General features: G+C 48.6%; 2 protein-coding genes across 5 annotated transcripts in view; both read left to right on the top strand.

Annotated features, from left to right (window-relative positions):
* UBASH3A (ubiquitin associated and SH3 domain containing A) overlaps window positions 1-138 on the top strand; it is a 698,439-nt gene extending 698,301 nt beyond the window's left edge. For all 3 annotated transcript variants that reach the window (XM_040422705.1, XM_040422706.1, XM_040422707.1), the window contains one exon: window positions 1-138. This exon is cut by the window's left edge. The gene's annotated coding sequence lies outside the window, so the exon portion shown is untranslated.
* Window positions 139-23,423: 23,285 nt separating this feature from the next.
* On the top strand, window positions 23,424-100,975 carry SLC37A1 (solute carrier family 37 member 1). Of its 2 annotated transcripts, none has more exons than XM_040422725.1 (20): window positions 23,424-23,537; window positions 54,085-54,175; window positions 54,547-54,628; window positions 57,089-57,206; window positions 57,292-57,370; window positions 73,690-73,825; window positions 77,307-77,383; window positions 77,537-77,703; window positions 78,002-78,036; window positions 82,059-82,136; window positions 87,442-87,576; window positions 87,778-87,868; window positions 91,717-91,779; window positions 91,967-92,052; window positions 92,169-92,217; window positions 92,306-92,379; window positions 92,511-92,589; window positions 93,114-93,211; window positions 94,756-94,820; window positions 97,591-100,975. In XM_040422725.1, the coding sequence occupies exons 2-20, from the start codon at window positions 54,120-54,122 to the stop codon at window positions 97,604-97,606; spliced, it is 1,584 nt and encodes a 527-aa protein (XP_040278659.1). In that variant the 5' UTR covers window positions 23,424-23,537; window positions 54,085-54,119; the 3' UTR covers window positions 97,607-100,975. The 2 variants fall into 2 exon arrangements, with proteins under 2 accessions (XP_040278659.1, XP_040278660.1); XM_040422726.1 differs by having other exon boundaries at window positions 87,511-87,576.
* Window positions 100,976-102,479: the final 1,504 nt, after the last annotated feature.

Genomic DNA, 102,479 nt, shown 5'->3' on the forward strand with positions numbered 1-102,479 from the left:
ATTGTGACTCCTCCCCATCACTCTATGTACACTCAAGGCTGATTGGAAACTTAAAGTTGTCTTGGAAAAATATCTAAAACTTCCTTATATTGTAGGTGGGGGCAGCGATATTGTGGTGGGTGGGGCCAATGCAATCCATACAAGCCGTCAATCAATTCTGCAAACTTTGACACCTCATTCAGTTTGCGGAAGTCCTTACAGAACCGCAATGTCCCGTCCAGCTTGGGTATTAATACTATCGGACTGGCCCACTCACTTTTGGACTCCTCGATGACACCCAGCTGTAGCATTAGCTGCACCTCCTCCGATATGGCTTGTCGCCGAGCCTCGGGTACCCGGTATGGTTTTAACCGGACTTTTGCCTGAGGCTCAGTGACAATGTCATGCCGGATTATGGACGTGCGTCCAGGGAGGTCTGAGAACACATCCGTGTTCTGACTAACAAACTCCCTGGCCTCCTGAGTCTGTTTAGAGGAGAGGCTGTCAGCAATTTTCACTGTGGCAGCCGCTTCCCTTGCTGCAGACAGAGGGGCCGAAACCGTCTCCCCTAAGAACCCGGCCGCAGGCTGTCTTCTGTACAGGTTACCATATCTTTCCAGGGTTTGAGCAGATTCACATGGTACACCTGCTCCGGCTTTCGCCTCCCTGGCTGGTGTACCTTGTAATCTACCTCTCCAGTTTTTTCAAGTACCTCGTAGGGCCCCTGCCACCTATCTAGGAACTTACTGTTTACAGTCGGTACCAGCACCCGGGTTAAAGTTCCGGACCTGAGCCTGCCTATTATAGACCCTACTCTGGGCTCGCTGAGCTGCCTCCATATGCTCCCTAACCAGAGGTAACACTGTTTCCATCCGTCCTTGCATCTGGGTGACATACTCAACAATACTTCTGTGCGGTGTGGGCTGTTGTTCCCACCCCTCTTTGGCGACGTCCAACAGACCGCGAGGGTGTCTGCCGTATAGCAGTTCGAAGGGCGAGAACCTGGTAGAGGCCTGGGGCACCTCTCGCACTGCGAACATGAGATACGGCAGAAGAAGGTCGCAGTCCCTCCCATCCTTAGACACCGCTCTTTTTAACATATTTTTTAATGTTTGACTATACCTCTCTACCAGGCCACCCGTTTTCAGATGATACACGGATGTCCGTAACTGTTTTATGTGGAGCAACTTACAGAGTTCCCTCATGACCTTGAATATAAACGGGGTCCCTTGGTCAGTCAGAACCTCCTTTGGCAGACCCATTAGGGAAAACATCTCCATGAACTATTTAGCTATGAGTTTGACTGATGTATGACGCAGCGGCACCGCCTCCGGGTACCAAGTGGCGTAGTCGAGGACAACCAAGATATGTTGGTGCCCTCTAGCGGACTTCGGTACCGGGTCTACGAGATCCATAACGATCCGCTCAAATGGAACCTCAATAACCGGGAGAGGGACCAGAGGACTACAGAAATGTGGCTGGGGGCTGGTTATCTGCCAGTTTGGGCAAGACTTGCAATACTCTTCTACCTCTCTGAACACACTGGGCCAGTAGAACCTCTGTAGAATCCGGTCCTGCGTTTTTTATTCTGGCCCAGGTGTCCCCCAAGAACATGTTGGTGGGCTAACTCCAACACGAGCTTGCGATACGCCTTGGGCACCACCAGCTGTTCAATATGCTCACCCCGTAGTTGATTTACCCGATACAGCATCTCCTGTTGAACCACAAAATGGGGGAACATAGACTCGGCCCCCGGTTGTTGCGGCTCACCCTCAGCTACTACCACATTCTCCCAGGCTCGAGATAGAGTCGGGTCCTGGTGCTGTGCTGTACCAAAATTATCTCCGGAGATGTTAAGATCTGCCAACTCCGGACCCAGCGGCAAGTCCTCCACATATCCCACCATCACACTTAGCGGGGTTGTCTCCCCCTCATCCACCAAAGTGGCGGTCACCCCTACCGCTGTCCCTTTGGACTCAGGTTCCCAGGGTTCTGGTCTCCCCCCTGAGCCGGGCCACTCTGTCTCCCGGGTATCGGTAACTTTTGTATCAGGCCATAGTGTCGAGAAACCGGGGAAGTGTCTTCCAATTATGAGTTCATACTGTAGTTTTGTGGCGACGGCCACCTCATGAGTCCACTGTTGATAGAGAGACCAGGGCGGTAGGATAGTCCTTTAAGTCTCCATGAATACACACTACGCCGACCTTTCGACCAGTATACTCGGCGGGCTGCACCAGGGCAGCTCTTACCAGGGACACCAGGCTCCCTGAATCCAGCAGAGCCACCGCCAGAGTGTCCCCCACTTCCACCTGGCACAGGTGGCTATTGTCTATAATCTCAGAGGTTCCTGTGGCACACAGCTTCCTGGCATACAATGAGTGGCGGTAGCCATAGTTGATGTCTATGGCTTCACCCCGATGGGGACAGTCGGCCCTTATGTGTCCAGGCTCCTGACATCGTCAGAAGACCACCGGGGCTGGGTCTACAGGGGGTACGTCCCGGGCGGGTTTGGCTGGCATCGGCCACCGGGTCTGGGGTGGAGATTTCTGGGGTTTGACTGGCCCACTCCCAAAAGAACCCCCTTGTAGTGGCCTTGTAGCCCTCCACCAGGTCAACCATCTCCAAGGCATTACCCGGAGACACCTGGCCGATCCAGTGCTGGAGGGGGTACGGCAAAGCCCTCCAGAACATATCTGCCAAGACACGGTCCAGCATAGCAGTGAAGGTCAGTACGTCAGGCTGCAGCCATTTTTGCAAACGTGTAGCAGGTCATAATACTGCGGTCTGGCGGGTTCAACCGGGTTAAATTCCTACTGATGCACTCGCTGGGCTGGGACCAACATATTCACCCCCAGTCTCGTCAGGATCTCACCTTTTACGGTCAGGTAGTCGGCCGCTAGATCATTGGGGAGATCGAAAAACACTTGCTGGGGTCCAGACGCCAGGAACGGAGCGACGACCTCAGCCCACTGGTCTCGGGGTAACTTTTCCCTCACGGCCACCTTTTCGAACACCGCCAGATAGGTCTCGACATCATCCAAGGGGGACATCTTAGGGATCGCCGCACGGACAGCTTTCCGGGCATTGTGGACGTTCTGGGATGCTCCTGCCTCTTGCAATGTCATCACATGCTGTAATAGCAGCAGGTTAGTTTTCTGCTGCTGGCCTTCACGACCGCCTCCATTTTGTCAGGGGACACGGGTCGAAACCTTGCCGGCTTAATGTAGGACATGCACTTGTGCCGAGGAAAACAAAAACTTTTCGGCCTTCAGGCCTGCCTCACTGCGTTTACCTGCATCCGACACCAATTGTGGGGGTTTGTTCTGGTAGACAGGCTTGCAGACGCAGTATAGAGGCAACGACAATGTCTTTAACTTAAACAGTTCAGTCTTTATTCACACATAAGGATAAGCAAAACAAAAAGTCAGTTTCAAGGAAAACAGTCACCTTGAGTCTGGTGTGTACATAAAGGTTCGGACCACGCGTATCATAAATATACGGTATAAAACAGATTCTTTTTTCTTCCTCCCTTCAAAAAGTTACCAAGGTCTGCAGATCTCCTACTGATGGATATCCTGCAACTTACAAATAAAAACAATAGGGTAGATCCGTAGGTTTAAACTGCCCCGTTGTTGTACAGATTGTACTTACACGGCACTCCACCAATATCAAGCGTATCGCAGATATCCTCCGCAGGGAAGATGCACGCTCACACGCTGTTACACAGGGCTCAACCACGGATTAGATGACAGCATACACCTGGTGAGTCTACTGGGATTCCCAACTTCTTTGGTTCAAAATTTTCTGTGGATACAAGTTGCTCCCACCATAGTGAAGCTCCGATAACTCATTTAAAAAGTTTATTAGTACATACTTACAAACATGCACTTTAAAATCGCATTAAAATCCCAGCGTCTTTTTCCTTGCCCGACCCAGGTTTCGCTCCTTGAGCTTCGTCAGGGGCACACGTTGGCTCCTCTGGGCTGTGGAGCCCAAGAGAGAGCAGAGAGGAGATGGGACCTCTCCTTCCCCCAAGCTCCTCACTCCATCTCCTTCTGCAACTCCCACACTCTGAACCTCCTAACTAGGCCTGAACTGTGCTATATATACTGTGGTGCTACCCCCATCTAGTGGTGAATGTATGTAGTGCACCTGACAGCCTGGTAACAGGGATTTCACATAAGGATGAAATACAGCATAATATAACATATGACACAATAAGCTTTTGCAGTTCCCACGTACACTAGTGGGACACTGCATACCCCCTTTGTTTAACCCCTTCAGGACCGGGCTCATTTTCACCTTGAGGACCAGGCCATTTTTTGCAAATCTGACCAGTGTCACTTTATGTGTGCATAACTTTAAAACGCTTTGACTTATCCAGGCCATTCTGAGATCGTTTTTTCGTCACATATTGTACTTCATGACACTGGTAAAATGGCGTCAAAAAAATTCATTTTTATTTTTTTCTAAAAATACCAAATTTACCAAAAATTTTGAAAAATGTGCAAATTTCCAAGTTTAAATTTCTCTACTTCTATAATGCATAGTAATACCTCCAAAAATAGTTATTAATTTACATTCCCCGTATGTCTACTTTATGTTTGAATCATTTTGTGAATGCCATTTTATTTTTTGGGGACGTTACAAAGCTTAGAAGTTTAGAAGCAAATCTTGAAATTTTTCAGAAATTTTCAAAAACCCACTTTTTAAGGACCAGTTCAGGTCTGAAGTCACTTTGTGAGGCTTACATAATAGAAACCACCCAAAAATGACCCCATTTTGGAAACTATACCCTCAAGGTATTCAAAACTGATTTTACAAACTTTGTTAACTCTTTAGGTGTTCCACAAGAGTTATTGGCAAATGAAGATGAGATTTCAGAATTTAAATTTTTTGGCAAATTTTCCATTTTAATCCATTTTTTCCAGTAAAAAAGCAAGGGTTAACAGCCAAACAAAACTCAATATTTATGGCTCTGATTCTGTAGTTTACAGAAACACCCCATATGTGGTCGTGAACTGCTGTACGGGCACACGGCAGGGCGCAGAAGGAAAGGAACGCAATAGGGTTTTTGGAAGGCAGATTTTGCTGGACTGGTTTTTAGACACCATGTCCCATTTGAAGCCCCCCTGATGCACCCCTAGAGTAGAAACTCCAAAAAAGTGACCCCATTTTGGAAACTACGGGATAAGGTGGCAGTTTTGTTGGTACTATTTTAGGGTACATATGATTTTTGGTTGCTCTATATTACACTTTTTGTGAGGCAAGGTAACAAGAAATTGCTGTTTTGGCACCGTTTTTATTTTTTGTTATTTACAACATTCATCTGACAGGTTAGATCATGTGATATTTTTATAGAGCAGGTTCTTACGGACGCGGAGATACCTAATATGTATACTTATTTTTATTTATTTAGATTTTACACAATAATATAGTTATAGTTTTCATAGTTTTTGGGCGATTGTCTTAGGTAGGGTATCATTTTTGTGGGATGAGATGACGGTTAGATTGCCACTATTTTGGGGGGCATACGACTTTTTGATCGCTTGCTATTACAAAAAATTGCTTTTTTGACACCATTTTTATTTATTTATTTTTTACGGTGTTCACCTCAGGGTTTAGGTCATGTGGTATTTTTATAGAGCAAGTTCTTACGGACGCGGTGATACCTAATATTTCATAAAAAAGCATTTTTGAAACAAATAAATCAAGCTTTAGTCTGAGAGCCATAGTTTTTATATTTTTGGGGCCATTGTCTCATGTAGGGGCTCATTTTTTGTGGAATGAGGTGAAGGTTTGATTGGTACTATTTTGGCGTACATACGACTTTTTTGATCACTTTTATTATCTTTTTTGGGGAGTAAGGTGGGCAAAATTTCAATTTTATCATAGTTTTTATTTTTATTTTTTATGGCGTTCACCGTGCGGGGAAAGTAACATGACCGCTTTTTATATCAGGTTGTTACGGACGCGGTGATATCAAACATGTGTAGGGAATTTTATTTTTGTAATTTTTAATCAGTGATAAATGTTTTTTTTTTATTTTAACTTTTTTTTCCACTTTTTTTTTTTTTTTTGAACCAGACCCACATGGTTCTTGAAGATCCAGTGGGTCTGATCTCTGTATAATACAGTACAGTACACTATATAGTGTACTGTACTGTATTTTCACTTTACAAAGTTTGATCAGACCTCTACCTTTAGCAGAAGTCTGATCAGCACCATGGACAGCCGGAAGCCTGTGAGGGCGTCCGGTTGCCATGGTAACCATCACTCGCTGCCACAACAGAGCAGAGGGTGATGGGGAGGGAGGGGGGGCCACTACCTCTATGATCCCGTCAAGAATCGGAGGCTGAAAAGGCACAGCAGCCCCCAATGGGAGAGGGAGGGAGCTCCCTCCCTGTTAACCTCTTCCATACAGACTGCGGCATGGAAGGGGTTAAACGGCTGACATCTGTGTGATGTCAGCCGTTTCAAGCAGAGTGTCAGCAATGTGCTGACACTCTGCTTGCTAACCCCTCGGCCATCCTGAAAATGAGAGGGAGGGCGGGCAGATGATCGCGCGCCTGCCCCCCCCCCTCACCGCCTGCCCACACTGCCGCACCGCCCGCACCCCCCTCCCCACTGTGCCCGCTGGCACATAACAAAGAGGGCTGCAGGAGGGGGTTAAACATAAAATAAAGGCATTTTAATGTTTCTGATCCCCGCGGTTTGCAGCAATCGCCGATACGGGGGGGGGGGGGGGGGGGTCACAGGACCCCACTCGGCATTGACCCATGGTGCCTGCTGATTAATTTCAGCAGGCACCCATTTCCGGAACCTGTACGTCCTGTGTCCCCAACAGCTTAATATGTGTCGGCCTCGACACATTCTTGATGAAGGCTCCTGAAAGATATAAAGGGGAAAGCATGCAGACGAGCATACAGATATAAATAACAGTACGAAAATACACCTTATAGAAATGCTCATTATAAAAAACATCATAAATTATGTGAATCTTCTGAACTTGCCGGTGACACAAATGGGTGTTGATCTCACAAACATAATATAAAGTCCAAGGCAAAGTACAACCAAGTCTTTAGAATATAAAACTTTTTAGTGCAGCAGAATAAAGAAAGTGCAAAGAGACTTGTAAACATAGGAATTGCATATAAACAAGCACAGAAGAATGTCTTTCCGGGTACATAAATTTTGCGCAAACCAGGCATAACTGGGACCGAAGGAAAAACACAGGCCAGAAGGGATTCTAGAAAGTCCCTTAAAGGCTGAGCAGTGACTTGGAAACTGACAACAGTCAATACTGGGTAACAAGGAAGGACTCCCAAGTGGCCCAGTCATTGTAGAATGGCCGACAGGCCGACTCACAGATAGGCATCTTCCTCCTCTGGATCCTCCACCGGTAGGGGCCAAAGGACTCTACCGTCAGGAGACAAGATCTGTACCCGGACTCCCGTAGATTCAATGGCATCAGCTAAGATTTCCTCCTGGGTACGGATTCTCGACCGGGCACTGGCACAATTTTTCTGTAACATGTGCAAGCTTCGGTGTGACAACCGGTTTCTCAGGCTCCGATATCTTTTGGGGTGCAGTCATCTGGTGTTGGCTCTAAAGGTAGGCTTGAAGCTGCTCTTGCACCTCCATCTCGGCCATAACTTGGGCTTGATGACAGTGGCGTACCGCCAATATAGGCAGACCACGCAGCTGCTATGGGGCCCGTGGCAGGGGGGGCCCGGAGTGCATGGAAGGCCCCAGTTTATATATCATGATGGGGATTCCTATCCGGCATTGCCATAGGCCCACAGCAGGATTGTCTTGTGTTCTGTTGACTCCCGGGCCCTGCTTCCCCTCTGCTCAGGGCCCCCTCCCTCATTGTGTACACAGCCAGTGACATCCAGCATAGACCTCTCTCTTCTGTCTGCTGGGCACTGCACTGGCCAATCATCATTTAGCAATACAAAGCTCCTGCTGCTGATTGGTTAGTGCAGAACTGTGCAGGCGGGCACGGGCGGCAGTTGTATACCGCGCCTCAGGCAGCCACCCATTGGACCGGAGAAGAGAACGGACTCCAACAGCGCTGCCCCCAGGGCCGGTGCCAGGGCTCACTCTGCATTGTCCAGGTGGGCATTCTGCTGTATAGATGTATGACCTCACGGTTGTGTAGGCTCATTATTATATAGAGGGCTCAGGACAGTGTGCTCCAGTGTGTCCATCCCAACTCAGTCACCAGGAAGTGGAGGGGGGGGGGGGGCTGGAGCACACTAAGGGTGCATTCACACAACTGTGCCGTGTTTTACAGTCTGCAAATTGCGATCCGCAAAACATGGATACCGGCCATGTGCGTTCCGCATTTTGTAGAACGCACAGGGCCGCAGAACAATGGATGCAGACAGCACAGGGCCCCATCTTTTGCAGCCCCATTGAAATAAATGGGTCCGCACTCGTTCTGCAAAATTGCAGAATGGATATCGACCCATTCATATGGTCGGTGAATGAGCCCTAAGCATCAGCAGCAAGGAGATTCAATGTGGAATAGCCCAAGGGTGGGCGGAGTTAGGGGCCCAATCAGATTCTTGCTATGGGGCCCAATGACTTCTATGCTTGATGACTGCGGTCTAACGCTGGATAAGGGTCGGCTGCCAGAAGATGTTGGGGCCTATGGAAGAGGATTTCTGCTGGTACATGAACCGGACAGGTCCTGACGGGAACTCTGACATGCTCTCCGATTCCACAGCGCCATGTACGCACTCCCAGTCTTCTGGACACTGCTGTCGCGTGTGGACCTCGCAGGCCCTCAGCGGGGGTGAACTCATCAGGTTATGTAGGTGACCCAGCAGGTAATTCCGTTTCACGGACCGGTGGTTCACGTAAAAGTCCCTACCTGTCTCATGATCTTGTATGAAGCCATGGCCTTTCTCTTCATCGAAGCCTAGTGCGGTCCCCATTCTCCGTTCCAGTCTGGGTTGATTATCTTCTGCATCTTGAAATAAATCTTAGTACGATTGGTTTTCCTTATCGCAGCTTCGCGAATCTCAGCCATAAGGGATTAGGGGAGGCGAACCCTCCTTGCGGTCTTTCACCTTGGCGGTATGCTGGCGGTGCACCCATCGCGTGCTCAGGCTGTGACATAACGGTAAGCTCAGCGTCTCTCTGCGTGTCGGTAAGCAGCAGAATCGCCCACTGATCATGCAGGCTCCGCCTTTCCTCTTGCACGCCCCCGAGGTTCTGCAGCATAGGGGAGGCGGCGCTCATGTTAATGAAGTGATGGCGCAGTAAAAAAAAAAAATCTGCACTTTTTAAGGGGCGGCACTCTATTTTTCCTGCCGAACAGGGCGTTTTGCAGAGTGATGGTGCCACAGATTAGACAAGAAGGCCTCCGGTGGCCATTTTAGGTTCAAGGTCAAAGTCAATTCAGTCACAGCAAGCAGTTCTAGTGACACAAAAATCTGCCAATTCCTCAGTTTTACCAGTGCGATTTCAGAGCAGACAATCGGCACAGTATAGTCATGCAGTTTTTAAGCAGTTTAAACAGTTCTTTAGCCCAATAAAACAGTCAAACAAATGGGGCTCATTCACATAAGGCACAGAGGATATAGATCCTGTTCGTGACGCCAATTTTAAATGCAGCGTACCAGTCCGCAGGGGTAGAACACGTGAGGTTCACGGTGGGCCGGAATGTACATACCGTTCATCGGTTACTCACGGTTTAGCAGACGCGTCCCTGGGCCGGCAGTGCAGTGAAGGGGAGAACAGCTCTGGATTCTCCGGGGCACACTCTATTACAGGGGACACCGGCCACGTGGTGATCGAGGTGCCCTTGATGGTGAATGATTGCTGAGTGCTTGTGCGGCTGAGCCCCTGAATTAAGTAGCGTTGTGACGCCAGCACCTTGATGGTGCAAAATGTTGAGAGTGGTAGTAGTATGGAGTTAGAAGAATGAGGCAGGTTTGAATCCAACTGAAAGCTTTACTATAACCAGGTTCTTGATAACAGTTTATGCAGTGACCAGGAACGGGTACGCTGACGCCACTTATGCAGTGGGTCAGGATATGGGTGGTTAATAGTCTATCGTTTGTTTGTGACGCCATTTGCAGCGTGCGCAGGGTACTATCACAGGGCCCTCCCAAGGTGTTATAACGCACGTCCCAGGTTAGGAATGCCAGAGTGGTGTAATGGCCTATAATGTCTCTGTATGGTGGTGATAATGGTGTCAACGGTGTCTCCTACCTGGGTACGGCTGGACTCCTGGCTCCTGGCTCATTTGCAATAAATTGAGTGTAGTGATAGTAGGAGTAATAGAGGGATTTTGCAGCAGAAATGAGGTCCAGACCTTTAGATGAAGTTCAAACTTTTCTTTACTGAAGATAACTTATATCCCAGCAGGTTTTAGCAATGGTTGGCAGGAATAAATCTTCTGCACTATAAATCTGGAGCTTGCAGGATAAGACGTCTGCTTAGTAGCTCTGTAACTGTGGCAGGAATTGATCTTTTGTGCTTTTCAATACATCTGCTTTGTGGGGACAGACTATCTGAGGAGGATATGGCTTCTCCTAGGTCTCTGGACTTTACTCACAGATAGGCTCTCAGAGAATGCTATAGTCCTGGAACTCTGGAGGTTGTCTGCTTTCTTGTCATCCAGCTGAGGCTGCAGGGCTCACACTGGGAATATGATCAACGTCTCAGCCGAGACAAAATCCTGTCTTTCTTCCCTATACAGGGGGACTCCTGAAGGTTATCACACAGCCTTCTCCAACAGGGGTGGCAGGCACACTGACTCTAACCCAAGGGCAGGATGTGGGAACAGTCCACACCTCCACAGAGCTGGAGTGAACCATTCCAACCTATATGTACTAAACTGTAACTAGCTCCTTACCAACGCATTGCTGCCACCTGCTGGTGAACATGGAAAATTACAAGGAAATTTACATTTAACATAGTTTTAGATGCACATTTGTGAAGACATGAGCAAAATCATATCTGATGACAAGGTAAAGGCTCTTAAGAGACAGTAGCGGGTAGAGGCGTGTCGTAATACAATTCTGGGGTGTTACATTCCCCCTTACTTTGAATTAAGCCACCCTCGGCTTATGCTTAGTAGGGGAGAAACCAGCTCTGGGGTACCCAAATTATTACAAAGTGCTGCATGTATTACACATAAGACATACAAAGACAAACATATAACAGCTACCCTAAGGTTCCCGCATGAGTAGGGTGTCCTAATTAACAGTTTCCCTCTCGGTAAACCCAGTGAACCAAAGGTCTGCACTAAGCACTCACTACTGACTGACTTTGAAGTATTGTCCACCGATACCAAAGAAAGCATGGGGGTGTCTTTACTCTTTAATCCCACCATTATGTAAAGAAATGCCCGCAAATGGAAGGAAGGGTGGCTTTATCCTGTATTCTTTTCCCTGCACCAAAGTCAAAATATAAGGCTTATAGCACTATGGTGACTATGGGTAGCTAAAAGTGGCTCTAGGGTTTGAGGCGCCATACCTTAGGCAAAGGCACAGAAGGGGAGGAATCAGCTTCTCCATGCACTTCTGGCAGTCACAGGAGGAGGGTATAGTAATCCCATGGAACTCATGGAAGACACCTCAGGATGGGAGCAATCCTGAACCTATGGGTATATAACACCGGGTGTAGGCCATTAGTATTAAGTGTCCATATAGGCAGTCCGTATAAAGGGGAAAGAGAACAAGATCTGTAAAGCAAGGCACAAAAGTAAGGTGCTACTGATCTGGCTAAGTGCAAAGATTAAGTGCAATTGCAATGAGCAGGACACTGGGTCATTGGGGCTGCTATGCAGTGGGTCAGATTTAGGTGTAACTAAGTTTGTGACGCCAGTTGCAGCTTGCGCAGGTACTGTAGAAGGGCCCTTTAAGATGGTATGGCTCATGTACTAGGTTAGGAATGCCAGAGGGGCATATTGTCTCTGTATGGTGTCAACGGTGTCTCCTACCTGTAGTACGGCTGGACTCCTGTATCCTGGCTCACATGTAACAAAATTGAGTGCTGTAAATAGGAGTAATGGAGGAATGATGGAATTTCACACAGAAAAGAGGGTCCAACTTGTCTTTACTTGGTGGTATGTTATATGCAGCTTTAGATCCATACAATGTTACAGCAATAGTCTTTAGGTCCCAGCAGGTGTTGGCAATATGTGGCAGGAATTATATATATATATCTATTCTGCATCTAGTACATAAACCTATAGATCTGGCAGGTATCTGTCTTCTGCTCTGTCTTGGGTTCTGCTTGGTTTGGGCCTGACTAGCTATGGAGGTACTTATCTTCTCCTTGTATTTGGAATCTGTACTTACAGGACTGCTCGCAGGGAATGGTGGTTTCATCCTCGAGATCTAGAAGTTCTGAAGTTGCTGCTTTCTTTGTCATCCAGCTGAGGTAAGGAACTCAGGCTGGGAATGTTGCTTTGGGCCTCAGCAAAGGCCTGAATCCTTGGTTGGGATCCCTGTTTCTGGGAGCTCCTATTCACACAGCCTACCCCAACAGGGGGTGGCTGGTACACTGCCTAGAACATTCTGTCCTCCCTCTGAAGTGGGATGTGGGAACATTCCACTCCTCCTCAGATAGGGGGGAACTAGCCTGGAATGGTATATTCCAGTCTAGGTATACTAAACTGTCCTACAGACTATCTGCATATTGCTGCCACCTGCTGGTATACATTTGGAATTACAGCAAATATATTCAATACAGATAAATACAATCTCAGATTACATAGGATATTAACACATTCACATCTTAACATCAGGAAGCTGGGTGACAGAGTTTAGTGACATACTCTGGGATGTTACATAATTTCACAATAAGTGCATGAAGGTCACATTGCGGCACCTAGAAAAGAATACACACTATTGGCATATGATACTTGAACGTTGCTTAACCTGTTAACATTAGTGCAAAAACATATAATGATAGAGATCACAAAGAGCTCAGGTACACGTTTCAGTCGTTTCTTTGGGTGCAAGTGCGGTATGCCAGACCTTGCAGGGGAATTACATGTGAGGTCACGGTGTGAGCGGTAGGTGGGCCGAGGTAAGTACAGTTCTGGTTACTCACGGTTACGTCGTCCCTGGGCGGCTCGCATAAGTGAGGAGGAGAACGGCACAGGAATTCTCGGGGGCACACTCTGGTGTAAGGGGCACAGGCCAGATGGTGGTTCGAGGTGCCCTTGGTGGTCTGTATTAATGTGCCTATGGCAAGGTCCCTTGTAGTCGTGACGCCAGTACCTTTTGTGGTGGTACAACCATTTACTGTAGTGTTAACTGAGGAATTGGAGACTGAGACAAGGATGGCACAATCCAACTTATAACTTTTACTGAACGTTGCTGCTGGTGACATCCAAGTATAGAACAGTCTCTGTAAGATGGACAGAGGTAAAGCTGCAGCAGGTCCACTGCTGAGAGGTGTGATGTCTGTCTCTCATTAATCATATAGATTCTATGCTTACTGGTGGAGGATTTCTAAGCTGGTCCTTGTTATCCCAGTTCAAGTTAGTGAGGCGGCCGGAGGCTGGTAAATCCTTCACTTTTGACTCCAAAGGTCCTAAGGCGCGTTTAGCGATGGCCGTAACCCTTTGGGTCTCTGCTTCTTTAGTGCTTTCTGAATGAATATACTGCTGAGTATGTGGCCCCTTCAGCTCTGGGCTGAAGACTGGCTGAGAGCTAAAGACTGCACTCACTGCAGACTCCGACTGAACTGGACTCAACTGGCTAGACCTGAGCTGAGCTATGGGAGGTGTTATCTCCCCCTAGTGGTAGGCTCAGTGTAATGCAATCTGACACACCTGTAGGCAGGGATTATGCATAAAGATGCACTGCAGCATAAAACAAGTTATATACAGCATAGAAAGCAATACACAACAACTTTGCAGTATCCACGAGGGTAGTGGGACACTGCACAAGCTTGTAACGATGCATGTAAACATGGAAAACGGTGCAAACCTTTAGGCATTTATTAGTGCAATAATACGCTCAAATATGACTCGAGTCCTTTTACTTGAAGTGCTTGATGTAGAATCCTCTGGAATCAAAGAAAAGTCACTTGTAATCCACGGGAAACAATAGAGTAAATTGTAGGCCACACAAGGTAGTGGGTAATTGCCACAGTGGGTAGTTTTCCTCACAGGAAAGTCTGGAAATCTTCCTCCTGGATCCCATATTTGAGGCTGCAAAAGTTTTTCTTTGAATTGTATGCTCTCAGCACCTTTAACTCCAGCAGAAACTTCATCTGTGATCTCCTGGTGGCATTCTGTGGCAGAACTTGGAACTGCAGCCTCACCCTCTCCTGGAGGATCCTCTGTAGGCCTTGGCCTTTTCCTTGTAGGTGACAGGTTCTCTGGACAGCAATAAAGGACGGACCACTGGTCTTTTATAGCAAGAAGCTCCGGATTCGGTGGTGGCTCTGGAATGCATGAAGCAGTATCAGTGGACTCCTCACTGGTGGATAGGTCACTTTCAGTGGCTGCCGGATCTGATAGAGTCATATCAGGTGTGCTGTCTTCAGCAGGCGGCTGAGAAGAAGACTTGGTGGTTTCACACAGTTCCCTTTCTCTGTGCTCTTTTTGTTTCACAATTTCTTTATATGTTTTTATGCGTTTTCTTCTTTCTGACAAGTCATCTTCTCCACTAAACATCCTCTCTATCTTTTTCCGTTCTTCCGCTCTCTTTAGGAAGTCCTGTAATTGACTCCACCTGCAGGTTGCGGCTTGATCCGTTGCTGTTGCACTGGTCCCTGGGCCAGGCAGTGAAGGCTCAAGTATAGTTGTCCCCTCCGTGGCCTTCTCAGTCGGAGTCGTTGCCTCCGTGGAAGTGGGATTGAGTATGGCGGCCATATTGGTTTTCGGAGTGGCGGCCATCTTTCTTGCTTCCTCTGTCATGATGAGTGCAGGAGGTAAGGGTGGAGCCTGAGGGGAGGAGTCTTCTAGGGGGGCGTAATCAGCATTTTCGCTCTCCTAAGAGGGCGTTCCTGTGTTTTACCGCTTCTTAATGGCATGAAGAAGCAGCGCCATTACAGAAATATGGCGAATTAACCCTTGGAGTGCTGGTGTGCACGGTTTAGCGCTTTCTGGAACCACAATAAAGTCAATTTTTAGGGTTTTAACACAGTTCTTAGGCCTGGCAGTAGTGTTAGACACACAATCCGATCCTGTTGTAGCAGGGATAGGCACACAATCCGATCCTGTTAGGCACACAGTTCGATCCTGTTATGGCAAGGATAGGCACACAATTCGGATCCTGTTGGGCAGTCGGATCCTGTTTCAGTGACGCCAAAAATGCAGTGACCAGGAATGGGTACGCTGACGCCACTTATGCAGTGGGTCAGGATATGGGTGGTTAATAGTCTATAGTTTGTTCGTGACGCCATTTGCAGCGTGCGCAGGGTACTGTCACAGGGCCCTCCCAAGGTGTTATAACGCACGTCCCAGGTTAGGAATGCCAGAGTGGGGTAATGGCCTATAATGTCTCTGTATGGTGGTGATAATGGTGTTAACGGTGTCTCCTACCTGGGTACGGCTGGACTCCTGGCTCACTCGCAATAAATTGAGTGTAGTGATAGTAGGAGTAATAGAGGGATTTTGCAGCAGAAATGAGGTCCAGACCTTTAGATGAAGTTCAAAGTCTTCTTTACAAATGATAACTTATATCCAAGCAGTGTACACCTTTGGTCTTTTGTCCCAGCAGATTTTAGCAATGGTTGGCAGGAATAAATCTTCTGCACTATAAATCTGGAGCTTGCAGGATAAGACGTCTGCTTAGTAGCTCTGTAACTGTGGCAGGAATTTAGCTTCTATGCTTTTCTATGCTTCTGCTTTGTGGGGACAGACTAGCTGAGAAGGATATGGCTTCTCCTAGGTCTCTGGACTTTACTCACAGATAAGCTCTTATGGAATGCTATCGTCCTGGAACTCTGGAGGTTGTCTGCTTTCTTGTCATCCAGCTGAGGCTGCAGGGATCACACTGGGAATATGATCAACGTCTCAGCCGAGACAAGATCCTGGCTTTCTTCCCTATACAGGGGGACTCCTGAAGGTTATCACACAGCCTTCCCCAACAGGAGTGGCAGGCACACTGACTCTAACCCAAGGGCAGGATGTGGGAACAGTCCACACCTCCGCAGAGGGGGAGCTGAGCTGGAATGAACTATTCCAACCTATATGTACTAAACTGTAACTAGGTCCTTACCAACGTATTGCTGCCACCTGCTGGTGAACATGGAAAATGACAAGGAAATTTACATTTAACATAGTTTTAGATGCACATTTGTGAAGACATGAGCAAAATCATATCTGATGTAGTGGGGTAGAGGCGTGTCGTAACACAACTCTGGGGTGTTACATTTACATCCAGTAATAAAGCAGTCTCTGATACACATGCAGGTTGGATGTGGTGAATCCCAGTAACAGGCTGTACATGTAGTTATGTCTCAGGCTATAGTAGTTAGTTATGTACTCACTGATATTCAGCTCTTTGTTGAGGTAGCTCAAGTCTTTATCCTCTACACACAAGTGATGAAACCGAAATCTTATCTGTCCTTAGAATAACGGTGAGGCTGCCGGAAGCTAATAAGTCCTTCACCTAGATCCAAAGGCGTCTAGAGCTCAGAATAATGGCTTTGTCCTTCCTTTGTCTTTATCTATAATAAACTTGATAAAATCCACTTGCTACTCCGGAAGAGTGAATAATAGAATACAGACTTCACCTCTAGAGATATGAAGTTCGGATCTTTTTCATGAATCGGATCTTCGGTTCACTTCCTGAGCCGGCAGAAGCAAGTGAACTGAAGATCAATGCGCATGCTCAGCTCATCGGATCTTCGGTTCACTTGCTGAGTCGGCTCTCAAGTGAACCGAAGGTCAGGAGGGACTATCTCCTGGCAAACACAGCTCTGCTGCAGTGAATGCAGTGGAGCAGACTGGGATGTAGTGGCTATAGTTATTGCAGGGATTCAGATAATTGTCTGAGAGTTTATTAGTTAAAAGAATTATGTCACCGAGTCCCTACTAGACTTCCTGCTCTGCTACAGCATGTAACAGAGCTGTGTGTGTACAGGGTGCATGTAGCAGTGTAGCATGATGCTACACTGCTGCATGCACCCTGTACACACACAGCTCCGCTACATGCTAGACTAATGCCCCCCCCCCCGATGGACTTGTGGAGACAGTGAGCCGCAGAGCAGGAAGCCTGGCAGGGACTCGGTGACACGGTCTCTGACTCATTCTATTCTTTTAACTAATAGACTCAGACGATTCTCTAAGTCCCTGCGACTCCCCCTGTGCTGTGAGTCAGTGCTGGTGGCCTCTGATTGGTTGGAGGGCGGGGCTAGCGTCCACTGTCGGCTCCTATTACACTGCCTGCTGCTGCCTCAATGCTAATCTGACTGAGCGGCTTCACACGGATCGGCTCAGTCAGAGGAACCGACTCCTCCGGATCAGTGAACTGAATCGGTTCAAAAGAACGATTCGTTCATGATCCGGGCATCACTATTCACCTCGGCCTATCTTCCCGGTTTGAAACTGAGATCCACGATGGCTTCTCTGGGCAGTGGAGCCCAAGAGAGAGCTGAGAGGAGAGGGGTCCTCTCCTTCCCCCAAGCTCCTCACTCCATCTCCTTCTGCAACTCCCACACTCTGAACACTCCCTAAACTAGGCCTGAACTGTGCTATATATACTGTGGTGCTACCCCCATCTGGTGGAATGTGTGTAGTGCACCTGACAGCCTGGTAACAGGGATTTCACATAAGGATAAAACATATGACACAATAAGCTTTTGCAGTGCCCACGTACACTAGTGGGACGCTGCACACATTTCTACAGGAGATGCATAAAAGACTTTTCTAAAATCATCTTACCATTCACTATACTCACAAAGAAAAAACAAGTATTTTAATGGTCTCCAGAGGCACAAGTTGCCTTTGACCAATTAAAGACTCTCTTTACTTCTGCGCCCATACTGGTCCATCCAAATCCTGAATTGCCTTTTGTGGTTGAAGTAGACGCCTCAGACTCTGCTGTGGGAGCGGTCCTATCTCAAGGAGTTGGAGACAAGATGCAACTTCCACCATGTGCTTTTCTTTCTCATACCATGTCATCGGCAGAAAGAAATTACAACATAGGAAACAAAGAACTGTTGGCCATTAAAGTTGCTTTCTCTGAATGGAGACATCTTTTGGAAGGAGCTAATCATCCAATGATTGTACTTACTGACCACAAAAATTTAGAGTTCATCTGTAAAGCTAAGAGACTGCCTGGAAGACAAGCAAAATGGGCTTTGTTTTTCTCTAGATTTAATTTCATTATTTCTTATCGGCCAAGTTCAAGAAATGGCAAGGCTGATGCCTTGTCCAGGAATCTCGCTGAACCACAGGAGGGGTCTGAAACAGAGTCTACTATTTTATCTTCCAAAAATTTTGTAGGAATACTGGACTCCAAAGAACTTTTAAGCATGCTGAGAGAGGGATACCAGAATGACTCTCTTCTCAACCATCCTTCTAAAGATGTGGACCTTTCCTTTAAAGAGGGGGTTTGGAAGCAGAAACACAGAATATATGCCCCTGAATCTGCTCGACTTGAAGTTCTCAAACTAGTCCACATTTCAAAACTTGCAGGGCATCTTGGAGTCATGAAAACTTATGACCTACTGCTTCATTCATTTTGGTGGCCTAATTGTAAGAACGATGTTAGAAAATATGTTTTCTCCTGTTTAACATGTACCCGAAACAAGACACCGCAATCTCCTCCTCTAGGTCTTCTCCAACCACTTCCAGTTCCATCTAGGCCTTAGGGATCAATTTCCTTGGATTTTATTGTGGACCTTCCTCCTGCTAAAGAAATGACTACCATCCTTGTTGTTGTGCACTAACTCACAAAGATGGCCCATTGCATTCCAATTAGAGGAATTCCTACTACAGAACGAACTGCAGAATTAATGGTTAAGGAGATATTTAGGTTGCATGGAATTCCTGACAATGTAATTTCAGATAGAGGTGTTCAATTCACATCATGATTGTGGAAGAACTTCTGTACAGCTTTAGGAGTTACAGTTAATTGTCTTCTGCTTTTCATCCTCAGTCCAATGGCCAGACGGAAAGGACAAACCAAACTCTGGAACAATACCTCCGCTGTTTTATTTCCTATCTTCAAGATGATTGGGTGGACTATTTACTGACCGCAGAATTTGCCTACAACAACTTTAAACATAGTGTATCATCTCAAAGTCCATTTTTTGCTAACTTTGGCTTACATCCAGTATTTATTCCTAACCTCCCTCTTAGTACACCTATTTCTGCTGTTACTCACAGACTAAAGAAATTGCAAGAAACCCAGAGGAAACTAATAGAGATGCTACAAGAAGCCCAAGAAGACTATAGGAAAGCAGCTGATAAACATCTAAAAGTTCCTCGCACCTTTAAAGTTGGTGATAAGGTTTGGCTATCTACTAGAAATATGAAAACATATGTTCCATCCTTAAAATTGGGCCAAAAATTCATAGGACCTTTCCAGATTTCTACACAAGTTAACCAAGATGCCTTCCGTGTTAAACTTACTAACAGATTAAAAATACACCCTGTGTTCCACGTGTCATTGCTCAAGCCATTCAATGAAAACCCCTTTCCAGGGAGAAATCAGCCATCTCCTGCACCAGTAAAAGTCCAAGGGGAGGAAGAATACATTCTTGAGAAAATTTCAGAGAGTTCAAGTGCAATATCTGGTGCAATGGAAGGGTTATGGACCAGAAGAGAATTCATGGGAACCAGAAAACAATGTTCATGCCCCTAGGCTTACAAGGCTTTTCATCACAGACATTCAGAGAAACCAGCTCCTAAGTTGTCCAGAGGCCATCCTGGAAGGAGGGGACTACTGCCAGGACTCCTGCGTCCGGGGCCACAGCTCTTCTAACTGAGCTATTCAGCCTTCTGGGCAGCGCCTGTGCTGAACTGAACCCAGTTCCCTGCTCCTCTAGTTTCAGTTCCCGCCTCCCTGGATTGCTCCACCCTGTTCCCTGATTTAATATCCTATTTAAAGGGGTTGTCCGGGTTCAGAGCTGAACCTGGACATACCTCCATTTTCACCCAGGCAGCCCCCCGGACAGGAGCATCGGAGCAGTTCATGCTCTCCTTTGCCCTGTGCTTTTGCACAATACCCCTCTGACTGTTCAGTGCTGCGGAATATGGTGGCGCTATTATTATTATTATTATGATATAGAATCATTTTGGATAAGTTATCATGTTTAGCAGAAGACTTCAATTATGTTAATTTAATAAAGGGGGACGGTTTCTATATTGCGTCCGATTTGTGTCCCTAAATGATTGATGTGTGGAAACTGGTGTCAGATTTTCGCCTCTGACGTAGGGTGTCCACTGGCTTCACCCAAGAAAGCCGGACCTCACCGGCCACGCTCCCAATGGATAAACCACGCCCACATCAATGAAGTCACGCCCCAGCCTCCGTGAAGCCACAGTGCAATGCTGCTGTCTGAGCGTGAGCTACTGAAAGGGTGGACATCCCTGTGTCCGTCCAGCGCAGGGAGCCAGAAAACTGGACTGTCCGGCCTAAAACCGGATCTCTGGTCACCATACTCTGACGCCAGAACTGTTTAGCTTTGGGATTTATTAAATTTAATTATTCACCTGTTCTGTTATTTTTTATTGTTTTTGTGGTTGTGACATAAATAATATTATGTCATCTGTGAACATCGCTCGCTTTACTTCTGTTCTAGCGCCTCTACGTTTTATATTGTGGCAACACTGACAATCTACTCCAGTTGTGTCCTAAACTACTGCTGCCGGGAAGGTGTCTAGGCCTAGGTGGCTGCCGGGAAGGTGTCTGGGCCTAGGTGGCTGCCGGGAAGGTGTCTGGGCCTAGGTGGCTGCCGGGAAGGTGTCTGGGCCTAGGTGGCTTCAGGGAAGGTGTTTGGGCCTAAGTGGCTCCCGGGAAGGTGTCTAGGCCTAGGTGGCTGCCGGGAAGGTGTCTGGGCCTAGGTGGCTGCCGGGAAGGTGTCTGGGCCTAGGTGGCTGCCGGGAAGGTGTCTGGGCCTAGGTGGCTTCAGGGAAGGTGTCTGGGCCTAGGTGGCTTCAGGGAAGGTGTCTGGGCCTAGGTGGCTGCCGGGAAGGTGTCTGGGCCTAGGTGGCTTCAGGGAAGGTGTTTGGGCCTAAGTGGCTTCAGGGAAGGTGTCTGGGCCCAGGTGCCTTCAGGTAAGGTGTCTGGGCCTAGGTGGATTCAGGGAAGGTGTCTGGGCCTAGGTGGCTTCAGGAAAGGTGTCTGGGCCTAGGTGGCTTCAGGGAAGGTGTCTGGGTCTAGGTGGCTGCCGGGAAGGTGTCTGGGCCTAGGTGGCTTCAGGTAAGGTGTCTGGGCCTAAGTGGCTGCCGGGAAGGTGTCTGGGCCTAGGTGGCTCCGGGAAAGGTCTCCTAGGTGAGCAGGTATTTCCCAGAACCTCTAAGAACATTCCACCAAAAATCCTGCGCCCAATCTGCTGCTGGTTTTGTAGATCCTGGTCTCCCTCTGGCCCTGTGCAGGTCGTGGCTGCTGACACTACACCTCTGCTGATTGAAGCCGTTCACGTTGAGATCTGTTCTCTGTATAATTGAGAACCCGCCGCTAATGTCACCCTGGGTCTGCCACGGCTCCAGCTACATAATCCAGGTATTAACTGGACCTCTAGTGAGAAATGGGGGCCCAAATATTCCTGGCTGTGTTCATTGCTAGTCTCGCTGAGGAGCTGGAACATGTCCGGGACTTGATGTCTAGTGATGGTTCTGATTCTTCCTCTGCACGGACCATACAATTGAGCCATTGACTTATTGCCTGCGGTTAAGTCTCCTAAAGGGAGGATCTCTCTGGACCTGAACGCCAGGCCATGAGGGATTCAGGAAAGTTTACAGAAGGGGCATGTTCAGCTCTCTAGGTCTCCAATGGGGCTGGATTTGTCTTGGTCAGTAAAAAAGAAGGTGGACTCCGGCCTTGAATTGATTATAGGGAGCTGAATTACGGTGAAGAATCAGTGTCATTGATTGTAGACTTCTTTAACCAGGTTCTGCGGGCTCGGTGGGTTATAAGCTTGACCTCCGGGGGGGGGGGCTTATAATCTTATCTGTATTAAGGAAGGGGATGAGTGGAGACAGCGTTTAATACCCCTGAGGGTCATTTTGAATACCCAGTCATGCCTTTTGGGTTAAGCAATGCTTCTTCATCTTCCAGAATCCGGTGAACAGTATTTTCAGGGAATGTATCGGGAGGTTCGTTGTCTTTTATCTGGATGATATATTGATCTATTCTACAGACTGGGCATCACATATACAACATGTCAGGATGGTCTTACAGATACTCTCTCATAACCATTTGGATCTGTCAGGGGTTCAAGAGGTGCTCTTCTCAGGTCTATTCTTACTCCAAGGGCATTTAAGATGAACTCTGCTAAGGTCCAAGCTGTAATGGACTGGGTCCATCCCTCTTCTCTTAAAGTATTACAGTATTGCTTTCTTGGATTATTGAACTATTACCACAGGTTCATAAAAAGTCTTCGGTAATGGTCAAGCCTCTCATGGACGTGACCTAAAAGGGGGCGATCTACTTCATTGGCAACCAGGCGCGGTTGCAGCCTTTGACTTTTGTGGTGGAGGTTGATGCCTCTGAGGTTGGAGTGGCAGGCATGTTGTCCCAGGAAACATCGTCACTCACCTCAGACCATGTGGTTATTTTTTCGGAAGTTCTGAGATTGGTAACAGCTTCACTATCTGGAGGGACCTCAGCATCAAGTAATGGTCCTTAGGTTTTTAGAATTGTCTGAACCCTAGGCAGGCTTGGTTTGAACCATCTTTCACTCTATTACATGTAGGCCTGGTCCTAAGAATATTATGGCCGATGCCTTGTCTAGGAGTTTCTGTGCCAGTCGTACCCCGAAGCCCAATCCTGAACCTATGTTCCCTGAGGTCATTGCCATTCCTGCCATCTCCTCTGATTTGGCATCTGAGATTAGAGCCAACCAGGATTTGGCCGGAGAGCCTTCCCGAAGGTAAATCATCTTTCGTCTCCTCCTCCTGGACAAGCCTAATATGAAAGGCAATAAATGACACAATATTAATAACCAATCAGAGTCAGAACATTTCTGCTCCGACTCCTCAGCCCTGGCGCCCGGACTTCTCGCTGACATTATCTTCTATTCCATTGTCTTATATTCTGCTCTGTTACATTGTATTACATGACGTATTATGTTTCTCTTACATTCTATGACAATATATTCATTACACGGTGTGGATCTCAGCAGGTGCACAGATAAGGTCTGTGGTTATGGGTGATGGCAGGTTTACATTCGGCACATTCCTTGTGAAGTGACGCAGGCTCGGGGTGTGGCCCTCACTGTACACCTGAGCGACTGCTCCAACCTGTTCAGGCACAAGGAGGGGGGGGGGGGGGGGGGGGGAAGGCGACAGCAGGTGATAAAAGGGCAGCGGCGGGAGATGAGCCCTGTATGAGGAAGTCACAGCTTCTCCCCAACAAGCAGGAAATACAGAGAGAGAAAAAGAGAGAGAGAGACAGCAGGTAAGTCCTCGACCCCTACATGTGCTTCAACTCAGCCTGCCCCATATCTAGGCCTGCCACTCAGCCTGCCCCATCCATCAGCCTCCCTGTACCTCAGCCTCCCCGTACCTCAGCCTCCCCATCTATCTGCCTGACACTCAGCCTGCCCCATATCTAGGCCTGCCACTCAGCCTGCCCCATCCATCAGCCTCCCTGTACCTCAGCCTCCCCACCTATCTGCCTGACACTCAGCCTGCCCCATATCTAGGCCTGCCACTCAGCCTGCCCCATCCATCAGCCTCCCTGTACCTCAGCCTCCCCATCTATCTGCCTGACACTCAGCCTGCCCCATATCTAGGCCTGCCACTCAGCCTGCCCCATCCATCAGCCTCCCTGTACCTCAGCCTCCCCGTACCTCAGCCTCCCCATCTATCTGCCTGACACTCAGCCTGCCCCATACACAACCTTTTGAAGACATCCCTAGCCCATCTTATGTCTCCTAACATTTCATCCTGTGTGTGACATAGTATGACGTCTGTAAGATTGTATCCTCTGTGTGTGACATAGTATGACGTCTGTAAGATTGTATCCTGTGTGTGTGACATAGTATGACGTCTGTAAGATTGTATCCTCTGTGTGTGACATAGTATGACGTCTGTAAGATTGTATCCTGTGTGTGTGACATAGTATGATGTCTGTAAGATTGTATCCTCTGTGTGTGACATAGTATGACGTCTGTAAGATTGTATCCTGTGTGTGTGACATAGTATGATGTCTGTAAGATTGTATCCTGTGTGTGTGACATAGTATGACGTCTGTAAGATTGTATCCTGTGTGTGTGACATAGTATGATGTCTGTAAGATTGTATCCTGTGTGTGTGACATAGTATGACGTCTGTAAGATTGTATCCTGTGTGTGTGACATAGTATGACGTCTGTAAGATTGTATCCTGTGTGTGTGACATAGTATGACGTCTGTAAGATTGTATCCTGTGTGTGTGACATAGTATGATGTCTGTAAGATTGTATCCTGTGTGTGTGACATAGTATGACGTCTGTAAGATTGTATCCTGTGTGTGTGACATAGTATGACGTCTGTAAGATTGTATCCTGTGTGTGTGACATAGTATGATGTCTGTAAGATTGTATCCTGTGTGTGTGACATAGTATGACGTCTGTAAGATTGTATCCTGTGTGTGTGACATAGTATGATGTCTGTAAGATTGTATCCTGTGTGTGTGACATAGTATGACGTCTGTAAGATTGTATCCTCTGTGTGTGACATAGTATGATGTCTGTAAGATTGTATCCTGTGTGTGTGACATAGTATGATGTCTGTAAGATTGTATCCTCTGTGTGTGACCTAGTATGACGTCTGTAAGATTGTATCCTGTGTGTGACATAGTATGACGTCTGTAAGATTGTATCCTGTGTGTGTGACATAGTATGACGTCTGTAAGATTGTATCATGTGTGTGTGACATAGTATGACGTGTGTAAGATTGTATCCAGTGTGTGTGACATAGTATGACGTCTGTAAGATTGTATCCTCTGTGTGTGACATAGTATGACGTCTGTAAGATTGTATCCTGTGTGTGTGACATAGTATGATGTCTGTAAGATTGTATCCTCTGTGTGTGACATAGTATGACGTCTGTAAGATTGTATCCTGTGTGTGTGACATAGTATGATGTCTGTAAGATTGTATCCTGTGTGTGTGACATAGTATGACGTCTGTAAGATTGTATCCTGTGTGTGTGACATAGTATGACGTCTGTAAGATTGTATCCTGTGTGTGTGACATAGTATGACGTCTGTAAGATTGTATCCTGTGTGTGTGACATAGTATGACGTCTGTAAGATTGTATCCTGTGTGTGTGACATAGTATGACGTCTGTAAGATTGTATCCTGTGTGTGTGACATAGTATGATGTCTGTAAGATTGTATCCTGTGTGTGTGACATAGTATGACGTCTGTAAGATTGTATCCTGTGTGTGTGACATAGTATGACGTCTGTAAGATTGTATCCTGTGTGTGTGACATAGTATGATGTCTGTAAGATTGTATCCTGTGTGTGTGACATAGTATGACGTCTGTAAGATTGTATCCTGTGTGTGTGACATAGTATGATGTCTGTAAGATTGTATCCTGTGTGTGTGACATAGTATGATGTCTGTAAGATTGTATCCTGTGTGTGTGACATAGTATGACGTCTGTAAGATTGTATCCTGTGTGTGTGACATAGTATGACGTCTGTAAGATTGTATCCTGTGTGTGTGACATAGTATGATGTCTGTAAGATTGTATCCTGTGTGTGTGACATAGTATGACGTCTGTAAGATTGTATCCTGTGTGTGACATAGTATGACGTCTGTAAGATTGTATCCTGTGTGTGTGACATAGTATGACGTCTGTAAGATTGTATCCTGTGTGTGTGACCTAGTATGACGTCTGTAAGATTGTATCCTGTGTGTGACATAGTATGACGTCTGTAAGATTGTATCCTGTGTGTGTGACATAGTATGACGTCTGTAAGATTGTATCATGTGTGTGTGACATAGTATGACGTCTGTAAGATTGTATCCTGTGTGTGTGACATAGTATGACGTCTGTAAGATTGTATCCTGTGTGTGTGACATAGTATGATGTCTGTAAGATTGTATCCTGTGTGTGTGACATAGTATGACGTCTGTAAGATTGTATCCTCTGTGTGTGTGACATAGTATGACGTCTGTAAGATTGTATCCTGTGTGTGTGACATAGTATGATGTCTGTAAGATTGTATCCTGTGTGTGTGACATAGTATGATGTCTGTAAGATTGTATCCTGTGTGTGTGACATAGTATGATGTGTGTAAGATTGTATCCTGTGTGTGTGACATAGTATGATGTCTGTAAGATTGTATCCTGTGTGTGTGACATAGTATGATGTCTGTAAGATTGTATCCTGTGTGTGTGACATAGTATGACGTCTGTAAGATTGTATCCTGTGTGTGTGACATAGTATGACGTCTGTAAGATTGTATCCTGTGTGTGTGACATAGTATGATGTCTGTAAGATTGTATCCTGTGTGTGTGACATAGTATGATGTCTGTAAGATTGTATCCTGTGTGTGTGACATAGTATGATGTCTGTAAGATTGTATCCTGTGTGTGTGACATAGTATGATGTCTGTAAGATTGTATCCTGTGTGTGTGACATAGTATGACGTCTGTAAGATTGTATCATGTGTGTGTGACATAGTATGACGTCTGTAAGATTGTATCCTGTGTGTGTGACATAGTATGACGTCTGTAAGATTGTATCCTGTGTGTGTGACATAGTATGACGTCTGTAAGATTGTATCCTGTGTGTGTGACATAGTATGACGTCTGTAAGATTGTATCCTGTGTGTGTGATATAGTATGACGTCTGTAAGATTGTATCCTGTGTGTGTGACATAGTATGATGTCTGTAAGATTGTATCCTCTGTGTGTGACATAGTATGACGTCTGTAAGATTGTATCCTGTGTGTGTGACATAGTATGACGTCTGTAAGATTGTATCCTGTGTGTGTGACATAGTATGACGTCTGTAAGATTGTATCCTGTGTGCGTGACATAGTATGACGTCTGTAAGATTGTATCCTGTGTGCGTGACATAGTATGATGTCTGTAAGATTGTATCATGTGTGTGTGACATAGTATGACGTCTGTAAGATTGTATCCTGTGTGTGTGACATAGTATGACGTCTGTAAGATTGTATCCTGTGTGTGTGACATAGTATGACGTCTGTAAGATTGTATCGTGTGTGTGTGACATAGTATGACGTCTGTAAGATTGTATCCTGTGTGTGTGACATAGTATGATGTCTGTAAGATTGTATCCTGTGTGTGTGACATAGTATGACGTCTGTAAGATTGTATCCTGTGTGTGTGACATAGTATGATGTCTGTAAGATTGTATCCTGTGTGTGTGACATAGTATGACGTCTGTAAGATTGTATCCTGTGTGTGACATAGTATGACGTCTGTAAGATTGTATCATGTGTGTGATATAGTATGATGTCTGTAAGATTGTATCCTGTGTGTGTGACATAGTATGACGTCTGTAAGATTGTATCATGTGTGTGATATAGTATGATGTCTGTAAGATTGTATCATGTGTGTGATATAGTATGATGTCTGTAAGATTGTATCCTGTGTGTGTGATATAGTATGATGTCTGTAAGATTGTATCCTGTGTGTGTGATATAGTATGATGTCTGTAAGATTGTATCCTGTGTGTGTGACATAGTATGATGTGTGTAAGATTGTATACTGTGTGTGACATAGTATGACGTCTGTACCCCCCATATAACATTACACTGGACCCCCCATATTATAATAGTTATAATGGACCCCCCTAAAACAAGAAGTGCTGTGTCTTTGGCGGTCTCGTGATTGTTGGCGGTGGTATTACACGTCTCGGTCAGCGTCCCTCAGGGACTGCTCGTTGTAGTTGTGATAAAACTTATTTAAATGTGGTGGCAACGGCGGAAACGTCTCTCTAATGCTGGTGACGTGGACGCGGCCTACACTTCCTGGAGGGGGACCATGCTTCCTGACTGTCACCACATCCTAGTGTGCACACGTCCCGAGATTGTCCTGCAACACCTGGCTACAGACACATCCTGTACCACATCCTGGAGCTGCTGACGCTACCCTCCTGACACTGAGGGAAATATCATGTGACTGCATGTCTCTCTGTACGGACACTGCACAGTACCACTCCTCTGTGTATGGACACTGCACAGTACCACTCCTCTGTGTATGGACACTGCACAGTACCATTTCTCTGTGTATGGACACTGCACAGTACCACTCCTCTGTGTATGGACACTGCACAGTACCACTCCTCTGTGTATGGACACTGCACAGTACCACTCCTCTCTGTACGGACACTGCACAGTACCACTCCTCTCTGTACGGATACTGCACAGTACCACTCCTCTGTGTATGGACACTGCACAGTACCACTCCTCTGTGTATGGACACTGCACAGTACCACTCCTCTGTGTATGGACACTGCACAGTACCACTCCTCTGTGTACGGATACTGCACAGTACCACTCCTCTGTGTATGGACACTGCACAGTACCACTCCTCTGTGTATGGACACTGCATAGTACCATTTCTCTGTGTATGTGCAATGACCAGGAACGGGTATGCTGATGCCACTTATGCAGTGTGTCAGGATATGGGTAGATAACAGTTTGTAGTTTTGTTCGTGACGCCATTTGCAGCGTGCGCAGGGTACTGTCACAGGGTTCTCCGAAGGTGTTATAACGCACGTTCCAGATTAGGAATGCCAGAGTGGTGTAATGGCCTATAACAGTGTTGGCGAACCTATGGCACGGGTGCCAGAGGTGGCACTCAGAGCTGTCTCTGTGGGCACCCGCACCCTGGAAAAAGTCTATGTTTTACCAATATGCCTTAGACTATTCCTGCCACTCATCAGCGCAGGGCGCACTATGTACAGCGCAGGCAGCGCACTGCATGTAGGCAGGCTATTATAGCTAAATGATAAAGTACATGGGAGATATACTATACTGGACTGTAGTACTCAGGGTAAATTGCCATGTTGGCACTTTGCGATAAATAAGTAGGTTTTGGGTCGCAGTTTGGGCACCCGGGCTCTAAAAAGTTCGCCATCACTGGCCTATAATGTCTCTGTATGGTGGTGATAATAGTGTTAACGGTGTCTCCTACCTGGGTACGGCTGGACTCCTGGCTTCTGGCTCACTTGCAATAAATTGAGTGTAGTGATAGTAGGAGTAATAGAGGGATTTTGCAGCAAAAAATGATGTCCAGACCTTTAGGTGAAATTCAAACTTGGCTTTACTGAAGATAACTTTCATCCTAGCAATGTACAACTTTGGTCTCTGGTCCCAGCAGGTATTGGCAATGGTTGGCAGGAATGAATCTTCTGCACTATAAATCTGGAGCTTGCAGGATAAGACGTCTGCTTAGTAGCTCTGCAACTGTGGCAGGAATTTGGCTTCTGCACTTCTCTATGTCTTCTGCTTTATGGGGACTGACTAGCTGAGGAGGAATATGGCTTCTCCTGGGTCTCTGGACTTTACTCACAGTTATATTCTCAGAGAATGCTTTTTTCCTGGAATTCTGGAGTTTGTCTTCTTGCTTCATCCAGCCGAGGCTGCAGGGCTCAGACTGGGTATATGATCAATGTCTCAGCCGGGACAAGATCCTGGCTGTCTTCCCTATATCGGGGGACTCCTGAAGACTATCACACAGCCCTCCCCAACCGGGGTGGCTGGCACACTGACTCTAACTTTCTTCCCTCTCCATGCTGCAGGATGTGGGAGCAGTCCACACCTCCACAGGGGGGGTGCGCTAAGCTGGAATGAACCATTCCAGCCTAGATATACTAAACTAGAACTAAATCCTTACCAAACCATTGCTGCCACCTGCTGGTGAACATGGAAAATGAGAAGGAAATTCATATTTAACAAGGTTTTACATGCACAGTTGTAAAGACATGAGCAAAATCATATCAGATGACAAGGGAAAGGCTCTTAGAAGATAGTAGCGGGGTAGAGGAGTGTAGTAACACAACTCTGGGGTGTTACATATGGACACTGCACAGTACCACTCCTCTGTGTATGGACACTGCACAGTACCACTCCTCTGTGTACGGACACTGCACAGTACCACTCCTCTGTGTACGGACACTGCACAGTACCACTCCTCTCTGTACGGACACTGCACAGTACCACTCCTCTGTGTACGGACACTGCACAGTACCACTCCTCTGTGTATGGACACTGCACAGTACCACTCCTCTCTGTACGGACACTGCACAGTACCACTCCTCTCTGTACGGACACTGCACAGTACCACTCCTCTCTGTACGGACACTGCACAGTACCACTCCTCTCTGTACGGACACTGCACAGTACCACTCCTCTGTGTACGGACACTGCACAGTACCACTCCTCTGTGTATGGACACTGCACAGTACCACTCCTCTAATTCTGTACTGGGAATATAGATCTAGTGATGGTCTGTATTGATGGTAAAGATGTGATTATGAGTTTTGGGCTATAGATCTGGTGATGATCAGTTTTGGGGTATAGCTTAGTGTTGATCGAGCACCAAAGTGCTCAGGTGCTGGAGTAGAGCACAATGGAAGTCATTACACCAGGCGCCCCTGCTCTGAAGGCGTCTGGTTCACATGAAAAGGTCAGAAATGGATGGAAACACCACCGAGATGGTTCGGGAACAGCAGGGGGGGGAGTCTGGATGCATCTTGGACTCCCAGGTCGCTGCTGGGAACCATGCTGTCCGAGTAGTGCGCCACTTTTACAGACTGACAATAATTTGCACAAAACCGAAGAAAAAAATTCTATTTTAGAGGAAAAATTGTTAGGAAACATTCTTTCCCGTATATTTACTTGTATATAAAGTGCAAGTTCAGCCAAACATTACCAGGAAGAGGCTCCGATACAACCTGTATATAGCAGAGAACCAGCAGCAAGGTGGATAAAAAGGGGGAAAGGACCCACCCCAAGTATCACACCATGATGAGCGCCAATCTCAGGAATAACCGGTTAAATACGGAATGAAATTCCTAAGAAATAATAACACCCCCGAACACAGAGGACGGTGTGCGGTGTCAGTGCAAATGAACGTGAGATATAATAAAGTGCATTCAAGGGCAAGTCACCCCCCCGGCCGGGATCACTTGTAGAATGGTAGAGGTTGGTACCAACGCACTGGATGTGTAGCCAAGATGTAATTCAGCACACGGATCCACGAATACGTGTCCAATCCTCTTTATTTATAAATATACGGCTCAACGCGTTTCAGGGGTCACAACACCCCCTTCCTCAGGAGCTGCTCCATTCCTAAGGTGTTCAGCCCAGTCTACACCCAGAGCAGCCTCCTCTGTCCGACTATCTTATCTTTATCCTTTCAATCTCACCGTCCTTTGGCGCCCTTGTCTTTATCCTACTTCTTCTAGTACAATGTTAGTCCTGTGAAGCCTCTGGATAACCTCCTTGTTTTTCCTGCTTGAGTTTTTTTTCCACGTGACTACAACCTGTATATCACATAAAGGAGGCCTCGTTCACTGTGTGGTACAATGGTTCAGGTAGTGGGAATCCTACACTCATAAAGCCTATGCACTAAGGGAAAGGGCTGCCAAATATTACAGGGAAGAGGCACTCCGACACAACCTGTATATGACATAAAGGAGGGCCTCATACACAGCCTTGAAAAATTATGATTGATGGTCTGCTGGTGACCCTCAAAAACATTTGGAGCAAGGGCCTGCTGGTGACCCTCTAAAACATTAAGAGCAGTGGCCTGCTGCTGATCTGACCATCTAACACATCAGGGGTGAGGGCCTGCCGCTGTTATGACCATCTAAAACATTAGGGGTGAGGGCCTGCCGCTGTTATGACCATCTAAAAAATTAGGGGTGAGGGCCTGCTGCTGAGCTGACCATGTAAAACATTAGGGGTGAGGGCCTGCTGCTGATCTGACCATCTAACACATTAGGGGCGAGGGCCTGCTGCTGATCTGACCATCTAAAACATTAGGGGTGAGGGCCTGCTGCTGATCTGACCCTCTAACACATTAGGGGTGAGGGCCTGCTGCTGATCTGACCCTCTAAAACATTAGGGGTGAGGGCCTGCTGCTGATCTGACCCTCTAAAACATTAGGGATGAGGGCCTGCTGCTGATCTGACCCTCTAAAACATTAGGGGCGAGGGCCTGCTGCTGATCTGACCATCTAAAACATTAGGGGCGAGGGTCTGCTGCTGATCTGACCATCTAACACATTAGGGGTGAGGGTCTGCTGCTGATCTGACCATCTAAAACATTAGGGGTGAGGGCCTGCTGCTGATCTGACCATCTAAAACATTAGGGGTGAGGGTCTGCTGCTGATCTGACCATCTAAAACATTAGGGGTGAGGGTCTGCTGCAGATCTGACCATCTAAAACATTAGGGGTGAGGGCCTGCCGCTGATCTGACCATCTAAAACATTAGGGGTGAGGGTCTGCTGCTGATCTGACCATCTAAAACATTAGGGGTGAGGGTCTGCTGCTGATCTGACCATCTAAAACATTAGGGGCGAGGGCCTGCTGCTGATCTGACCCTCTAAAACATTAGGGGTGAGGGCCTGCTGCTGATCTGACCCTCTAAAACATTAGGGGTGAGGGCCTGCTGCTGAGCTGACCCTCTATAACATTAGGGGTGAGGGTCTGCTGCTGATCTGACCCTCTAAAACATTAGGGGTGAGGGTCTGCTGCTGATCTGACCCTCTAAAACATTAGGGGTGAGGGTCTGCTGCTGAGCTGACCATGTAAAACATTAGGGGTGAGGGCCTGCTGCTGATCTGACCATCTAAAACATTAGGGGTGAGGGCCTGCTGCTGATCTGACCATCTAACACATTAGGGGTGAGGGTCTGCTGCTGATCTGACCATCTAACACATTAGGGGTGAGGGTCTGCTGCTGATCTGACCCTCTAAAATATTAGGGGTGAGGGTCTGCTGCTGATCTGACCATCTAAAACATTAGGGGTGAGGGTCTGCTGCTGATCTGACCCTCTAAAACATTAGGGGCGAGGGCCTGCTGCTGATCTGACCATCTAAAACATTAGGGGCGAGGGTCTGCTGCTGATCTGACCATCTAACACATTAGGGGTGAGGGTCTGCTGCTGATCTGACCATCTAAAACATTAGGGGTGAGGGCCTGCTGCTGATCTGACATCTAAAACATTAGGGGTGAGGGCCTGCTGCTGATCTGACCATCTAACACATTAGGGGCGAGGGCCTGCTGCTGATCTGACCATCTAAAACATTAGGGGTGAGGGCCTGCTGCTGATCTGACCATCTAAAACATTAGGGGTGAGGGTCTGCTGCTGATCTGACCATCTAAAACATTAGGGGTGAGGGTCTGCTGCAGATCTGACCATCTAAAACATTAGGGGTGAGGGCCTGCTGCTGATGTGACCATCTAAAACATTAGGGGTGAGGGTCTGCTGCTGATCTGACCATGTAAAACATTAGGGGTGAGGTCCTGCTGCTGAGCTGACCATCTAACACATTAGGGGCGAGGGCCTGCTGCTGATCTGACCATCTAAAACATTAGGGGTGAGGGTCTGCTGCTGATCTGACCATCTAAAACATTAGGGGTGAGGGCCTGCCGCTGATCTGACCATCTAAAACATTAGGGGTGAGGGTCTGCTGCTGATCTGACCCTCTAAAACATTAGGGGTGAGGGCCTGCTGCTGATCTGACCATCTATAACATTAGGGGTGAGGGTCTGCTGCTGATCTGACCATCTAACACATTAGGGGTGAGGGCCTGCTGCTGATCTGACCATCTAAAACATTAGGGGTGAGGGCCTGCTGCTGATCTGACCATATAAAACATTAGGGGGCGAGGGCCTGCTGCTGATCTGACCATCTAAAACATTAGGGGTGAGGGTCTGCTGCTGATCTGACATCTATAACATTAGGGGTGAGGGCCTGCTGCTGAGCTGACCTTCTAAAACATTAGGGGGCGAGGTCCTGCTGCTGATCTGACCCTCTAAAACATTAGGGGCGAGGGCCTGCTGCTGATCTGACCCTCTAAAACATTAGGGGTGAGGGTCTGCTGCTGATCTGACCATATAAAACATTAGGGGGCGAGGGTCTGCTGCTGATCTGACCATCTAAAACATTAGGGGTGAGGGTCTGCTGCTGATCTGACCATCTAAAACATTAGGGGTGAGGGCCTGCTGCTGATCTGACCATCTAAAACATTAGGGGTGAGGGTCTGCTGCTGATCTGACCATCTAAAACATTAGGGGTGAGGGTCTGCTGCTGAGCTGACCATCTAAAACATTAGGGGCGAGGGCCTGCTGCTGATCTGACATCTAAAACATTAGGGGTGAGGGCCTGCTGCTGATCTGACCCTCTAAAACATTAGGGGTGAGGGCCTGCTGCTGATCTGACCCTCTAAAACATTAGGGGTGAGGGCCTGCTGCTGAGCTGACCCTCTATAACATTAGGGGTGAGGGCCTGCTGCTGATCTGACCCTCTAAAACATTAGGGGTGAGGGTCTGCTGCTGATCTGACCCTCTAAAACATTAGGGGTGAGGGCCTGCTGCTGAGCTGACCATGTAAAACATTAGGGGTGAGGGCCTGCTGCTGATCTGACCCTCTAAAACATTAGGGGTGAGGGTCTGCTGCTGATCTGACCCTCTAAAACATTAGGGGTGAGGGTCTGCTGCTGATCTGACCATCTAAAACATTAGGGGCGAGGGCCTGCTGCTGATCTGACCATCTAACACATTAGGGGTGAGGGTCTGCTGCTGAGCTGACCATCTAAAACATTAGGGGTGAGGGCCTGCTGCTGATCTGACCCTCTAAAACATTAGGGGTGAGGGTCTGCTGCTGATCTGACCATGTAAAACATTAGGGGTGAGGTCCTGCTGCTGAGCTGACCATCTAAAACATTAGGGGTGAGGGTCTGCTGCTGATCTGACCATCTAAAACATTAGGGGCGAGGGTCTGCTGCTGATGTGACCTTCTAAAACATTAGGGGCGAGGGCCTGCTGCTGATCTGACCATCTAAAACATTAGGGGCGAGGGTCTGCTGCTGATCTGACCATCTAACACATTAGGGGTGAGGGTCTGCTGCTGATCTGACCATCTAACACATTAGGGGTGAGGGTCTGCTGCTGATCTGACCATCTAACACATTAGGGGTGAGGGCCTGCTGCTGATGTGACCATCTAAAACATTAGGGGTGAGGTCCTGCTGCTGAGCTGACCATCTAACACATTAGGGGCGAGGGCCTGCTGCTGATCTGACCCTCTAAAACATTAGGGGTGAGGGCCTGCCGCTGATCTGACCATCTAAAACATTAGGGGTGAGGGTCTGCTGCTGATCTGACCCTCTAAAACATTAGGGGTGAGGGCCTGCTGCTGATATGACCCTCTAACACATTAGGGGCGAGGGTCTGCTGCTGATCTGACCCTCTAAAACATTAGGGGCGAGGGCCTGCTGCTGATCTGACCCTCTAAAACATTAGGGGCGAGGGCCTGCTGCTGATCTGACCATCTAAAACATTAGGGGTGAGGGTCTGCTGCTGATCTGACCATCTAAAACATTAGGGGTGAGGGTCTGCTGCTGATCTGACATCTAAAACATTAGGGGTGAGGTCCTGCTGCTGATCTGACATCTATAACATTAGGGGTGAGGGTCTGCTGCTGATCTGACCCTCTAAAACATTAGGGGTGAGGGCCTGCCGCTGATCTGACCATCTAAAACATTAGGGGTGAGGGTCTGCTGCTGATCTGACCCTCTAAAACATTAGGGGTGAGGTCCTGCTGCTGATCTGACCATCTAAAACATTAGGGGTGAGGGTCTGCTGCTGATCTGACCCTCTAAAACATTAGGGGTGAGGGCCTGCCGCTGATCTGACCATCTAAAACATTAGGGGTGAGGGTCTGCTGCTGATCTGACCCTCTAAAACATTAGGGGTGAGGGCCTGCTGCTGATCTGACCCTCTAACACATTAGGGGCGAGGGTCTGCTGCTGATCTGACCCTCTAAAACATTAGGGGCGAGGGCCTGCTGCTGATCTGACCCTCTAAAACATTAGGGGCGAGGGCCTGCTGCTGATCTGACCATCTAAAACATTAGGGGTGAGGGTCTGCTGCTGATCTGACCATCTAAAACATTAGGGGTGAGGTCCTGCTGCTGATCTGACATCTATAACATTAGGGGCGAGGGTCTGCTGCTGAGCTGACCCTCTAAAACATTAGGGGCGAGGGTCTGCTGCTGAGCTGACCCTCTAAAACATTAGGGGCGAGGGCCTGCTGCTGATCTGACCCTCTAAAACATTAGGGGTGAGGTCCTGCTGCTGATCTGACCATATAAAACATTAGGGGGCGAGGGCCTGCTGCTGATCTGACCATCTAAAACATTAGGGGTGAGGGTCTGCTGCTGAGCTGACCATCTAAAACATTAGGGGTGAGGGCCTGCTGCTGATCTGACCATCTAAAACATTAGGGGTGAGGGTCTGCTGCTGAGCTGACCATCTAAAACATTAGGGGCGAGGGCCTGCTGCTGAACTGACATCTAAAACATTAGGGGTGAGGGCCTGCTGCTGATCTGACCCTCTAAAACATTAGGGGTGAGGGCCTGCTGCTGATCTGACCCTCTAAAACATTAGGGGTGAGGGCCTGCTGCTGATCTGACCCTCTAAAACATTAGGGGTGAGGGTCTGCTGCTGATCTGACCATCTAAAACATTAGGGGTGAGGGCCTGCTGCTGATCTGACCATCTAAAACATTAGGGGTGAGGGTCTGCTGCTGATCTGACCATCTAAAACATTAGGGGTGAGGGCCTGCTGCTGATCTGACCATCTAAAACATTAGGGGTGAGGGCCTGCTGCTGATCTGACCCTCTATAACATTAGGGGTGAGGGTCTGCTGCTGATCTGACCCTCTAAAACATTAGGGGTGAGGGTCTGCTGCTGATCTGACCCTCTAAAACATTAGGGGTGAGGGCCTGCTGCTGAGCTGACCATGTAAAACATTAGGGGTGAGGGCCTGCTGCTGATCTGACCCTCTAAAACATTAGGGGTGAGGGTCTGCTGCTGATCTGACCCTCTAAAACATTAGGGGTGAGGGTCTGCTGCTGATCTGACCATCTAACACATTAGGGGTGAGGGTCTGCTGCTGATCTGACATCTAAAACATTAGGGGCGAGGGCCTGCTGCTGATCTGACATCTAAAACATTAGGGGTGAGGGCCTGCTGCTGATCTGACATCTAAAACATTAGGGGTGAGGGCCTGCTGCTGATCTGACCATCTAAAACATTAGGGGTGAGGGTCTGCTGCTGATCTGACCCTCTAAAACATTAGGGGCGAGGGCCTGCTGCTGATCTGACATCTAAAACATTAGGGGTGAGGTCCTGCTGCTGATCTGACATCTATAACATTAGGGGCGAGGGTCTGCTGCTGAGCTGACCCTCTAAAACATTAGGGGCGAGGGTCTGCTGCTGAGCTGACCCTCTAAAACATTAGGGGCGAGGGCCTGCTGCTGATCTGACCCTCTAAAACATTAGGGGCGAGGGCCTGCTGCTGATCTGACATCTAAAACATTAGGGGTGAGGGCCTGCTGCTGATCTGACCATCTAAAACATTAGGGGTGAGGGTCTGCTGCTGATCTGACCCTCTAAAACATTAGGGGCGAGGGCCTGCTGCTGATCTGACATCTAAAACATTAGGGGTGAGGTCCTGCTGCTGATCTGACATCTATAACATTAGGGGCGAGGGTCTGCTGCTGAGCTGACCCTCTAAAACATTAGGGGCGAGGGTCTGCTGCTGAGCTGACCCTCTAAAACATTAGGGGCGAGGGTCTGCTGCTGAGCTGACCCTCTAAAACATTAGGGGCGAGGGCCTGCTGCTGATCTGACCCTCTAAAACATTAGGGGTGAGGTCCTGCTGCTGATCTGACCATATAAAACATTAGGGGGCGAGGGCCTGCTGCTGATCTGACCATCTAAAACATTAGGGGTGAGGGTCTGCTGCTGAGCTGACCATCTAAAACATTAGGGGTGAGGGCCTGCTGCTGATCTGACCATCTAAAACATTAGGGGTGAGGGTCTGCTGCTGAGCTGACCATCTAAAACATTAGGGGCGAGGGCCTGCTGCTGAACTGACATCTAAAACATTAGGGGTGAGGGCCTGCTGCTGATCTGACCCTCTAAAACATTAGGGGTGAGGGCCTGCTGCTGATCTGACCCTCTAAAACATTAGGGGTGAGGGCCTGCTGCTGATCTGACCCTCTAAAACATTAGGGGTGAGGGTCTGCTGCTGATCTGACCATCTAAAACATTAGGGGTGAGGGTCTGCTGCTGATCTGACCATCTAAAACATTAGGGGTGAGGGCCTGCTGCTGATCTGACCATCTAAAACATTAGGGGTGAGGGCCTGCTGCTGATCTGACCCTCTATAACATTAGGGGTGAGGGTCTGCTGCTGATCTGACCCTCTAAAACATTAGGGGTGAGGGTCTGCTGCTGATCTGACCCTCTAAAACATTAGGGGTGAGGGCCTGCTGCTGAGCTGACCATGTAAAACATTAGGGGTGAGGGCCTGCTGCTGATCTGACCCTCTAAAACATTAGGGGTGAGGGTCTGCTGCTGATCTGACCCTCTAAAACATTAGGGGTGAGGGTCTGCTGCTGATCTGACCATCTAACACATTAGGGGTGAGGGTCTGCTGCTGATCTGACATCTAAAACATTAGGGGCGAGGGCCTGCTGCTGATCTGACATCTAAAACATTAGGGGTGAGGGTCTGCTGCTGATCTGACATCTAAAACATTAGGGGTGAGGGCCTGCTGCTGATCTGACCATCTAAAACATTAGGGGTGAGGGTCTGCTGCTGATCTGACCCTCTAAAACATTAGGGGCGAGGGCCTGCTGCTGATCTGACATCTAAAACATTAGGGGTGAGGGCCTGCTGCTGATCTGACCCTCTAAAACATTAGGGGTGAGGGCCTGCTGCTGATCTGACATCTAAAACATTAGGGGTGAGGGTCTGCTGCTGATCTGACCATCTAAAACATTAGGGGTGAGGGCCTGCTGCTGATCTGACCATCTAAAACATTAGGGGTGAGGGTCTGCTGCTGATCTGACCCTCTAAAACATTAGGGGCGAGGGCCTGCTGCTGATCTGACCCTCTAAAACATTAGGGGTGAGGGTCTGCTGCTGATCTGACCCTCTAAAACATTAGGGGTGAGGGTCTGCTGCTGATCTGACCTTCTAAAACATTAGGGGTGAGGGTCTGCTGCTGATCTGACCATCTAAAACATTAGGGGTGAGGGTCTGCTGCTGATCTGACCATCTAACACATTAGGGGTGAGGGTCTGCTGCTGATCTGACATCTAAAACATTAGGGGCGAGGGCCTGCTGCTGATCTGACATCTAAAACATTAGGGGTGAGGGTCTGCTGCTGATCTGACATCTAAAACATTAGGGGTGAGGGCCTGCTGCTGATCTGACCCTCTAAAACATTAGGGGTGAGGGCCTGCTGCTGATCTGACATCTAAAACATTAGGGGTGAGGGCCTGCTGCTGATCTGACATCTAAAACATTAGGGGCGAGGGTCTGCTGCTGATCTGACCTTCTAAAACATTAGGGGTGAGGGCCTGCTGCTGATCTGACCCTCTAACACATTAGGGGCGAGGGCCTGCTGCTGATCTGACATCTAAAACATTAGGGGTGAGGGCCTGCCGCTGTTATGACCATCTAAAACATTAGGGGTGAGGGTCTGCTGCTGATCTGACCTTCTAAAACATTAGGGGTGAGGGCCTGCTGCTGATCTGACCATCTAAAACATTAGGGGTGAGGGCCTGCTGCTGATCTGACATCTAAAACATTAGGGGTGAGGGCCTGCTGCTGATCTGACCATCTAAAACATTAGGGGTGAGGGTCTGCTGCTGATCTGACCATCTAAAACATTAGGGTTGAGGGTCTGCTGCTGATCTGACCATCTAAAACATTAGGGGTGAGGGCCTGCTGCTGATCTGACCATCTAACACATTAGGGGTGAGGGTCTGCTGCTGATCTGACATCTAAAACATTAGGGGCGAGGGCCTGCTGCTGATCTGACCCTCTAAAACATTAGGGGTGAGGGCCTGCTGCTGATCTGACCCTCTAAAACATTAGGGGTGAGGGTCTGCTGCTGATCTGACCATCTAACACATTAGGGGTGAGGGTCTGCTGCTGATCTGACCATCTAAAACATTAGGGGCGAGGGCCTGCTGCTGATCTGACCCTCTAAAACATTAGGGGTGAGGGCCTGCTGCTGATCTGACCATCTAACACATTAGGGGTGAGGGTCTGCTGCTGATCTGACCATCTAAAACATTAGGGGTGAGGGTCTGCTGCTGATGTGACCTTCTAAAACATTAGGGGTGAGGGTCTGCTGCTGATCTGACCATCTAACACATTAGGGGCGAGGGCCTGCTGCTGATCTGACCTTCTAAAACATTAGGGGCGAGGGCCTGCTGCTGATCTGACCATCTAACACATTAGGGGCGAGGGCCTGCTGCTGATCTGACCTTCTAAAACATTAGGGGCGAGGGCCTGCTGCTGATCTGACCATCTAAAACATTAGGGGCGAGGGTCTGCTGCTGATCTGACCATCTAAAACATTAGGGGTGAGGGTCTGCTGCTGATCTGACATCTATAACATTAGGGGTGAGGGCCTGCTGCTGATCTGACCATCTAAAACATTAGGGGTGAGGGTCTGCTGCTGATCTGACCATCTAAAACATTAGGGTTGAGGGTCTGCTGCTGATCTGACCATCTAAAACATTAGGGGTGAGGGTCTGCTGCTGATGTGACCTTCTAAAACATTAGGGGCGAGGGCCTGCTGCTGATCTGACCATCTAACACATTAGGGGTGAGGGTCTGCTGCTGATCTGACATCTAAAACATTAGGGGCGAGGGCCTGCTGCTGATCTGACCCTCTAAAACATTAGGGGTGAGGGCCTGCTGCTGATCTGACCCTCTAAAACATTAGGGGTGAGGGTCTGCTGCTGATCTGACCATCTAACACATTAGGGGTGAGGGTCTGCTGCTGATCTGACCATCTAAAACATTAGGGGCGAGGGCCTGCTGCTGATCTGACCCTCTAAAACATTAGGGGTGAGGGCCTGCTGCTGATCTGACCATCTAACACATTAGGGGTGAGGGTCTGCTGCTGATCTGACCATCTAAAACATTAGGGGTGAGGGTCTGCTGCTGATGTGACCTTCTAAAACATTAGGGGTGAGGGTCTGCTGCTGATCTGACCATCTAACACATTAGGGGCGAGGGCCTGCTGCTGATCTGACCTTCTAAAACATTAGGGGCGAGGGCCTGCTGCTGATCTGACCATCTAACACATTAGGGGCGAGGGCCTGCTGCTGATCTGACCTTCTAAAACATTAGGGGCGAGGGCCTGCTGCTGATCTGACCATCTAAAACATTAGGGGCGAGGGTCTGCTGCTGATCTGACCATCTAAAACATTAGGGGTGAGGGTCTGCTGCTGATCTGACATCTATAACATTAGGGGTGAGGGCCTGCTGCTGATCTGACCATCTAACACATTAGGGGTGAGGGTCTGCTGCTGATCTGACCATCTAAAACATTAGGGGCGAGGGTCTGCTGCTGATCTGAACATCTAACACATTAGGGGTGAGGGTCTGCTGCTGATCTGACCATGTAAAACATTAGGGGTGAGGGCCTGCTGCTGATCTGACATCTATAACATTAGGGGCGAGGGTCTGCTGCTGATGTGACCTTCTAAAACATTAGGGGCGAGGGCCTGCTGCTGATCTGACCATCTAACACATTAGGGGTGAGGGTCTGCTGCTGATCTGACATCTATAACATTAGGGGTGAGGGCCTGCTGCTGATCTGACCATCTAAAACATTAGGGGTGAGGGTCTGCTGCTGATCTGACCATCTAAAACATTAGGGGCGAGGGCCTGCTGCTGATCTGACCATCTAACACATTAGGGGTGAGGGTCTGCTGCTGAGCTGACCATCTAAAACATTAGGGGTGAGGGCCTGCTGCTGATCTGACCCTCTAAAACATTAGGGGTGAGGGTCTGCTGCTGATCTGACCATGTAAAACATTAGGGGTGAGGTCCTGCTGCTGAGCTGACCATCTAAAACATTAGGGGTGAGGGTCTGCTGCTGATCTGACCATCTAAAACATTAGGGGTGAGGGTCTGCTGCTGATCTGACCCTCTAAAACATTAGGGGCGAGGGTCTGCTGCTGATGTGACCTTCTAAAACATTAGGGGCGAGGGCCTGCTGCTGATCTGACCATCTAAAACATTAGGGGCGAGGGTCTGCTGCTGATCTGACCATCTAACACATTAGGGGTGAGGGTCTGCTGCTGATCTGACCATCTAACACATTAGGGGTGAGGGTCTGCTGCTGATCTGACCATCTAACACATTAGGGGTGAGGGCCTGCTGCTGATGTGACCATCTAAAACATTAGGGGTGAGGGCCTGCCGCTGATCTGACCATCTAAAACATTAGGGGTGAGGGTCTGCTGCTGATCTGACCCTCTAACACATTAGGGGCGAGGGTCTGCTGCTGATCTGACCCTCTAAAACATTAGGGGCGAGGGCCTGCTGCTGATCTGACCCTCTAAAACATTAGGGGCGAGGGCCTGCTGCTGATCTGACCATCTAAAACATTAGGGGTGAGGGTCTGCTGCTGATCTGACCATCTAAAACATTAGGGGTGAGGGTCTGCTGCTGATCTGACATCTAAAACATTAGGGGTGAGGTCCTGCTGCTGATCTGACATCTATAACATTAGGGGTGAGGGTCTGCTGCTGATCTGACATCTAAAACATTAGGGGTGAGGGCCTGCTGCTGATCTGACATCTAAAACATTAGGGGTGAGGGCCTGCTGCTGATCTGACCATCTAAAACATTAGGGGTGAGGGTCTGCTGCTGATCTGACCCTCTAAAACATTAGGGGCGAGGGCCTGCTGCTGATCTGACATCTAAAACATTAGGGGTGAGGTCCTGCTGCTGATCTGACATCTATAACATTAGGGGCGAGGGTCTGCTGCTGAGCTGACCCTCTAAAACATTAGGGGCGAGGGTCTGCTGCTGAGCTGACCCTCTAAAACATTAGGGGCGAGGGCCTGCTGCTGATCTGACCCTCTAAAACATTAGGGGCGAGGGCCTGCTGCTGATCTGACATCTAAAACATTAGGGGTGAGGGCCTGCTGCTGATCTGACCATCTAAAACATTAGGGGTGAGGGTCTGCTGCTGATCTGACCCTCTAAAACATTAGGGGCGAGGGCCTGCTGCTGATCTGACATCTAAAACATTAGGGGTGAGGTCCTGCTGCTGATCTGACATCTATAACATTAGGGGCGAGGGTCTGCTGCTGAGCTGACCCTCTAAAACATTAGGGGCGAGGGTCTGCTGCTGAGCTGACCCTCTAAAACATTAGGGGCGAGGGTCTGCTGCTGAGCTGACCCTCTAAAACATTAGGGGCGAGGGCCTGCTGCTGATCTGACCCTCTAAAACATTAGGGGTGAGGTCCTGCTGCTGATCTGACCATATAAAACATTAGGGGGCGAGGGCCTGCTGCTGATCTGACCATCTAAAACATTAGGGGTGAGGGTCTGCTGCTGAGCTGACCATCTAAAACATTAGGGGTGAGGGCCTGCTGCTGATCTGACCATCTAAAACATTAGGGGTGAGGGTCTGCTGCTGATCTGACCATCTAAAACATTAGGGGTGAGGGCCTGCTGCTGATCTGACCATCTAAAACATTAGGGGTGAGGGCCTGCTGCTGATCTGACCCTCTATAACATTAGGGGTGAGGGTCTGCTGCTGATCTGACCCTCTAAAACATTAGGGGTGAGGGTCTGCTGCTGATCTGACCCTCTAAAACATTAGGGGTGAGGGCCTGCTGCTGAGCTGACCATGTAAAACATTAGGGGTGAGGGCCTGCTGCTGATCTGACCCTCTAAAACATTAGGGGTGAGGGTCTGCTGCTGATCTGACCCTCTAAAACATTAGGGGTGAGGGTCTGCTGCTGATCTGACCATCTAACACATTAGGGGTGAGGGTCTGCTGCTGATCTGACATCTAAAACATTAGGGGCGAGGGCCTGCTGCTGATCTGACATCTAAAACATTAGGGGTGAGGGTCTGCTGCTGATCTGACATCTAAAACATTAGGGGTGAGGGCCTGCTGCTGATCTGACCATCTAAAACATTAGGGGTGAGGGTCTGCTGCTGATCTGACCCTCTAAAACATTAGGGGCGAGGGCCTGCTGCTGATCTGACATCTAAAACATTAGGGGTGAGGGCCTGCTGCTGATCTGACCCTCTAAAACATTAGGGGTGAGGGCCTGCTGCTGATCTGACATCTAAAACATTAGGGGTGAGGGTCTGCTGCTGATCTGACCATCTAAAACATTAGGGGTGAGGGTCTGCTGCTGATCTGACCCTCTAAAACATTAGGGGCGAGGGCCTGCTGCTGATCTGACCCTCTAAAACATTAGGGGTGAGGGTCTGCTGCTGATCTGACCCTCTAAAACATTAGGGGTGAGGGTCTGCTGCTGATCTGACCTTCTAAAACATTAGGGGTGAGGGTCTGCTGCTGATCTGACCATCTAAAACATTAGGGGTGAGGGTCTGCTGCTGATCTGACCATCTAACACATTAGGGGTGAGGGTCTGCTGCTGATCTGACATCTAAAACATTAGGGGCGAGGGCCTGCTGCTGATCTGACATCTAAAACATTAGGGGTGAGGGTCTGCTGCTGATCTGACATCTAAAACATTAGGGGTGAGGGCCTGCTGCTGATCTGACCCTCTAAAACATTAGGGGTGAGGGCCTGCTGCTGATCTGACCATCTAAAACATTAGGGGTGAGGGCCTGCTGCTGATCTGACATCTAAAACATTAGGGGTGAGGGCCTGCTGCTGATCTGACATCTAAAACATTAGGGGCGAGGGTCTGCTGCTGATCTGACCTTCTAAAACATTAGGGGTGAGGGCCTGCTGCTGATCTGACCCTCTAACACATTAGGGGCGAGGGCCTGCTGCTGATCTGACATCTAAAACATTAGGGGTGAGGGCCTGCCGCTGTTATGACCATCTAAAACATTAGGGGTGAGGGTCTGCTGCTGATCTGACCTTCTAAAACATTAGGGGTGAGGGCCTGCTGCTGATCTGACCATCTAATACATTAGGGGTGAGGGCCTGCTGCTGATCTGACATCTAAAACATTAGGGGTGAGGGCCTGCTGCTGATCTGACCATCTAAAACATTAGGGGTGAGGGTCTGCTGCTGATCTGACCATCTAAAACATTAGGGTTGAGGGTCTGCTGCTGATCTGACCATCTAAAACATTAGGGGTGAGGGCCTGCTGCTGATCTGACCATCTAACACATTAGGGGTGAGGGTCTGCTGCTGATCTGACATCTAAAACATTAGGGGCGAGGGCCTGCTGCTGATCTGACCCTCTAAAACATTAGGGGTGAGGGCCTGCTGCTGATCTGACCCTCTAAAACATTAGGGGTGAGGGTCTGCTGCTGATCTGACCATCTAACACATTAGGGGTGAGGGTCTGCTGCTGATCTGACCATCTAAAACATTAGGGGCGAGGGCCTGCTGCTGATCTGACCCTCTAAAACATTAGGGGTGAGGGCCTGCTGCTGATCTGACCATCTAACACATTAGGGGTGAGGGTCTGCTGCTGATCTGACCATCTAAAACATTAGGGGTGAGGGTCTGCTGCTGATGTGACCTTCTAAAACATTAGGGGTGAGGGTCTGCTGCTGATCTGACCATCTAAAACATTAGGGGCGAGGGCCTGCTGCTGATCTGACCTTCTAAAACATTAGGGGCGAGGGCCTGCTGCTGATCTGACCATCTAACACATTAGGGGCGAGGGCCTGCTGCTGATCTGACCTTCTAAAACATTAGGGGCGAGGGCCTGCTGCTGATCTGACCATCTAAAACATTAGGGGCGAGGGTCTGCTGCTGATCTGACCATCTAAAACATTAGGGGTGAGGGTCTGCTGCTGATCTGACATCTATAACATTAGGGGTGAGGGCCTGCTGCTGATCTGACCATCTAAAACATTAGGGGTGAGGGTCTGCTGCTGATCTGACCATCTAAAACATTAGGGTTGAGGGTCTGCTGCTGATCTGACCATCTAAAACATTAGGGGTGAGGGTCTGCTGCTGATGTGACCTTCTAAAACATTAGGGGCGAGGGCCTGCTGCTGATCTGACCATCTAACACATTAGGGGTGAGGGTCTGCTGCTGATCTGACATCTAAAACATTAGGGGCGAGGGCCTGCTGCTGATCTGACCCTCTAAAACATTAGGGGTGAGGGCCTGCTGCTGATCTGACCCTCTAAAACATTAGGGGTGAGGGCCTGCTGCTGATCTGACCATCTAACACATTAGGGGTGAGGGTCTGCTGCTGATCTGACCATCTAAAACATTAGGGGCGAGGGCCTGCTGCTGATCTGACCCTCTAAAACATTAGGGGCGAGGGCCTGCTGCTGATCTGACCATCTAACACATTAGGGGTGAGGGTCTGCTGCTGATCTGACCATCTAAAACATTAGGGGCGAGGGTCTGCTGCTGATGTGACCTTCTAAAACATTAGGGGTGAGGGTCTGCTGCTGATCTGACCATCTAACACATTAGGGGCGAGGGCCTGCTGCTGATCTGACCTTCTAAAACATTAGGGGCGAGGGCCTGCTGCTGATCTGACCATCTAACACATTAGGGGCGAGGGCCTGCTGCTGATCTGACCATCTAAAACATTAGGGGCGAGGGCCTGCTGCTGATCTGACCATCTAAAACATTAGGGGCGAGGGTCTGCTGCTGATCTGACCATCTAAAACATTAGGGGTGAGGGTCTGCTGCTGATCTGACATCTATAACATTAGGGGTGAGGGCCTGCTGCTGATCTGACCATCTAACACATTAGGGGTGAGGGTCTGCTGCTGATCTGACCATCTAAAACATTAGGGGCGAGGGTCTGCTGCTGATCTGAACATCTAACACATTAGGGGTGAGGGTCTGCTGCTGATCTGACCATGTAAAACATTAGGGGTGAGGGCCTGCTGCTGATCTGACATCTATAACATTAGGGGCGAGGGTCTGCTGCTGATGTGACCTTCTAAAACATTAGGGGCGAGGGCCTGCTGCTGATCTGACCATCTAACACATTAGGGGTGAGGGTCTGCTGCTGATCTGACATCTAAAACATTAGGGGCGAGGGCCTGCTGCTGATCTGACCCTCTAAAACATTAGGGGTGAGGGTCTGCTGCTGATCTGACCCTCTAAAACATTAGGGGTGAGGGCCTGCTGCTGATCTGACCATCTAACACATTAGGGGTGAGGGTCTGCTGCTGATCTGACCATCTAAAACATTAGGGGTGAGGGTCTGCTGCTGATCTGACCATCTAAAACATTAGGGGTGAGGGCCTGCTGCTGATCTGACCATCTAAAACATTAGGGGCGAGGGTCTGCTGCTGATGTGACCTTCTAAAACATTAGGGGTGAGGGTCTGCTGCTGATCTGACCATCTAACACATTAGGGGCGAGGGCCTGCTGCTGATCTGACCTTCTAAAACATTAGGGGCGAGGGCCTGCTGCTGATCTGACCATCTAAAACATTAGGGGCGAGGGTCTGCTGCTGATCTGACCATCTAAAACATTAGGGGCGAGGGCCTGCTGCTGATGTGACCATCTAAAACATTAGGGGTGAGGGTCTGCTGCTGATCTGACCTTCTAAAACATTAGGGGCGAGGGCCTGCTGCTGATCTGACCATCTAAAACATTAGGGGCGAGGGCCTGCTGCTGATCTGACCATCTAAAACATTAGGGGCGAGGGCCTGCTGCTGATCTGACCATCTAACACATTAGGGGCGAGGGCCTGCTGCTGATCTGACCTTCTAAAACATTAGGGGCGAGGGCCTGCTGCTGATCTGACCTTCTAAAACATTAGGGGTGAGGGCCTGCTGCTGATCTGACCATCTAAAACATTAGGGGCGAGGGTCTGCTGCTGATCTGACCATCTAAAACATTAGGGGTGAGGGCCTGCTGCTGATCTGACCATCTAAAACATTAGGGGCGAGGGCCTGCTGCTGATCTGACCCTCTAAAACATTAGGGGTGAGGGCCTGCTGCTGATCTGACATCTAAAACATTAGGGGTGAGGGTCTGCTGCTGATCTGACCATCTAACACATTAGGGGCGAGGGCCTGCTGCTGATCTGACATCTAAAACATTAGGGGTGAGGGTCTGCTGCTGATCTGACCATCTAACACATTAGGGGTGAGGGTCTGCTGCTGATCTGACCATATAAAACATTAGGGGTGAGGGCCTGCTGCTGATCTGACATCTATAACATTAGGGGTGAGGGCCTGCTGCTGATCTGACATCTATAACATTAGGGGTGAGGGCCTGCTGCTGATCTGACCATCTAACACATTAGGGGTGAGGGCCTGCTGCTGATCTGACATCTATAACATTAGGGGTGAGGGCCTGCTGCTGATCTGACCATCTAAAACATTAGGGGCGAGGGTCTGCTGCTGATCTGAACATCTAACACATTAGGGGTGAGGGTCTGCTGCTGATCTGACCATGTAAAACATTAGGGGTGAGGGCCTGCTGCTGATCTGACATCTATAACATTAGGGGCGAGGGCCTGCCGCTGTTATGACCATCTAAAAAATTAGGGGTGAGGGTCTGCTGCTGAGCTGACCATCTAACACATTAGGGGTGAGGGTCTGCTGCTGTTATGACCATCTAAAACATTAGGGACGAGGGCCTGCCGCTGTTATGACCATCTAAAACATTAGGGGTTAGGGCCTGCTGCTGATCTGACCCTCTAAAACATTAGGGGTGAGGGCCTGCTGCTGATCTGACCCTCTAAAACATTAGGGGTGAGGGTCTGCTGCTGAGCTGACCATCTAACACATTAGGGGTGAGGGTCTGCTGCTGAGCTGACCATCTAACACATTAGGGGTGAGGGCCTGCTGCTGATCTGACCCTCTAAAACATTAGGGGTGAGGGCCTGCTGCTGATGTGACCCTCTAAAACATTAGGGGCGAGCGCCTACTGCTGATCTGACCCTCTAAAACATTAGGGGCGAGGGCCTGCTGCTGATCTGACCATCTAACACATTAGGGGTGAGGGTCTGCTGCTGATCTGACCCTCTAAAACATTAGGGGTGAGGGTCTGCTGCTGAGCTGACCATCTAACACATTAGGGGTGAGGGCCTGCTGCTGAGCTGACCATGTAAAACATTAGGGGTGAGGGTCTGCAGGTGAGCTGACCCTCAAAAACATTAGGGGCGAGGGCCTGCTGCTGAGCTGACAATCTAAAACATTAGGGGTCAGGGTCTGCTGCTAAGCTGACCATCTAACACATTAGGGGTGAGGGCCTGCCGCTGTTATGACCATCTAAAAAATTAGGGGTGAGGGTCTGCTGCTGAGCTGACCATCTAACACATTAGGGGTGAGGGTCTGCTGCTGATCTGACCATCTAAAACATTAGGGGCGAGGGCCTGCTGCTGATCTGACCATCTAAAACATTAGGGGCGAGGGCCTGCTGCTGAGCTGACCCTCTACAACATTAGGGGCGAGGGCAGACAAATAAGCATGTTGATATGATGGAGGAGGAGGATGAGAAAAGGAAGATTGAACCATATACCCCTGTTTGTGGTGGAAGGGGTGCAGGGAATACAGTGTATTCAGTACATTACAAACAACACATGTAAAGTGCCTTCATGTTCGGCCGCGTTCCTCTGGTGGAGTAGAGAAGTCAGGGGCAATCCAGGCCTTGTTCATTTTGATAAGAGTCAACCTGTCAGCATTTTCAGTTGACAGGAGGATGCACCTATCTGTTATAATGCCACCAGCAGCACTAAATACCCGCTCTGACAAAACGCTGGCGGCAGGTCAGGCCAGCACCTCCAAGGCATAGAGCGCCAGTTCGTGCCACGTGTCCAGCTTGGACACCCAGTAGTTGTAAGGCACTGAGGGATCATTGAGGACGCTGACACGGTCTGCTATGTACTCCTTCACCATCTTCCAAAATGTTTCCCTCCTTGTGACACTAGGCCGCGCATCAGGGTGAGGGTGCTGGCGAGGTGTCATGAAACTGTCTCAGGACTTGGAGAGTGCTCCCTTGCCTCTGTTGGAACTGCTGTGTGTTCCCCTCGTCTCCCCTCCTCGGTTGCCCAAGGAACTACGTACTCTGCCGCCAGCGTTGTCAGCTGGAAATTTTTGGAGCAATTTTTCCACAAGGACCTTCTCTTATTGCACCGTTTTGCTTGTCCTCTCCACTTGAGGAATGAGAGATGAGAAGTTCTCTTTGTAGCGGGAGTCGAGAAGGGTGAACAACCAGTAATCTGTGTTGTCTAAAATGCGTATAACACGCGGGTCGCAGGAAAGGCAGCCTAACATGATGTCATCCATGTGTGCCAGAGTACCAGCAGACAAGACTTTCGCTGTAGTTTTCAGGAGGATCACTCTCAACCTCCTCATCCTCTTACTCCTCCTCTGCCCATCCACGCTGAACAGGTGGAATTAAACTTCCATGGGTACTACCCTCTGTGGCGGAGGCAACCGTCTCCTGCTCCTCCTCTTCCTCGTCCAATTCGCGCTGAGAAGATGAACTGAGGGTGGTCCGGCTATCACCCTGTGTACTGTCTTCCCCCATTTCCACCTCTTCCACATGCAAAGCCTCATCCTTAATTATGAGCAGCGAGCGTTTGAGTAGACACAGAAGTGGGATGGTTACGCTGATAATAGCATTATCGCCGATCACCATCTGTGTTGATTCCTCAAAGTTGCTTAAAACCTCACAGAGGTCAGACATCCATGCCCACTCCTCGCTTGTGAAGAGCGGAAGCTGACTGGAAAGGAGATGACCATGTTGCAGCTGGTTTTCCACTACTGCCCTCTGCTGCTCACAAAGCCTGGCCAACATGGGGAACGTGGAGTTCCAGCGCGCGCTCACGTCCCACAACAGTCGGTGAGCTGGCAATTTCAAGCTCTGCTGCAGCGTTGCCAGACCGGCGGCAGCTGTCGATGACTTTTGGAAATGTTCACACACGCGGCGCACCTTGACCAGTAGCTCAGGCAAATTAGTGTAGGTTTTGAGAAACCACTGAACCACTAGGTTAAACACGTGGTCTAGGCATGGGATGTGTGTGAGCTTGTCGAGCTCTAAAGCCGCCACCAAGTTACGGCCATTATCAGACACAACCATGCCTGGTTTTAGGTTGAGTGGCGAGAGCCACAGCTCAGTCTGGTCCCTTATACCCTGCCACAGCTCTGCGGCGGTGTGCTGTTTGTCACCTAAGCAGAACAGTTTAAGCACGGCATGTTGCCGCTTTCCCATTGCAGTGGTACACTGCTTCCAGTTACTGACTGATGGCTGACTGCTGCTGCATGAGGATAATTCAGAGGTGGAAGTGGAGGAGGAGGTGGAGGAGGAGAAGTGGGGATTGGAGCCACTAACGAAGGTGGCGGCGGAAACCCTGATGGAAGTAGAGCCCACAATCCTTGGCGTCAGTAGCACCTGTGCCATCCCAGGCTACGACTCGCTCCTGGCCTCCACAACGTTCACCCAGTGTGCCGTCAGGGAAATGTAGCGTCCCTGGCCGAAAGCACTTGTCCATGTATCAGTCGTTAAGTGGACCTTCCCAATAACTGCGTTGATCAGGGCACGGGTGATGTTAAGGGACACATGCTGATGTAAGGGGGGGATGGCACACCGGGAAAAATAGTGGCGGCTGGGGACTGCGTAACGAGGGACGGCAGCCAACATCAGGCTGCGGCAGGCCTCAGTGTCCACAAGCCTAAATGGCAACATTTCCAGGGCCAGTAATTTGGAAAGCTGTGCATTTAGTGCTATGGCCTGTGGGTGGGTGGCTGGGTATTTGCTCTTTCGTTCAAAGGCCTGGGATCTGTACGCTGCGCTGGGACACAGAAGTGGATGTGGTCGCTCATGGTGCTTGCGAAGGTCCAGGTGCAGGGCAGGAGGCGTCTGGGATAGGGGATTGGCCAGCACATAACACAGGGGAAGAGGAGGCAGTGGTGTGACCCACAGACACTGGTTGTGGACCCAGGCACTCGTCCCACTTATTACGGTGCTTGGATGCCATGTGGCGGATCATGCTGGTGGTGGTGAGGTTGCTAGTGTTCACTCCCCGGCTCATTTTGGTCCGGCACAGGTTGCAAATTACAATTCTTTTATCGTCCGCACTTTCCTCAAAAAAGTGCCAGACTGCGGAACACCTTTCCCTTGGCAAGGGAAATTTCCGCAAGGGGGTGCTCCGGGAAACAGTTGTGGGCCTGTTTGGTGTTGCCCGCCTTCTCCCTTTTGCCACCTCACTGCCTCTTCCAGCGTGTTGGGGAGCTGCGGATCCCTCCCCCTCCGTACTGCTGTCCTCGCTCGGCTTGCCACCTTCCCAGGTTGGGTCAGTGACTTCATCGTCCACCACCTCCTCTTCCACTTCCTCACTCTGGTCATCTTCCTGACTTGTTGACCTAACCACAACCTCAGTTATTCACAACTGTGTCTCATCCTCATCATGAACCTCTTGAGACACTAATTGCAGTTGACTTATTAGCAACTGTGTCTCATCATCATCCACCTCGTGAAACACTAATTACCGTTCCCCACCGTCATCTTCTTGTGACTGTGGATGCTCCAGAGTTTGGGAATCAGTGCACAAAATCTCCTTATGTCCCTCTTCAAGCGGGCTTGGCGAGAGGCCCAAATCAAGGAATGGCGATGAAAAGAGTTCCTCAGAATATCCGAGTGTGGGATCACTTGTTTGCCAAGACTCTCCATGGTGGAAGGAAGGAGGATCAGGGTGAGGATTCTGTTGACCAGACTCTTGGCTACTGAGACTGGACTTTGTGGAAGACAGGATGGTGCTTAACCGACTGGAAGCATTATCTGCTGCAATCCAACCGACCACCACCTGGTCGCACTGGTCTGACTTCGAGAGTGGTGTCCTGCGCCGCCCTGCAAACTGGGACATGAAGCTAGGTATCATGGATGAGTGTGTTTCTTGTGTTCTGGCAGCAGGCACAGTTTCACCGCGCCCAGGGACACGGCCTCTGCGTGCACCATCAGCTGCACGGCCACTGCCCCGTACCTTACTGCTCGCCTTGAGCATATTAAATGGTATATAGGCTTGAAAGTCTGTCACACATACAGTAGCGCAGGTTTTGTAAGTGTATGCGCAAATAAATTACACTGAATGTCACAGATATTTCGGATGCGCTAACGTTATACTGGAGATTTAGCAGAGGTTGTGTCACAGTCAGCAGCGGCCAAACAATTGCACGCAAATTAGCGCAGGTTGAGCTAATAATATATATAGCAGCCAGATAAAACAATAGTCCTTAAAAGGACTTTTGGGTCTCTAACAAGTTTTTTCAATAAAAATATTCCTATTTCACTCCCTACACTATCTTTCGCTTCTGCTCTCCAGCTCTCCCTGACTAACAGTGAGCCAAACACGTGTCATCGGGTGCTATATAGCACCCGATGACACGTTCCGGCCAGCCAATCACTGTAATGCCAGTAACCAGCATGGCTACGGCATTACAGTGATGGCAGTACTTACCTGCACGTTTATTGGCTGTGCAGCAGCCAACAAATGTGCGGGAAGGAGACTCGAGCATCGTGCTCAAGCACACGCGATGTTAGGTCGAACACCGTGATGTGCCGAGCATCGCGATGCTCGAGTAAAAAAGTGTTCGGCCGAGTATGCTCGCCCAACACTAGTATAGATCTTGTGGTGAATAGTTTTGGGCTATAGGTCCGGCGATGATCAGTTTTGGGGTATAGATCTGGTGATGATCAGTTTTGGGGTATAGGTCCAGTGATGATTAGTTTTGGGGTATATGTTTGGAGATTAATATTGGGGTTATATGGTGTCGGTATTGGGGTAACGCAGGATATTGAGAGTCTTTTTATTCTATTACAGCTGGACGCTCCTCTTCTCCCCTGACTGGACAGTAAATGGCCACTTTGCCTCCTGGGATCCGCTTCTTCCTGTCGTTTTCTAAAGACCAGTGGTAAGTTCTCCCTTGTCTTATCTAGACCTTTAGCTTCTACCACATATAATTAAAATCCCATATGATTTTTAGGTAGCAGTACTGAGGTGATATGACAGAGGGTGGGTACTAGCCGTGACTCATACACAGCAGTAAGCCTTTTATATCTCCCAAGGAAACACTTTACCACCTATTGGTCTTCTACCCAACCACATCCTGGGCTTCCCACCTCCGGTTATGACTGGTGGATGAGGGTTAGCGCTTCTAGGTTCTTATTTATACATAATTTCAGAGTTGTTAAGGTGTAGAACCTTCCAGAATCACAGCACACATCACTCGTTGTACATAAGTTGATCTAAAACTTTCTAATGTTGTCTTTCTGCTCTTCTTAGGCTTCGTGCTCTGGTTTTGTTTCTGACCTATCTGCTCTATTGCAGCTTCCATCTGTCTAGGAAGCCAATTACTATAGTTAAGGTATGTTGGGGTGAGATGTGGTGACTATGGGATGGGGAAAGAGTCTAGCTGGGCTACATAGAGGTGAGCACTAGCAGGTAAGTCTCAGGTGGCACTACTAGGGCAATCTATCTAGTTAACAGTCATTAACGTGTTAGTGGCTGGTTAGATGGATTAGAAATACTCAGAATATAGCTAGAAGGTTCAGAGACAAGTTAGTAGCTGGCTAGATGGATTAGAAATGGTCAGGATAAAGCTAGAAGGTTCAGAGACAAGTTAGTAGCTGGCTAGATGGATTAGAAATGGTCAGGATAAAGCTAGAAGGTTTAGAGACAAGTTAGTAGCTGGCTAGATGGATTAGAAATGGTCAGGATAAAGCTAGAAGGTTCAGAGACAAGTTAGTAGCTGGCTAGATGGATTAGAAATGGTGAGGATAAAGCTAGAAGGTTCAGAGACAAGTTAGTAGCTGGCTAGATGGATTAGAAATGGTCAGGATAAAGCTAGAAGGTTCAGAGACAAGTTAGTAGCTGGCTAGATGGATTAGAAATGGTCAGGATAAAGCTAGAAGGTTCAGAGACAAGTTAGTAGCTGGCTAGATGGATTAGAAATGGTCAGGATAAAGCTAGAAGGTTCAGAGACAAGTTAGTAGCTGGCTAGATGGATTAGAAATGGTCAGGATAAAGCTAGAAGGTTTAGAGACAAGTTAGTAGCTGGCTAGATGGATTAGAAATGGTCAGGATAAAGCTAGAAGGTTCAGAGACAAGTTAGTAGCTGGCTAGATGGATTAGAAATGGTCAGGATAAAGCAAGAAGGTTCAGAGACAAGTTAGTAGCTGGCTAGATGGATTAGAAATGGTGAGGATAAAGCTAGAAGGTTCAGAGACAAGTTAGTAGCTGGCTAGATGGATTAGAAATGGTCAGGATAAAGCTAGAAGGTTCAGAGACAAGTTAGTAGCTGGCTAGATGGATTAGAAATGGTCAGGATAAAGCAAGAAGGTTCAGAGACAAGTTAGTAGCTGGCTAGATGGATTAGAAATGGTCAGGATAAAGCTAGAAGGTTTAGAGACAAGTTAGTAGCTGGCTAGATGGATTAGAAATGGCCAGGATAAAGCTAGAAGGTTCAGAGACAACTTAGTAGCTGGCTAGATGGATTAGAAATGGTCAGGATAAAGCAAGAAGGTTCAGAGACAAGTTAGTAGCTGGCTAGATGGATTAGAAATGGTGAGGATAAAGCTAGAAGGTTCAGAGACAAGTTAGTAGCTGGCTAGATGGATTAGAAATGGTCAGGATAAAGCTAGAAGGTTCAGAGACAAGTTAGTAGCTGGCTAGATGGATTAGAAATGGTCAGGATAAAGCAAGAAGGTTCAGAGACAAGTTAGTAGCTGGCTAGATGGATTAGAAATGGTGAGGATAAAGCTAGAAGGTTCAGAGACAAGTTAGTAGCTGGCTAGATGGATTAGAAATGGTCAGGATAAAGCTAGAAGGTTCAGAGACAAGTTAGTAGCTGGCTAGATGGATTAGAAATGGTCAGGATAAAGCAAGAAGGTTCAGAGACAAGTTAGTAGCTGGCTAGATGGATTAGAAATGGTCAGGATAAAGCTAGAAGGGTCAGAGACAAGCTAGGAGCTGGCTAGATGGATTAGAAATGGTCAGGATAAAGCTAGAAGGTTCAGAGACAAGTTAGTAGCTGGCTAGATGGATTAGAAATGGTCAGGATAAAGCTAGAAGGTTCAGAGACAAGTTAGTAGCTGGCTAGATGGATTAGAAATGGTCAGGATAAAGCTAGAAGGGTCAGAGACAAGCTAGGAGCTGGCTAGATGGATTAGAAATGGTCAGGATCAAGCTAGAAGGGTCAGAGACAAGTTAGGAGCTGGTTAGATGGATTAGAAATGGTCAGAATAAAGCTAGAAGGTTCAGAGGCAAGTTAGTAGCTGGCTAGATGGATTAGAAATGGTCAGGATAAAGCTAGAAGGGTCAGAGACAAGCTAGGAGCTGGCTAGATGGATTAGAAATGGTCAGGATAAAGCTAGAAGGTTCAGAGGCAAGTTAGGAGCTGGTTAGATGGATTAGAAATGGTCAGGATAAAGCTAGAAGGTTCAGAGACAAGTTAGTAGCTGGCTAGATGGATTAGAAATGGTCAGGATAAAGCTAGAAGGGTCAGAGACAAGCTAGGAGCTGGCTAGATGGATTAGAAATGGTCAGGATAAAGCTAGAAGGTTCAGAGACAAGTTAGTAGCTGGCTAGATGGATTAGAAATGGTCAGGATAAAGCTAGAAGGTTCAGAGACAAGCTAGGAGCTGGTTAGATGGATTAGAAAAGAAGGTTCAGAGAAACGTTAGGAGCTGGTCAGATGGGATGGACACTAGTCATGATTGATGGTTAGGTTTAGGCTAATTACCAGTTGGGACTAGTTAGGGGCTGGTTAGATGAGGACGGAGCAGATAGTTGCTGGGTTAATACATGATATTGTTGCTCTTTTCAGGGAGAGTTACACAAACACTGCTCAGAGCCCAATGAGGTTGAACCACACAGCTACAAGGAGTTTGTCATCTTGAAGTCCACGGTCCACAATGCCTCCCGCTGCGGTTGGGCGCCATTCGGTAAGTTCTGGTTCTTACTTAGCGGAATTTGTGAATTCTCCTGCCTTGTATGAAATGTCTGAAGAGTCTGATCACCTTCCCTCAGATAAGAAGAATTATAAGCAGCTGCTTGGGGCCCTGGACTACTCCTTCCTGTGTGCGTACGCCGTGGGGATGTACCTGAGGTAACGGAGGAGATACAGTATCTGCTGTGTGTGTCCTTTGTGTATACCATGAGTGTGTATGAATGTACTGCATCAGATAAGTGGCTATGAATAAGGTGAGTGTATTAAGGTAAGAGTGTATGTATGTATTTGGTATATAAAGAGTGTACAGTATATAACTAGCGGAAATCACCTGGAGAACATAATGACAATGACAGTATAAACTGCTCGTGTTGCGGTCACATTACTTTGCTGCCATACAGGCTGTCCATCTGGCATGGTGGCAATTTTACAGATGCTGGATATGCTTCTGTCGTCATATTCTCCTGTGGTGGCAGTCATACAGATGATGGATATCCTCCTGTGGTGGCGGTCATACAGATGATGGATATCCTCCTGTGGTGGCGGTCATACAGATGATGGATATCCTCCTGTGGTGGCGGTCATACAGATGATGGATATCCTCCTGTGGTGGAGGACATACAGAAGTTGGATATTCTCCTGTGGTGGACATACAGATGATGGATATCCTCCTGTGGTAGAGGTCATACAGATGTTAAACATCCTCCTGTGGTGGCGGTTGTCATACAGAAGCTGGATATCCTCCTGTGGTGTCGGTCATACAGATGCTGGATATCCTCCTGTGGTGTCGGTCATACAGATGCTCTATATCCTCCTGTGGTGGCAGTCATACAGATGCTGGATATCCTCCTGTGGTGGCGATCATACAGATGCTGGATATCCTCCTGTGGTGTCGGTCATACAGATGCTCTATATCCTCCTGTGGTGGCGATCATACAGATGCTGGACATTCTCCTGTGGTGGCAGGCATACAGAAGCTGGATATCCTCCTGTGGTAGAGGACATACAGAAGCTGGATATCCTCCTGTGGTGGAGCACATACAAATGATGGATATCCTCCTGTGGTGGAGGACATACAGATGATAGATATCCTCCTGTGGTTACAGTTGTCATACAGATGCTGGATATTCTTCTGTGGTCATACAGATGCTGGATATCCTCCTGTGGTGGTAGTCATACAGATGCTGGATATCCTCCTGTGGTCATACAGATGATGGATATCCTCCTGTGGTCATACAGATGATGGATATCCTCCTGTGGTCATACAGATGCTGGATATCCTCATGTGGTGGCAGTCATACAGATGCTGGATATCCTGCTGTGGTGGTGGTCATACAGATGCTGGATATCCTCTAGTGGTGGTGGTCATACAGATGCTGGATATCCTCCTGTGGTGGCGGTCATACAGATGCTGGATATCCTCTAGTGGTGGTGGTCATACAGAGGCTGGATATCCTCTAGTGGTGGTGGTCATACAGATGCTGGATATCCTCCTGTGGTGGCGGTCATACAGATGCTGGATACCCTCCTGTGGTGGTGGTCATACAGATGCTGGATATCCTCTAGTGGTGGTGGTCATACAGATGCTGGATATCCTCCTGTGGTGGCGGTCATACAGATGCTGGATATCCTCCTGTGGTGGCGGTCATACAGATGCTGGATACCCTCCTGTGGTGGTGGTCATACAGATGCTGGATATCCTCCTGTGGTGGCGGTCATACAGATGCTGGATATCCTCCTTGGGTTGCAGTCATACAGATGCTGGATATCCTCCTGTGGTGGTAGTCATACAGATGCTGGATATCAGCCTGTGGTCATACAGATGCTGGATATCCTCCTGTAGAGGCGATCATACAGATGCTGGATATCCTCCTGTAGAGGCGATCATACAGATGCTGGATATCCTCCTGTGGTGGCGGGCATACAGATAATGGATATCTTCCTGTGGTGGAGCACATACAAATGATGGATATCCTTCTGTGGCGCAGGACATACAGATAATGGATATCCTCCTGTGGTGCAGGACATACAGATAATGGATATCCTCCTGTGGTGGGGGTCATACAGATGATGGATATCCTCCTGTGGTGGGGGTCATACAGATGATGGATATCCTCCTGTGGTAGAGGTCATACAGATGCTAGATATCCTCCTGTGGTGGCGGCTGTCATACAGATGCTGGATATCCTTCTGTGGTGGCGGTGGTCATACAGTTGCTGTGGTCATACAGTTGCTGGATATCCTCCTGTGGTCATACAGATGCTGGATATCCTCCTGTGGTGGCGGCTGTCATACAGATGCTGGATATCCTTCTGTGGTGGCGGTGGTCATACAGTTGCTGTGGTCATACAGTTGCTGGATATCCTCCTGTGGTCATACAGATGCTGGATATCCTCCTGTGGTGGCGGTCATACAGATGATGGATATCCTCCTGTGGTGGAGGACATACAGAAGTTGGATATTCTCCTGTGGTGGACATACAGATGATGGATATCCTCCTGTGGTAGAGGTCATACAGATGTTAAATATCCTCCTGTGGTGGCGGTTGTCATACAGAAGCTGGATATCCTCCTGTGGTGTCGGTCATACAGATGCTGGATATCCTCCTGTGGTGGCGGTCATACAGATGTTAAATATCCTCCTGTGGTGTCGGTCATACAGATGCTGGATATCCTCCTGTGGTGGCGGTCATACAGATGTTAAATATCCTCCTGTGGTGGCGGTTGTCATACAGATGCTGGATATCCTCCTGTAGAGGCGATCATACAGATGCTGGATATCCTCCTGTAGAGGCGATCATACAGATGCTGGATATCCTCCTGTGGTGGCGGGCATACAGATAATGGATATCTTCCTGTGGTGGAGCACATACAAATGATGGATATCCTTCTGTGGCGCAGGACATACAGATAATGGATATCCTCCTGTGGTGCAGGACATACAGATAATGGATATCCTCCTGTGGTGGGGGTCATACAGATGATGGATATCCTCCTGTGGTGGGGGTCATACAGATGATGGATATCCTCCTGTGGTAGAGGTCATACAGATGCTAGATATCCTCCTGTGGTGGCGGCTGTCATACAGATGCTGGATATCCTTCTGTGGTGGCGGTGGTCATACAGTTGCTGTGGTCATACAGTTGCTGGATATCCTCCTGTGGTCATACAGATGCTGGATATCCTCCTGTGGTGGCGGTCATACAGATGCTGGATACCCTCCTGTGGTGGTGGTCATACAGATGCTGGATATCCTCTAGTGGTGGTGGTCATACAGATGCTGGATATCCTCCTGTGGTGGCGGTCATACAGATGCTGGATATCCTCCTGTGGTGGCGGTCATACAGATGCTGGATACCCTCCTGTGGTGGTGGTCATACAGATGCTGGATATCCTCCTGTGGTGGCGGTCATACAGATGCTGGATATCCTCCTTGGGTTGCAGTCATACAGATGCTGGATATCCTCCTGTGGTGGTAGTCATACAGATGCTGGATATCAGCCTGTGGTCATACAGATGCTGGATATCCTCCTGTAGAGGCGATCATACAGATGCTGGATATCCTCCTGTAGAGGCGATCATACAGATGCTGGATATCCTCCTGTGGTGGCGGGCATACAGATAATGGATATCTTCCTGTGGTGGAGCACATACAAATGATGGATATCCTTCTGTGGCGCAGGACATACAGATAATGGATATCCTCCTGTGGTGCAGGACATACAGATAATGGATATCCTCCTGTGGTGGGGGTCATACAGATGATGGATATCCTCCTGTGGTGGGGGTCATACAGATGCTGGATATCCTTCTGTGGTGGCGGTGGTCATACAGTTGCTGTGGTCATACAGTTGCTGGATATCCTCCTGTGGTCATACAGATGCTGGATATCCTCCTGTGGTGGCGGTCATACAGATGATGGATATCCTCCTGTGGTGGAGGACATACAGAAGTTGGATATTCTCCTGTGGTGGACATACAGATGATGGATATCCTCCTGTGGTAGAGGTCATACAGATGTTAAATATCCTCCTGTGGTGGCGGTTGTCATACAGAAGCTGGATATCCTCCTGTGGTGTCGGTCATACAGATGCTGGATATCCTCCTGTGGTGGCGGTCATACAGATGTTAAATATCCTCCTGTGGTGTCGGTCATACAGATGCTGGATATCCTCCTGTGGTGGCGGTCATACAGATGTTAAATATCCTCCTGTGGTGGCGGTTGTCATACAGAAGCTGGATATCCTCCTGTGGTGTCGGTCATACAGATGCTCTATATCCTCCTGTGGTGGCGATCATACAGATGCTGGACATTCTCCTGTGGTGGCAGGCATACAGAAGCTGGATATCCTCCTGTGGTAGAGGACATACAGAAGCTGGATATCCTCCTGTGGTGGAGCACATACAAATGATGGATATCCTCCTGTGGTGGAGGACATACAGATGATAGATATCCTCCTGTGGTTACAGTTGTCATACAGATGCTGGATATTCTTCTGTGGTCATACAGATGCTGGATATCCTCCTGTGGTGGCAGTCATACAGATGCTGGATATCCTCCTGGGGTGGCAGTCATACAGATGCTGGATATCCTCCTGTGGTGGTAGTCATACAGATGCTGGATATCCTCCTGTGGTCATACAGATGATGGATATCCTCATGTGGTGGCAGTCATACAGATGCTGGATATCCTGCTGTGGTCATACAGATGCTGGATATCCTCTAGTGGTGGCAGTCATACAGATGCTGGATATCCTCTAGTGGTGGTGGTCATACAGATGCTGGATATCCTCTAGTGGTGGTGGTCATACAGATGCTGGATATCCTCCTGTGGTGGTCATACAGATGCTGGATATCCTCCTGTGGTGGTAGTCATACAGATGCTGGATATCATCCTGTGGTCATACAGATGCTGGATATCCTCCTGTAGAGGCGATCATACAGATGCTCTATATTCTCCTGTGGTGGCGATCATACAGATGCTGGACATTCTCCTGTGGTGGCGGGCATACAGATAATGGATATCTTCCTGTGGTGGAGCACATACAAATGATGGATATCCTTCTGTGGCGCAGGACATACAGATAATGGATATCCTCCTGTGGTGCAGGACATACAGATAATGGATATCCTCCTGTGGTGGGGGTCATACAGATGATGGATATCCTCCTGTGGTGGGGGTCATACAGATGCTGGATATCCTCCTGTAGTGGCGGTCAGACAGATGTGGGATATCCTCCTGTGGTGGTAGTGGTCAGACAGAAATTGGGTATCCTGTGGTCATACAGATGCTGGATATCCTCTTGTTGTCATTACATGCTCTTCCATATTGAGCCGGAGTTCAAGGTGGTTGTTGGCTGCTGCACATGGGAGCTCCAGCGCCCCATCCAGTCCAAGGCATTCTCTATGGGGAGAGTTCTGGTGATGGAGCTGGGAAGCTGCTGGAGACCCCCCAGAAGGGCAGGCTGCATGGCGCGGGCAGTGTATGGTGGTGTTATCTTGCTGAAACACCATGTCTCCTGAGTCAAAAGGGTAGTAGGACTGGTTCCACGATGGCCTGGACAGAATGTTCCCCCCATCAATACCAGACAGAAAGAGCCATGGTAACTGATGATGCCCACACCATGACTCTTCCAACAATACCAGATGGGAATGGCCATAGTAGATAATTGTGCCCCCCACCATCACCTGGTGCTGGCCCTGTGTGTCTCCACACTGTAAATGATGGCAGTAGAACTGGATTCATGATGTCCTGGATATACCGAAGGCTGGTCAATGTTTTGACACTTCCCACCATGACACCCGGTGCTGGCCCTGTCTGTCTCCACACGATACATAATGGCAGTAGAGCTGGACCCTTGATGTCCTGGACAGAATATAATAAATCCCAGCAGGTGCTTGGAGTCTTCAGTTTATGTATTCTTTATTATATGACATCGATAGCTCAGAGTAATGGACGCGTTTCGGCTCATCCATCCTTCATCAACTACCATTTTGTTCTAACTTACAAACTTAAATACCATCCCCCCATCACGTGTCGTGACGTCAGACGCCCAAAACAGGGCGGTCACTAGAATATGTCAATCACATTGTAACCCGACATCACATAGTATTAAAGTGATAAAAACACATACAAAACATCAAACCATGGAAGATGCCACACGTCTTGCAGCGATTCATCGTGGGTTTGCTGTCTGAAAAGAAATGTTCGGAAAATCATTAGTCTGCCGTATCATAGCCGGTTCAAAAGTACACCATTTTGTACTCTCTGTTTAACCCTCTAGGCTGCAATGTACGGAGAGTGTGTACTCCATAAGCTTCTCTCCGTAATAACTGGTGTTTGATGTCGCCACCTCTCCTGTGTCTTCTTACCTGCTCCGATATCTGATGGAGTGTTAGCTCTATGACCGTGCCCTGGTAGAGGTCGGAGCAAAGTACCAGGACGGATATTAGATTTGTGCTTACAGATCTCCTATTGTTTGCATCGTTTCACCGATATACGCCAAGCTGCAGGGAGACTTGATTGTGTATATTACGTTGGCAGAAGGTGAAAAAACCTTTGATTGTAAACGTTCTGGCTGTATACGACGGGGGATGGAAGGAATCGCCTTTTATAAAGACCGACCACATCAATTGTGACCAACCAGCTCTCTTTGGGAACCCTATCTAACTCTCGTATTGTGGTCAGAAAGTGAGATGTGTCCAAAAGAAAAGATGTCGTGTTCTTAACGAATGGCGATAGAGCTTTTTCTAGGACTATCGCTAGTGGGGATGTAATAGAGCCCACTGATGCCACTATAGGGCGACCTGGGGGTTGTAACTGTTGTATGGACCTTGGGGAGTGTATAGAACGCTGGTGTCACAGGAGATTGACTTATCAAGAATTCACTCATTTTTTTTCACCCCCAAAGATAATGTTGGACAACGGTGGCAATTTAGTGTTTGATTTTAAATACTGGATCATTGTCCAAAACCATATACGTATCATTGTCTGACAATTGGCGCATCACTTCTCTAACATAATCACATCTGTCCATGATAACCAGCGACCCCCCCTATCTGCCGGCTCGATAGTCAATTAGGGACCGGATAGCCTGTTTCTCCTGTGCGGAGGTGTTGTGTGTCACATAAATCTCCCCTTTCCTGATGGAATCCATCAGAATTTGGGCATCCCTGGTAACCAGGTGCACATGTTTCCACTGGGTGCAGGTTTTTTGGAGGCATATACCTGCTCTTAAGTCTGTTTGAGATCAGTCAGTTTAAATTCATTCGTAGCCATGTCCTGATCTCTCACTATATCATCTCTGGACAGGGAAGTATCTCCAGATGTAGCAAAATGGGCTTTTAGTCTTACTCTTTTAAAGAATTGTCCATTTGGAAGCTATTGAAATGTGATGCCGGACTAAATGACAATCCCCTTTCTAAGGTCCGTAATTGGACTGGGCTTCAGATCTTAGAAGATAAGTTAATAATCAGGGAAGAGGTCATACCTGTGAGCGGGTCTGGATTTTCTGCAACACTCCGGTCGCGGCTTGACCGCTGATGTTTGCAGCCCACCCTCCGTTTCCTCCATAGGCACACCCCTTACCTTTAAAATAAAAAGCCATCCCGAAATCACTAATCCAAAGAGTGAAACGAATAGTGTCTGATCCACAGACACAGGAAGTGAGAATAATACGGGAGATGATGGAGAGATTTTGTCACGATCAGTGTGGGGGGAAGACTTCACACTGAACACCGGAGGTGGGGGAACAGTAACTGGACCTGGAAGCTAGGGAAGAAACAGGTCACCTCCTAAAGAACCCTAATCCGGGCTCTGACTACCTATCAATATGAATAGACCATGAAGGTAGGAATATTCATATGCAGGATACCTAGGCCCTGATTTCCCTATAAGGCCCTGGAATGAGGTAAGGACCAGAGACAACCCATTCCTCTCCAGATGGACGAATGGAAGTCTCTGTCTCAGGTCCAGATACAAACAGGGAATATAAGAAACACAAACGCGACACTTAACTTATGTAGAGATGGAAGAACAGGAACACCAGAGACGACCTCAGCCAGCTCAGCCAAACCCAAATGAAGCTATCTACCGCATAGTCAGAAGGGTGGGGTCAGACTATAAAGGGTAGAAGTGATGACCACTGAGCAACAGCTGAGAAAAGGGAAGTGGTCATTAACCCTATCAATACTGAATCAAGAGAAATCAGGGAGGCAGTTATATTCCTCCACGCTCAGCCAGTCTTCCTGATCTCCTGACATCAGTCACCTGAGGGACCGTGACAAATTTAGATCTAGAGGTGATCCGTCCAAGGTTCTTGAAGAAGCCGTAGCAGCTCCTTCACCCCAAAAAAGGAGCCTGAACGATTTGCGCATCGCTTTTACACATAAATTCCATTCTTTGAATGCGCAATTTGACAATATCATCCGCAGACATTGGCCACTGTTAGGCAAGGCATATCCTCAGGTTGCGGAGTTTAAAAATGCCCCATTGATCTGTAACAAGCAAAGTGCTAACTATCGTGATCATCTGGTCCATGCTGACATAGGAACTATGAAACCAGCTTTACGTCACTCCATCAGATATTGGAGCAGGTAAAAAGACACAGGAGAGGTGGTGAGATCAAACACCAGTTATTACGGAGAGAAGCTTATGGGATACACACTCTCGGTACATTATAGCCTAGAGGATTAAACAGAGGGTACGAAATTCTGCACTTTTGAACCGGCTATGATACGGCAGACTATTGACTTTCTCTTGCTTGAAATCTTTGTGACACCTCCTTGATACGCTGCCGACAGAGTTCAGGATCATTAACAATGCGTTTAACTCGTTGAAATTGTGAACGGGTAAAGAATTCTTAGTGTTGCATGGGTGACAACTTGAGTATAAAAGCAGGGTATTGCGATCTGTACAAATCGGTGGTTAGTCAGCCTTGAGGTGTCTTCATCACGACTGTATCGAGAAAGTTAATGGGATGCAAATCTGTATGGGCGGTGAATTGAAGATCCTGAGAAAGGAGTGGAATTCATGGAATGAAGATAAGTCACCATTCCAGATGCAGAACACATCATCGTAATGGAGTGGGTTTGAAAGAGGTTATTGGAATAAATCCAATCTTCCTCAAATTTGGCCATAAAGGCATTTGCGTAGGGTGGTGCCACATTCACGCCCATTGCAGTACCCTTCTTTTGAATATAGAAAACGTCCCCGAACATAAAAAAGTTATTTTGTAATACAAAACGCAATAGCTGTATACAAAACAGTTGGGCAGATTGAGGTAGGGTTGACGTAGATAGGGCTGCTGTAGTGGCCTGGATGCCTTTGTCATGTGATATGGACGTATATAGACTGTTCACGTCTAATGTAACTAGTAAACTATCTGAAGGTATTGTATGTAGGCCGGAGTCAAAAAATGTGACATGTCCAACAAGAAAGAACGTGTCCGTTTAATCAAAGGGGTGAGAATCTTTTCAAGGAAGATAGAGAGAGGAGACAGTAGGGAATCAGTGGAGGCTACAATGGGTTAGGGTTATGAACCTTTTTATAGGTGCTATTGTCGGAAAGTTGTCTGTGTGCTTCTTTGATGTATGCTGTAGTGTCCATGACTACTATAGCCCCACCTTTGTCAGCTGGTTTGACAATGATTGTCTTATCTGATTGTAGCGTTTTTAATGCTACATGTTCCTCACTTGTAAGATTTGTTGGGATATGTAGATTCCCTCTTTCGAGTGACTGTATGGTATTTTTAATTTCTTTGTCTATCAGATTGATGTAAGCCTCAACTCCATGGTGGTTTTTGGGGGGCATATAATGACTCTTGTTTTTGAGTCCAAATTGATGTATAGTTAAAGTGGTGGACTGTGTCGTGGCTGGAGGTATTGTGGTAATTAGTGAAAAATGTGCCTTTAACTTAAGTGACCTGTAAAACCTGTTTAATTCTTGTACAAGAGTAAAACGACGCAAATTACTGTATGGGCAAAACGGAAGTCCCTTTGAGAGCACACTTGATTCAGCCGGTGACAGAGTTCGTGAGGAAATATTTACGACTAAGTCCAAACCTGTAATCGTGTCTGCAAGCTTGTAATATTTTGGTCGATGGGTGCCCCTCCCGCGGCGGATGCATTGGGTCTTCTTCCTGATCTGTGGCCTCGTTTGGGAAAAAAACGTTGGGATTGATAATTTGTAGAACTTTCGCTGCCTGAAGAAGAAGATAGGGTGTATATCCATGAGATCACATTGTGCCTTGCCATTGCCAGGAGTGTACTCTATTGAGGGTTAGGGTTGGGGGTAGTCTTCTGTGTCTTGGATGAATTTTGAGTATTTCGTGTTCTCTAGGTATTTTTTATGTTCCTCTAGAATTTTTTTCGGTTTTCTGTTTCAATTCAATCCACTCAGTGGTAGAGATAGTTGATATAAGCTGTGTTTCGATGTTGATAAGATTCTCCTTGGATTCTATGCTCAGGACATTGATGTCCAGTGAGCATTTGTTCAAGATGGTATCAAATTTGTTGCAATATTCCTTATCGGTTGGAAACAAGGTCGGGCGTAGGTGAACCCTTAATCCCCGAGGGATCCTTGCATCAGACGCCGTCTGCCCGGCATGTTTAAAAGTTCAACACATTCTCCAGCGCTAACACGCCATCCTCCATGTAAACTCTTACACAACGACTAGGAGTGCCGACCAACTCACGTCTTCTTGAATTCTACACTATACATGACGTGCAGACAGGAATGGCACCCCCTCCCCATCATTGTCCTGTGTGTCTCCACGCTACATATGATGGCAGTAGGCACTTTCCAGCCTCCTGTGAACTCATCATTAGTACCAACACAGAACTCATCAATGAGCTCTGTCATGGTTCCAGTGTGGACATTCGTGGCGATGATGAGAGGTCAGTGGCAAAAGGAGTGTGTGAATGCAGTTCTGCTTCAAGTAGATGGTTTCTTTGGGTCGGGGCATTTACTGCAGGGACAAATACAGAACCAATTAGTGGCTGTTCTGTGAGATACAGCAGCTCTTCTTGTAGGGTGATCTTGGCATGCATTTATCTGTCCTGACCATCTAGAACCCTCTCTACAAGTGTGAGCTCCCTCCTCTGACCGCTGTCCACACCACTGAGGCACTACAGAAACTTCTCCAACTTTTTCAAGATTTGATGGATGGAACTTCAGCTTCTTGAAGTCTAGTCATTTTTGAAGTCTGTTAATTGCATAAATGGTGCATGGCTTCTTACAGCAGATATAGTGAACACCAACAACACCAAACAAACTGTATGAGAGAAGATGAAAAAATACAATGGTGCTGTCAGCCAAAAAAAAAAACTGTGCTGACAGCCAAAAAACAGTGCTCTCAGCCTAAAAAAATTCCAGTGCTGACAGCCAAAAACCAACACTGTTGTCAGCCAAAAAACAACAGTGCTGTCAGCCAAAAAAAAAACAACAGTACTAACAGCCAAAAAACTGTGCTGTCAGCCTAAAACAATTCCAGTGCTGTCAGCCAAAAATCAGCAGTGCTGTCAGCCAAAAAACAACAGTGCTGTCAGCCGAAAAACAACAGTGCTGTCAGCCGAAAAACAACAGTGCTATAAGCCGAAAAACAACAGTGCTGTCAGCTGAAAAACAACAGTGCTGTCAGACGAAAAACAACAGTGCTGTCAGCCGAAAAACAACAGTGCTGTCAGCCGAAAAACAACAGTGCTGTCAGCCGAAAAACAACAGTGCTGTCAGCCAAAAAACAACAGTGCTGTCAGCCTAAAAACAACAGTGCTGTCAGCCTAAAAACAACAGTGCTGTCAGCCGAAAAACAACAGTGCTGTCAGCCTAAAAACAACAGTGCTGTCAGCCGAAAAACAACAGTGCTGTCAGCCGAAAAACAACAGTGCTGTCAGCCTAAAAACAACAGTGCTGTCAGCCGAAAAACAACAGTGCTGTCAGCCGAAAAACAACAGTGCTGTCAGCCTAAAAACAACAGTGCTGTCAGCCGAAAAACAACAGTGCTGTTAGCCGAAAAACAACAGTGCTGTCAGCCGAAAAACAACAGTGCTGTCAGCCAAAAAACAACAGTGCTGTCAGCCGAAAAACAACAGTGCTGCCAGCCCAAAAACAACAGTGCTGTCAGCCTAAAAACAACAGTGCTGTCAGCTGAAAAACAACAGTGCTGTCAGCCGAAAAACAACAGTGCTGTCAGCCTAAAAACAACAGTGCTGTCAGCCGAAAAACAACAGTGCTGTCAGCCAAAAAACAACAGTGCTGTCAGCCGAAAAACAACAGTGCTGTCAGCCGAAAAACAACAGTGCTGTCAGCCGAAAAACAACAGTGCTGTCAGCCGAAAAACAACAGTGCTGCCAGCCCAAAAACAACAGTGCTGTCAGCCTAAAAACAACAGTGCTGTCAGCCGAAAAACAACAGTGCTGTCAGCCTAAAAACAACAGTGCTGTCAGCCGAAAAACAACAGTGCTGTCAGCCTAAAAACAACAGTGCTGTCAGCTGAAAAAAAATTCCAGTGCTGTCATCCAAAAACAATTCCAGTGCTTTCATCCAAAAACTATTCCAGTGCTGTCAGCCGAAAAACAATTCCAGTGCTGTCAGCCAAAAATCAGCAGTGCTGTCAGCCAAAAACAACAGTGCTGTCAGCCTAAAACAACTCCAGTAATGACAGATAAAAAACGACAACAACAATGATGCCGAACAAAATAAATCTGTGGAGCAGCTATAGGTAAAGAAAGGATCCTGGAGCTTTGCTCACTACATGTAATGCCCTCCAGCCTCACCAGTAGTGTATGTGCAGAAATCCGCCCCCCTCACCGTGTTGATTGACAGGGCCAGCCGTGATCTCCTCCTCCGGCCGGCCCTGTCAGTAATTCAAAAATCGCGCGCCTCGCGTCATTCGGCGCAGGCGCTCTGAGATGAGGAGGCTCGTCTCCTCAGCACTCCCTCAGTGCGCCTGCGCCGATGACGTCTTCTCTTTCGGTGATGTCATCGGCGCAGGCGCACTGAGGGAGTGCTGAGGATACGAGCCTCCTCATCTCAGAGCGCCTGCGCCGAATGACGCGAGGCGCGCGATTTTTGAATTACTGACAGGGCCGGCCGGAGGAGGAGATCGCGGCCGGCCCTGTCAATCAACACGGCGAGGGGGCGGATTTCTGCAGCAGCTACCAGCAAGTAGACGCCCTACTTGCTGGTAGAGCCCTCATTTACATATTATAAAAGTTCGTTTTATAAAGAATCGGCCGCATGAAAGTAAGTAAGAGCATCATATTCTCCTATAACGCACTATGAGGAATCTAACTATCCAAAAAAAAAAAAAAGAGTTTTGCGGGGTGACAGAAACCCTTTAAGTCTGGAAATGTGTCATCAGAAAATGGCCTATTGTTTAAATCACATTTTTAAGTTTAAGATATATTTTTATAATTTTGGTGATTATTTTTAATTTTCCATGTCAATCTCTATATTTAAAAAAAACATAAAATCCTGCAGTATTCACACCGGCAACTAAGGCTTATAATAGGCGTCTGTACGGATCACTTTACTGCAGTTATCTACTTATCTGTCATTCTAATCCAGCTTGTAATATCTGTATGCAGTGTATGCATATAATAATGTCTGTATGCAGTGTATCAGGTGGGTGTGTAGTGTCTGTGTGCAGTGTATCAGGTGTGTATGCAGTGTCTGTGTGCAGTGTATCAGGTGTGTATGCAGTGTCTGTATGCAGTGTATCAGGTGGGTGTGTAGTGTCTGTATGCAGTGTATCAGGTGGGTGTGTAGTGTCTGTGTGCAGTGTATCAGGTATGTATGCAGTGTCTGTAGGTGTGTATGCAGTGTCTGTATGCAGTGTATCAGGTGGGTGTGTAGTGTCTGTGTGCAGTGTATCAGGTATGTATGCAGTGTCTGTGTGCAGTGTATCAGGTGTGTATGCAGTGTCTGTGTGCAGTGTATCAGGTGTGTATGCAGTGTCTGTGTGCAGTGTATCAGGTGTGTATGCAGTGTCTGTGTGCAGTGTATCAGGTGTGTATGCAGTGTCTGTATGCAGTGTATCAGGTGTGTATGCAGTGTCTGTGTGCAGTGTATCAGGTGTGTATGCAGTGTCTGTGTGCAGTGTATCAGGTGTGTATGCAGTGTCTGTATGCAGTGTATCAGGTGGGTGTGTAGTGTCTGTATGCAGTGTATCAGGTGGGTGTGTAGTGTCTGTGTGCAGTGTATCAGGTATGTATGCAGTGTCTGTAGGTGTGTATGCAGTGTCTGTATGCAGTGTATCAGGTGGGTGTGTAGTGTCTGTGTGCAGTGTATCAGGTATGTATGCAGTGTCTGTGTGCAGTGTATCAGGTGTGTATGCAGTGTCTGTGTGCAGTGTATCAGGTGTGTATGCAGTGTCTGTGTGCAGTGTATCAGGTGTGTATGCAGTGTCTGTGTGCAGTGTATCAGGTGTGTATGCAGTGTCTGTGTGCAGTGTATCAGGTGTGTATGCAGTGTCTGTGTGCAGTGTATCAGGTCTGTATGCAGTGTCTGTGTGCAGTGTATCAGGTCTGTATGCAGTGTCTGTGTGCAGTGTATCAGGTGTGTATGCAGTGTCTGTGTGCAGTGTATCAGGTCTGTATGCAGTGTCTGTGTGCAGTGTATCAGGTCTGTATGCAATGTCTGTGGGCAGTGTATCAGGTGTGTATGCAGTGTCTGTATGCAGTGTATCAGGTGGGTGTATGCAGTTTCTGTGTGCAGTGTATCAGGTCTGTATGCAGTGTCTGTGTGCAGTGTATCAGGTGTGTATGCAGTGTCTGTGTGCAGTGTATCAGGTGTGTATGCAGTGTCTGTGTGCAGTGTATCTGGTCTGTATGCAATGTCTGTGTGCAGTGTATCAGGTCTGTATGCAGTGTCTGTGTGCAGTGTATCAGGTGTGTATGCAGTGTCTGTGTGCAGTGTATCAGGTGTGTATGCAGTTTCTGTGTGCAGTGTATCAGGTGTGTATGCAGTGTCTGTGTGCAGTGTATCAGGTATGTATGCAGTTTCTGTGTGCAGTGTATCAGGTCTGTATGCAGTGTCCGTGTGCAGTGTATCAGGTGTGTATGCAGTGTCTGTGTGCAGTGTATCAGGTGTGTATGCAGTGTCTGTGTGCAGTGTATCAGGTCTGTATGCAGTGTCTGTGTGCAGTGTATCAGGTCTGTATGCAGTGTCTGTATGCAGTGTATCAGGTGGGTGTGTAGTGTCTGTGTGCAGTGTATCAGGTGTGTATGCAGTGTCTGTGTGCAGTGTATCAGGTCTGTATGCAATGTCTGTGTGCAGTGTATCAGGTCTGTATGCAGTGTCTGTGTGCAGTGTATCAGGTGTATATGCAGTGTCTGTGTGCAGTGTATCAGGTGTGTATGCAGTGTCTGTATGCAGTGTATCAGGTCTGTATGCAGTGTCTGTGTGCAGTGTATCAGGTGTGTATGCAGTGTCTTTGTGCAGTGTATCAGGTGTGTATGCAGTGTCTGTATGCAGTGTATCAGGTCTGTATGCAGTGTATCAGGTGTGTATGCAGTGTCTGTGTGCAGTGTATCAGGTGTGTATGCAGTGTCTGTGTGCAGTGTATCAGGTGTGTATGCAGTGTCTGTGTGCAGTGTATCAGGTGTGTATGCAGTGTCTGTGTGCAGTGTATCAGGTGTGTATGCAGTGTCTGTGTGCAGTGTATCAGGTCTGTATGCAATGTCTGTGTGCAGTGTATCAGGTCTGTATGCAGTGTCTGTGTGCAGTGTATCAGGTGTATATGCAGTGTCTGTGTGCAGTGTATCAGGTGTGTATGCAGTGTCTGTATGCAGTGTATCAGGTCTGTATGCAGTGTCTGTGTGCAGTGTATCAGGTGTGTATGCAGTGTCTGTGTGCAGTGTATCAGGTGTGTATGCAGTGTATCAGGTGTGTATGCAGTGTCTGTATGCAGTGTCTGTATGCAGTGTATCAGGTCTGTATGCAGTGTATCAGGTGTGTATGCAGTGTCTGTGTGCAGTGTATCAGGTGTGTATGCAGTGTCTGTGTGCAGTGTATCAGGTGTGTATGCAGTGTCTGTGTGCAGTGTATCAGGTATGTATGCAGTGTCTGTGTGCAGTGTATCAGGTGTGTATGCAGTGTCTGTGTGCAGTGTATCAGGTGTGTATGCAGTGTCTGTGTGCAGTGTATCAGGTCTGTATGCAATGTCTGTGTGCAGTGTATCAGGTCTGTATCCAGTGTCTGTGTGCAGTGTATCAGGTGTATATGCAGTGTCTGTGTGCAGTGTATCAGGTGTGTATGCAGTGTCTGTATGCAGTGTATCAGGTCTGTATGCAGTGTCTGTGTGCAGTGTATCAGGTGTGTATGCAGTGTCTGTGTGCAGTGTATCAGGTGTGTATGCAGTGTCTGTATGCAGTGTATCAGGTCTGTATGCAGTGTCTGTGTGCAGTGTATCAGGTGGGTGTATGTCTACAGTGTGTAGAGTAGCGTTGACCATGTCTTGTGTCTTCCTCTCTCCACAGTGGGATGATTGGAGAGCGTTTGCCCCTCCGCTATTTCCTGTCTTCTGGCATGGTGGCCAGTGGCTTCTTCACTGTCCTCTTTGGATTGGGATATTTCTACAACATCCACAACCTGACATACTACATCATCATCCAGGTGAGTGTATGAGCGAGCCCTGAAGGACGTCCGGCACGGAGGAGATGGAGAATCTTAATGGATCCGGAGGAAGTAAAACGCAACCTTGAGTGGGTTCCCTGGATCCATCAGGAATCTCCTCCCGGTCAGTCACCCTTTTCTGCGGTGGCGGTGTTAACGTATTACTCACTAAGTCCGTCATTATGGTCATATCCTGCTCCGGGTTAAAAACGTGGCCCCTTCTTCTTATATGACGTCTCTTTCCACTTGACCCGTTTTTCCAGTTGTTCTTCTTCCATTTGGGTCAGACACCTCCTCCAGGCTCTGATCTGGAATGTCTTTCTCACTGGGTCATCACATGACACAGGACCAAAATGTCAGCGCCACACCCTCTTCACGCCTCTGAGAGGCAAAAGAAAACTCCATCACTTCCCAGTATAGATCTACACAACAGAGATGATGAAGCTGGAGAACCAAAGCAGTGGCTGTGTAGTAACCGGTGGCAACAAGCTGAGCCACAGCCACCAAGAGTTTCCTAACCCTCCTGCTGGCGCTAAGAGGCCCCCACAGAGGTGACAACAGCTCTGACGTGACACTCTGTTATCTGGAACGGCTTCTCCTCTACTACAGATCATCCTTCAAAACTAGAAGTAACATTTGTGGACCGTGAACTTGGACCTTCCAGACGAGCTCTGAAACTGGACGCCACAAACTCTCCTCCTCTGTTATTTCCATTAGAACTGGGCCAGATCACCCAGGGGTGCAGGCCGCCTCTGCCTTCTGCACCCCCATAGCATCTTCAAATCTGCATGCTTGCCTGGCTTGTGACGTAAAACCTGTACATGAGCAACTTCAAAGCCAAGTACTCCAGAAGAAGTCATCCACCATTATCCGACACATCCCACTTCACGGCTCTGAGCTGGAGCCTAACTGCTGCCCACTCTACGGATGAAGCTCCCAAAAGACTGATGTCCAGTGCTCCACACAGAGTCCCCAGCCATAACATTCTTCCAAACCACAGATATAAGCAAAGTCTCCCCACCCCACTCCACTCACCACTCGGGTAATCGGTGGCAGTATTACTGCCAGGTCATACAAACGCTTGTTAGTGATGATCTTAGCAATTATCTGCAAGTGTAATGACCTTAAAACAGGATTCACCATTCGCAATAGGCAATATCACAGCTTATCTACTCCACCTCCCTGCACAATGACCTCAGCACAGGTCACAGAGCATACACATACCTCCCAACTTTTGAAAATAAGGAACAGGGCACTGTCCAATATGAGTGTCAGGAGATGCCCACCCACTGTCACAGCGTCAGGAGGTCACCACCCAATGTCACAGTGTTGTGAAGGTCACCACCCAATGTCACAGCATTAGGAGGTCACCACCCAATGTCACAGCATCAGGAGGTCCCCACCCAATTTCACAGTGTCAGGAGATCCCCGCCCAATGTCACAGTGCTAGGAGGTCACCACCCAATGTCATAGCATTAGGACGTCACCACCCAATATCAGTGTCGTGAAGGTCACCATCCAATGTCAGTGTCAGGAGATGCCCACCTACTGTCACAGTGTCAGAAGGTCACCACCCAATGTCACAGCGTCAGGAGATCCCCACCCAATGTCACAGCGTCAGGAGGTCACCACCCAATGTCACAGCATCGGGAGGTCACCACCCAATGTCACAGCGTCAGGAGATCTGCACCCAATGTCACAGCGTCAGGAGGTCACCACCCAATGTAACAGAGTCATGAAGGTCACCACCCAATGTCACAGCATCAGGATGTCACCACCCAAAATCAGTGTCATGAAGGTCATCACCCAATGTCAGTGTCAGGAGATGCCCACCGACTGTCACAGCGTCAAGAGGTCAACACCCAATGTAAGTGTTAGGAGATTCCCACCCACTGTCACAGCGTCAGGAGGTCACCACCCAATTTTGCAGTGTCACGAAGGTCACCACTCAATGTTACAGCGTCAGGTGGTCACCACCCAATATCACAGTGTCATGAAGGTCACCACCCAATGTCACAGCGCCAGGAGGTCACCACCCAATGTCACAGCGTCAGGAGGTCACTGCTCAGTTCTCACAGTGTCATGAAGGTCACTACCCAATGTCACAGCCAGTGATGAGCGGCAAGGGCAATATTCGAATTTGCAAAATTTGGGCGAATATTCATCATATATTCGCGAATTCGAGAATTTGTGATCTCCAGTCATTATTTTCTTGATTGCGAAAATCAGAAAATTTGCGATCAACACTACTCCTAAAGTCAAAGATTTTGCAGCCTTCTCATTGGCCCACAAATAAGAAGCAGTGAGGGATCATGGGTACTGATGAAAAAAAAATCCAGAATATTCGTGATTACGAAGATATAGCACTATATACTAGATATTCGCAAATTCTCCAAGTGGCAATATTCGCGATAAAAATTTGCGATTAGAATATTCGCGATCAACACTAGTCACAGCGTCAGGTACATAGTAGGCTGGTCCGGTCTTGTTCTGTGCATCCTCGTCTATGGTGAGCTGGAAATCGCAACTTTCTTACTTTATAGCGTCAGGTAGTCACCACCCAATGTCACAGCGCCAGGAGGTCACTGCTCAGTTCTCACAGTGTCCAGGGTCACCACACATACTCACAGGGTCACTACTAGTGTTGAGCGCGAATATTCGAATTGCAAATTTTTTTCTCGAATATCGCAATTTCGAGATTTTGCGAATATTTAGAATATCGTTCTATATATTCGCGAAATCGAATATTCGTTTTTTTTTCATTTTTTTTAAATTATTATATTTTTTTCTTTCCCACTTCCCTAAAGTTGTTCTTACCTGTCCTTTGGATTCCTGGCTGCTCCAGTCAGTGGCGTTTTCAACTTACTGCTATATTCCATATTAGCTAAATTACAATCTAATCTATATGTGTATTTTACGAAATTTCGCAATAGTCGCAATTGCGATGCGAGTAATATAACACGAAATATTCGCATGAAGATTTCAACTTAGCACTGCTATATTCCATATTAGGCTAGAATATGGAATATAGCAGTGCTAAGTTGAAATCTTCATGCGAATATTTCGTGTTATATTACTCGCATCGCAATTTCGACTTTTGCAAATGTTCTTAATATTGCTCTAACTTTGTCTTTTAGAATATTCGTAATATTCTAAGAGACGAAGTTAGAGCAATATTACGAAATTTCGTAAAATACACATATTAGCCTAGCCATAGTCATTAGCATAGGAACGTTGCCTTATACTATCAAGATAAATATTCGCAATATGCGAAAAAATAATTTCGCGATAATTGGAATAATTGCGAATATTCGATTTCGACGAATATAACACGAATATTCATGCGAATATTCGCGAAATATCGCGAAATCGAATATGGCACCTCCCGCTCATCACTAGTCACTACTGAATGCCAGGGGGTGGAAAGAGTCTTCATGTCTCTTTCTTGACTAATTTGGCCTCCTGTCTCTTCCAATCTCAGGTGCTGAACGGTTTGGTTCAGACCACAGGATGGCCGAGCGTAGTCACCTGCATTGGAAACTGGTTTGGAAAAGGAAGGTACGTAACTAATAAAACAGGTGTGAGGAGCTCCAAGATCTCCATCTGTCTTCTCTTGGATAGATCTCCATACAGTGACTGGACCTGTCTCCTCTCTGTATTAGGAGAGGTCTCCATACAGTGACTGGACTTGTCTCTTTTTCCCTCTATTAGGAGAGGTCTCATCATGGGAGTCTGGAACTCGCACACCTCTGTGGGTAACATCTTCGGGTCCCTCATTGCTGGATTCTGGGTGTCCTCCTGTTGGGGGATGTCATTCGTGGTCCCTGGGGTGATTATTGGAGTCATGGGCATCGTCTGTTTCCTGTTCCTCATAGAGCGTAAGTCACATGATTCTTATAATGACCGGTCCTCACCTCATACAATGACCAGTGAAAAGCTAATAATGACCGATCCTCACCTCATGTGATGTACAGTGACTGGCTTATAATGACTGGTCCCCACATCCTTCACATCATATAATGTACAGTGAGCGGCTTATAATGACCGGTCCTCACATCCTCCACATCATATAATGTACAGTGACCGGCTTATAATAACTGGTTCTTACATTTTCCCTCTCATCTTGTACTGATACATTATAATTTTATTACACATTGTCATTTTTTTTATGTTTAGATCCTCGAGACATCAAGATCGAGAATCCTCCTCTGGTAATTGTACTCTGCTTCTCCTGATCCTCTTCACATTCAGCCACTCCTTATGTCCACCTGCTGCTTCCTACACCTACTGCTCTCTCCACTTTTTTCTTCCTGTGCCTGCTGCTCGCTCCACCTGCTGCTGTCTCCACGGTTTGCTCCCTACACCTACTGCTCTCTCCAATTGCTACTCCCTCTACTTGCTGCTCCCTCCACCTGCTGCTTGCTCCAATTGCTGCTCCCCACCTGCTGCTGTCTCTACCGTTTGCTCCCTCCACCTGCTGCTCCCTCCACCTGCTGCTCTCTCCACCTGCTGCTTCCTCTGCCTGCTGCTCCCTCCACCTGCTGCTTCTTCTGTCTGCTGCACTCTCTAGCTGCCACTCCCTCAACCTGCTGCTCGCTCCAATTGCTGCTGCCTCTACGTGCTGCTCTCTCCACTTGCTGCTCTTTCTAGCTGCTGCTCCCTCTACGTACTGCTCTCTCCACCTGCTGCTGTCTCCATAGTTTGCTCCCTAAACTTTTCTGCTCTCGCTACCTGCTGCTCATTCCACCTGCTGCTCCCTTCACTTGCTGCTCCGTCTTCCTGCTGCTCGCTCCAATTGCTGCTCCCTCTACGTGCTGCTCCCTCCACTTGCTGCTCTTTCTAGCTGCTCTCACCACCTGCTGCTCCCTCAATCTACTGCTACCTCTGTCTGCTGCTGTCTCCGTCTGCTTCTCTTTGCCCTTTCTGCTCCCTCTGCCTGCTGCTCCCTCCACTTGCTGCTACTTCCTCTGCCTGCTGCTGTCTCCGTCTGCTTCTCTCTCCCCTTTCTGCTTCCTCTGCCTGCTGCACTCTCTAGCTGCTGCTCCCTCAACCTGCTGCTCACTCCAATTGCTGCTGCCTCTACGTGCTGCTCTCTCTACCTGCTGCTCCCTGTACCTGATGCTCACTCCACCTGCTGCTGTCTCCATAGTTTGCTCCCTCCACTTTCTGCTCTCGCTACCTGCTGCTTGTTCCACCTGCTGCTCCTTCTTCCTGCTGCTCTCTCCACCTGCTGCTCACTCCAGTTGCTGCTCCCTCTACTTGCTGCTCTCCACTTTCTGCTAGTTCTAGCTGCTGCTCCCTCCAGCTGCTGCTCCCACCACCTTCGGCTCCCTCCACCTGCTGCTCTTTCTAGTTGCTGCTCCCTCCACCTGCTGCTCTCTCCACTTTCTGATTCCTCTGCCTGCTGCTCTCTTCACCTGCTGTTTTCTCCACTTTCTGCTTCCTCTGCCTGCTGCTACTTCTACCTGCTGCTCTCCACACCTGCTGCTTCCTGTACCTGCCGCTAGCTCCACTATTTGCTCCCTCCTCCACCTGCTGTCTCCATTTGTTGCTCCCTCCACCTGCTTCTCTCTCCACTTTCTGCTTCCTCTAACTACTGCTCCCCCACCTGCTGCTGTCTCCTCCTGCCGCTCTCTCCACTTGCTCCTCTTTCTAGCTGCTGTTCCCTATACCTGCCGCTCCTTCCACCTGCCGCTCCTTCCACTTGCCGCTCCCTCCACCTGCCGCTCTCTCCACTTGCTCCTCTTTCTAGCTGCTGCTCCCTATACCTGCCGCTCCCACCACCTGCTGCTCCCTCCACTTGCTGCTGTCTCAACTGTTTGCTCCCTTCATCTGCTGCTCTCTCCACCCGCTGCTTCCTCCACCTGCCGCTGCCTCTACTTTCTGCTTCCTCTGCCTACTGCTCGCTCCACCTGCCGCTGCCTCCATCTGCTCCTCTTTCTAGCTGCTGCTCCCTCCACCTGCTGCTCCTTCCACCTACTCCTCTTTCTTGCTGCTGCTGCCCCCACCTGCCACTGCCTCCACCTGATGCTCCCTCCACTTGCTCCTCTTTCTAGCTGCTGCCTAACCCTCCAACTGCTCCCCTTTCTAGCTGCTGCTCCCTCCACCTGCTGCTCCCTCCTCCTGCTGCTCCCTTCCCCTGCTGCTCTCTCAACCTGTTGCTCTTTCCACCTGCTGCTCTCTCCACCTGCTGCTCTCTCCACTTGCTGCTCTCTCCATTTTCTGCTTTCTCCACCTGCTCCTTTTTCTGGCTGCTGCTCTCTTAACCTGCTGCTCTCTCCACCTGCTGCTCTCTCCACTTGCTGCTCCCTCCACCTGCTGCTCTCTCCACCTGCTCCTTTTTCTGGCTGCTGCTCTCTTCTCCTGCTGCTCGCTCCACCTGCTGCTCCCTCCACCTGCTCCTTTTTCTGTCTGCTGCTCCCTCCACCTGCTCCTTTTTCTGTCTGCTGCTCCCTCCACCTGCTCCTTTTTCTGTCTGCTGCTCCCTCCACCTGCTGTTCCCTCCACCTGCTGCTCCCTCCACCTGCTGCTCTCTCCACCTGCTTCTCTCTCCACCTGCTTCTCTCTCCACCTGCTGCTCGCTCCACCTGCTGCTCGCTCCACCTGCTGCTCCCTCCACCTGCTCATTTCTCCTTTTTCTGTCTGCTGCTCCCTCCACCTGCTGCTCCCTCCACCTGCTTCTCTCTCCACCTGCTTCTCTCTCCACCTGCTTTTCTCTCCACCTGCTGCTCGCTCCACCTGCTGCTCTCTCCACCTGCTCCTTTTTCTGTCTGCTGCTCGCTCCACCTGCTGCTCCCTCCACCTGCTGCTCCCTCCACCTGCTGCTCCCTCCACCTGCTGCTCCCTCCACTTGCTGCTCCCTCCACCTGCTTCTCGCTCCACCTGCTGCTCGCTCCACCTGCTTCTCTCTCCACCTGCTTCTCTCTCCACCTGCTTCTCTCTCCACCTGCTGCTAGCTCCACCTGCTGCTCACTCCACCTGCTGCTCGCTCCACCTGCTGCTCGCTCCACCTGCTGCTCCCTCCACCTGCTCCTTTTTCTGTCTGCTGCTCCCTCCACCTGCTGCTCTCTCCACCTGCTACTCCCTCCACCTGCTGCTCCCTCCACCTGCTGCTCACTCCACCTGCTGCTCTCTCCACCTGCTTCTCTCTCCACCTGCTGCTTGCTCCACCTGCTGCTCGCTCCACCTGCTGCTCGCTCCACCTGCTGCTCTCTCCACCTGCTGCTCTCTCCACCTGCTGCTCGCTCCCAACCTGCTGCTCACTCCACCTGATGATCTTTACACCTGCTGCTCTCTCCACCTGCTGCTCGCTCCACCTGCTGCTCGCTCCAGCTGCTGCTCTCTCCACCTGCTGCTCGCTCCACCTGCTGCTCTCTCCACCTGCTGCTCTCTCCACCTGCTGCTCGCTCCCAACCTGCTGCTCGCTCCACCTGCTGCTCCCTCCACCTGCTCCTTTTTCTGTCTGCTGCTTTCTCCACCTGCTCCTTTTTCTGTCTGCTGCTCCCTCCACCTGCTCCTTTTTCTGTCTGCTGGTCCCTCCACCTGCTGCTCCCTCCACCTGCTGATCTTTACACCTGCTGCTCTCTCCACCTGCTGCTCTCTCCACCTGCTGCTTGCTCCAGCTGCTGCTCTCTCCACCTGCTGCTCGCTCCACCTGCTGCTCGCTCCACCTGCTGCTCGCTCCACCTGCTGCTCTCTCCACCTGCTGCTCGCTCCACCTGCTGCTCGCTCCACTTTCTGCTCCCTCCACCTGCTGCTCTCTCCACTTTCTGCTCCCTCCACCTGCTCCTTTTTCTGTCTGCTGCTCCCTCCACCTGCTGCTCTATCCACCTGCTGCTCGCTCCACCTGCTGCTCGCTCCAGCTGCTGCTCTCTCCACCTGCTGCTCGCTCCACCTGCTGCTCGCTCCACCTGCTGCTCGCTCCACCTGCTGCTCTCTCCACCTGCTGCTCGCTCCACCTGCTGCTCGCTCCACTTTCTGCTCCCTCCACCTGTTGCTCTCTCCACTTTCTGCTCCCTCCACCTGCTCCTTTTTCTGTCTGCTGCTCCCTCCACCTGCTGCTCTATCCACCTGCTGCTCCCTCCACCTGCTGCTGTCTCCACTACTGCTCTCTCCACTACTGCTCTCTCCACTTTCTGCTCCCTCCACCTGTTCCTTGGTCTGTCCTTCTGTCAGTTGCTCTTTGTTTTCCTTAGGATCTCGTCTTCACTCCTTCCAGTTTTCTCATTCTTAGTCTCCTCCAAACGTCTCATGTAATGGACTGAAGATCCAAAATCAAATCCTAAAGGCGGAAGAATCTTATCCTGAAAAGGTAAAAGGCCAAAGGCAGATGACACATGTTTGTAAGAAATGGGGTATTTATTTTTCTAAACTCAACATCCTTAGAAAACATTTCTTTCTGCATAAATGGCAGTTTTCAATATTTAACTGGAAATGACTAAATCTGGTCAGCAGGAAGAATAAAGCCTCCTGTAGAGAGGTAACTCCTTGTCAGTTTACTGCTGCTGTGAGGGGAAGATGGCAGCTGCAGGGTAGTCCTCATTATAATAGTAGGTGTATGACTGCTCTACTGTTCTCTGGATGGAACTAGATACAGAAAAGAAGTGAATGTATCAGTGCGATGTTCTAATGGAGTGACCACAGGGGGCGCTCTGGTCAGAGTGATGGTCTGACTGAAAGAGTTAAGTAACACTGTCTGCATTGCTGAAATTCTGGACAGGAGGGAGAAGACATGGCATGACCTCAAAAATTTAAAACTATCCACTACTGCAAAAAATATATATAGAATGTTCTCATGTAGACTCTTAATATGTGAGGAAAATGTTTTAAAGGAAGTGTCCCTTTAATACCTGGAGAGGTGGACATGATTGTGAATGTTGGGTGCAGGTAGGGTTAGGGATGTTGGGGCTGCTGACCCCAGGGGGTACATATTATAATGGAGGCTGATGACAGGTGGAGGTTACGTTGTTGGAGAGGTGGACATGACTGTGAATGTTGGGTGCAGGTAGGGTTAGGCATGTTGGGGCTGCTGACCCGGGGTTACATATTATAATGAAGGCTGATGACAGGTGGAGGTTATGGTTGTTGGAGAGGTGGACATGACTGTGAATGTTTGGGTGCAGGTAGGGTTAGGCATGTTGGAGTTGCTCACCCCGGGGGCTACATATTATAATGGAGGCTGATGACCAGTGGAGGTTGTTGGAGAGGTGGACATGACTGTGAATGTTTGGGTGCAGGTAGGGTTAGGCATGTTGGAGTTGCTCACCCCGGGGGCTACATATTATAATGGAGGCTGATGACCGGTGGAGGTTGTGGTTATTGGAGAGGTTGACATGACTGTGAATGTTGGGTGCAGGTAGGGTTAGGCATGTTGGGGCTGCTGACCCCGGGGGGGTACATATTACAGTGAAGGCTGATGACAGGTGGAGGTTACGTTGTTGGAGAGGTGGACATGACTGTGAATGTTGGGGTGCAGGTAGGGTTAGGCATGTTGGGGCTGCTGACCCCGGGGGTACATATTATAATGGAGGCTGATGACCGGTGGAGGTTACGTTGTTGGAGAGGCGGACATGACTGTGAATGTTGGGGTGCAGGTAGGGTTAGGGATTTTGGGGCTGCTCACCCCGGGGGGGTACATATTATAATGGAGGCTGATGACCGGTGGAGGTTGCGGTTATTGGAGAGGTGGACATGACTGTGAATGTTGGGGTGCAGGTAGGGTTAGGGATGTTGGGGCTGCTCACCCTGGGGGGTACATATTATAATGGAGGCTGATGACAGGTGGAGGTTACGTTGTTGGAGAGGTGGACATGACTGTGAATGTTTGGGTGCAGGTAGGGTTAGGCATGTTGGAGTTGCTCACCCCGGGGGCTACATATTATAATGGAGGCTGATGACCAGTGGAGGTTGTTGGAGAGGTGGACATGACTGTGAATGTTGGGGTGCAGGTAGGGTTAGGCATGTTGGAGTTGCTCACCCCAGGGGGTACATATTACAGTGAAGGCTGATGACCGGTGGAGGTGGAGGTTGTTGGAGAGGTGGACATGACTGTGAATGTTGGGGTGCAGGTAGGGTTAGGGATGTTGGGGCTGCTCACCCTGGGGGGTACATATTATAATGGAGGCTGATGACAGGTGGAGGTTACGTTGTTGGAGAGGTGGACATGACTGTGAATGTTTGGGTGCAGGTAGGGTTAGGCATGTTGGAGTTGCTCACCCCGGGGGTACATATTATAATGGAGGCTGATGACCGGTGGAGGTTACGTTGTTGGAGAGGCAGACATGACTGTGAATGTTGGGGTGCAGGTAGGGTTAGGGATTTTGGGGCTGCTCACCCCGGGGGGGTACATATTATAATGGAGGCTGATGACCGGTGGAGGTTGCGGTTATTGGAGAGGTGGACATGACTGTGAATGTTGGGGTGCAGGTAGGGTTAGGGATGTTGGGGCTGCTCACCCTGGGGGGTACATATTATAATGGAGGCTGATGACAGGTGGAGGTTACGTTGTTGGAGAGGTGGACATGACTGTGAATGTTTGGGTGCAGGTAGGGTTAGGCATGTTGGAGTTGCTCACCCCGGGGGCTACATATTATAATGGAGGCTGATGACCAGTGGAGGTTGTTGGAGAGGTGGACATGACTGTGAATGTTGGGGTGCACGTAGGGTTAGGCATGTTGGAGTTGCTCACCCCAGAGGGTACATATTACAGTGAAGGCTGATGACCGGTGGAGGTGGAGGTTGTTGGAGAGGTGGACATGACTGTGAATGTTGGGGTGCAGGTAGGGTTAGGGATGTTGGGGCTGCTCACCCTGGGGGGTACATATTATAATGGAGGCTGATGACAGGTGGAGGTTACGTTGTTGGAGAGGTGGACATGACTGTGAATGTTTGGGTGCAGGTAGGGTTAGGCATGTTGGAGTTGCTCACCCTGGGGGCTACATATTATAATGGAGGCTGATGACCAGTGGAGGTTGTTGGAGAGGTGGACATGACTGTGAATGTTGGGGTGCAGGTAGGGTTAGGCATGTTGGAGTTGCTCACCCCAGGGGGTACATATTACAGTGAAGGCTGATGACCGGTGGAGGTTGTTGGAGAGGTGGACATGACTGTGAATGTTGGGGTGCAGGTAGGGTTAGGCATGTTGGAGTTGCTCACCCCAGGGGGTACATATTACTGTGAAGGCTGATGACAGGTGGAGGTTACGTTGTTGGAGAGGTGGACATGACTGTGAATGTTGGGGTGCAGGTAGGGTTAGGCATGTTGGAGCTGCTCACCCTGGGGGTACATATTATAATGGAGGCTGGTGACAGGTGGAGGTTACGTTGTTGGAGAGGTGGACATGACTGTGAATGTTGGGGCGCAGGAAGGATTAGGAATTCTGCGACTGCTGACCCCGGGGGTACATATTATAATGGAGGCTGATGACAGGTGGAGGTTACGTTGTTGGAGAGGCGGACATGACTGTGAATGTTGGGGTGCAGGTAGGGTTAGGCATGTTGGGGCTGCTGACCCCGAGGGTACATATTATAATGAAGTCTGATGACAGGTGGAGGTTACGTTGTTGGAGAGGCGGACATGACTGTGAATGTTGGGGTGCAGGTAGGGTTAGGCATGTTGGGGCTGCTGACCCCGAGGGTACATATTATAATGGAGGCTGGTGACAGGTGGAGGTTACGTTGTTGGAGAGGTGGACATGACTGTGAATGTTGGGGTGCAGGTAGGGTTAGGCATGTTGGGGCTGCTCACCCTGGGGGTACATATTATAATGGAGGCTGATGACCGGTGGAGGGAACGTTGTTGGAGAGGTGGACATGACTGTGAATGTTGGGGTGCATGTAGGGTTAGGGATGTTGGGGCTGCTCACCCTGGGGGGTACATATTATAATGGAGGCTGATGACCGGTGGAGGTTGTTGGAGAGGTGGAGATGACTGTGAATGTTGGGGTGCAGGTAGGGTTAGGCATGTTGGGGCTGCTGACCCGGGGTTACATATTATAATGGAGGCTGATAACAGGTGGAGGTTACGTTGTTGGAGAGGTGGACATGACTGTGAATGTTGGGTGCAGGTAGGGTTAGGGATGTTGGGGCTGCTCACCCTGGGGGGTACATATTATAATGGAGGCTGATGACCGGTGGAGGTTGTTGGAGAGGTGGAGATGACTGTGAATGTTGGGGTGCAGGTAGGGTTAGGGATGTTGGGGCTGCTCACCCTGGGGGGTACATATTATAATGGAGGCTGATGACAGGTGGAGGTTACGTTGTTGGAGAGGTGGACATGACTGTGAATGTTGGGGTGCAGGTAGGGTTAGGCATGTTGGGGCTGCTGACCCCGGGGTTACATATTATAATGGAGGCTGATGACCGGTGGACGTTACGTTGTTGGAGAGGTGGACATGACTGTGAATGTTGGGTGCAGGTAGGGTTAGGCATGTTGGGGCTGCTCACCCTGGGGGTACATATTATAATAGAGGCTGATGACCAGTGGAGGTTACGTTGTTGAAGAGGTGGACATGACTGTGAATGTTGGGGTGCAGGTAGGGTTAGGCATGTTGGGGCTGCTCACCCTGGGGGTACATATTATAATGGAGGCTGATGACAGGTGGAGGTTACATTGTTGGAGAGGTGGACATGACTGTGAATGTTGGGGTGCAGGTAGGGTTAGGCATGTTGGGGCTGCTGACCCCGGGGGTACATATTATAATGGAGGCTGATGACCGGTGGAGGTTGCGGTTATTGGAGAGGTGGACATGACTGTGAATGTTGGGGTGCAGGTAGGGTTAGGCATGTTGGGGCTGCTCACCCCGGGGGGGTACATATTATAATGGAGGCTGATGACCGGTGGAGGTTGCGGTTATTGGAGAGGTGGACATGACTGTGAATGTTGGGGTGCAGGTAGGGTTAGGCATGTTGGGGCTGCTCTCCCTGGGGGTACATATTATAATGGAGGCTGATAACCGGTGGAGGTTGCGGTTATTGGAGAGGTGGACATGACTGTGAATGTTGGGTGCAGGTAGGGTTAGGCATGTTGGGGCTGCTCACCCTGGGGGAACATATTATAATGGAGGCTGATGACCGGTGGAGGTTGCGGTTATTGGAGAGGTGGACATGACTGTGAATGTTGGGGTGCAGGTAGGGTTAGGGATGTTGGGGCTGCTGACCCCGGGGGTACATATTATAATGGAGGCTGATGACCGGTGGAGGTTACGTTGTTGGAGAGGCGGACATGACTGTGAATGTTGGGGTGCAGGTAGGGTTAGGGATTTTGGGGCTGCTCACCCCGGGGGGGTACATATTATAATGGAGGCTGATGACCGGTGGAGGTTGCGGTTATTGGAGAGGTGGACATGACTGTGAATGTTGGGGTGCAGGTAGGGTTAGGGATGTTGGGGCTGCTGACCCCGGGGGTACATATTATAATGGAGGCTGATGACCGGTGGAGGTTACGTTGTTGGAGAGGCGGACATGACTGTGAATGTTGGGGTGCAGGTAGGGTTAGGGATTTTGGGGCTGCTCACCCCGGGGGGGTACATATTATAATGGAGGCTGATGACCGGTGGAGGTGGAGGTTGTTGGAGAGGTGGACATGACTGAATGTTGGGGTGTTTTTTTTCTTCTTAGAACTGGGAGATGCAGAATATGCTGGGTCCTACACCCGTGTACCCCACTCATCATGTGGTCATTCTGCAGAGGGACCCCAGTGCTGGGAAGAGCGGAACATCTGCCATCAGCTTCTTTGGGGCACTACAAATACCAGTAAGTGAAGTAGAAGCGTTACAGTCCTACCCTGATCATCTTTTCACCTATGAACTGATAATAGGGACTGAACATGGACTGTGTGACACTGGATATTGTAAGATTATTGAGGTCCTGTCGCCACACCTCTGCCATGTGGTCAGGACATCATAGAGCAATGTGCTGTTTATAATGTGCTGCATATCTCCTTGTCTCCTGCAGGGGGTGGTAGAGTTCTCCATGTGTTTGTTATTTGCCAAACTGGTCAGTTACACTTTCCTGTTCTGGTTGCCGCTCTACATGACCAGTGTGGGTAAGTGTCACCTCCATGGAACATCCCATGTCTCTGTACCTCCTCCATTGTATATGTCCTGATATCACACGGTCCAACATCTGCCACAGAACAGTCCGTATATGTCCTGATATCACACGGTCCATCATCTGCCACAGAACAGTCCGTATATGTCCTGATATCACACGGTCCATCATCTGCCACAGAACAGTCCATATATGTCCCGATATCACACAGTCCGTTTTTTAACCATATAATGGTCTGTATATCATCTGATATCACACAGTCCCTTCCTTTAACAAAGAGCAGTCCATGGATCACTTGATAATACAGTCCCTTCCTTAACTATAGATCAGTCTATATATTTCTTCATATCATTCCCTACATATCCTCCACCCATGTTCTCCACCCCTATATACCCTCCATTCCTACACATCATCACTTCCTCCTCCCTACACGTCCTCCACCCATGTTCTCCACCCCTATATACCCTCCATTCCTACACATCATCACTTCTTCCTCCCTACACGTCCTCCACCCCTATATACCCTCCCGTCCCACACATCATCACTTCTTCCTCCCTACACGTCCACCATCCATGTTCTCCACCCCTATACACTGCGTGCAGAATTATTAGGCAAATGAGTATTTTGACCACATCATCCTCTTTATGCATGTTGTCTTACTCCAAGCTGTATAGGCTCGAAAGCCTACTACCAATTAAGCATATTAGGTGATGTGCATCTCTGTAATGAGAAGGGGTGTGGTCTAATGACATCAACACCCTATATTAGGTGTGCATAATTATTAGGCAACTTCCTTTCCTTTGGCAAAATGGGTCAAAAGAAGGACTTGACAGGCTCAGAAAAGTCAAAAATAGTGAGATATCTTGCAGAGGGATGCAGCACTCTTAAAACTGCAAAGCTTCTGAAGCGTGATCATCGAACAATCAAGCATTTCATTCAAAATAGTCAACAGGGTCGCAAGAAGCGTGTGGAAAAACCAAGGCGCAAAATAACTGCCCATGAACTGAGAAAAGTCAAGCGTGCAGCTGCCAAGATGCCACTTGCCACCAGTTTGGCCATATTTCAGAGCTGCAACATCACTGGAGTGCCCAAAAGCACAAGGTGTGCAATACTCAGAGACATGGCCAAGGTAAGAAAGGCTGAAAGACGACCACCACTGAACAAGACACACAAGCTGAAACGTCAAGACTGGGCCAAGAAATATCTCAAGACTGATTTTTCTAAGGTTTTATGGACTGATGAAATGAGAGTGAGTCTTGATGGGCCAGATGGATGGGCCCGTGGCTGGATTGGTAAATGGCAGAGAGCTCCAGTCCGACTCAGACGCCAGCAAGGTGGAGGTGGAGTACTGGTTTGGGCTGGTATCATCAAAGATGAGCTTGTGGGGCCTTTTTGGGTTGAGGATGGAGTCAAGCTCAACTCCCAGTCCTACTGCCAGTTTCTGGAAGACACCTTCTTCAAGCAGTGGTACAGGAAGAAGTCTGCATCCTTCAAGAAAAACATGATTTTCATGCAGGACAATGCTCCATCACACGCGTCCAAGTACTCCACAGCGTGGCTGGCAAGAAAGGGTATAAAAGAAGAAAATCTAATGACATGGCCTCCTTGTTCACCTGATCTGAACCCCATTGAGAACCTGTGGTCCATCATCAAATGTGAGATTTACAAGGAGGGAAAACAGTACACCTCTCTGAACAGTGTCTGGGAGGCTGTGGTTGCTGCTGCACGCAATGTTGATGGTGAACAGATCAAAACACTGACAGAATCCATGGATGGCAGGCTTTTGAGTGTCCTTGCAAAGAAAGGTGGCTATATTGGTCACTGATTTGTTTTTGTTTTGTTTTTGAATGTCAGAAATGTATATTTGTGAATGATGAGATGTTATATTGGTTTCACTGGTAAAAATAAATAATTGAAATGGGTATATATTTGTTTTTTGTTAAGTTGCCTAATAATTATGCACAGTAATAGTCACCTGCACACACAGCTATCCCCCTAAAATAGCTAAAACTAAAAACAAACTAAAAACTACTTCCAAAAATATTCAGCTTTGATATTAATGAGTTTTTTGGGTTCATTGAGAACATGGTTGTTGTTCAATAATAAAATTAATCCTCAAAAATACAACTTGCCTAATAATTCTGCACTCCCTGTATACCCTCCATTCCTACACATCATCACTTCCTCCCCCTACACGTCCACCATCCATGTTTTCCACCCCTATATACCCTCCCATCCTACACATCATCACTTCTTCCTCCCTACACGTCCACCATCCATGTTCTCCACCCCTATATACCCTCCATTCCTACACATCATCACTTCCTCCCCCTACACGTCCACCTTCCATGTTTTCCACCCCTATATACCCTCCATTCCTACACATCATCACTTCCTCCCCCTACACGTCCACCTTCCATGTTTTCCACCCCTATATACCCTCCATTCCTACACATCATCACTTCCTCCCCCTACACGTCCACCTTCCATGTTTTCCACCCCTATATACTCTCCATTCCTACACATCATCACTTCCTCCCCCTACACGTCCACCATCCATGTTTTCCACCCCTATATACTCTCCATTCCTACACATCATCACTTCTTCCTCCCTACACGTCCTCCACCCCTATATACTCTCCATTCCTACACATCATCACTTCCTCCCCCTACACGTCCACCATCCATGTTTTCCACCCCTATATACTCTCCATTCCTACACATCATCACTTCCTCCCTACACGTCCTCCACCCATGTTCTCCACCCCTATATACCCTCCATTCCTACACATCATCACTTCTTCCTCCCTACACGTCCTCCACCCCTATATACTCTCCATTCCTACACATCATCACTTCCTCCCCCTACACGTCCACCATCCATGTTTTCCACCCCTATATACTCTCCATTCCTACACATCATCACTTCCTCCCCCTACACGTCCACCATCCATGTTTTCCACCCCTATATACCCTCCCATCCTACACATCATCACTTCCTCCCCCTACACGTCCACCATCCATGTTCTCCACCCCTATATACTCTCCATTCTTACACATCATCACTTCCTCCCCCTACAGGTCCACCATCCATGTTCTCCACCCCTATATACTCTCCATTCTTACACATCATCACTTCCTCCCCCTACACGTCCACCATCCATGTTTTCCACCCCTATATACCCTCCCATCCTACACATCATCACTTCCTCCCCCTACACGTCCACCATCCATGTTCTCCACCCCTATATACTCTCCATTCTTACACATCATCACTTCCTCCCCCTACAGGTCCACCATCCATGTTCTCCACCCCTATATACTCTCCATTCTTACACATCATCACTTCCTCCCCCTACACGTCCACCATCCATGTTTTCCACCCCTATATACCCTCCATTCCTACACATCATCACTTCCTCCCCCTACACGTCCACCATCCATGTTCTCCACCCCTATATACTCTCCATTCTTACACATCATCACTTCTTCCTCCCTACACGTCCACCATCCATGTTCTCCACCCCTATATACCCTCCATTCCTACACATCATCACTTCCTCCCCCTACACGTCCACCATCCATGTTTTCCACCCCTATATACCCTCCATTCCTACACATCATCACTTCCTCCCCCTACACGTCCACCATCCATGTTCTCCACCCCTATATACTCTCCATTCCTACACATCATCACTTCCTCCCCCTACACGTCCACCATCCATGTTCTCCATCCCTTCATGTCATGCTGTCACCCCTCTCTATATTTCCTGTCAGTCCTCTACTACACTTAACTTCTGCCTCACTTCAGGTAACTTCAGCTGCTGTTTGCTCATCTTGCAGGTCATATGGATGCTCGTCATGCCGGAGACTTGTCGACATTGTTTGATGTTGGTGGAATTATTGGTGAGTTACATAAATGCTGACAGGACGGGGTAGATACAAAACATTGAGAACCGGAATCATACTAGAGTGAGGGCAGTATATGATACAAGGCCTGGGACCTTATACTGGGGGCTGCTCTTTAGAGCCAGCCCTGGTCACTGTAGATCAAAGAAACTCCAAGTTGAAGAATCTGTTCTCTTCCTTATAGGTGGAATTCTGGCGGGAGTAATTTCTGATAAATCCCACAAGCGAGCAACAACCTGTGGACTAATGCTGCTGTTTGCAGCCCCCACGGTGAGTACCTGAAGGCTTTCGAACATGGCCTTGATGACACCAGCACTTCCTATGGTAGCCATTAATATACCCAGACAGTTGGTGGTTCTCACTCATGGACTCTCATTGTGTTACAGCTTTACTTCTTTTCGGCCGTCAGCAAAACAGGACCAGCATCTACAGTGGGTAAGTAAGGAGGCACTCTAGTGCGTGCTCCTCTTCTACGTCTCTGTCTTCATGCCCATCACTTACAGTGTGACCTTCTTGATCTCAGTGATGTTGCTGGTCAGTGGAGCTCTGGTCAATGGACCTTATTCCCTCATCACAACAGCTGTGTCTGCTGACCTGGTGAGTAAAAGCTTCTGGGTATTCTCCCACAGGGTGCAGAGCATTGGCTTGTGACCTGGCGTGGGGTCGAACTGCAGATCGATTTGATAGAGATCTTATAATAAATATAACATCCAATTTTCACTTTGCAGGGAACTCACAAGTCATTGAAAGGAAATGCCCATGCTTTATCCACAGTGACTGCTATCATAGACGGGACAGGCTCTGTGGGTGAGACTATCATCTGATCATCTACCTCATCAGACCAGTATGATCTGTCCTGTCTCTTCTCTATCCCAAACCGGCAACATTACATTTACTTCTGTCAGAAGGTGTCTTCGCTAATTGCATCCAACTCTGTCCCTCTGACCCATCCAACTGCCCTAACTGCCACCACCTTCATCCTCATCTACACAATCCAATGTCATCCTCATATTCATCTGCACATCCTGGCACCATCTTCATTCGAACCTACAACCCAACACCCTCCTCACCTATACAGTCTGGCACCATCTACAGCCTCACCTACATAACCAAGAACCCTCCACATCCTCACTACAAAACCCAGCACCACCATTGCCTACAGCCCCCAACACTATTCTTTCTGTCTTCTCTCCCACTTCAATCCTTCTCACTCTCCAGACATTTCACCATCTTTCTCCCTTCTTGCTTGATTAGCTCCATCTTATCTCCTACCTATTCTCCACCCCACATTCAGTCCTCACTGACGAGTCTTTCCTTCCATCTTTCTGCAGGTGCTGCCCTTGGTCCTCTGCTCGCTGGTCTTCTGTCTCCCTATGGCTGGCACAATGTATTTTTCATGCTCATGATAAGCGATGCATTCGCCTTGTTGGTGAGTAGTCTTCTATCAAAGATTCTTGTGGGGAGGGTGTCGCCAATTATACCACCTGTGTGACATGCGGGTCCCCGGGATCAAATACTGTATTACACCTCATTCTCACCGATTACATCACCCCTGTGACATAGGCGTCCTCTGTGTCACCGATTACATCACCCGTGTGACATAGGCGTCCTCTGTCACCGATTACATCACCCCTGTGACATAGGCGTCCTCTGTGTCACCGATTACATCACCCCTGTGACATAGGCGTCCTCTGTGTCACCGATTACATCACCCCTGTGACATAGGCGTCCTCTGTCACCGATTACATCACCCCTGTGACATAGGCGTCCTCTGTGTCACCGATTACATCACCCCTGTGACATAGGCGTCCTCTGTCACTGATTACATCACCCGTGTGACATAGGCGTCCTCTGTAACCGATTACATCCCCCTGTGACATAGGCGTCCTCTGTCACTGATTACATCACCCCTGTGACATAGGCGTCCTCTGTCACTGATTACATCCCCCCTGTGACATAGGCGTCCTCTGTGTCACCGATTACATCACCCCTGTGACATAGGCGTCCTCTGTCACTGATTACATCACCCGTGTGACATAGGCGTCCTCTGTAACCGATTACATCCCCCTGTGACATAGGCGTCCTCTGTCACTGATTACATCACCCGTGTGACATAGGCGTCCTCTGTAACCGATTACATCACCCCTGTGACATAGGCGTCCTCTGTGTCACCGATTACATCCCCCCTGTGACATAGGCGTCCTCTGTGTCACCGATTACATCACCCCTGTGACATAGGCGTCCTCTGTCACCGATTACATCACCCCTGTGACATAGGCGTCCTCTGTGTCACCGATTACATCACCCCTGTGACATAGGCGTTCTCTGTGTCACCGATTACATCACCCCTGTGACATAGGCGTCCTCTGTAACCGATTACATCACCCCTGTGACATAGGCGTCCTCTGTGTCACCGATTACATCCCCCTGTGACATAGGCATCCTCTGTCACTGATTACATCACCCGTGTGACATAGGCGTCCTCTGTAACCGATTACATCCCCCTGTGACATAGGCGTTCTCTGTCACTGATTACATCCCCCCTGTGACATAGGCGTCCTCTGTGTCACCGATTACATCACCCCTGTGACATAGGCATCCTCTGTGTCACCGATTACATCACCCCTGTGACATAGGCATCCTCTGTGTCACTGATTACATCCCCCCTGTGACATAGGCGTCCTCTGTGTCACCGATTACATCACCCCTGTGACATAGGCGTCCTCTGTCACCGATTACATCCCCCCTGTGACATAGGCGTCCTCTGTGTCACCGATTACATCACCCCTGTGACATAGGCATCCTCTGTGTCACCGATTACATCACCCCTGTGACATAGGCGTCCTCTGTCACTGATTACATCACCCGTGTGACATACATGTTCTTTCTCATCTATGACATCACCTTTGTGTTACGCATGTCTTTGTCAACCTTCACCCTTTTGTGTCATTCAATATGTTTTTATATTCTCAGTGTTTATTACGTCTCATCAAGAAAGAATTGAAATGTGTCCGGCAGCCAGTAGTAGAACAGACAGAGTGAGTGACATCACCACCTTGTGCATTCTTCATCCAGCTCATTTGCAAACATATCCATCTGTGGTTCCTCTGACATGATCCATCATACCCTCACCTCGCTACAGCTTCACGTTCTCCTCTTCTCTGATCCGTCAGACCCTTGCCTCACCTCGCTACAGCCTCACGCGCCCTCTTCTCTGATCCGTCAGACCGCTGCCTCGCCTCGCTACAGCCTCACGTTCTCCTCTTCTCTGATCCGTCAGACACTTGCCTCGCCTCGCTACAGCCTCACGTTCTCCTTTTCTCTGATCCGTCAGACCCTTGCCTCGCTTCAGCCTCACGTTCTCCTCTTCTCTGATCCGTCAGACCGCTGCCTCGCCTCGCTACAGCCTCACGTTCTCCTCTTCTCTGATCCGTCAGATCCTCACCTTGCTACAGCCTCACGTTCTCCTCTTTTCTGATCCGTCAGACCCTTGCCTCGCCTCGCTACAGCCTCACGTTCTCCTCTTTTCTGATCCCTCAGACTCTTGCCTCGCCTCGCTACAGCCTCACGTTCTCCTCTTCTCTGATCCGTCAGACCCTTGCCTCGCTACAGCCTCACGTTCTCCTCTTCTCTGATCCGTCAGACACTTGCCTCGCCTCGCTACAGCCTCACGTTCTCCTCTTCTCTGATCCGTCAGACCCTTGCCTCGCTTCGCTACAGCATCACGTTCTCCTCTTCTCTGATCCGTCAGACCCTTGCCTCGCCTCGCTACAGCCTCACATTCTCCTCTTCTCTGATCCGTCAGACCCTTGCCTCGCCTCTCTACAACCTCACGTTCTCCTCTTCTCTGATCCATCATACCCTCGCCTCGCTAAAGCCTCATGTTCTCCTCTCCTCTGATCCATCAGACCCTTGCCTCGCCTCGCTACAGCCTCACATTCTCCTCTTCTCTGATCCATCATACCCCCGCCTCGCTAAAGCCTCACGTTCTCCTCTTCTCTGATCCATCATACCCTCGCCTCGCTAAAGCCTCATGTTCTCCTCTCCTCTGATCCATCAGACCCTTGCCTCGCCTCGCTACAGCCTCACATTCTCCTCTTCTCTGATCCATCATACCCCCGCCTCGCTAAAGCCTCACGTTTTCCTCTTCTCTGATCCGTCAGACCCTTGCCTCACCTCGCTACAACCTCACGTTTTCCTCTCCTCTGATCTGTCAGACCCTTGCCCCGCCTTGCTACAGCCTCACGTTCTCCTCTTCTCTGATCTGTCAGATCCTCACCTTGCTACAGCCTCACGTTCTCCTCTCCTCTGATCCGTCAGACCGTTGCCTTACCTCGCTACAGCCTCACGTTCTCCTCTCCTCTGATCTGTCAGAGGAGAGGAGAATGTGAGTCTGTAGTAAGGTGAGGATCTGACAGATCAGAGGAGAGGAGAACGTGAGGCTGTAGCGAGGTGAGGCAACGGTCTGACGGATCAGAGGAGAGGAGAACATGATGCGGTAGCGATGTGAGGAAATGGTCTGACAGATCAGTCTAGAGGAGAACATGAGGCTGTAGTGAGGCGAGGGTCTGACGGATCAGAGGAGAACATAAGCTGTAGCGAGGAGAGGGTCTGATGGATGAGAGGTGAGGAAAACGTGAGGTTGTAGCCAGGAGAGGGTCTGACAGATCAAAGGAGAGGAGAACGTCAGGCTATAGCGAGGGTCTGACCGATGAGAGAAGAGGAGAGCGTGAGGCTGTAGCAAGATGAGAGTGATGGATCAGAGTAGAACCTGAGGCTGTGAGGGCCTAACAGAGGAGAGGAGAATGTGAGTCTGTAGTAAGGTGAGGATCTGACAGATCAGAGGAGAGGAGAACGTGAGGCTGTAGCGAGGTGAGGCAACGGTCTGACGGATCAGAGAAGAGGAGAAAGTGAGGCTGTAGCGAGGTGAGGATCTGTCAGGCCCTCACAGCCTCACGTTCTACTCTTATCCATCACTCTCATCTTGCTACAGCCTCACGCTCTCCTCTTCTCTCATCGGTCAGACCCTCGCTATAGCCTCACGTTCTCCTCTCCTTTGATCTGTCAGACCCTCTCCTGGCTACAACCTCACGTTTTCCTCACCTCTCATCCATCAGACCCTCTCCTCGCTACAGCTTATGTTCTCCTCTGATCCGTCAGACCCTCGCCTCACTACAGCCTCATGTTCCCCTCTAGACTGATCTGTCAGACCCTTTCCTCACATCGCTACCGCCTCATGTTCTCCTCTCCTCTGATCTGTCAGACCCTCGCCTCGCTACAGCCTCACGTTCTCCTCACCTCTGATCCATCAGACCCTTCCTCACTACAGCCTCACTTTCTCCTCTCCTCTGATCCGTCAGACCCTTGCCTCACCTGACTACAGCCTCATGTTTTCCTCTCCTCTCATCTGTCAGACCCTTTGCCTCGCCTCGCTACAGCCTCACGTTCTCCTCTCCACTGATCCGTCGGACCCTCGCCTCGGTATATACCAATGTTCTCCTCCTCTGATCCATCACACTGTCACCTTGGTATTTACTAATGTTCCCCTTTGTTCCTTCATACTATTATCTGATTTATTAAGAGAAAATTGCTCCAAGTTCACACATGGCCAAATGAAAGCCACAGATCATTGAATCAAAACAGTTGACCTCTGGCCATTAGGAAACCTCTTACAAATTTTAGGTCATTATGTCAGAATTTCCATCAGTGACAAGCTGGTGACTCACCGTTAGTTTACTGGTTTGTGTGGTAGAAACCAGTTCTGTCTCCACATTATCACATTCTTAGCTAGAAATTCTTATTTTTCAGGTGGAAGGAACATTAAGAAGAGGAACATTAGTCCCGTGGCCATGTTACTACATGAAGATTTTACACCTTTGACAGGATCAGATACACGCTGTGTATGGTCTCCACACTGCGGTCCCATATCTGACCTTGAATCCTGAAAATGTCTATATATCTTATTTCTACACACGAGTATCTCAATGTCCGGTTACTAAGTCATAAAGAATGACACCAGTTTATGGGCACAAACTGTATGGAGACACCTGGAGCCGCTGCACCTCTATAATCTGGAGTCAGATTTCAGGGAGATTGATTCTAGTGGACAGTACTTCTGTAAAGTAGTGTTCACATCATGTTGAATGTCTATGTCATGACCAATATGTGAAATGGATGCCTCTAATGGGTGTCCTACATTGCCTACCATCATCCACTGACTTCCACTGTAAAGATAACATGTTTAAGGCAGGCGGTTTTTGACTGAATGCTGTTGTATGAAATAACACCATCTACTCCGCTATACTGACACATCCTGACATGTTCTAACCAGACGGAGGCCATAAAGACACTCTTTTGGCCTCCCCCATAACCCTCTGGACACGTTTAGTGCTTAAGGAGCTTCAGACAGGACTACTATGATTGTGAACATTCGATGAGAATCCAACCGAAACCCCTGTATGAAGTGGTAGGTACAATATGGAGTGTATACAGTGCATTGGGAAAGTCCTCAGCCCCTCTCATGTTGACATAAGTATTCCACCCCTTTACTCAGAAGTTGGTTGAAGCCCCTTTGGCAGTGATTCCAGCCTCTAGTCTTCTTGGGAATGATGCCACAAGGTTTACACATGGATTTAGGGATTTTCAGTCATTCTTCTCTGCAGATCCTCTCCAGCTCTTTCAGGTTGGATGGGGGCTGTCGGTGGACAGCCATTTTCAGGTCTCTGGTTTTAGGGCTCTGGCTGGGCCACTTAAGGACATTTACAGAGATGTCCCTAAGTGGTTGTGTGCTTAGGGTCTTGTCTTGTTGTAAGGTTACCTTTTGGCCCAGTCTGAGTGCCAGAGCTCTAGATAAGGTTTTCATTAAGAATATCTCTGCTCTATTCCGTGTTCCCTCAACCCTGACCCGACTCCTTGTCCCACCATCATGATGCTGCTTTCACCATGCTTTGCTGTAGGGATGGTATTGGGCAGGTGATGAGCGGCGCCTGGTCTCCTCCAGACATGACGCCTAGAATTGAGGCCAGAAAGTTCTATCTTGGTTTCACCAGAGGAGAGAATCTTGTTCCTAACAGTCTGATGTCCTTTAGATGCTTTACTACAAACTCCAGGCGGCTTTCATGTGTCTTTTACTGAAGAGAGGCTTCTTTCCGGCCGCTCTGCCATAAAGCCCAGATTGGTAGAGGCTGCAGTGATGGCTGACCTGGATCACAGGATCTTTAGAGCTCAGCCAGAGTGACCATTGGGTCACCTCTCTTACCAAGGCCCTTTCCCCTGATTACTTAGTTAGGGGGGGGGGGGGGCAGCTGTAGCAACAGTCCTGGCTGTTCTTCTTCTTCCATGTAAGAATTGTGGAGGCCACTTTGCTCCTGAGAACCCCTTCTCCAATCCCGTCCCTGAGCTATACAGGCAGTTCTCTCCTCCTCATGGCTTGGTTTTTGCTCTTATATGCATTGTCTGTGAGATCTTATATAGACAGGGCTGTGTCTTTCCAAGTCCTCTCCAATCCATAGAATTTACCACAGGTGGCTCCAATCAACATGCAGAACATCTCAGAGATGATCCAGAGAAATGGGAGGGCCTAGAGCCAAATGTCAAATATTGCAGTAAAGGGGCTGAATACTTATGTCCTGAGTAAAGGGGCTGAATATTTCTGTTCTCACTTTCTCATTATGGGGATTGAGTACAGAATGATGGGGGAACTGATAGCACAAGAAGTGACATAGGAAAATTATAGGGTGTGAGGACTTTCCCAAAGCACTGTATGTGGCTGACATCATTACCTCAGGGAAGTTCTCTCCTAAGCCCATAGCATTGCTCTGACAGTATATGTGTCCGTTCTGTGAATCAGCCGAGCCCATAGTCTCTCTCTGACGGCGTACGTGTCTGTTCTCTGTATCTGCCGAGCCCATAGTCTCTGATTGTGTACACGACCGTTCTGTGCATTGGCTGAGCGCACGGTCTCTCTCTGACAGTGTACATATCCGTTCTGTGCATCGGCTGAGCCCATAGTCTCTCTCTGACAGCCGATGCACAGAACGGATATGTACACTGTCATAGAGAGACTATGGGCTCAGCCGATGCACAGAACGGATATGTACACTGTCATAGAGAGACTATGGGCTCAGCCGATGCACAGAACGGATATGTACACTGTCAGAGAGAGACTATGGGCTCAGCCGATGCACAGAACGGATATGTACACTGAGCCCATAGTCTCTCTCTGACAGTGTACATATCCGTTCTGTGCATCGGCTGAGCCCATAGTCTCTCTATGACAGTGTACATATCCGTTCTGTGCATCGGCTGAGCCCATAGTCTCTCTATGACAGTGTACATATCCGTTCTGTGCATTGGCTGAGCCCATAGTCTCTCTATGACAGTGTACATATCCGTTCTGTGCATCGGCTGAGCCCATAGTCTCTCTATGACAGTGTACATATCCGTTCTGTGCATTGGCTGAGCCCATGCTCTCTCTCTGATGGTGTACGTGTCTGTTCTGTTTGTCTGTACCACTAAGGTCAATCGTGGACACTGTGTATATAGTTACAGTATTTATTATCCTCCTGTGTGATTTGTATGTATTCTGTATTGTTTTACCTGAACTGTCATGTGCGCCCCAGCCTATCCTTGACAGTGATATGGAGAGCCGTCATGTATGGTGGACGCCACTTTCCTGGTGAATATCTCCTCCCCAAGCACTGGAATCAACATGGCTGATGTGGTTACCAAGCCGTGTTCACCACCATATTCTAAGAGGATCTTATAAATGGCTAGGACTCCATGGAGATGTCTCGAACCCTCAGTGCATCTTCTATGCCAGGTTCTTGGCACAAATTCAGCCTCCCGTTACGTTATAATGTGTTACTTAGTTTATAATGTCCAGCTGCTGGTTCAGTTGCTCTGTGCTGCATGTGAAGAACATGTATGTTCTCCTGTATGTTTACATGCTCCCCACTATGTGCTCTATATGAAGGACATGTATGTTCTCCTGTATGTTCACATGCTCCCCACTATGTGCTCTATATGAAGGACATGTATGTTCTCCTGTATGTTCACATGCTCCCCACTATGTGCTCTATATGAAGGACATGTATGTTCTCCTGTATGTTCACATGCTCCCCACTATGTGCTCTATATGAAGGACATGTATGTTCTCCTGTATGTTCACATGCTCCCCACTATGTGCTCTATATGAAGGACATGTATGTGTAGTGTACGGGAGTTGTAATACCCGTCACTACCAAAGTGTCACTTGGTGTGCTGTCGTCCCTCCTTAATTATGGAGAAGTTGGTATATGTCAGTTTTATAAAATGTCATGTAATGTAATGCATGTATTTCCCTGTTGCTATGAAACTTGCAAGTACAGGCCGGCTAGGGGTGTCATTCCAGCTCTTAGGCATTAGAGGGAGCTAGAGAGCCCTAGTTTATATAAGGCCAGTCAGGGAAGTGCAAGGCAGAGTAACCTGATCTAGTGTGGAGTGCAGAAGTCAGTCTAGACCAGAGCTCAGAAGTTTCTAGAGCCTGAGGAAGCATGGAGAGACAGAGGCAAAGATCAGAGGAGCCAGAGGTACTGAGAGAAACAGAGGAGGTACTTATTTAAGCCATAATCAAGGATATAAAGCCAGACTTGGGTTAATGGGCCTTGGTGAAGAATTGCTACATTCCAGGATCAGACAGAGTTAGAGTGCAAGCTCCTTTGCTGCAAATCCTGTGTTTAACACTCTGTAATTACCCTGCTGTACTGAATTGCCTGCATTGACCGAATTGCAAAATCGACTGTATGCTGAGGAACTGCGTTTCCAATATTGTCTCTGCCTGCAAACTACTAAAGTTGAAGTTCTGTTTTAACACCACGTTTCCTCAAATTATTCCTGCATCCGCAAACGGCGTGCCACCGTTTACTTGGCACTGGCGTCACGAACTATTCCTACCTATACCTGCCCTTGCAGAGAGTCAGCTGTACCAGGTTAGTGTATATTGCACTACTACACCCAGAAACACCTACTACGCACAACTTGAGTACACTGCACCTCTCTTTTGGCGTCACGAACACGGATACGCACGCTTTATAGTGCAAGAAGCGTGAACTTTGTGCCTTATACAGTTGCCCTGTGACCAAAGTGACAAATTTTCCTGTTTATTTCAAGTGGACTTTGTGGACTGAAAATTATACCCAAAGTATACCAAAAACTTCTAAAAAGCGCTGTGCAGTATTGCGCTATACAGAGGAAGAAAATCGCCGCATTGGAGTGTGGATTTATAGACTTTTTACAATCCTGCTTGCTGTCAGTGAATGGACAGCGTTTTGCTAAAGATGGCCACCGGCTGCCTGGAGTAAAGTTTCCCGCGCCGTTGAGGACATTCGTGGGCGGATCCCTGCAAAGACACAGAGAGTCCCGCCCCTCTTGATCATCGCACCGCCGCGGCCCTGCTTCTCCTGCGTCATCGGGTGCTCAGGACGTCCGGAACCTCGCGAGACTTGACCTGCGCAAGCCCGGAGATACCGGTAAGCACTTGTAACCGGAGGGAAGGGGAGTGTACCGGCCTCTTTAGTCGCCAGCGGCCACCTCTCAATAGACTACCATGTCAGAGCCAGGAGTGCCTGAGCAGCCGGCCCCAGGAGAGCTTGCGGCTCCTGGTCATCCGGCGGCCCCCAGCATGATGCCCTTTACCATGCCCTACTATTTCGGGGCCC

The sequence above is a fragment of the Bufo bufo genome, chromosome 3 (genome assembly GCF_905171765.1).
Source record: "Bufo bufo chromosome 3, aBufBuf1.1, whole genome shotgun sequence".
Classification (NCBI taxonomy): Eukaryota; Metazoa; Chordata; class Amphibia; order Anura; family Bufonidae; genus Bufo; species Bufo bufo.

Bases quoted from the DNA above. Each gene is read 5' to 3' on its own strand.
- SLC37A1 (XM_040422725.1), top strand. From the start codon at position 54,120: ATGGCCACTTTGCCTCCTGGGATCCGCTTCTTCCTGTCGTTTTCTAAA. The intron at 91,780-91,966 runs GTGAGTTACATA...TCTTCCTTATAG, and splicing joins TGATGTTGGTGGAATTATTG to GTGGAATTCTGGCGGGAGTA. The intron at 92,380-92,510 runs GTGAGTAAAAGC...TTCACTTTGCAG, and splicing joins CAGCTGTGTCTGCTGACCTG to GGAACTCACAAGTCATTGAA.